The following is a 143,048-nucleotide window of genomic DNA, read 5'->3' as shown; positions in this document are numbered from 1 at the left end:
TCAAAGCTGAAATGAACATTAAACGCTTTGCTCACTTACGAATTTACTTGAATATAAGAATTATCGTCAAAAAGGCTGTGGTGAGTACAGTATAATGACGTATTATCGTTTGCCTCACAACCGCCTCCCCGGTTAGCTCAATTGGTTAGAGCGCCGGACTGTTGAGCGGGAGGTCGAAAGTTCGAGCCCCGGCCGGACCAATACTCAAGGTCTTAAAAAAACTGAGGAGAATGTGCTACCTTTCTATAATATCTTGAAATGGATAGACATTCTAGTCTTCTCTGATAAAGACGAATATACTGTAGGTCCCGTCTCCTGCATCTATTGGTTGGTTAATTAAGTTAGGCAGGGGACGTTAAAGAACCCACTGTGATGTGGTCTGGCCTGTTTACAGGGAATTGGGGAGGAGGGGGCATCTTCAACTTCCTTTGATTCGTTGTAAACTGCTACAAGCAGTCTGGCAAAGTCCCCCACAGAGTGTTGTAAGAATGGCCCTGAAAAGCCCCAAGGGGAGTGGTCATCTAACCCATCCATCCATCCATCCATCCTGGTTACTTCCGGTATCACTAAACTGTTTAGAACGTTTCAATACTCCTGGGCCTAGTTGTATTAAGGGATAGATGACGTTACCCAGTGGTTTAAGTGATAGCAAAACGTACTGTGCTATCCACCGGAGAGAGATTTAACCAGTGGGTACGTAGCGTTATCTAACCTTCGAGTAACCAGGGCCTGATGGACCCAAATGTTCATGAGGTAGCCCTAAAAGTTGTTTTCACATCGCTGTAAACTCCTTCACAAAGTATGGGCTGTAAGTCTACATAACGCAAGAGCTTGACAATAAATGCTTTAATCAACGATTATTCCACGAGCGCGTGTTGGATATGAGATGATAGATAGCCAGTGAGGCCCTTAGGGCGGAGTTGACTATAACCATCTCATATCCAACAGGTGCATGTGAAATAAATGTTTTATTAAAATCTTCTCAACTTTATTTTATAAGAACAGACGGGATGTTACAATGTACGAAAATACTTCCGGTTAAACTCGTCTTCGTGCGCGCATGGTAAAATGGCCGATAACTCATGATGGCTAAGCCAGTGAAACTCTTGAATTGCATATGAATACGATCCAGGTTTTGATAATTCACATTATCGAAACTGCTTTAATCAGAATCTTATAGGAGGGCCATGTGTGCCGTGAAGGGCATGTTTATCAAATCCTACTCGTCACTTGGATACGAAGAGAGACCAGACGAAAGTCACAAGGAAACGTTTTCCGCTCTTTAGGGTGGAGAGGAGTCAAGTCCATCGAGGATTAGTTTCGACAACTCAATTGAAAACAACAATAGTCAACACCGCGTTAAATGTTTCTAACAAACTAACCTACAAGAATTTCTGTGCTGTACGGGCCTGGGCCTATTTCTGTGACAGCGGCAATCTGTAGGCTGTAAGTTGTATATGTTTGAAGTCCTTTAAGTAATGCCCCAGTTGAATACGGTACTATGACGAATTCCCCAGTCCATGTTCTGTTTTCTTCATGGATAGTATGCTTGACTTGAAGTCTTATGGAATATCCTCTTGGGATCCCCTGCCAATAGTATTCAGGTAATGTTTTCCACGTCACATAGAGTTGAAAGGGACTGAAGAGATTGTTTGCTGCAAAACCTGTGGGAGAACTGCGGGGAACTAGAAAATAAATTGAACGTTTGGTCAAAAATTATTAAAGAACGGAATAAACGAAAAACCAACCACGATCGCTAACTTGGCACAAAGTTAAACCTGCCATGAAGTGAACATTATTATTATTATTTTTCCAATGTGGATATTAACATAAATCTTAACAACAAGAGCGTAATTTTCGCAAAATAGTCTACAGTAGTCTCATTGGCGCCCACGCCAACAGCTGAAACTCAAATAAGCGTGCCAGTAGATGACACCTTGTACTTACCACTCTGTTGCGTTTTCCCATGAACACAAGTTGATCGCTGTCCTGTTCCTTTATGAGTTACAAGTAGAACTCTAACGCAGTATTCCGAAAAAGGTGAAAGATCTTGTAGTTCCACAGATTTCTTCAATGGATTCACCGTGATATTTTGAGCTGTTTCATTCTCAGAGGTGTTGTAAATTATTTGAATTTGCCTTAGTTCACGAGGCCAAAGACTCTGCCATTTAGAAGTCCAACTGACATAGAGAGATGTGGAACTGGTGCTACTAACTTGGATATTACTGCTAGGCACTATGAAGGGAAATGAAGAAGCTTTTGAGAAATTATTTGGCACAGTAATGAGATCTGGAACTTCTGCACCATAGATGAGTACATAATTCACCTGTCTTCTGATAACTTGGGTAAAATGAGAAGAAGGTATTTCTGCAAATAGTTAGTAGGCCAGGCCAGGGGAGCCGCTTAAACAATTACTTTAGTCCATCAAAGGATTCGAACTTTTTATAAGGAGAAGGCCAGGGGCACACCTCAAGTTAGTATTTATTTTGCTCAAACCGTACCTGAACAGGGTTTTATAGGTTGGCAGACCCTCATTTCAGTGCAGTTTTGGGACCTACACTTTCGTGTGCGTGTTTGAGTTCCTTCACCACAAGTCTTGCTACATTTAGCCCAAGCACTCCAGAGCGCTAAAAGAGAAAGTGACAAAAGTTGAAAAAGTTTGAAAAAAAAAACAGTTGAATGGGACTAAAACCACTAAGACCTAAGATTGTGTGTATGATTCCTAGGAAACTAAGTAAACTTCTCCAGAGATTTCGGTCTTCATTCTGCAAGGTAGCTTGTTGTGAGACATTTCTGTTATTTTCAGATTTTAGGGTTAATTTTTCATCTTGTTAAATATGTTTATAGATTTTGTCTCTCCATTATACGCAATAAATCTACTGGACTCTATATTTCCCTGCGTGGATCGTTGCCCGTTTTGTAAGAAAACAGAAAAAAAAAATTACGGCTCTGAGCGGATTGATACAAAAAGTGCACTTTGGCTGTTGGGAATAGAAAGGTAAGATCACTTTGATATTAAATGACTACCATCAAATATCTTGACTGATTTATGATTGATAACAACATAATACGTTACCTTTGAGGTTATTTTTGATAGCCAGACACCTGATAAATTCTAGTGAATTTCATTGCAAGGGTCGGCTACTAAACTGACATATTTCTGGTTACTATATTGCAGATTAAAGTGGAAATCAAATCGCTCTTTCTTTTTCTTTAACGTTGACGGGACGTTCAAATACTCGGAGACTTATCCTACACAATACATGTTTGCGTAGGTCCCTATTTTCCATGCTCTACTTATAACCTCTACCACCCTTGCGAAAATAGCGACAGTACTCCCCTTAAAAATTTTGTTTGATTCTATCACTTACTCTCTATCTTACAAGGAGAAGTTTTCACCAGCCTTACTCCTCCTTTACGAGCTCCATTAACGAAATCCAGCCACTGAAACACTCTGTCATTGGGAGCTTCATCTAGTAGACACATTTGTGACATCTCCCTCACTTGTTTTGGAGAAAGTGATACATTCCATATGTTAACGTTTGAAAGCATCCCTTGAAGGGACTGAGAATGCGAGAACTCGCCTCCAAATGAGTCTTGTTCTTGACCCAGTATCAAGATACCACCTGGATTTATCACACGGCCCTTCCCAAGGTTTGTACCCTGATCCTTCATATCTCCATCGATGTAGAATTTCCATGATCCTGAATTTCCTTCCCAGGAAACACAGATATGGTGCCAGAGGCTATCGCTAGCGGATGCAGATATTCTTCTGCAAATTTGATAAACGGATAAAGGACTGGTAATTGTTTATCCTCTGGGGAGGAGGTGGAGGGTTTTGGTTGTGTTACGATAAAGTTTACCTGATCCCCTTGTAAGGTTCTGTGACATTTATAAGATCCTTCCCCCCACCCTACCGACACCCCTCACCCCACCCCACCGACGCTCCCACCCCCCCGTCGACGCCCCCCACCCCACCCCACCCCACCGATGCCACCCACCCCACCGACGGGGCGGGCCCATTGGCAGTAAAGTGCCAGGCAGTTTTCTTTAATCCCTCTTTATACTCTGTTGGTAGCTACTGATCCCTCCTCCGTTACCCCTGAAAACGAAGTGATCCTACCTCTAAAAATAATCCTCCCCTACCCGGGCCCAGGAATAAGTAATGACTAGTTTCTAAACAAACAATGACTGTAAAGAAGAGTAAAAACAATAATTTAAGTGATAAAGGAACGTTTTTGTAAGCTGCACCTATTTTCAGACCTATTTCATCGCAGTTATGATGTTTAGATACAATTGCTTATAAACCTTCTATGCTACGCCATTGCGCAATAAACGAATTAAACAAACTGCAATTTTGTATTATGACTTGATCCATCGTAAGACAGAAGAAGACACAAAGGAATAAACCAAGGGATCCAATAATGGGGATCCACATGGTGTTATAATTTAACGCAGCCAGGATGCTGTGCTGAGCCAACCACATATGATTTCAACTATTTACTAATTCGACACTTCCTTTCTTTCGATTAGTTTGCGGAAATGCACACCTTGAAAATTTTCCAAGTGTGAACAGGAAGCCATCTTTCTCGTAGTCAATGACCAGTTCATTGGGCTGTTGTGACACAGCATAGCTGAGAGGAGTTCCTGTTGGATCGCTCGACATCATCCAAAAACACACAGTGAAGTTTGTCAACCGAGGCATTCCCGATACGCTGATAAAATCATCAACTCCTTTCTTGGGAAAATATAAAGAACTATCTGAAAATGAAAATTTCACGAGAATGGATAAATTGTTACATTTTGGAGAGGGATACTCTTTGGATATATGGAGGCAATATGAAGCGAATCCTATGTTCTTATTGGCTACTAGAGTAGGCAAGAGGGGCCCATCTTGCCTGCTCAGAGGCGCTTGGAGCGGACTTACAAAGTTCGTAATTCTCGGAAAATGTCGGAGATGAAGTCGCAAAAAAAGACGGCAGAAGATGGTCAAAACAAAGAAAACATAAAGTACACTTGTTGCTTTGTTGTGCTACAAACACATTTGGCTTTCTTTTCTGAATCTCAAAATAAACAAGTCATTCTCGATCGTTAATAAAGAGAAATCTTTTTTCCATGTGATAAATCGAAAAAAATTGAAGAGAACTCGGCAAATATCTTGAGCTCACGCTACCCGGCAAATATCTTGAGCTCACGCTACCCGGCAAATATCTTGAGCCATCTTGACCTCACGCATCTCCATTAACGCACATGAATTGCACATTTCTATTCATATTTTATTTCCAAAATTTAAAGTGTAGTCATGATGTAAAGAGCACCCGTAATTTGATTACCTAAATCCTGACGTTTACACCGTAATTTTGGTCTTAATAGTTTCTGAATCATCAATCTAGTTCTTTGTCACTGTGGGAAAGTACACGACGTTAAGCTACGTGTTCATGATGCGAAAAACAGTCAGAAAGTCCGCGTTAAAAACAAGGGATAATGCTCCGAGCGGCTAGGTTGCAAATATTGACATTTTTTCTGAGTGGCGATGGTTTTCTCAACGGCCTGGCTCATTTGCATATTGGCAATTTACATTACGATTCACTTAATAAAACATTTCATCCTGTACAGGTGGAATTTATGCTCGCAATGTGGGGTTGCCATCCTCGAAATAAACATTCATTTTATTAAAGTTGCTTTCTCTTCACGTGAACATTATGTAACAAGAATCGAGCTGAACCGAATCTTTTGGCCACACAGTGTGATATCTTTATTTTAACTGCTGCTCCTAATTCATTAACATAAAGTAGACTGAAAATTTCATTAAAATTAGAACAATAGATAGTGTTTTTAATATCAATGACTGCCCGACATAACTAGAAGACGTGATCGGTTCCAAATTCAACCCAAAGCCGGAGAAGGAAATTTAGAAACCTTCTCAAAATAGGACACGACATCTTTTTGTAATTATTCTCTCTTTGTAATAATCCTTTAAAAGATGATAAATTACCTACTTAATACATGAATCTCCGGAGGCTTCGTCAGGAACTGAGAGGCAAAAACGGTACAGTTTCAAATAAACTCTAACATCTTCGTTTACTCACCCTCAATGGCAGAACTTGATGACCTTGCTGCTGTTATGTTTGATCCAGTGGCATAGGTGAAAGTGTGTAAAACCTGTTTTACCCAATAAGAAAGTAATAATGTGGAACGAAAGAAATAAGCATCAGATTTTCGAAATATGTTTTTATCCTTAAACAATAATTCACATTACGTACCACATCAAGGTACAAAAGCAGTATTTCTATCATATTTCCTTCAGTAGTGCTTCACTTCTTTCTCTGTTAACACAGTCTCCGCATGCTACAAATCCTCTGAGGAGTACTCACAATGAATTTTCAGACGTGCAATAGTTTGTTTTACTTTCGGTAAAAAGTAGTTTTGAAATGCGTTGCAATTTGGTGTAGAATTATTAATCTTGACGTTACCGCAGAAGTCTCGACAGGCGCAAGGTGTCTAACGGAAAAACACGCTCTAGTCAAGTATTAAAGCACGCGGAAAATTTGTGTTATCTAGCTGCTATCTTCGAGAAGGTGACACTTTGTAAAACAAAGTGGTCACGTTCTAATTCCTTTTCCAATGCAGTCTTATGAAAATTCATTAGTGTACAAGGTCCACAATTACGACTTTTGCACTTAGCCGCTGGCTAGGCTTTACATGAGCAAATTGTTATTATTATTATTATTATTGAACGGAATAACGCATCGTAATTAATGACTTATGTCTCAGACTTTCTGAACAACAATTTCGGTCTCAGTGAAGAATTCTAATGTGGTTCTTAAAATTTTATGAGCTATTCCACTTGAAAGATAATTTTCTTGGGTTACTAAGAATTATTTTTCATTAGTTTGGTGTCAGTGTTTGAATTTAAATGACGACTCACTGGGAACTTTGTATGTTAGCGCGGAGTAAAAACTAACCTATTCACTGGTTTACCCCCTACTATTTTATTAAAGCTTCAAACGTCCCGTAGTCTTTGTATCAGCTTCCTGATTAAACGAAATGTATGAAAATTAGTCTGGAACTCTCTGGCGAGGCTCTAGGGTGTGCTAGGGGAATATATATAGATTTATTTTCTAGAACAATATAAAGCTGATAAACAAAGGGTTTAATCATTTAAACACATGCTGCTTATTTTTGTGGATTTTCTCAGCTATTTTTTTTTTCAGAGAACAAGGACATCGATGATAATTTTCTCGAGTTTTTTTTTTGATAAATAAACTCTGTCCTTTTAAGTCAACTCAAAACATGGCTATGATAATGATACAAGAACCAAGTGGCTCCTACTGATTGAGGAATTTTAAAATACAATACATGTGTTTTTTTTTTGGCGTTCTAAGTGTTACCTTTTTCACATTGTAATTTATTTCTCTGCCGGCTGTCTCTAAAGAATTCTCGAGGCTGGTGACGGGGACGATGGGGCAAAAGCGCCAGTAAGAGCTAGCCTCTTTAGCAAGCCGTGCACCAAAGGATTCAGTGTGATTTTCTTTTCGATTGTCTACACCGCTAGCGTTGGAGTCGTTTTCCTACATTATCTTCCGACTCCTCTCTGAATTTTTGCAACAAGGGACGAACAAATCTGGAAGATCATGTGGGGTTCCAGCTTAATTATAAAAGGTTCAAACAAAGGTTGGGAGGAATTTTTATAACGTGGAAGACAATCGATCGGGGTAAGGAACTAAGACGTTTACTCAGTTAAATCTACATGGTAACTGACTACGAATATTTAAGTAGTTGAACTTTGATGACGCATATACTGCTAAGTTTTACAATGTCACTTATCTTATTACAACAGCAATGCAGGTGGTGCTAGTCTTTTCTCTAGTTTTCCGTAGTTCTTTTCTTCGTGCGTGCATGCGCATATAACTTCACTTAACGTCAAGTTTGGTAGTTCGCAGCGCATAAGACTCTCTTACGTATAATCCATTAAAAAAAATTCATAGGTTCTTATATTGTAGAGATTCTCTTGAATGCTTTTAGAATTATTTTTCGAAGTGGAATAACTACGCATTTTATATTTCCAATTAGTATAATTTCAGAGCTGAGCAAAGAGTTTCCAGCAATCTGATTGGTCGAGCAGTTTCTTATATGACGCTATAAAAACCGCTCCACGCGATTTATATAAAATGTTAAAATAAAATGTTAATAAATGTTACTAAAATGTTATGATTTTTTAGAAATTTCTCTGTTGCTCAGCTCTGAAATTATACTAAAACAATTATTCGCCTCAAGTTCGGTGAATATTGTCGAATAATCCCCTCGACTTTGTCTCGGGGATTATTCGATGATATTCACCTCGCCTTCGGCGAATAATTGTTAAATATAGACGGCTATACAGAAAGAGTATTTATACACAACCTTGGCAGAGTGACATTTGAAAGTGAAGACAAAAATAGTCACTGACACGAGCACATGTGACAATCCGTCATGCAAAGGGATTGTTCATTATCATCCAATCAGAGAAGAGCACATTAGCCATCATTCAACCCAAATCTGAAAGACATTGAATATTTATTCACGGGACTGTTTTGAGTAATACTGTGTACATTGTAAATGCCAGCATTTCAATTCGCTTTGAACCCGAAAAGACCAGATGTCACCAATTGCTTGGTGACCGTTCACGCTGCCTAGTAACCGTTCCTCCCTATGGAGATGCCATGATTTCGCTTCGATCTCAAGTGTGATTCTATTATTTTGACTTCTCTATTCAACATTTTTCTCTGGCCAAACGGTTACGTAAAGGCGGACTAGTCTGTTATCTCAAGGATGAAGGGATGTTATTGCGATTAAAAAGGTCTACTTTTCGTTAACCCTTTGAATACGAAAAAACCATATTTTTTCAGTTGTAATTTGGCGATACAAACTTAACCTCACTTTGTTGGTCCTTACATGGAGCATCCGTTACAATATTTTCGGTTTTGAGACACCATGGGCTCAGACCTTGGGGTCACATGTCCTAGATCAACAGTTCGTGTTGACAAAGCTGAATAATAAAATGCTACGTCAGCGGGTATGCTACGTCAGCGGGTATGGAGGCGGTGTGGCTGAGTGGTTAGAGTGTCGGACTCGTAATCCGCCGCTCCCGGCTTCGAGTCCCACCCTGACCAGTGGATTTGTTTCACGGTAACCCCGAGTTCAGATCCTTGGCCACGCTTGTAAATAGCCAACTGGTTTGCCTCCGGCCGGTTGGGGTTCTTAATGATGTTCTTTTATTAATGATGTTATGTTCAATTTAGACCATGTGTTTCATTTGTTTGCAAGGACCACAATGGAAACTACTGGTTCACCAGTAATTGTGTAATCCTATAAAAAGACTTTTTTTTTTTTTTTTCAACAACGCGGGCTCAAGTGTCCTAGATCTAAAATTTAGCGAAATTAGCGGAAAATAATAAGGACTGACCTTTAAAACCGAGGAGCTCTGTTTTCGTCGAAGGCACTTTCCTATTTCCAAAGGTTTAAAGGAAAAAATTAATTTTGAAAAATTTTAGGGGGTGTACCAAATTTTTGGAGGTTGTTTTGTAAAAGAAAAGCGGCAAGGAAAACGACGCCTCGAAACAACAGAATAGGAAATCAACCATGCGAACTACTCAAAATCCGTGTTTCCGTGGCAAAACCCAGCGCATGCGTATACGTTATTCAGCTCTGTCGTTCGTGTTTGGATGCGTTCAAATCGATTCGGTTTCTCGCTTTTCTGGCCGTTCATAAGTGCTTTTCGAGCCATTTTCCCTCTACAGAAGCCCTCACGACGGCATCATTGAGCTGGAATGTGGGTAGAGGCAAGCCTCTGAGGGAAAACAGAGGTGAGAGATGGTTTCATGTAGACTGGACCGCCAACGATGCTTTACTGCCAGGTTGGCGAGTTCACAAGTGAAGTTGTCTCTTGGGCCTATCTGTGGATGGCTTCCAGGACCTACCAAGACTATGTGGCCGCGTTTTGTCCGGTAAAAATTTCAATTGATGCGATATTTTGCTGGTAGAACTGGATGGCCCGACACGATTCTAATCATTCTTTGAAATGGAAATGATAGGAGTTGCCTTTTCGAGTTATGGCGGAATTACCCAGAACTCTTTTCGGGAATGAACAAGGCAACGGTTGTGTTCGCGACACTGGCATTCATCAAGTGGAGAAACAAGGGCTGGCAGATAAAGTGAGAAGGAATTGTCTTGCCAAACTCCAAGATCTGGCCCTGAGGTGTGATTTGAACGCAAACTGTTGATTTTTTTAGCAAGTTTTTATCTTAAAAGATTGACATGTTTTTGGTGTTGCTCTTGGAGCAAAATGCTGGACTTTGGGATTTGTTGCCATACGAACGGTTCACTGCAATGAAAACCAGGAATCATTGTGGTCGTTTTAGGTTGCAATAGGCGTCACATCAACTAGCCGGCACAATTTACACACTTACATAATGTTGTGTCTTAAGTTCAACAAGAAACAAGTATCAAAAGTAGTAACGGTATCATGCATGTAATTAATGCGAATTTTTGAAATTCGCATTAATTACATGCATTGTTAATTTCCTATAATAAGGTAGTTGTTTAATTCAAAACTTTGCCATGCAATTTTGGGCAAATGAATGAACTTACTTGCATTAGTATTGTGGTTGCACCCGTCCAGATTATGCCCAGTGCACAATAAAGTACAAATTTGGCAAAAAATATCATTGTTTGATACCAAAATTAGCCTGAAATTCAACTTTTAACGTTAAACAAAGTTGCAAAGCTTGTCCTTACACGCTTAAGATCTGCCATGTTGAAAAATGTTTTCCCTTCGAATAACCGCAGAAGAGCAATTGAAACAGTGGTAGTAAACATCACGTGACTTGAAGGACGCCGGGAGTATTTTCAAGAGGAAGAGTGATGGCTACCACTGTTGAGCTGTGAGGGAGGTCACCAGTAAATCTTAAAAGGTCTTCTCGATACAAGGTCGCCATGGAAAGGCCACCCTCACCAACATATATCCTTGCACTCTTACTTCTGTTATCATGGTTGTTAAAATGCCTCTGCTGTATTCTTAACTCGGATGATGAAATAACCTCTGAGCAACCTTTAGGATTCCCGAAGGAAACCTACGATTATTTCACTCCTCACCCACTTAATTCTCCAGGGGAATTATTCCGACTTTGAGGTAACATTTAATTACTTTAAATACACCAAATTCATTGCTGAACTGACACCTTCTACACAAGGAAGTGACAAACAAGTACTAATCACAATTCAAAGATCCTAGATTTACAGTTATATTATCTGATTATTTTTTAAGAATAAAATTGCGACTACCTCAGCAAAGAACTGTCTTGAACTTGGAATTACTTGGAAACCAATTGCTAGGTCTTAACTCATCATGCTCTCTTTCATGCTCTTGCTGGATTATACAATTTTGAAATGAAAATTGTATGTAGCATGTCTGGTTTCCCACTCTTCTGAAAGTTAAATGCTGTGCACCTAAACTACACATCGAAAGAACGAGAATAAAGAATTAACGAACAAAACCAATGCTGCTGCTTGTGTTACTATTCGATAGCTATTTTGTTTTAAACTATTAATCTGCAATACTTGTCCAAAAGCAAGATTCTCAATCAAGCCTCGCTCTGATGATGAAGCTTATGTTGATTTAAAGCTGCTGGCTGGACTCCACTGTTTCCGAGTTTCCCATTCTCATTCATTTAAGCAAGGTCTGAAGCACAACGATTACATTAATTTGGATGTGAATTTCCTCACTTTAACAAGACATGAGAAGAGTCAAAACATGACACATTGAAAGAAAAAGAAAGAAAATAACGCTGAATGGAAATTGGCTTACAACTAATCATACATTTCATCAGGGGTAAAAAGAGAAGTCCTTACTGGTGAAAAAATTAATATTTGCGATCAAATATCCATTGATCACACAATTTTTAGCTATGGAAGTCGTTATTGAAGCAGTTTCCTCAATTAAACTGAGATTGACAGGCACATCTTCCATGTTTCTTTCAACATTTGGTTGCCCCACCATATCATTATTAATCATTCCAAAGGGGCTACTCTGATGAATCAAGAGTTTGTAAATGCGGTAAATATGAATTATGACCATTTCTTTTTCGTTGAACAAATTTTCGGCTTTAGTTTCTTGTTTTCTTTGTCCATATTAGTTCTGTACGTGATAATTAATGATAAGTTATTGTCCATATTTCAAGAGTAAAGAAATTTCCTAATCTTCCAGAGAACGGAAAGCTTGTTGCATTTGCTCGTTGAGTTCTGCAAAATCCGCCTTTATCTTGCTCTCGCCATCTTTGACAGGGTCCTGTGCAAAAACGATAAAAATTGTCCTAGCTCAGTCACCAATTTACCACCTTGAATATTAACATCTTCTCGTAGGGTAGTGCTTACGTTAACTAAAGTGAATAGTGGAAATAACTGCCGATAGTTTTTTCGCAATATCTATTTCAGAGATCAATGACAAAATCCAATCGAAGCGACACAACAACAAACAACTGATAACAAGTTAGGGTTGATGTTAGGTTAGGGGAGGTGTACCGGCGCAGATACTCAGACACTAACATCGAGCTTATCCGAGTGACATAGCCGCCATTAGCAATAGCAGTACACATGTACCGCTGAAGAGAACGCGTAAATTCGAGAAGATAAAAGACTTAAGAGGAAAGAGAAAAAGATAACGAAAAAATAAACTTAACTAAAAGCGAGAGAGGAGAAATAGAAAATACTAAGCCTGAAACTAAAAAATCCGCAAAATAAGTAATCCAACTAAAGTAATCTATTTGTATATTTCACACTGACCTTAAACTTCATACTTGACAACTGGTAAATAATCTGACCCATATTCTCTTTAATGACTGCCCACGTGATCTTGTTATCGGACTGGGCGGTGGCCTCCACAGAATGCCGTGCCGCATCGTAAAATGCTACAATGTTAGAAAGCATTCCAACAGTCTTGTAAAACGGACAGTAACGATCGTACGATGAGTAACCATTCTGCTGTAAAAAGTCATCTTTGATCAGCTTGGCTACTTCCAGAGTGATCTTATCTGCCTCAGCTAATGAACCCTAAAAACAGGGAAGCAAACAAACAAAAAATTAAAGATATATATATCTGAGAATAATTCATAGATTATTTGTGCTCAGATCCCTTTACAAGAAACAAACAGCTCACTTAAAATTGCCTTAGTAAGAATGAGAACTACGACACACTTCTTTTCATTTCCAATCGAAAAAGCGGAATTTCTACAAACCTTTCCTACAAGCTGTACAATCTCTGATAAGTCTTCTTCTTCTTGCAGAATTTCTTTGACCTGACAAGCAAAACAACAATAAAAAAATGCCACAAAATACAGACGCAATAAAGTGGTGAATTCAAGACTTAAAGAAAAGTAATTTCCAGTTAAGCGCTTTAGTACCGTTATATGCCTCGAATTTGTCAGGGGGATTTGACTAAAATTTCTCCATCGTGTTTGAGGTGTAATGATTACTTAGCGACTAACAGCGGAGCTTGTAACGCACAGCGAAGCCCCATACTTATTATACATGGTGGTCTTCCATCACGCCAAAAAAAAAATCATATGCCGCCCACACAATTTGCACGGTCATTTTGCCGCATAGGCAGATTAGTAAGCGCGTATGAATATCTTAATTTGACTAAAATTTCTCCATCGTGTTTGAGGTATAATGATTACTTAGCGACTAACAGCGAAGCTCGTAACGCACAGCGAAGCCCCATACTTATTATACATGGTGGTCTTCCATCACGCCAAAAAAAAAAATCATATGCCGGCCACACAATTTGTACGGTCATTTTGCCGCATAGGCAGATTAGTGGGCGCGTATGAATATCCATGATGCCCAAAGTCTAACGCCTCAAGTTCTATCCACTTCGACATACTTCATTGCAAATGACTCTAATCTTACAGTATCGGTTTCGCAAAAGAACCCTTGATTAACAAGAAACAGCGCTGCCTACACAACCAATTGCAAAAAATAGAAACAAATTCAATCAACTGATAATGGCGGGAAAAGAACACTTTACTTTTGTTCTAAGCGCCACGAACTCGGGGTAGTTTTTCTCGTAGAAATCATCTAAAGCTCTCATGTATTTACTATGACTGATCAGCCAGTTGATGGATGGAAAATGCTTCCTCTGGGCAAGCTTCTTGTCCAAACCCCAAAACACCTAAAGGAAAAACAGAATATAATATTTTCTTTGATTAGCGTCTATACCCTATTAAAGTATGTGAGAATAGATGGCTCTAACACGAGAAATGCTTTTGAACAGAATCGTCCAAAGTACTCTGCAATGTCCGTTCTGCTTTAGAGTCCTTTACAATCCTCTGAAAATGTCAGATGAAAGATTAAATTAATCTCACATTCAGCTTTTCGTAATTCATCAGTTCTTTCACAAACCTGAACAATACCCAGTGTAGCAGAAGTTACAGGATCTGAGAAATCTCCACCGGGAGGAGATACTGCACCAACAATTGTGACACTACCCTCCCTCTGTGGGTTACCCAGGCATTGAACACGGCCAGCTCGCTCGTAGAAAGAGGCCAGTCGGGCCCCGAGATAGGCTGGGTAGCCACTATCTGTAATCGAAAAATATACGCGTTAATTTTCGTGGTATTGAATCATCAATTTTACGAAAAGTATATAATAATTGTGTACTTCTGTTGCTCTCGCTGTCTGAAATGGGGAAATTAAGACGCGCCTTGTTAATCTTTGAAAATCTTGTCATAAGTTAGTTCTTTGGGGTACGTGTTTTGTTACCATGCTTAATCGCACGTCTCCATTGTGGTTCAAAACTGCCTCGATCTTTTTCCTTTCCTGAACTCTTATGATTTTGAGATTTACTCAACTCGAAGGTAATCCTCTACTTCATAAAATACATATGCGTTATTGACCAAGCGTGAGGTCAAGATGGCTGGATATCGGCTGAGTTTGTGTTTTCATGGACAGGGACGATCTTACTCGCTCAGGTAGCCAATCAGAACACAGGATTTGCTTCATCATGCCCACGGGCGCTACCATCTATATATTTAGATCTCAATATAGCCTAATATAGGTTCGCTGTTTGTAACTACGGAGATGTTTGCCCATAATTTTCAGACTAGAGAAATTGAAATGCAAATCCCCCTTCCAATAAAAAAGTATTCAAAAACAATCTTCTGTTTAATTCTGAGAAAAGATCATAAAAACATAATCTCAGGATACAGAGCCGATTCGTCAACAACACATTGTCATTCGCGGCCTTTCAATTTCCCCTTGAAAGACACTCACTCAGAACAAGTCTTGCTAATTAAGTTCATCTCATTCCATGAACAGATCTACAGGTGAAAATAAAGTCAAGTACCTGCAGGCATTTCGGCCAAACGACCAGATATCTCACGAAGAGCCTCAGCCCAACGAGATGTAGAGTCAGCCATCATACTCACGTTATAACCCATGTCACGGAAATATTCCGACAGCGTTATACCTGTGTGACGAGAAATACTAGTCAATTCGTATTTCGAGAAGAAATACTAGTCAACCTAGTATTTGGACGGGAAACACTGGTCAAACTCGTAATTGAAAAAGAAATACCGGTCAAACAAGTATTTGGATCGGAAATACTTGTCAAACTACTGTTTAAAGGGAAAATACAAGTCAAACTTATATTTGGGCGTGAAAGAGAGCTAAATGATAGAGACTAATTCAACATCATGTAAACTCACGCACGAGCAACCGGCAATAATAAATAGTTGCAATAATAAATAGTTGCAATAATAAATAGTTGCAATAATAAATAGTTGCAATAATAAATAGTTGCAATAATAAATAGTTTTAATAGGATTGTCCACATGTGGAATGGGCTGCCACTATCGGTCCGTCAGGCTCCAAGTGTTTCTTGTTTTAAAAGGGGTGTAAGGGATTATTTGACTGCAAGATTTGATTGATTTTAGTTTGGATTTGTTTTTTTGTTAAAGGTGGTCTGCCGTGCATGGGGATTTATCTCTTTTGCGGACCATCCTTATGGCACCTTTCTTTTTATTCTCTTGTATTATTATCTATTAATGTAAGTAAGTAAGTAAGTAAGTAAGTTATATTGTGTCATTAAATTGTAATAAATAAAAAATAAAAATAAAAAGTTGCAGTCTCTGTGTGTATCGTATGAGCAATGGAGCGAAAATAAAAGGGGGTAATTTGGAAGTTAACGAAGTTGGTTTAGGGAATGCCCGCTTATTGTTGGAAATACCTTACCCGTGTAAATAGAAGCTTCTCTGGCAGCTACAGGCATGTTTGACGTATTGGCCACGAGGGCTGTGCGCTTCATGATGGACTCAGTTACTCCGCCGATCTCAACAGTGAGCTGCGAAAAAAAATCGATATTAAAGAGAGGGCTTCATTATTTTTTCACTGACTGTGGTTCATACCTGAGACTACAAACTGATTTCCTGCGGTTACGTTAGTTTTATTTTAATTATTGTTTTTCTGTGACGAGTTAACACAAGTACACTCCTACAGACTTGGCCAAACAGGTGCAATCCAAAAAAATCAATGATCACGTGGTCACGCCCATTGATTCCTGGAATTTTGACAAGCCACTGAAATTGAAATTAAAATCTCATGTTTTGTCTCTGTTGATCATGTGAGATGAGATTGCAGAGATGCAGATTAACTGAGTTCAAATAAGAAATGCACAGACACTCCTACAGGCGGCAACCCGGCAGAAATTGTCTGGTGATAAGATGAACAGCCCTGGTCAACTGCAACTAAAACGTGTCCTTCACCGAGCAAATCAAAGTTTAGGAACAGTTGTTTTGTATAATTAATTCAACTAACCCTTTACTCCCACTGACTGGATGAAAATTCTCCTTACGGTCTGCTATACATTTCTTATAACAATTGTTCTGAGAATTTAAGTTGGATTAAATTATATTTTCCCAGTTGATATTTTTTTTGGTATCCTTGTCACTTGTCTGCCTGACATTGTATCAATAATGAAAGGAGAAATGATGTCTCAGTCACTTCTTGGAGTGAAAGGGTTAGATACCATTCCATACCCACAGAATGTAAATAAACAAAAAAAATCAAAAACCTGTAAATGTATGAATAACAAACCAGTGTATAATATAAATCAAATGAATCTACCTCAGGGAAATCTCTCAATACTTCAGACATCTCATTTCCTCTTTCCCCACATCCAACATAGATGATAACATCAGAGTTGGAAAACTTGGAGAGGGACTGGGAGATAACAGTTTTACCACAACCAAAGGCTCCTGGGATAGCTGTGGTTCCTCCTTGAACACACCTGAAAAATGTTACATTTCAACAATAAAATCACACAAGGCTTTTAGTTTCAAAAAATTAAAACGTAGTCGCTATTTACATCATTCACACACTGGAATGAAAGAATTGAGATTAAAGAAAAATGACCCAATAAATACGAAGGGTAAGAGGTTGCATTTAAGCCGCCTCTGTGTTATTGTCTCCCAATGATACAAAAACAGTGATAAGTATTTTAGTAAAATTTGAATGGGGGGCATTAGAGATGGATACAGTTAGGAGGCACTGCAATACCAGAACGTAATACATGTACAAGCCAAAAATTCCTCAGTCTGACACTAACAAGCAAAGAGATACATCTACATCATACTCACGGGAAAAGTGCATCAAGAACTCTTTGTCCTGTTAACAGGGGGTAGTTTGCTGCCAGCTTCTCTGAAACAGGTCTCATTTGTCTCACAGGCCAAATCTGAAAATACAGTTAGATACAGTTACATTCTATCATTTTTAACACTTTCAATTGCTTAAGGTTTTAGTGAATTAACATCATCCACCTCAAGGATCTAGCTTGATTTCTTTTCTTTACTGTCACTCAGCAAGGGTGAATCACAAGCATTTACATCATTTCTTATAGTAAACACAACAGGAGAAATAAGAGGTTCTGCAATAGATTCTACCTGCTGCATCCTACCACAATTTTCTTCTCTTTGTACATTCCTATGCATAGGCAAGCCAATTTTCCTCTTTTTTACATTAATAATAATAATAATAATAATAATAATAATAGATGCTTATAGGGCGCATTTCTAATCTCAATGTGCCTATAAGCATCTATTTATATTCCTATGAAAGGTTCTAGTACTATAAGTAATAGTTAAGATTTATATTCAAACTAAATTTCCAACCCACCTGCAACATAGTATGCTGGGTCTTTTCTCCATCAAATTCTGTCTCCATCACAACATCCTGTGGAAAAAGAAAAAAAAATTGAGGTTCTGTTTGTCTTCTAATGCTGCTTCTGAAACTCTTCTCGAAAAATGACCATCCTCTCTCTCCACTACTGCAGTAACTAATGAGAAAGTTAAAGCAATGCATCATTCAGTTCTTATTGGTTACCATACATTAATTCTATCAGCTCACTGTACTTACAGTAATATTGTAGTTTCCTGGAGGTGCAATATAGGTGACAGTTCCCCTCGCCTTGGGGTGAAGAATAAGGCGATGGTTCAGTAAAGTATTTTCATGTACAATCCCAAACCGATCCCCTCCTGTTATGTGGTCTCCAATCTGCAAATAACAACAAACAAAAGTAAATAATAGTTCTTTACAAATTGTAGTCCACCTTCAAGGATTACTATTAAATTTTCATTAAAAAATTGTGATCAGATTCCTTTACAGGAAAGATTAACCCTCTAAAATTTGCTTAACTCCCAATCTGTGGCTTCATAGTTCAGTTGGTAGTGGCACTGAAATACATGTAGTATCTGGTAGGCATGGGTTCAAGTGCTGTTTAAATTCAAGTAACTTCTTTGTTATGAGACTCACCAGGGATGCATAAACTGTGAATTTTTTTGGAGGCCAAAAACTTGGGTTTGATTTTACATTACTTGTCCCTACTTAAACAAATTAAAAGGATTTATAGATTTTTGGATTCTGATGAAAGTTGACCAGAATATCTGTCAGATATTAACACAACAAAGTGTGTGAGGCTATCGTGAAATTCGAATATTTTTCATGTGTCATTCCTGTAGGTGACAACTGAAATATTTTCGGTTGTCCTACTTCAGAATAGATTTTCTCAGGAGCCAATAGGGATGTATGGAAAAAGCATCTCACTCTTTATCAGACTAATATCTGCTGAATGATGTTGTCCAATTTGTTTGGAGGTCTGCAGTAATGCAGAGGCTTGTAATTCAGCGAAGCAAACACAGTCAGTATTGAATTGTTTTTAAAAACTTGTACATGCTTAGAAAAACAAAAACTGTTAAAACTTTAGGTATTTTCAGAATTTACACTTTATAAGCTTTACTGTGAAATATTAATAGTTTTTGATTTTCCAGAGAGCACCCTGTTTTTTTAACAATAACCTTAACTATATATACTTAGATTCATACATCATTTTTCTTCTTACACAAATGGAAGTGAGAAAAAAATGTCCAGAAATTCAAACCAACTTTACAAATTGTATAAGCTTAGCTCATCATCATATTTGTCATTTTAACTCAGTAATTTGGATATATCAACAAAGTTGAAGTGGTAAATTGGCCACCGTAACGATTACAAAAGCTGACGTTTCGAGTGTTAGCCCTTCGTCAGAGCAACGAAGGGCTAACACTCGAAACGTCAGCTTTTGTAATCGTTATGGTGGCCAATTTACCACTTCAACTTTGTTGATATATCCAAATTATTTCGTTACTCCCACCGACACAGCCCCAAACAGTTTCTTTCGAAACTATCAGCCTTGACTCAGTAACTGTTACTCTTAATGTCATTGCTGTCATCATTGCCATTATCATCACCATAATCATCAGCAAACATAACAAAAAAAAAAAACAACAACAAATATTACCTTGAATCTTTCAGGTTTGAAATCCCAGGAAACACTACGATTTAGAGCCTCAGTGTTGACACCACGAGGAATATAAATACTCTCTGTCATTTCATTAATGTCCTGAGACAAAAAGAGGAGGCCTTATGGTCAGATGTACCCAACACAACTAATCTTATTTTTCCCCTTGGGGGTCCTCCATAATGGCTAAGCTAAGGCAGAAGCAAATTAAACAATGTTGCAAAACAACAATTGACCATGTGCTGATAAAACCAAACATTAGGGTGTGGAGCTGTGAACTCACAAGTACATTGTAGATCAGGCTCCGGTTGTTCAAAGGGCGGATAACGCTATCCAATGGATAAATCGCTATCCAGCGGATAAGTGTTACCAAAACGTACTGCGCTATTCACCGGATAGAGATTTATCCAGTGTATAGTGTTATCCATCCTTCGAACAACCGGGGCCTGGAAGGAAAAAGACTAGCTAATAACAGGAGGAGATGGCTGATTTAGAGACATGAAGCTACAAATGGAGGTTTCAAGGATTTATTTTAAATTCCACAAGTGTTGAGTAGTACCTTTCCCTACTAGTTAGGTACTATGCACTTCCACCATCTTCATGACAAGTATACTCATTTTCGTACCCTGTTTACTGGATATTGTAGAGCAATTTTCATGTGAATCACTTTTTACAGTAATAGTGTCAACTCATACCTTCAGTGGTCTCTGAATTCCATCAAAAATACTTCCTAGGATACCTGGTTATAATTAAAAAAGGAGAAAAATTTAAAAATGTAAATCATTTCACCCTCAAGAATTGATTGGAAGTTCTCCTTACTGTCTGCAATACATTCTGACGATGTTAGTTGAGAGAGTTTAGTGTTGGATCAGGTAAGAGTCCCTTAACTGAAAATGTATTGATATTGTAAGGAGAAATCCTGTCATGGGAGTTAAATGACATTTTTTTTTTTACAAAATGCACCTACAGATCAGCAGTAGGCACAAAGTATGCTCATCCATTTGTATCTACAGTAGAAGAAAAAATCTTACCTGGACCCAATTCAACAGAGAGAGGTTTTCCAGTTCTAAGCACAGGATCACCAACTGTTACACCAGCTGTAAAAATAACTTGTTAAGGCACAATTCGGTTTGCTCTGCAAAATACTGTTAATACTTGATAACACACCAACAAAGAAGCAGGACAAAGCCTCAACCCAAATCACAAGGAAATCACTTATTGCATAGTCATCACAGTTCATCTATGATTTACAGACAAAGTATGTAAATTATGCCAAGTCTTTTATCATCTCTAAGTTTCCGGCTTACAATATAACAAAAGACACTTGCCAAAGGAAAAGCTTCAAATTATATATTAGACAGGTAAATTGACCAGAAATTAGTAATAGGAATAAGTCATATACAAGTAACTTTCGCTCTGACGAAGGGCTTATGCTCAAAACGTCAGCTTTTATAATCGTTACGGTGGCCAATTTACCATTTCAACTTTGTTGATATATCCAAATTATTTCATTACTCCCACCGATGCAGCCCCAAACAGTTTCTTTCAAAACTATCAGCCTTTATTAACTTGGATACAGGTTTCCTCATAAACTTGGATTGTGGCCATATCTCCTTCAAGGCGGATTATCTCTCCAACTAGTTCACTGTGTCCTACACGAACCTTGATGAAAAAGAGTTCATTTCAAGTAATCATACACTTTATTACCATTTGGGCTACCATTTGAGTTACCATTTGAGCTAACCTATCTCTAACATTGGCATGATCTCAATAATTATTTCTATAATCAAGCATTTGTTTTCTCCCTAAAAAAATAACACTCCTTCCACCTTAATAGTGCATCAAACAATTAGATGCAGCTCATCATCACCATGGCTGGTATGTAAGATACATGTAATGCACATGTTTATTTGTCCAAGACGGAGAGGGGGTAAATATCAATTTGTCTGAATTTACTGGGAAGAACAATCATTGATTTTTATAGGTTGTTAACCACTAATAATAACATAGCTAGCAGAGCCGTACAATCAAATTCAGTATATACGTATAAGCATGCTCAAAATCTCAATAGTGCACGCTGATAGCGTAAGCAAATTGCTTTGCCAGAAATTTTTTTTTTCACGCAAGCAGCCATTGTTAGCAGAGGGAATCTCGATAGTGCACGCTGATAGCATGAGCAAATTGCTTTGCCAGAAATTTTTTTTCACATGAGCAGCCATGTTAGCACAGGGAAAAATAATATATTTCGCGATAATAATGGATACAAACAGAGACTTGGCCCACCAGTCCTAATACGAAGACAATTTTCCCACCTTTTCTATTGGGCTAGAGTTCTTAAATGAGGCAGAAAAAGAGAAAAACAATGGAAAAGGAGACTCAGCATCAGCACCATCACGATTCGCTTCACTGTCTGAGGGTGAAATGTAACAAATTTTGACAGAAAGACACTCTGGTAAAACCAAACAAATGACAAACTGGTCTGTTTCAACCTTCAAAAGTAAGCTTAAATTTTTCCGTTTTATAATTGTTAAATATATATTTACAGTCGTTCTCAGAAATAGTAAAACTCATGGAATAATTGTCTGCAAAAGTATTAACACATTTAATTGCATCAAATTACAGATGTAGTGATAACAGTCTTTCTGTCTGGTTTTCCTTCATGAAAACAACTTTTAAATGGTTTCTTTTCAAACTCAAAGAAAATTTGTTTTTATTTTAGCTTGGTGTAACAAGAAACAAATACAAACTCCTAACAATCACTTCTGACATTGTTGTCCTTTTTTTGCGTCAGATTTGATGCACAATTCCACCAGCTATGTTATAAAACAATTGGTTCATGCTTTTAGCTGTGCACTATTGAATTATGGAGCAAGTGGGAAGTTTGGAGAGCACTCAAGAAGGTAGAGTTGCCCTCAGCTATGGCCTTGGGCGACTCTTACGCTTCTTTCATGTTCTCCAAACTTCCCACATGCTCCATAAGTCAATAGTGCATACAAAAGCTTGAACCAATTGTTTAAGTAAGGGGGCTGTGTAAGCAATTTCAGGGAATGGCCAAAGTTTCATGGTTACGGCATACTGAATGTATAGAGCCCCCACTGCTGCTGTCACAGCTTAATCCTATTTCTGGGGCATGGTGCAATATGGAGTGATGCTACTGCCTTACTGGTAGGAAGATAATTCAGTTGCAGGCTAAGCCTCCTTTCTTTTCGATTTCATCCTCTTAAAGTTTCCAGCATCCACGATGATTTATGGTATACTAGCAAACTATCAGACAAAGTTTGCAAAACAAGACAAAAATGCTGAAGGTTCTTCAGAAAAAACCTACAGTTCGATCGTTTAATTTTTCCAAGAAAACGTCTATATCAGAAAAGAATTATAAATACGACGACGAAGAGGAGTGTATAGACACATTCTTTTCAAAATAAATGTTGACCACTCTTGATCAGATTACCAGAGTTACATCAATACTTAATTTACTATTCGATCTCCTCAGTTGGTTACATGCCAAATGTATTTTTTTAAACTCACGTACCAGTTCGTACATGGCAGCCCCGCTCATGTTTTCCGCCGTGACCACTACAACACAAAATGGCTGGTTAGTCAAGACTAACAGACTATAACAATAAAGAGTAAGGAAGGGTTGAGGAATTGCGCTGCATATTTAATGAGCAGGAGAGATTTTATGTAATTCGATGGCGTTCTTTCACTCACCGGGTCCAGACACAGCGAACACATATCCAAACTTGCTCTCTTTCTCCTGATCTTTGATTTTTGGAAGCTTTTTCGTGAGATCCATTCCCCCGGCCTGGATAAAAATAGACAAGAGATCCTCGCAATCTAATTTCAATTACTCTACGTAAATTAGAAACTAAAACAGGAGCAGAACGCAGGTTCACCCACCATCTTGGAAATGATATAATTGTCACGTGGGTTTCTCGGGGCCCGGAAGAGCTGACTTGTTCCCAGTACTTTTCGTATTCAAATACGCAGGAAAAACATGGCGGACTATTGGGTCGTTTATTTTCATCTTGTAGCTGCTTTTCTGATTAATATTATAGCTCTTCAGCAAAAAGTTTCTGCACAAGGAAGTGCCGAAGCTACGCAAGCTATTCAAGTAACAGTTTCAAGCACGCAATCTGTGGCAAGTTTAATTTCAGTTTCGCCTACACAAACAGCAACTGGGAACAGTTCATCACAAATTGACTTGCCGAATTTAGAGTGTCCTGATGGACTTCCTTGTCGTGATCTCGGTGTTTCTTGCATCAACTGTACTATGAACTATTCGTGTATATATGGGAAAGACCTCGAAGCACAATGTGTGGCGTATAGCTCGATCGAATGCACGGTATGTATGAATTAGTTCGGTATACTTGTACATGCATTGTAAATTTACAGCTTCTATTTGTTTGTGATATCAGATTTTTATAAGTGACAGTAAGACAATCGTGCTTAGATTGAGGAATAATTTCTTTATTAAATTCTTATTAATTGTTTGAGTGATCTAATTAATTGCAATGAATCAATCGTCGATAGTACGTAAGAAGTACAGTCGAACCTCGATTATCCGGACTTGTCGGACCTTGGTAAACAGTCCGGATAATCGAAAATATGAATATTTATGAGACAGAAATGTAAAAAAAAGGTATACAGCAAAGCAACAATCATTTTAATTGTGAAATCTACACAGCCTGTGTGTATTTAATTTACGGCAAGAGTACCATATAACGCCATACATTAATTATGCATTCAGACTAGTAGACTTTGTTTTTAAAGTTTTGTCGTGACAGACAAAGAAGTGGAATGCATATTTAATGTATGGGGTTATATGATACTCTTTCCGTATTTACAAAAAAAATCTTTCAGTTCAGGTATTTACAAAGGTCTAAAATGTTCAAACATGTTTGTTTGCTTCAAAGACTTGTATCTTGATCGCATTACAAAGTCCATCATTTGTCTTAGCTGCATTAACTGCACAGGGTCAATATCGTTCTGTGATTCCATCCACAATAAGCATTTTTTGAAACATTGCACTGCCTCTTTAGTTGATACTAGTTTCTCGTCCTTGCCCTCATCTTTCTCATTGCTACATACACTTTCACTTTCCGTCGAATCTCTGACAGTGGTTGCTAAAATCTCTTCATCAGACATTTGCAGTGAATTCAGGAGCTCATTTTCCAGATTAAGCCAGTCTTCCACATCACAAGCATTAGGCTCCTCCTTGCCAAGTTGCTGTACATGTTCCAACATTTCGACCATAGACTCAGTGAAATTATCCTCGCTGAATTCAGGCTGTGAATTTGACTCGCTGTTGTCTGAATTTTGAAAAGCGCACAGGATATTACACTGTTTCAACAGTCTTTTGAAAGGATTATTGGGCATTTTGTGACTTTGAGTTTTCATGATCACAACTAATTGATATTCATGAAAAAATTGGGACCAGACAAAAGAGTCTGGTCCCAATAATCGAATTGTCTGGATAATTGAGGTCCGGATAATTGAGGTCCGGATAATTGAGGTCCGGATAATCAAGGTTCAACTGTACTAGTGTTTACTTTCATGATTGAGCAAATAAAAGTCTAAATTGATAGACAAAAATTATACATTTTTCTAACATTACAAGTATTTCAGGTATTTATAAAGATCTAAGAGAGAAAAATATAGATAAAACTGTTTATTAGAATTCAAAATTTGAAGTGAAAATGCTGTTTATCACACAAGCTGTTTAATCACAGGGAAATCGAACTTTCAAGATAAATTACACCTGCAAGTACTGTTATCAACTGCATCCTGATCATTATGAATGTGAGAAACAGTCAGGCTGCAAGGTAACAACTTCATGTTACTGTAACCTTTTTAGAAATAAATCCCAGAAGTTAAATGTAGAAGTCTAGTGTACTTTGGTGGAAGAATAACACCCTCAATGTTAAGAGATGTGACTGAACAACAGCTAGAGAGGATCAGCAGAGTTTCACACCTCTCTTCGCCGACCTTACAGATATTAATTTTCTAAACTTATGCTACCTTTTACCAGCTGCTGTTTGGGATTGAGCTCAGGTACTCCCCCCCCTCCCATCCCCCCAAAAAAGATAAAAAAGTAGATGCAAGGAAATCATGAATAATCGAGCCCTAGCTACCTGAGGAGCATTAAATAAGGATGATCTTGAAAAGAAAGTTGATTTTGTCATTATGTTTCTAAAACCTGACTATGCGTCTTGTTCATTAGAATTTAAACCATTTCCCTTTGTCTACTGGTCATAAACTAGACAAGGAGCTCTGCAATGTAAACCAGTATAACACTTCTCTATGTTGGTATTTTATCTTTTTTGTGGTTCAGTTTTTTAAGTTTGAGGAGTTAAAGAAATGGAATTATTAATGATCCATGTCCGATATAGGTGGTTTCCAGTCCTAGGGAGAGATACAAAACAAACTGCACTGTGAAGGACAACTTCCTCTGTCTTGGTGAGTTGTTAAATTAACTTTTTGAGCTAAAACAAGCATGGTTCTGCTCTGTTTCTGCTCTGTTTGAAAGAATGGATTCAAAATGATAACTTATAGAATTTTCCAGCAAATGAACTGACAAACAAAGTAATGGATAAAAGTTAATTGACATAATTATGTAAGAGAGCAGTTCAACCAATCGAGCAATAGATAACATTTACCTCACACTATTATACAAGGTGTGGAAAACATGTAAATTTTTCACTGGGGACTTATCATGAGGCAAAAGCAATCTGTTTTGCAGACAAAATAACAATAGTTTTGACTAGATTTGTCCTGAGTAGACTGCAGTTTGAATCCAAGAAAGTTAAAATTTAAAGCTGAAGTGAAAAGTCAGGCTAGTGAAATTTTAATAATAAATAAATTTGAATTTGTACTTTCTGTGAATCAGTACACTGAAAACTAGTGTGAAGAATTTCAAAATAAGGGAAAATTAGAAACACTTCATAAGCATTCACAAAAGTAAGAGTAAGGACTAAGATCTTACTGTTACCAGAACTACTTTTATTAATTATGTTTTTTCATCTTGATCAGGTAATCGTACATTCCCAAAATCACTTTTGTGTAACTGGACGTCTGGATACAGGTGGTCAACTGCTGTATTACTAAGGTAAGAGACGTGTGATTATCCTTTTGAGGGAATCAGGGCAAAGAACTGCAGCAGCTGCTATTGAGAAAAGGGTAAAGATTTAAGACTCGTGTCCAAAAGTCAGAGAAGGGTTAATGAATGTAAGGCTTTGGGGAGACCCTAGAGTGATATGCCTTGTCTATGGTCATTGAAAATGGAATGAAAGGGGAAGTATGGAGAGCTTTAATTAATCATCCCTGTTTCCATTTTTGGACCTGATTTGTGAGAGGCTGTGTACTCCAACCATGGGTTTTTGTATTGAAAGGAGAGCATTGATTTCACAAAAAGTTACTTGTATTAAGGTATTTAAAAATTAAGATTATTTCTATGTTACTTTGTTATATTCTTTTGTATCTGCAGCTTGACTTTAGGGGGCTTTGGTGTGGATCGATTTTATTTGGGACATTGGCGAGAGGGCCTTGGAAAGCTGTTCAGCTTTGGGGGCCTGGGAGTATGGACCCTTGTAGACCTTATCCTCATCATTATTAGATATGTTGGACCAGAAGATGGTTCTCTCTACATATTTTAGTCTAGGAAGGAGCCATTTCAGTAGGGACTTGAAAAGCTGCTCTGCCTAGGGGCACTTGGAGTGTATAGACATTTGTGAACCTAGAGCTCATGGATGTGTTGAACCAGAGAATGGTTTTCACTAACTATTCATATCTTACATGGGACACGCTACTTTAGTGGTGAAAAGGCTTCGAAAGGTGTGCATATTTAAACCTTGTGAGATTTGGTGCCATCTTGATAGCCTTGAACATACAAGTCAAGTATATCCCCCAGGGATGGCTGATGTACACTGCAAAATTAATGCAGGACTGAAAAGTGGAGAAGGATCCATAAATATGTTGCTTTATTTGCATTATGAGACCTTGCTGCAGCAAAATCTTTAAACAAAATTGCATCTGGAGAACATGTAGTTCTCTCTACTTGTAATGTGTTACAGAAAACTCTGGCTGGAAGACTTAAACTATTGGCCTCAGAAGTGCTGTTTTCAATTTTTTTTTTTTTATTATGTGCTCTCGTGCCACTGTTTTATCATTTCATGGAAGAGTGAGATGTGCTAATGCCCATCTTTGGTCATTTATGAGAGCAGTTTTGTCATTGTAAAGTGCAGATCTACTTTATTTGCTTTAATTTTAGTGCCATGAGAAAGAATTGTATCACCCTTTATAATCAAATGAAGGTGTGGCAGAAAATGGAGACAAGAGTTGGTGCACATACACTTTTTTTGTTTAAATTTAAGTATTTGTATAGGTAATCAAATGATTTTGAGTGCAGTTTGGAATAAATAAGCACAAGTAATTTTTTCAAAGACTAACAAAATTGCATGAGCCCATAGGGCGAGTGCAATTTGCGATCTTTGAAAAAATTTACCAGTGCTTATTTGTTCCAAATTGCACGAGAAAATAATGTGATTATCCATTAATAATATACATGAAAAAATACGAGGTAGCTTCTCATAACTACGCAGAAGAAAAGCGAGCGAATCATGTGCAAAAGTGATATATTCAAACCCTGCAAGTGACATTGACCTTGACATTGACCAATCATTCTGACCGATCAGAATGTATGGTTTGTTTCTATCTTTGCACTAAATTAAACCTCTCCTGCACTGAATTAACTCTCTTCTGCATTGAATTAACTGAAAACTGCAATCATGTTGACCAATCAGAACTGAGAAATTTTTTCATGTACATTATTAAGAAATGTAATGAGTGGCCTAGTCACTGAAGTTTGAATTTATTTGGTCCCAGAGACATCAACACTTTAGTTTTAGGTCAAATTTAAATATTTATGGAGAGGCTGGAGGATAATCAATGCAACATGCACTATAAAAAACAGGCTGCAAGAATTTTTAGTTTTGTGTCAACTTACTTGTAATGATGGCATTGAAACCCCTTCTCCCTACCTGCCAATGCAAATGGAGGGAGTCTGACAAGCTACATTTTTTTCATTCACATTCTGACTCCTCCCAATGAAAATGCAATGTGGATTCCAGTGGCCAATACAAAGGTCAAAAGAGATCCAATAGTGACACTTTAGGAAAAATAATTCTTATGGTAGATCCAACTTTCAGAGCCCCTTAAAAAGGCAATGAAGTAGTATCACCCAATTTCATGCCCCCATCAGGGTCATAAGCTTAGATACAAAAATCTGGTTTTTTTCAGGGTTTTTTTCTTTTCAGAGACTTGTGGGATTTAAAATAAATGAGGATTTGTAGAACACTTAAGGAAATTTAGGCAGTAATTCATGAAAAGAATACAACTGATACCATAAAAACAAAGTTCCAAGTGGGGTCCATGGACATGTCAAACTCTGTTAATTGTTTACGGTTGCTACTGTTTCTTTGAAAGAGGATGTAAGGAGACAAAGTTGAAGAACCACCCACACTGTCTATTTTGAATCGGAGTAGGCTTACAAATTTTCTTCATGAAGTCTCATCCATTTATGTGAATTAAAGCTACTGTCAGTTGAACCACGCCCTTGTGACAACTTTTAACGTGGCAACAACAACCACGTCCAAACAGATCTGCACCTTCTCTATCTTTAATTGGATATTTATGGGGGAAGGGAATGCGTGGGTGTTCTAGGCACAGTCTATTTCACTGCAGAGGAAAATCGACTGAGGTTTAGCACATTATATTCTACGGTTCAGAAGTCATTCAAACAGTGACACCTCTACAGCAGTTGCACTGCATTGCGGAAAAACTGGATCGAGGAAGACTGAATCATGCTATACTCAGAATTTTGCACCCAAGTGACGTTTCAGACGAAGACAGCGAAGCTTTACCGTCATACCATCGGACAGTGTTTTGCTTCATTGCGCATACTTCACACAACGCAATCCGCAGTTTAACATCGTATCACATATGGAAACAGACAACCCAGCAGTTTGGGAATGTAGGAGGGGTCAGTTGCAGGAAATGGTATTCACGATTTCTGAACAATGTGCTATGTTCAAAGAATTGCGGCAAAAGCTAACGCGCTCAACGCAACAAGGTTTAGCCCAGTAGCAGAAACTCGCAGAGATATGAAGTTTTATTACTGACGATCAAGAATTATAAACAGAAGTGTTGCAAACACTACCAGTGTTCTGCAAATATTAACCCTCATTAACTTTACTACTTCCCCGTCTTCTGATCTCTTGCAGTCCTTCCCAATTCTCTTTTATAATGTCACATTGACGGGAAGTATACACCCAAGTGAACTACAGCTATTATCGGTGATCACGCTACCTTCGCTTTTAAACAGACACGCAAGGGTCTTGAGTTGTTGCGTGGCGCAACAGACACGCAAGGGTCTTGAGCTGTTGCCTAACGCAAGGATTCAACGTACATTTTGAATGTTCTACGTAACCTGATGGTGTCTGAATGATATGAGAACAAAATAGCAATGCTTTGAAGAAAACCTTTACAAAGGTTTCAATCCCTGGACTGACGATTGTGAGAGACTGCACATATATTCGAAGCTTTTTCGTGAGCAAAAACAGAATCAAGTCAATGACACAAAGGAGAGAGAATACAAAATGCGAAGCAAAGAAATGTTTTTGTTCGCTCTAAAGCTGAAATGTAGGCAAAGGACGCCTAGAATATTGTGATCTAGTATTTCTTTGCATTCTTTGATTGCTGATTAACTTTTTACAAAACGAGTTAAATTCTATTTAGGATTGTTTGATTACTTTTACGCGACATTATGAAAACAAAAAACTGCAAAGTGATACGCTAAACTGTACAATTTCTCTTTTTAAAATGTTCTGTGATAAAAAGTTATGTTATCTTTTAACAAGGAATAATTTAAAGCTAATGAAGTGATCGCGCGACTTCTGCGGAGCGGTCCCTTGCGTTGTTGCTTTTGATCTTGTTATCACCTGTAGAATAACGAGACTTTAAGTCACTTACGATAAACTCTCAAAATGCTGACCACCTCCCGGGTGGAGCATCAACTTTCCAATAAGCTTCCCTCATTCCCACCCTTCTCTTTCTAATAACTAATAAGCCTTTCTGCCGCCCTCCTTCCTTTCAAGACCCGGACGGAAGTCATCATCAGAGTCGATTCTGGTTCGTAAAAAATCTGATTCATCAAGACTGTTCGATAAACTTTACAGGGATGCCACTGGGTATTTCAGGTCACATGAACCTTGATAATTCTGTCAGACTTGTAGAATATCAAACCTGGAACTGACCTTTTAGATCGTTTTACTTTCTCTACAATCTTTTCTACAAAGTTGTCGCTAAAGCCAGGGCAGGTCGCCTCTATTGATTTACATGCATCCATAAGATGCTCTACTGATCGTCCCTGGCCACCTTGACTTGTATTTAGCTGCAGCAAGAAAATAACACGTACATTGTCACTCAGATCTCGCTACTCTCAAAATGAATAGCATAGAGTTGACAGGGTTATTGCATGTAATTCCACATCAAAACTCCGTGTTTAAGACAAGAGCGGGGTTGTAAGTTTGTGAATTTACGTGTATACAGTAAATCATATGATCTCGAATGCAATTGGGAAAAAATGAGCACTTATAGTTTTTGAAGGACCAAACCAAAATTCCACGAGCCCATAGGGTGACTGCATTTTGTAGTCTTACAGAAATAACTACAAGTCCTAAATTTTCCAAATTGCACAAGAAAAATCAAGTAATCGCTTGTTATTACTAAACATAAAAAAAGTTTGAGATAACTTTTCATAATTGCGCAGAAGCAAAGCGCACAAATAACGCACAAAAATGATTTTGTCCAATCCCAGCAAATGTAGTTAGGCGTTCGGTCAATACAAACGTTTAGGACAAAAAAAGGAAAAATAATTTTCTTGACGTTTCTTTTTTCAGCTGCAAGAAAGCTCAAAACCCGACTAAAACGGTTTAACTGTAAAGTTGGTTATATACACATACCTTGGTCAGTGTTGGTAACAAAACGGTTGATAAATATTTAGATGGAGGTTTTTCTCCTTTACTTTTGTCTTTTGGTACCTACATGTTGAAACACGAAAGTAAGTTCAATACTTGTACCACAAAAACGACATGTACAGGGCGTAAAATTAACTTTTTTTTTCCGGTAGCTACTTGGCTCCTAAATATTTTAAAGTGGTAGCCAATTCCAAAAAGTTGGTGGCAATTATGACACACACACCCACACAAAAACATTTTTACCCTGTCACTGTACTAGATAGATTATCATATCAGAGATACAGTCATACAAACATCAAAGATGAGCCCGCTAAATTAGCACGAGCTACAAAGAGGGCACTAGAATGGATCATATACAACTTTCTAGGTTACCTAAATCCAATATGGCGTCTAGTGACGATAGATTTACGGCGTTCGACATCGCGCATGTGCTGCGTTTTGGAAACGAGCTTAACGAGGAACTTTGCTGCATATTTATCTTTACAAATCTTCAACAATCACTAGATCTCTAGCTAAGGTGTGATTAGAAATTCTAGTCGCCAATTTAGCGACTAATTTTCAGGATTTGGTCGCCAAAGTTAAAAATTTAGTCGCATTGGCGCCTGTATTAGGTGCAATTTTAGGTTGTCCTGGTGTACCGGTTCACAAGGGAATTACCATTATTCTTTCTTTGTTTAGGAGTTATTAGTTAGCTATTGTGTATTGTTTGGTCTTTTGTATTGGCTCTTGTGAACTGGTACACGAGGACAGAACCCAATTTTACGCCCTGCATGTACAAGGCATGTAACCCAGTCCGACCCCAACATATCTGAATCAATTTTGACTGACCTTACCCCTAAAATAAGTTTCAACAGAAGTAAAATTAGGTGAAATGAAAAGGTGTTAAGAGTTTACTTTTTTCTGTTAAATAAAAATCTTTGAAGGTTGGAGAGGTCGAGGTGGATTTTTACTTGTTTAACTTTGCTGTGGTAGGTTTTTTTTTTTTTTTGTTTGTTTGTTTGTTGGTTTTTTTCTAAGGTTTGTACCCTTATTCCGAAACAAATTTCAAAGTCTTTTTCAGGAAACAGATTGATTTTTTTCCAGGACTCCAAATTTCACCTTAACCACTTTCATGCACAAGATTTCCGAATCAGTTCTCCTTACAATATACATGCATTTCTTATAATCACTTTCCAGGACTTTCCAGTCCTAGAAAATATCAAAATAAAATTCCAGGACTTTTTCGAGATTTTCCAGGACCCATACGAACCCTGAGTGAGGCTATTACCTGATAAAATTTTTAAGACTTCAGTGAAATGTCATGAGTACACATAGCATGACACAACAGAGAAGGAGGAGAGAACTTACATCAGAAGCATCTGTGTTATTCAACTGTGCTGCTGCGGTATCATTTTCATGACTGAATGATGATTCACCTTCTCCTCCAACAAAAGGATTTTTCTCAGGAGGGAAAATCCATCTGGAGGTTCCCACAGAACTGTTTCCATCTCTGTAAAAGATGACCAGTGTACCAATCAAAAATTGCTACCTCTAACGACCATTTTTTCACAGTTTTCTTTTGACTATATTTTTGAGGCACTATTTTAAAAAGAAGTTAATGGTAACTTTTCAGCCTAAAGAACAGCACATAGTATGCTATCTACCTGAAATTACTTAATTCAAAATACCACAACGTAAATATATTCTTTTTAATGACAAACAAAGATAAAAAGTTGACAAATTAAGTGAAAGAAAAATGACTCACTCTTCATTTTCCTCTCCTGAGCTACTATCGTCATCATCTCTGCATTTCTGTTTCCAGTTTTTATACCTTTCTATTAATTCTACCAGGTATGAATTTTTCTTTGCAGTTCGAATCCATCTGTGCTTTAGAAGTTCTTTTGCTGTAGGTCTCTGTGGACAAATAAATGCTTAGAGATAACTTCTCCGGTAAATAGCAGATGTTTCATGTGACGTTAACTTGCCCAGTACGGAGTACATTAATTGATTATTCATTCATCATTTCAACTTACACATAGGTACTCAGTAAGTACAGTATTTTGATATCTTTTCTTCCTTTAACAGTACAGTACTGCAGACACTAGAAAACTGTCCAGGACATCTATGAAATATACTTAAAGATAACCTTAACTAATTTTTATGAACATGTAGTATCTCATTGCAGATTATGTATAGAGCAGTACTCTGTTACAAAACAATTATCCTTAAAGATGACCATAACAGGCTTCGTGAGCCCCTGACTACCATACACTTTAGGTAACCAGCCTACATGTACATGGAAAAACCTTTGTGGTAAGGGAATCAAATGGTTAAAAATTATTTTTCAATTTCTCTTTCTAGTGATCCTCATGAACTCACATCGCTGGGATCTTTATTTAGACACATGGCCACAAACTCCTTAAATGCTTTGCTGAAATTTCCAGTCAGTTCTGGAGGATTGTTCTTTGGTATTAAAAATAAAACTCTCATGGGATGAAGATCTGAATTGGGAGGTTCCCCTTTGGCAAGTTCAATTGCAGTAATTCCCAAAGACCAGATATCAGCCTGTGAAAAGACAATGAAGAAAATAACTACCAGAAATCCTTTATTGAGATCTTTCCATGTAGATCGCGTGCCTACAAATCAGACCAGCTCATCAAAGATCATCTTTGTACATTAAGTGACTAACGTGTACATGTAACTTCTCCAAACATATTCATACATCTGGCAAATACTCAAAATTGATCTTACACCAAATTCTTGTAACTAATTTATATGGAAATGTGTAGCAGCTAGAGGGAGGAATCAACAATCAGATCTGGGAGTAAAACAGTTGATTCACTGGAAGTGTAATTGTTTAAAATGTGCTAGCAAATTCATGAGTTGACTAGTAACAAATTGTGAAAAAAACCAGGTCTATTTTAGATGTGCATAAAACTATGGAGTTGACATGTGGGTACAACTGTCCAACTTAAGACACATCTTAAGCATGGAACAACTGAGTAAATAAAGTTTAAGAGCCACTGACCATATATATTGAGAATCCACCAACATTTGAAAAATTTCATAATTCCTTTTATGTTTCCTAAAGGACACCTTTGATGAACCTTTTACAAAAATTATATCAAAAGTTCTATTGCACTTTGCTTTCTCTGAATATCAACCAAAGAGTCCTTTAGGAAAATAAAATGAATCATGAAATTTTGCAAATGTTGGCCAACTCTCTTTCTAAGATTAGTGGCTCCTAAGTACTGAAGTCGTGATAAACACAAAAGAAAGCAATCATATACCTTTGAGTCATAAGCAGATTGTTTGATCACTTCTGGAGCCATCCAGAATGGTGTTCCAACAAATGTATTTCTTTTGTTTAATGTGTCTGTGAGCTGTCCAGCTACACCAAAGTCTGCTAGCTTAACATCACCAGTATCTGACATCAACACATTAGCCGCTGAGTAAACAAGAAATGAACAACCTTTCAGACAAATATCAAAGAATGAATGATGACAGCTGCATAAAACCTAGCAATGCATTGAGTGGAAGAGAAAAGATCCACTCTGAAAACAAGTACTGTACATGAAACTGGATAATCCTGACATACCTTTTATATCTCTATGTAACTTCTTTTCACAATGGAGATAATCAAGGCCTTTGAGAACCTCACGAATGATAGTTGCAATATAAAATTCTTCAAATGTCCCAGCTTTCATCTAATGGTAAACAAATCAGAGCAAGGATTTTTTTTTTTACACAGCTGCACAAATAAAATTGCAAAATACACCATATAATTCCAAGAAAATACCTAAACATAAGAGCAAGGTCTTAACAAGAGGAAAGAGAATTTACCCTTAAACTCCCAGAGGTGATTAACATGAAACTTCTCCCAATGATATCCATAGACATAGTGATTTTACAGCAGAGCTTTGATCATTTTTGACATTATCTCTCTAAAATAATAATTTAGAGAATGGGAATTAGGTCGATTCTTTTCCACTTAAAATTTGGGAACCTGCCTAATGCAAGAATTTGCACTGCTTTTTCTCCCAACTAGCTGCCAATATTTACATCTGAAAATTGCAAGTAGCTCTTAATACTTATAGTTCTAGTCTTTTTGACAACATGCAGCACATTAAGCTTCTAATTTTAACAGCACTAACCCCACCTGTATGAAGGTTTTGAAGAAATATGTAGGTATTTGCTCATTCAACTTTCTGTCAATAGCTATTTTTTGCACACTTCTCAGAATTCCCAGATTTGTTAGATTACAAGTTTTTAGGTACCCTGCAACCTTTCTCAGTTAACCCTATCTGACTGTTAATTCTCCCTTCTAGCTGTTACACATTTCCTTGTAAATTTGTTATGAGAATTTGGTGTTAGATCAAGAGAACAACTTCTGCCTGATGAGTTAGAGTATACTCATTACCTGTTTGCTAGATAATGTACAGGTATAGACCACTTTCATAAATGGCTGCCAGATTAATATTCTTTTGTTTAAATTTAAATTAGCCCTTCTGGCCTAGTTCTCCAGTACAAAATTCAAAAGAATACATTATCTCAAGCGAGGCCAGAAGGGCTAATTTAAATTTAAACAAAAGAATATTAATCTGGCAGCCATTTATGAAAGTGGTCTATACCTGTACATTATCTAGCAAACAGGTAATGAGTATACTCTAACTCATCAGGCAGAAGTTGTTCTCTTGATCTAACACTAAATTCTCATAACAAATTTACAAGGAAATGTGTAACAGCTAGAAGGGAGAATTAACAGTCAGATAGGGTTAACTGAGAAGGGTTGCAGGGTACCTAAAAACTTGTAATCTAACAAATCTGGGAATTCTGAGAAGTGTGCAAAAAATAGCTATTGACAGAAAGTTGAATGAGCAAATACCTACATATTTCTTCAAAACCTTCATACAGGTGGGGTTAGTGCTGTTAAAATTAGAAGCTTAATGTGCTGCATGTTGTCAAAAAGACTAGAACTATAAGTATTAAGAGCTACTTGCAATTTTCAGATGTAAATATTGGCAGCTAGTTGGGAGAAAAAGCAGTGCAAATTCTTGCATTAGGCAGGTTCCCAAATTTTAAGTGGAAAAGAATCGACCTAATTCCCATTCTCTAAATTATTATTTTAGAGAGATAATGTCAAAAATGATCAAAGCTTTGCTGTAAAATCACTATGTTGCACCTCATGATTTTTGATTAGTTTAGTAAGTTTATCAGGGCATCAGCACAATCAATTTTGATGTATACATGGCGAACCAATATCAATCATGTCAATTTTGGATTTAAAGCAAATTGCAGGCTGCAAGACTACAGGAGGATCCCATACAAAAATAAATAAAGGTTAACCCCTTCAATGCTACAAGGACTAAATTTTCTCATCAAGCACATGTCATCTGCCTGCAAGGAAGGGAGGCTGGGGTGGTGGGTGAAAATATTGCTTAAGGTGAAAGGATTAAATCATATCACATGGATGTGATGCACTACAATGTAAGAAGTATCATGCACAGTTTACAGTAAATCAGAAATGAAAAACTGTTTTCATCTATCATGAACTCATGGGTGTTGTTCCCTGGATACATTTACTATTAAACATTATGATACATTTTTGCCATAAGACATTTGTAAGCATGTATGGAGTATAGACTGAAGAAGTAGAAGGAACTCTTAAAGTGTAACTTCCTCACCAAATCTAAAGCTGATCCTCCACCGAGATACTCCATAATAATCCATAGCTTTGTTCCCTAGTGACAAAAAGACACGCTGAAATAACTATACTTGAGTTAGCCAACCCCCTGTGCTCCTGACCATCAGAGACAGATGTTTCAGATTTTGGAATCATCTTTGGAAGAATAACCATGCTGTGGCTTAAACATGAATAGCCTTATAACACTATTGTCTAATGCTGTGTCACAGTCCTGTTTTGAATGATCAGTATCAAAATGGCAGTGTTCTCCTTAATCTAAACGATTTTTCATTTTTTTTTTTTTAATTTTTATTTTAGCACAATGGCCTGACTATTGTAAGAAAAAGCCATGGGTATGATTTTTATTTTGACTGCACTTTCTGAAGAGCTTGGTTTAAAACATGAGATGATAAAAAACTAGTCAACTGCTAGCAACTAGAATTAGAATACTTGTTTCCCATACTCAGTCTCAACTAGTTGCAATGGCAACCAATGGGTCTTAATTTCAGACAGCCGTGTAGATGGTCATGTGTCATGGGAATGGAGTAGTATTGCCCTCTAAGCAATTAGAATATTTTGGTCTGCTCTTTTTCACTTTTTTTTCAGCAACCTTCCTAAATATGGACTACAGCTGTACCCCTTGTTACTATTTTGGAATCATCAAATCAAAGCAAAATTTTATATCACACAAAGTTAACCTTCAACAAAAGACAAAAAAATATACCTTAAGATATGAACCATGGTATTTTGTGACAAAAGCACTGTCACACTGAGACAGCACTGTAATTTCTTGCTGGATGTCTTCAATTTCATCTTCTGCTTCTTCTAAGTCAATAATTTTTATGGCAACAGTTCCATTTGTTCTAGTGTCTATGCTGTCAAACCAGAACAAAGCAAAAAAGTAAGAAAAACAGTCTGGTTGGACAAATTATGTTACATTTTAAAATCTGCATTCAATATGGAATTTTCCAACCAGCCTTGGTCCAAATATTCAGATTGTGACAAAGTACATGGTAAAATTAGCATTGAAATAAACCCAGATACAAGCAGTTTCCAAAACGAATGCAATGTTCCCTTTTCAGAGGGGTATCCAGTAAAATTTACAATCAGCAGTAGTACCTCTTATTATCACCAAAACTTTTCATTCAACAAGAAAAGGATTGCTCTAGTGTTGAAAAATTTATTTTACTTGTCATGCTTAAAATAAAGCATAACACTGTTACTGCTGAAGATATGTTCAGCTTTCACATTTACACATCTATCTGGCATAAGCAAAGTGCTATAGGAAGTTATAGGTAATGTTCAATTCACTCCCTGCCAAATGACTGATTATGAACCTGACCCCATTGAATTTACAAGATTTTCTAACAAACAACATGTTTTACTTAAGACTTAGTATTTGTTTGGTTTCACTGTTTCCTTATTTGGAATGATTAGCATGTAGTTTGAGTGGCCATCAATCATAAACTGGCTTGATCATACTCTTGTGATCCAGCAGTAATGGTAAGTTATGAGATACAACCACAAGTCTAGGTAACTCCAACAATTTACACAAAAGGCACACAAGATTTTCATGAAAATATTACTTCACATGGAGTGAACTCTCACTGACACTCAGAAAACGAATCAATCCACTTATCATACACTATTGTACCTCTTTGAGATAGAAAAAACTGAAAAAAAAACTCGGTGATGTGGAAAGTGAAGCACCAAAAAAAGTAACTTTGGGAAAATTTTAATAAATGCAAAGACAAGCTAAGTGTGCCGTTTTCACATTCCATGACATCGATTTGCTTCTTTCGCTAGCCCATGTAACTTTCAAACGGATTTTATAAATCACACTGTATTAAAAGCTGTAAAGGCTACATGTTAATATCAGCTTCACCAAATACGTTCCTAGACACAGTATTACTCTAGATATTTCACTTAGCTAGAAGCAACCATTTGTTTCTAATTTTTCTTCTGACGACAATTTCGAAGAAAGCGAAAATGTAGGAAAGTTAGTTATGGAAAATTATCATGCAAAAAAAAAAAAAAATCACTATTTACATTATGGTTAACATGTTGGAAAGATACGGTATCTTCAGACCACAATTGACTGACCCTCTGTGCAAATACAATTTTGTTGTACTACGGAAATATAAAACCTTGCAGCACATGGTTGGTATCATTTTCACTGTGCTATAAGATCTCATCAAAATAAATTATCCACAAGGAAGGAAACTACGGTCGAAGCTACACATATAAATTAAACGAAATTTCAACTTACCCTTTATACACTTCACCGAACGAGCCTTTGCCAATTCTTTCAAGTTTCGAAAAGAGTAGTTCTGGGTCTGCCTTCATGCCCTAAAATTGCAATGAATTAACTTTTTAATCACACAATAACGCTATTCAAGGAAAGGTGTGTGTAGCAACTTTCTAATTGACAAATTAAAATGTGAGTGTATACCGGGAATTCCCGTCCAATGTTAATACGAGCTTACGAAGTTAAGGTCCAATTGCTCCTGGATGAACATACGATGACAATAGGTAAAAGGAAATTCCATGGTACTAAAGAAATACAATTCTTACCACGTTATTATGTGCTGCCATGAAGAAAGCGATTGCCGTTACCGGAACAATTCATGTAAAATGTCCTTCAGATAGTCTGTTGACTTTCTTAGCCTTGTACTAATGCCGCCTTCGTGGCTAAATTCGAGTATGTCGGAAGGGCCAAACCATCATAATGCATTCAAAGATAACTATATACTATGTTTCTAAATAAAATTGTACATTTTCCAGAGGCATTTCACCAAGAAAGCCCCGAGTACAGTATCACTTCCCTCCATAGCGAAGACCTCCACTCTACCGTAGTATCGCGCTCGGCTGAGAACCAGTATACAAATAAGGGCATGTCACGTGACGGAAGTAATTCGCAATTAGCCCCACCTCAAATGGCCCCACATAAAAGAAGTACTTATCTCCACACTACTTAGCGATGGTGTAGGCTACGGGCAAAGAAAAGCACTTTAGGAAATGAAGTATCAACCCTTTTCTCAGGAAATCCTTCTGGCCACGTTCCAGCTTAGAGAACTAGTAATTAGAACTATCTCGGGAGAGAATTTGACTTTTTTTTCACGATCAGTGCGCTAGCAAATATGCAAGGGAACTAGGAATGAGACATTGTTCGATAACTTTTTTTCTGAGGAATCTTTAAAAACCTTAAATTTTCTCTGCTGGAACTTTACCGTCCTACCCAGATGAAACTTTGTAAGATTATAACAGTAGTAGCTTTCTTGGCTGAGGGGGGAAATTTTTCTCTGTACATTTTGTGGTTTTAATTTTCAACCGTCATTTTGTGGAATATCGTCCTATTCATTGTTTCTATCTATAAATCATTTCACAGTTATTTACTTAGTGTACGTTTATATAAATGATTTCACAGTTATTTACTTAATGCATGTTTATTTAACGACCTCAGAGGTACATCTAATAACTCTTCCTGGAATCAAACTGTACAATTTCTGGCCAACAACTTACATAAGCATTTTCTTGTATCAATACAATACGATTTTCTTTGAATTGAATAGCTTGTATAATTTAAACTGAATTAAGGTGGCTCCAAACAGTTTTCCCGAGTCCCCCAAAAGTGTCTCACAGGATTTCCCCTTAACGCTAAGATGATAACAGTGATTGTCAGGCTATACCCACCGTGTTTAACTGTGAAGCGGATAAGTTGCTTTTTTAAGCGCTTTGAATATAATCGGTAGGCGTTGCGAAAAATTCTTTCCAGCCGCCTTAAATGAACGCCTCCTTTACTTCAAGTCAGTGGCCAAATCTATCCTTGAATAACGTTGAATTGTAGTCTATGGCGTCAATCTTGTACAAATTTGCGCACAAAATAAAATTCTTTGATTTTTAAGGTTAAAATCCATTAGAGAATTGAATGCCTTGTGAATTGTAAATAAAATTGATTTCGAACCACACCGTTAGTGAATGCTACACACACAATATAACTGGTTTCTTCGTTTGCCTTCCTAGCGAATGTATTACAGTTCCTAGTACTATATTTACAGTCTTGATGATTAGAGGAATGAGAAAGTCGCCTGTTTTAGCTGATCAACAGAAGAACTCAAGATGCAAAGAAAGCAGTTAAACCAAAGAAAAAAATAATAACTGTCTTAGTCTGAAAATATTAAAGAAACATTAAAAAAAAACAAATAATTTGAATCATTTCCTTTCCGAAAAGAGAATTGCTTTTGGGGATTGCCAAAATATCAACAGCTAAGTGAAGACGATTTTCCTAACTCAGCAGTGGAACTTGCTGAGTTAGGAACTCTTGGAACTCTTGGAACTCTTCCACGGCACGGTCCCACCCATCAGTGTCTTGTACCAGACTATTCTTCTTTCACAGCGAACATTTTGTCTCAGACTTTGGTATGATCCTGCCCATTCGCGTACTCTTCACGTTTGTACTGGAGAAGTAGAAGTATGCTCTCTGTCCAGCTCCTCCTTTAGAGTGTCCAGTGACTGTTGAACCTGGGAAGAAAAAAAGGCCTTGAATATAATTTGAGTTTTCGGACAAGCTGATTTAAAGACAAATTCGTCAAAATTGAGTATCCAGGTCCACCCACCCCATAGGACTGACAGGAGGGCTGAGGGAGGGGAGGGAGAGGAGTGGTGAAAACTTCTCTGCCTAAGTTACCTAACCTTTTGGTTCGCGAGTGTTCAAACTGCCTCTTGGTTATAGACGAATATTAAAAAAAAATTCACATCCCTTCGGCAATTTAGGAAGATTTTTCCATCAGGACATGTTGCCAAACTTTACGAATTTTCTCTCTCTTCATTAGGCGTTGTCGTCCGACAGGACAGGAAACAATATACCTGATTCAGGAGTTGAATTGATGAAGCAAGGACTTCTCGCCACCTGAGCGACAAAGAAAGAGTGCAAATGTAAAGAAAGAACAAAACACGTTCACTAAAAGTTATTAGTGAGTTAGAACTAAAATAGTACATTCCATAGTAGGTAAATAACTGACAAAAATCCCAGTTAGATTCGCGACTAGCAACAAATTTAACTAACACTGCACGCCACCCTGATGGCCAAGAGATAGCAGAACTGGGCTACTAACAGCCAGCCCTGCACTTACTCACCTTTTCACCTGATGGCCAAGAGATAGCAGAACTGGGCTACTAACAGCCAGCCCTGCACTTACTCACCTTTTCATTTCTATCTGTTGGATATGTTTCTGTTGTTGGAGGAGTTCTGCCCACTCCTTAGCATCTGCTGGGAAATCCCTAACAAAGGTAAACAGTACTATGGTGACAATAACATCATATCATGATATTCTCAAAAACAAATAGCCCAATACATATTTAAAAAATCATTCTGCGATTTCAAAAGACTCATTGACGTACAAGCGAAGTAACGCTCGTCTTAAAATCAAATCAAGGTAAAAACCCCTGTTTAAAGAATATTATCAACATGCACCTCAAACTTTACTCGCGCCACTTGGCAAACTCCGACTCTAACCAGGCCAAGCTTATAATGAAATTAACGAGTTGCAAGGAAATTTGTACACTCGGCGTCAAAGTGCATGCAGACATTGTGGTTCACAGCTCACTACCATCCAGACAAAACAGTTCAAAATGAAGGCAGGATGATGTACTTTAAAACCAAAACTGTAGGGTTTGTTGCAGGAAAACGGGGCTCTTCAATGAATTTTTATCAACTCACTTGATGCTACCATCCCAGTAAATTCCTGTTTGAGTTGCGCGTTCAAGTAAAAACAGTTTGTACACGAGAACCAAGTTCAACAAAAGCAACGCTCCAAGCCTGTGAAGGAAAAGCATCAGTGATTTACTTCTACCGTCTCCCGACTAAACTAACATATTATTATTAAATAAATCGGTTATGACATGCTTCGAAATTATAGTGTCGTAGAGTTATGTCGTGGTTTGTCGATATCATTGCGGTCTAATTCAGTGAACTGAAATTGTTCCACTTTGAAATTTACAACCAGTGTCAATCTTCTTAATCATCCTTTAGCTTCCTCGTGTCATTTTGGTGATTTTTTTAGTGAGGCAAGCAAGTGTTCTGAGGGTCTTTCCTGCTGAGGTTAATCTACTCAAACCATCGAAAATTAGTAAAAATAACGACACGGCTTACATGGTTGACACGTTATTTGCTAAAGGATGAGTGAACTCGTTCTGTGAAGTAAGCAGCTGCGGTGGCAATGACTTTCAGCACAGCCCTTCGATCACTTTCCACATCCAAACTGGTATCACACATAATACGCTGGTGTTACATCTAATGACAGCCGTCTGAATTATTTTAAGTCTAGGATTAAGGAACCTACGTCAATCTTGAAAAGCTAATCCTAAATTTGTCAAACTCGTCATTTGGAATCCATGAATGTCCATTCTCGTTATCCACAAAAATTTTCGTTCCTTTTTCGTTTACTAGAATCTCTTTAGTGTATTTATACCCAACCAAACAAGTATATTTTGTGAATATCTCGAAACTGGACGTAATTTGTTTTATTCAGCAACAAAACATCTCACATTACAGCATATCGTTCGTCCTTCAAGTGGATATGAATAACGGTCGCCGCTCCGTGTTTACACCGAGTCAGATGTCTGCAGTCTGCACTTTAGTTCTTCGAAATTAAAGCGCATTGCCGAAATAAAAACAAGATGTTTATAACAAAAGCGCTGTAGGTTTCAACGTCACTTTTAGAACTAAGTACATAACTCGGAAAGGCGTGTTCATCAAAACACTTGGCAAAGGACGATACATTAGCTTCTAGTGCCCATTTTTCTCAAAGCTAATTAAATTTTTTCCAAGAAGTTCGTGGCCTGTCCGATATTTTACTTCTCGCTAGATCTGTAAGATGGACTAACCTTTGACAAATTAAAGACGAAAAACTACTAAGCTCACATTAGCTTGTTCAAAAAGCTTTTTCCAACAACTATCTCATATTCGTTTCGGTGACGGCCCGTCTGCGAGTTTCGCTATGGCTTGTCGAAACAATGCATTAACTGTGGTTAAACTTTGCTGATTTCAAGATGTTTTGTCTGTAGAAAGTAGAGCTAGTTATTCAAGAAATTCAAATTAAGGCCAAAGCGGAAATTGTCAAACAATCTACGGTGAAAACTGCTCGGTGAACAAAGAAAATAAGTGGATGAAAAGGTAAACCAAGCATGCTTTAACTACCGCATACACAAGGAATAACGTTTTTAATTTTACAATGATGCAACGCTAACGGTCTAGAATTTGCGATCGAAGTAACATAAATTACTATCATGGATTGAAGTAAAAATAATCAGCTACTTGTGCAAAGCAGGAGAGAAGGAAACACATAATTAAAAAGCCTGAGATTCGAACTGATCTCATCTAGCGACCGATTAAAGCCTATGAAACTGAAAATATACCACGTAACGGACGACTAAGGAATAAACAAGAGAATTAAAATAATACTAACTACTACACCAGCCCTAACGTACAAAAAAAAAACCGGAACTTTTGGAAACAGGTGCTATCTGAAAGTTCCTTTGTTTGATAGTCGACTAGACGATATTTCTTTGAATTTCGTACATCAGCGAACTTATTTGAATTCCAGGTCGCAAACAGCCGTTCGTGTTGCAAATTCTAAATAATAAGCATATCGTTATTCGGGAGTACAATCAAATAAACAAGATAAACTTGCTAAGAACTCACAATGCCTTGTTACGAAAACACCACACTTCGTCAATGGATCGAGCGCTTTCAATACAATCTTTGGACATCCTCCACGAACTCCCTCTTAAGAATGGCGCGTATGAACGGAATACCTTCTCTCGCTCACATTATAAATTGTTGCTGCTTGACAAGATGGTCATTGTTTCGTTACAAAACAGCACTCAATGAAAGTAACATTGTTTTCATTCCCAGAGCCACGAGATCGTAAGATATTTGCATACGAGACGTCGATCAGTCGAAACGGCAACGGTCAAATAATTGTCTTCTAAAGAATTGCTATTGAAAGAAGTGTCGTGACCAGAACAAACCGGATGGTTCAACAAACCGTTCTCCCAGAACCTCAGGGCTTTTATACGCCATAACATTTGGCTGCTTCATTATTATTTATCTATATTTTTGTTCGTTTTTCTTCCTTACTTTTAAATTGCAATTTACAAGACGTCTGCAACTTACAGTAATGTTACAAGCAAGGCAAGGGGGTTTTTCAGCGCAACTTCCGGCACATAGGACCTATGGGAAAAAAAGAAGAAATTTTATCGTTTCCCATCGGTAAGTGTAAAATAAAAAAAAGCAAGGTAAGGCGTATTGGGAATATCTTCTCTTGTCACAATGAGTCTATACCGCAATGAGCCGCATTGCAGGCCGAAAATTGAGCATATAGCTAATCGCACATTAGACAAACACAAATTATGAGTTTTTCAAATCACCCACCGTAATCCTAACAAACCAGATATTGCTGTCTTCGGCCACAATCTCCGCAACGAGCCTGATTGTACCTCTAAAAACAGCAACAGTAAGAAATAACAAATTACAAATAAACTCAAGATTAGTTGGGCGTCATCTTCACGGGACATTCTTTTCACAACCTAACTTATTTCACTCAGTCATGTTACTTAAAACAACCGTGTCACTAAACTGTTTGAGTCTACTGGTCAGTGTAGATAACAGACAGCCATTAACTTTGAAACAAGATTCATATTGTATATGACTAGATTCACGGGTCTGGTGTATTTCCAGTTTAATCACTTCCGGCAACTTGACTCAGTCACTTATACTTCCGGCGAAACTTACTCTCAGTCTTCTCCGTGGCTGTCTCCATGGATTCCTTGTTCTTAATACTACGGTTCCTCTTATGTCTCCTGGTTGGCGATGTCTTCCTTTTCTTAGGCCACTGTCCTTCTGTAGTTTCTCTTCTCAGACTCTCCACTGCACAAAAACCATATCACGACACCATGTGAGGTACACTGTGCGAGTTAACTAAGCCAAGGAAAAGAGAAGTTCCGGCCAGGGGAGGAAGAGTGGTGATAATCCCCCTCCCCTCCCTCCCCTCTACACCCTTTCCCCACTGTAGCCGAGAGAGATTCCTGAACCTGGTATCACATCACAGGTTAAGTTTGTAATCAGTGATCATTCTTACTCCGAGGCCCTTCCTCGAACTTTTTCTCTTCCCAACAGATTACACTCCAAAGTCCAACTTGGATGTTGAAATATCGAACTTTTAAAATAGCCAAGTACAAAAAAATGCTTTAAACCTCTTTCCCATGAGCTTTGCGAAATTGAACTTGCGAATAAACCCTCATTATTAATTTGGATATATCAACAAAGTTGAAGTGGTAAATTGGCCACCGTAACGATTACAAAAGCTGACGTTTCGAGCGTTAGCCCTCATTATTAATGCTGCAGGGCGCGCGTTTCTGCGCCCGCGGGGAGATTGGAGACGAGGAGGGAGACGTTTGCCGGGGGTCATTAATACCAGACCGCTTGCAGACCTCTCGCCGGCTCGCGTTGCTCAAGACCTCGTACCTTATCGTGGGCTAAGTGAAATTACGTTCACTAATCCATCTTGTTCAATGAGCTTTGAAGATAAAACGCCATGACCACTCATTCCACAAAAGATAACAACTTACCTAAAAATTTAAAGTAGCCTTCAAGACCTTCCAATGCATTCTTCTCTATCATATCTGTGAAGCAAAACGCAAAACCAGTTAAGGCCAGTCTCAGTACAGCGGCAGCTAACGGGGGAACAGGTAAAGACATATGATTCTCTATGGACACACCGGTATGTGCGTACGTTGAAAGACTAGGTGGTGTGCTTTCACGCTGTCCGACCCAACTTGTCTCACACGAGTTACACACAACAACACTGACAAGTTACGGTGTTTTAAAAACGTAGAACTTCTTTGGTAAAGTTCAAAACAGAAAGATAAATTAACAGGATATCCGTACTTGAATTAAGCTTTTTGTTCTAAAAGTTTCAAGTTCCCTTTTCCCTACTTTTTTTCCTTTTACAGATTTCTATGAACGTTTCAATTTTGTTTCGCCTCTTTTGCGAGACGGCGGCTGTTTCTTATGTTTTCTTTTGAAATTCTACGCGGAAAATTGGTGCGTCGCCGGCCGGACTCGATTCCCTTGCGCATGCCCGATGTTTGACCGCTGTGTTTCCTGTATGTGAGGGGAAACGAGAACCAGTGTACGAGCTCTGAGCCCGCAATTATTGTCCACGCGTTGCTAAGTTAAGATGACTTCCTTATTGACTGTACATTACTCGACAAACGGTCGAGCTACCGAACCGTTAGCTGCTTGGATGATGAAAGGCCGAAATAAAAGAGAACTTTAAAGAAGAGAAAAACACTCGAATTCCAACATAGCAACTGGTACAAAAAACCTTTAATTTCCCTTTTCGAATGTACAAATTTATCATCATCCCAGACACCCTAGGCACAAGATACTTAACATTTCTTTTTGCCAACTTACCAGAACCAACATTAAAATAGGCAACACTGCATTACAAATTTAAATTCAAAATACATCCGCTTTAAAGTGCCTATGGCATCAACACGATTTTCACTCCAAATAAAAATATAGTGTCTTTATTATACATCTACCGAAAACAAAGTCTATTTAAAATATTTTTACCCCTAAAATTTTAGCTCAAAGTTGGTCTTTTTTCGATCAAAACTAATAGATCTACGTACTGGTAAAAAAAGGTGGGGAGAATCTCCCTTTCGGAACAATTTGACCTTGGAAATTTCCAAAATCTGAGCTGAGTTACATAATAAATGTTGCCTGTCTAATCCAACCGGTGAAAGGAACGAAATTTACAGAGAATTTGAAAACACACATTCAAACTATCTGAGAAAATAACAACATGTATCCAAACCCTTGATCCACAACCTTTGATCAGAATGACTGATTGTCGCACCTGATTCACGAGGATGAATATAAAAGCATCTTTTCTAAAGACAGGGACCAATTTACAAGTATGACACACAGTCACAAAACACGGACATAATCGCACTAAGAAAATAACCATCTACCAATGAAAACCCTGCCTGCGACCCGTACAACATATATTTTATGTACTCTACAATCAAAGCACTGACTGTTTTGCTGGGTGTCATAAATTATACATTATTTCGACTCCGAAATAGAATCCATGTATTAATTCATAGCGAAAATCGAACAGATGGCGATTGAAGCCGAAGAGATTCTACCACACTCCACCTCCTATAGATGGTATTTGTGACCGTTTCCCATTTCGACAGCATCTCCTTTACAGCCCTTTGCTTTTTGTTTTTCCTTAGAAAGTTTAAAAATGCACTTCTACAATCAGGTTTTGCAGATTTTCAAAATTTGAATGTGCTTGTCGGACAACAATACGATCATTAAAATTGTAATCAAATCGATCCGGGGCTGTACTCCAAATAAGTAATCATAAAGAAAGACGGAACTGCAATAGACAAATGATTTACAAATAAGTAAGTATACAAAAAAGGCGGGACTTCAATATTTCAATGACTTCGTTTTGTATCCTTTACACAGAGTAAACCGGGCAGTTTTACTTTTGAAGATATTGCCTGTTACTTAAGGAACAAAAACGAACTGCTGACCACAAATACCGAGTCTCGTGCGTAACACCGGCCGAGGTAAATACGGTTTTCCTAATGTAACGCAAAGCTGTCATAATAACGATGAGGAAATGTCAACTGCCTCAGTGAGAAGAACGGCTTTGTAGGTTTTTTTTTAAGTCTGCCATCACCGACGAAAGGCGTTCGAACACCTTCATCCGACGATGAAAAGGGCGAGTTTTGAAGGGGACATGTCCACGAAAAAACGAACGGTCGTAGTTCTTGTTCCCGCACGGTTTTGGACCCACACGGGACGAGGAGCATATGGTTTAGCTTCTAAGTAACCTAAAATAGTCTGGCTAAGTCCAATATTTCCTAAACTAATTCACTCAAATACAACCACAAGACACAAGGCGGCACATTTGTAACGATTACAGAAATTTGACGCATACTTACTTCTAACAAACCCCCATACTGACTTCTGATAGTTGACTTCGGCTGATATTCTGTGGTAAATTCAAAAATATAACATCAACAAACTGAAACAACTAGGATAAGAAATATGGAGTCATATCAGTGGGCAAGTGTAGCATCATTTCATACAAATCACAGAAGACCAGTTTAATCATCAAAACTTTTGAGAACCATTAAGAATTTTATTTTGTTTCATGCCTCTAATGCTTTTCCCTTTGTTTACCAAAGTAGACAACGAATATAAATGACACACGTAAAATTTTAGAAGTAGTTGCTACCAGAATACATTCCCGAGCACCGTTTGAGAACGTGACATGTATGTGGTAACACCGAAATGAGGCCGTACCGCCACATTCCGGCCGATCATTCTACGTCACGCAGTTGAGCAAATTTCACTCATAAGTCAGATTTACTTTGTGTTTTCTGTGCTTTTCCTTAAGCCAGAGCAGTAGGTAACATATAAAATAATAACACTACTATTAAAACAAGTCCACGCTTGAATAGCTGCTAACCAGAACGAAATTACAATACGTATAGAAACCGGCGTGTTGGTGACATGACGCCACCTATCAGTCGATCTCATTATGCGTCACATTATAAATATAGTGGATAGCGGGCAAAGTTCACAAATAAGTCATGCATATAAGCACACAACATTCCTTACATTCTATGTAGTAATAGTTATCATTAATCCACTAAAACGCCAGTTTACCATATTAGGACATGGGAATGCACAATTTAATCATGCCATGGCACTGCATATTACGGTAAAGCAGGAAAAAAAAAAGACAGAGAGGGGGGCAACAAAATAGCCTTTGTGAACGGTCCAAAGTTTGATTTTATTCGTTTTCTAGGCTTGTCTTTTTGAGCAACTTTTAAGCGCATTTAATGGTTCCGTTTGTGTTGCTACCGCCTTACGCGATTTTCATTCAAGGCCGTAGAAAGTATATCGAAAACGAAATAATAGTGGAATAAAAAATAAATTCACATCCGTACGGGTTTGGAAAGAAAAAACAAAACTCGCAAAATATCCTCGTGTATTATATGTTAAACCATCGAATGAGGTGTATTTATATGCCGGCGTGTATACAGCATAGAGTCAAACTATAATGGATCCATCAAAGTGTTCACAAGAAAATAACGATTTACCTCTTTAAATATGCGTTAATGACAAAGCGTGAGGTGAAGATGCTGGATATTGACCGGGTTCTTTTTCCGCGTTTTTATGGCTGAAACGAGGTCGAGGTCCATAAAAACGGGAACGAACGAACGAAGCTAAAATATCCAACTTGACCGAAGAAGCACGGTCAAAACAGTATTTTCAAAGATCGAAAGCCAGGAAAGAAAGCCAAATGTGTTTGTGGAACAACAAACCAACAAGAATATCGTACGTTCACTTTGCTCTGACTGCCTTCTGCCGTTTCTGACGATCTTTGTAAGTCCGCACCACGCACTCTTTTCTTGGGCGGGATCAAAGCGGACAAGATAGGCCTATCTTGCCCGCTCGATCGAGTAGCCAGTCAGAACACATGATTCGATTTATATCGCCAGCGCCGCTGCCTACGATATAACAAGGATACGAAATGCAATGTTTCGGAATTGTACCTTAATCTGCTGGCCATAGATGAAGCCTTGGTCAAACAATATCTGCAGTGAACACTAAAACTATCGCCATATGGAATACCATCGTTTTTTACCTGTAAATCAAATGAAGCATTAAAAAAAAACCAAGTTCTGTCCAAAATAACCTGATCCCATCAACTGCTATTAAAAAAAAACACACACACACACACACTCACACAAAACAAAACAAGAAAATAATTCTAAAAAAAAATGACAGCTACTTTAAAAATAAAAGAAAATATCACATAGAGACAACAGACGACGAAAATCGTTCTATTTTGGTTTGTTTTTAAAGTTCTTTTTTCAGACGATTGGTCGAAAAGGTTGTGCTCGTGTCCGTCAGAAGTTTAAGAAAAATTGCTTCTATCCATCGCCAACCGTTCGACCCATGTGCCAAGAGGAAAAAAATATCTACAACAACCTAGCATGACAGATATTATTAACCCTTTACACTCTAACTTCAGTATCATTTTACATATTCTCCATACTGTTTCTATACATTCCCTAAGGTGTCACCAGGGAGAATTTAGCAACAATCAATACCTTGTTTAGTTGGTGATCATTTCCTTCATTCCTGCGACCTTATTGCGCGATTCAGGGATGATATTGTAAGGAATAATTAGATGCTAGTCAAAGGATTAATGCAGCTTCTGGTCAAACAGTACAAGAGCACGAACCTCAACGTGAACAACGTACACCTTTCCCTGACTACTTCCCGGTAAACAGTGCTAAGGATTAGAATAGATTCCAATTAATGAAGACAACAACATGGAGCCTGATTGCTTGAAACTTTCACAGCACCCCTAATCATTTGGACAGAGCTCAACTCTGAACGTCAATATCGCCATCGTATTTTACTCCTCATTTTGACCTTCTAAATACAACTAGAAGATTATGTAGCAACTTAGTCCCCTTCGCAACCATTTTTGTTACATAACGCGCGTTGTGCGACATACGAAACATTGAATGCGCAGTAGACGACCAATAGGAGCCAGGTTTGAATTTACTCTTGTCTCCATTCTGCAATGCCTGATGAAAACCATTTCAATTATATCCAAAACCGACTTGCAAAGGAGAACAATCATCACCAAGCTCACCTGATGTTCTGTTGTTGGTGAAAATTTGGGTCCAATCGCGTGGTTGAGTGAAACGGTGTAAGTGAGTATTCTACGTTGACCATCTTCTGTTACCTCCCATGGGTTTAACACCAGATCTACAGAGAATAGACGTAATAATAGAGCGTTCAAAAAAGATGATAACAAAAAAAAAAAAAACAGACAAACAAACAAAACAAAACTACAATCACCAGTGGAATTTGCACGTAGCACGCTTGACACACATGTAGATGTTGTAAGACACGTAAGCGCTTACCGCACTTTGCTAGTAAGGCATTGATTTTTCCCAGCTGGTTTATTTTAAAGTCTCATTTCCGCGGGGAACCGAGAAGGAGACAAAATATAGGCACATTGGCGTTTCTTATGTAAGTTTTGACTTATCAGTGATCAAGCCCAGAAGACAGATTTGTCTATTTAAAAGATATAACGTTGAACACTAATCTTTTTTTCAAGTTTACTGTGACTTAGAGCTGAATGCTCTCCGTTTGTGGAAAATAACTTATGACTTGTAGAAAAAATCAAGTTGGGGATAGTTTCTCATAACACCCTAAAAGACTCGAAACATCGTTACGAAACCCCTATATGAAACTGCGAAAAGTGTTAATCAAAGAGTTCCATATAAAGAAGAGGGCAACAACTTGCTTTTATCTTTGGTGAGAAAAAGATAACTTATGATAGATGAAATACGATAAAGAAAATATGGAAAATAAATACATATTGATTTTAGAGTGAGGAGGATTAATCTAATCGCACCTTTTGTTCGTCTCTCCTTTTGTACTCTTTTGTAGAAGTCAGACTCTGTGAACAGGAATTCAAACAGGGTATCTACGCTAACAGGAAACTCCTGTAAATAACCACAAAGCAACATTTAAGACACATAAACAGTGCGCTCTTCTTATTTTCGAGTCTCGAGTCATATAAAGCACGCGCACTTTTAAAAATAAATTATAATGTCATAAATGAAATCTACAAACAAGTTACGTTCTCTCTAAACCAGATTTCTCCTATCAAAATGTTTTACCCTTACACTAAGACGTCTACTGATTCACGTAATCTCCAAAAAAATGTCACACGTATGCTTTTGGGATTGTTGTAAGGTTATAATTCAATCAATGCCCACACGAGGCCAATCTGAAGTAAACTGAATCTTACACCACTGATTTGGGTCCATAAATCCTGTGCACAATGCCTTAGATTAATGAAAAACCCATTTCGGGTTAAAATAATTTCCAAATTGCCGGTAGATAGATTGAAGATTGTGGAGATTGTTGAACATCAATATGACCTGAAATTATTACAAACCTCATTAAAAAGCTCTCTGCTGAGATGAGTCTCACACGTACAGCTCACTGGGACTGGAGGAAAAATAAATTCAATTCAATGCTACTTAAAGCAACGAAGTTTTTGTTTTCAACTAATAAGATATCATTCTCTCATCCAGCAACTTCCAAATAATTACATGAAAATTTGAATTTCTGGAAGAGAGATTGCTTCCCGATTGAGACAAATCCAAGCATAAAGGCTGATAGTTTCGAAAGAAACTGTTTGGGGCTCAGCGTCGGTGGGAGTAACGAAATAATTTGGATATATCAACAAAGTTGAAATGGTAAATTGGCCGCCGTAACGATTACAAAAACTGACGTTTCGAGCGTTAGCCCTTCGTCGGAGCGAATAGAGGAAACCAGTCGCTAGACATTTTAATTTACCTAATCATTCTAAGCAACATATGGCAATCTGCGGTCTTTCCTTGCACTTAGGTGGCACGGAAAGCCGTAAAAATCTTGAACAAAAGCTCATCTTTCAAACCGGCAGTCTAAATCCCACAGGGATCAACAAACGCTTTTCATTCCACTAATTTATTCATGTTTTTCTCGTTGCCATGTTCCCACCAATAACGTAGCACAATTTTCTGCCTTTAAAAGCACACACAACCCACAATTCCTCTATTCGCTCCGACGAAGGGCTAACGCTCGAAACGTCAGCTTTTGTAATCGTTACGGTGGCCAATTTACCATTTCAACTTTGTTGATATATCCAAATTAAATCCAAGCATAGTTTGATAATAGTCAAACTCTTTCATTTTCCCTCAATCAAATCCTGAAGTGAGACAATAAATCATCCCTAAGCTTACCAGATTTTTTACCTAATTTTTTAGAATACAACGCAAATACACGAGATATTCATCCCGTATTACCATTGTTTGAGGTTAAAATGAGCTGTTGTACCTAAGTGGAAAGTGGCTAATTTTAAGATAATCTTTCACAAAAAAAATCCACAGGATGATAAATGTGTTAGTTTCTAAAGGCAGCTGTAAATTTGTACATTTCTTGCTGTTAAATAAAAAGATGATTATGATAAAAATTAGTATCGTTATGATTATTACCAGATAACTATTCTCGTAATTAGTAACAATTGTTGTCACATATATCATCACTATAACTGTCATTACGAGTATCACTAGCGATGTATTCCCTACGTTCTTCCAGTTCATCTTCATGGTTATCAGACGCTGTACCCTCCTCTTCCAGATCACTGCTCAAGTCTTTCTTTTCCTTTGTCTCAGCACAATCTTCTACATCCACCTTCCTTTTTTTAACACCAGCAGACCTCATCCAATTTTTAAGTTGTAGATGAGGGGATAATATTGTGGACTGGGGACGACTACCTGTTGTGGCCTCATTGGAGCTCTTGCTATCTTCACAGGCTGGAAACTGGCCTGAATCTTGTCCTGGTGAAGATGATACCTCTGGAGATGGTGGGCTGATAGCCACTTTTGGTGCATTTTCACCAACCTTACAGGGTATAATCTGATGAAAAAGTATAGACCACTTTCATAAATGGCTGCCGGATTAATATTCTTTTGTTTAAATTTAAATTAGCCCTTCTCGCCTCGTTCTCCAGTACAAAATTCAAAAGAATACATTACCTCAAGCGAGACCAGAAGGGTTAATTTAACTTTAAACAAAAGAATATTAATCGGGCAGCCATTTATGAAAGTGGTCTATTGCATGTAGTAAGTTTTTGACACTTCTGAATTGAGCAATGTAATGGTGATTGTGGGGCAAGTATTACATGATGCACTGTCTGATGCAGTGGCAAGACATTGACTCAGTGTTGAGGTCACAGTTTTAAAGGTACCGGTACTTAAAATTGCAACTACAGTTTTACAGTGTCTTAAAGGCATCTTCACTGTTCCTAGGTACTATTATTCCATAACACATTCTAAACAATTTTAAGTGTTGGGATCATGCATACACATAAACTCTCGACATGAACATTTAGTAGATTCAATTTGATAAATGAACTGCATACTATGTAGTACCAAGTATTCCCAATTCAACGACAGAAATCTTCAGTTAGTCATGAGACAGTGAGTATGCATAACTAACAGAGTGTTCAGGGAATCTAATGATTATCCTAACCAAGTACAGTAAACACCCGAAAATAAGAGCCTTATTTTTTGGCAGTCTGGCAAAAAAGGTTCTTGTTTAACGGGGTAGTTGTTGGTAATTTTGGCCAAACAGGTTCTTAATTAGGTTCTTAATTGCTAAGAGGGGGATACAGTTGTCATTGTTTTGCATATTATATCATAAGAATATAAATAAGCTTTATACAGGCTAAAATTATATATAATACTGTATAACTGTAACTTTCAACTACTGTAACAAGTAAATAACACTAGTAAATGGTGCTATTTCTATAGAACTAGCTATATAGCATATATAGTGTTTGCACTACTGTATTATATTGGGCATTTTGTGTAAATAATTATTATCCTCTATTTCTTTTACACACACCAATAAATTGTGTCAGTAACTTGTGGTTTGTTTATCCTGTAATTTAGCTGTAACCAATATTATAAGAACCTGCTTGATCATGTTTGGTTAAAAAGGTTCTCATTTAAAGGGGTATTAAAATGGCAAATTTCTGCCAAGAGGTTCTTAAAAAGTCCACTAGGTTCTTATTTTTGGGTGTTTACTGTACCTCATAAATTGAGTCAAGTAACTGTTAGAGGTACCTTCACTAGTGAGTAACTGGGTAGCAACCAATTAGCTTTTATCAATTGTTGTGGCATACTAGGTTCAAGAGGACTAATAACCATTTTATTTTGGAAAAATATTTTGGTGAGCACTAGGATTTTCTTCTTACATATTCTTTTACAGACATAGTATTTCAAACAAATGCTACAGCTGTAACATATCAACTGTATCAGGTGGGTTTACATCCCACTGCTGTAGGAAGAAATTTCTCGGAGTCATATTATCACCCAGTAGATCTTTGACTTTAAAACTTAGTCTCGTTTTTTGACAACACTCTGCAAGTAGAGCACTGTGTACTATCCTTTAGCCCCTTGACCCCCACCCCCTCCAACACACCCAGAGACACAGGCCATTAACACCAAACAACATACCTGACTTCCTGGCCCATTTTCAGTTCCTAGAGAGCTCTGACTTTGACTGAGAGAAGATAAACTGTCTGAGGGTATTTCACCCTCAACATCACCCTCACTTCCAGATTCTTCAGACCCCTCCTGTTTTGCATCATCATCATCATCTGAATCATCATTCTCAGAGCTGTCTTCTCTTCCTTCTGAGTACTTTCCAACCAGCTGGATGAGTTCTGATGGGGTCATGGGCTGAATAATAAACCACCAAGACACATCATGAGTAACAGAGCAAGTAGATAAATGCACTTAGGGTGGCTGAACAAAGTTTTTGTGCATGCTTTTGCTGATGCAATTGAGCACATGCACCGGGATTGCAAAAAACAAACATGCCATCAATAGAGCAGTCATTTTATTTACTCAATACCTACCTGCACTATCTGTGCTATATTTTTCTCTATAGTTGGCACAGTGCATTGAAGGCTTTAATCTTTTATTACAAAGATATGTTAGAAAAGTTTACGGTGGAAAGAACCCAGCAATTCTCAGCTTTTTCAATGTTACCAAATGTTACCCAGTCAAATGTTACCCAGTCAATGTTACCCAGTCAAATGCAGTGCATGCGCAATAAGTCAAAAAATTGCAATTGAATGGAAAATTGCTTTCTCGGAAATATGCTTATTTCTTCAGAACCGCTCATTAGAATTTCATGAAATTTGGCACGAAAATACTTTAGGAAATAAGTAACTGGAGTATTGAAAAAAAATTGATTTTAAACAAAGGAAATTCAAAAAATTGAGTGATCCTTCAACAAGGAATAATTAAAGATCTCTCTATTAAATTGTTAGCAAAATGGTGTTAACTTGTGAGTATCGTTACAAGGTCATTGCATGCAAATTATAAAGAAAAGCTAATGACTAGATTTTCTACAAAGAAACAAAACCAATTTTAATTGCCTGTTTATATCTATTCATGTTGCCATGGCAATGGCACATACGTCAGCTTAACTGATCAAAGAAACAAAGTTTGTGTTGTTAACTTGCTTGCTACCAGTTTTGGCGACTGAGAGATCAAGGGTTTTAGAGAAAGTGCTGAAAGAAACAAAGGTATCAAAAATTGTGTTCAGCCACCTTAAATCAAGGCAAAATATGGCTGTGCTAAGTAATATGAAGGACACATACCTGATCTAAAAGTGCATTTTGCCAAATCCTAAATAACACAGTATACGTTGAATCTCTTGATATCAGTGAAGCAAAAAAGTACTAGGGATTGGAAACACAGAAACATAGCATTTACAAAAGTTTAATAATATAAATTAACTTGCATAAAGCAAGTACATGGCAACAAATCTTGGAAATGGAGTGATTTCCAGCTCTGTACCAGACATTGAGTTTCAAGGAATTCATGAAAGTGGAAAGAAACAACTGTCATCTACCCAAGAGGATGAGTCACTGTATTTTGGAATTCAGAGTAAAATTATTAAAATTAATTTTGACCTCACGGTTTTTGCTGAGACAAAGGAAGAGAAAGACTCAAGAGCAACAGTGATTTGGAAGAGGAGGGTACAGCATCTGATGTAGTTAAGGGAGAAAAGTGAAGAGTAACAGAAAAATACTACAAAGCAGCTACAAATCTGAAGGAAAAGGATCAGGCCATTGAAATATGCCTGCACAATTTTCCAAACTCAAGTGCCAAAAAACACTCTGTAACCTTACCCTGCAAGTGTGTACTAAATAAATACAGTAGGGACCACACAAAGCTTTAAAGGGATAAAGATTTGACCAACCCAATTGTAATGTTTTGATAGTAATCCTACCGGAAGTTGTCCTAGCAGAAGTTCTAAGACATTGCAAAGGATCATGGGTATTTATATGGGCCATGCCTTCCGGTTGTCATGGCGGATGAATAAAGACTAGTTTCGTTTTATAGTTTAATCTGGGGTTATTGCGCGGCCATCCAAGTGACATCGTTACACCAATTTTGTATGTGTGTAGATCATATGCAAACCTTTTCAGACTCTGTACAAACTTGAATTGCATTGGGGATAACCAGTGCAGTTTTTTCTTTCTTTATACTAGTTATATCTTTACACTGAATGGTCACCTACAATGGGAAACAAGAAACCACTCACATTTAAAATTCATTGTAAAGAAAGGTCACAGGTCAAGAACTAGGAAATTGACCCAAACAGACTAATCAATCAGCCCAAAAATCTGAATCAAATTTCTAAAGTTTATCAAAAATTATACTCTTAAAAGTTATAATTGGAACAATCACTGCACTTAAACTTGAAATGGCTGTTTGTGACTGAGAAATCATACAAAAGGACTTTGATTAAAGATCCTGAAGTGTCATCTTTTACCATTTTTTATTTCACCAAGAAATAAATTTGGCAGGCTCTCATTCACAGGAGCAATAACCTATACACAGGTATACGCTTGCTCTAAATGCATGTTGGATATTTCTAGGGCTTGAGTACAACTAGAACTAACGCCACTAAGAAAACTCCATCTGGACCCAGTTGTTCAAAAGTTGACTAGCACTGACCCAGGGTTACCCGGTAAATTTTAATCTGGGTTTCTTTAATCCTTTGTTCAAAAGTCTTTTTAGGACGATTTTCTCTATTCTTTTAAGAGCACCCAATCATCAATAATTGTTGATGAAAAGAATTAGACTGATCTTTCATTTAAAGATTTCAAATCTGAAATCAGATTTCACACTTACCCTGAGTTATATTAACCAAGGTTTGAACAACTGGGCACTGTTCAATAATTTAAGTAGAATGTATCATTTCTCATAATCACTAAAATTAAATTGGAACACTTTCATTCATAACCTCACATAACTTTAACTTATTCTCACAAGAAACTTACAAAGGTTTCCCAACCAAAGATATTGGCATAGAAACAAAGCCAGTTCTGAGAGATATAGAGGCGGCCATGAACTAAAATATCTCTCTGTAGTGCACAAGAATAATCTGTAAAAACAAACAAAACAAAAAAATTAACAAGCCAGGACAACTGGAAATGAAGGCTCAATATTTCTTGTCTTCAATGTGATATACAGCATAGGTGAAAATAAAAAAAATAAAAAAAGTCTACCTTATAGTGATTCAAAGGAAGTATTGAACATTTAAGCAGGTTCAAATTTATCATAAACAGACAAAGCTGCCAAGAACAAAGACCAACTGATATTTTGTAGGAAAACCAGAGTCAAACCTCCTTTTATTAAACTACTTCAAATTTCTGCATGCATGTGTACACATGCACGTGTAGTCCTAACTATTAGGTAGCAAAGATCGAATGAAAGTGCAAGAGGTATATAAGTTATACATCAAACTCTAGCCACAACATGATCTAATTCTCTATCACAGAAGTAAAACAAGAATCAACTCCCAGGTACACCTAACTGGATCGCTTCAAACCACAGCGATGACAGTGACTTACCTACAATCAGTTGCTCACTTTCAGGAAGTTCTTTAAATAATCTTTTGAAGTCTCCACATTTTGTCTTATAACTTGAAAAAATCTACAAATTAAGGTAAGTGAGATGATACAGTTATCTAGTACTGTCCAGTAATATTATTATACTAACAATGATAAAACTTGCCATCTACAATTGAACACTCCCAAAAATTGATTTGTACTCAAGACAGATACAATCCTGACACCCTCCCCACAAAAAAAAGAAAAACAAAACAAAACAAAACAAGAAAAACGTAATACAAATTTCAAGTTCTATTCAATATTTTGACTCTATTGAGGATCCATCCAGTGACACACCCCTCTATCTAATATGACCAAATTTCCATCAACTAACAATCAAAGTATCTCTACCTGATTGAATGAAGCAGGAAGCCAATTACCAGGTGACTTCTGGAAAAAAAATAAACTTAAGTTTATTTAGCACTCCGATTAAAAAAGGTGAGATTGTATAGACAATAGTACAAGAAAGCGAGTACTTACTGGTGATTTTCTGACTTTATCCCCAGCTTTGCTTGTTTTTCTCTCTGGTTTAGCACCAGGTGATGTTGCTCTCCTTGAAGGACTCAAATCCCTTATTTTTGACCTTAAACTATGTGTTATACTTTTACTGATAGGGGAAGAAAGTTGGAGATTACAATTAATAACACCAAAATTGACAACATTAACAACCATTTTACAATTATACTGAACACAAAACAAAGGTTTTGGAAAAAGTTTAGCTTGGAGCCCTATCCATGTGCTATCATTTGTTGTGCTAGCTGTTAACAATAATTATAACTATCTATATACCCACCTCCTGAAAGAAAGGTAATAAATTATGAGATAAGAGGAAGGGTTGTTAAAATACATAATTTACTTATTACACAATTTTGTCTCTTCAGCTGCTCAGAGGTGAAAAGTACTTGCAGATCGCTTCCAAACCAACCAATCAGCACGCAAAAAACACTATTCACCTAATAGTATGTCATGTGGCACAATTCCTAAAGCAGATTAATATTTGCCCTCAATTTGCATGTTACTGAATACTACTGACTGCAGTTGGATAAGATAAAAAAATGCCTCTAGACCATCTACAATGTGTAAGAGCAGCATAGTTACTACTTTGAGAAAGTGACCACAAAGCCTTGTCCATTGTTGTTTAGTGTATATATACTTTTAAATTAGTCAATTCTACAATGTGTACCTTCTTGGTGAAATTCTCTGGCCACTGTCATCACCATCATCAAGACTGTAAAGGTATTGAAAAAAATCTTGTCATTCTCAAATTAGGTCCACTTATCTTCAAACAAATACTCATCACAATCCATGAAAGGAAAAACTATTTGCTTTTTCTTTTTAAAGTGCGAACCACTGTCATTTCTGTCAAAAGTTGTTCCGAATGATAAAACATAAGTTTATTAACCCCTTACCTTTTTCCTGGAAGGCTTAAGACTCAAACATCTCCTTAATAACTTTTCTTTATATCCAATGATCAAAACCTAACCTTAACCCAATACAATACATATACAAACAGGCTTTTAACCAGGAAAGACAGAACACACAGCCAGATGTTAATATAATTGGTTTTAATACCAAATAAGTGAAGGCTGAAATGCACTAAGTCTAAATGTTTTTTGAGTAACTGCATTACCTGTCCAGCAATACAAACTTAAAGGTTTTTTTTTTAAACAATTCATCTGAAAAAAAATAAACTTCTCATCGTGTGAGTATATGTATTAAATCCTTTATAACCTAACATCAGTATCCATTTTCTCTATACTCTTCTCTAAACATTTCCTTTAGTACAGACAAGGAGAATCAATTTAGCTTCTTTGCTTTGGGATCATTTTCTTTATTCTCACAATCTTAATGAATGATTTCACAGTATTATGGTAAGGTGAATTTAGATGTTGGTCACTTGGAGGGTTTAAAGGGTTTAAGGAAACTGTTACACAAAAAATGTTACATAGCCTTTGAGTATGTACGTAAATGAAAGAACTATAACTGCACAGTGAAAGAAGATATTTGAAGCAGTTCAGCCATATGCTATAGCAAAAAGCAATATTGCGTGCAATACAAGAAATTAAGACATTTACACCAGACATAACAGATCCCAGTTATGACATCAAGTACGTTATTCACCTCTGCAATTCTCATGAATATTTTACAGTACAATTAAAGTGCACCTACACCCAAAAAATTTTTTTCGCTTAACGAAGTAAGCTTATTTTTTTGAGTATTTCTGCGCAAAAATTTTTTTATTTGCTCAAATCTTCAATTTTCTATGCCCAGTCAAAATATGGAAAATCGGCCGCCATCTTGCCCCACGACCGAGTTTAAAGAAGAATGGCTCTAGCGGGTAATGTGACGTCAAATCGAGAACACGAAAGTCTGCATCTCACACATTTTCACTTGTTTGGGAAGATTGTCGTCGATATCGTCCGAAATATGCCGACTAGGTGTGTTGTATGAAGATTGTATGGAGCGCGATACCCTCTTGCAAATTTCGCACGTTGCTACATCCTTCTACAACACACTTAGTCGGCATATTTTCGGACAATTATCGACTACAACCTTCCCAAACAAGTGAAAATGTGTGAAAAGCAGACTTTCGTGTTCTCGATTTGACGTCACATTACCCACTAGAGCCATTCCTCTTTAAACTCGGTCGTGGGGCAAGATGGCGGCCGATTTTCCGTATTTTGACTGGGCATAGAAAATTGAAGATTTGAGCAAATAAAAAAATTTTTGCGCAGAAATACTCAAAAAAATAAGCTTACTTCGTTAAGCGAAAAAAATTTTTTGGGTGTAGGTGCACTTTAATGCTTGGAATAACTTAGGAAAAAAACCTTCCTAATCTGTAGAGGGAGTTAAAAAGAAAACAAAAACTCTCATTTGGTGCCACAGCACTGGAAACTATACAACCAGCCACCATGCATAATTAACCAAATTATGTTTCTGTACGGTGACAAAAAGAAACCATTAAGCTCTCTCTTCTTTGAATAAAGCTCAATCTGCACTTAGCCCACGCTAATGCACTGATTGACGATTATGCAAATATTATGGTAAAAAACACTAAGCTGGACAATAATAGTGAAAGTAGAACAGATGCAAATTCAGAAGGGAAAGCTTAATTTTATTTTCAAAGTCCATGCAATGTTTTTAAATGAGGATTAACCCTGCAATGGTTTCAAGCAGCCAAAAACGGATAATAAAAGATTTGACAGCCTGAAACACCTGTTTTCAAACACCTATTTGTAATTTTGCTTTAATTTACTCTTGGAAATCCTCTGCTAATAAACGAAATGTTACAAACATGCAAAATTTAGAAGCAAAACTGTTACATGCGTTCTTACCCGTACTGATGCTATCAAACCAACGCATAAACTACACTGTGATTTAAATGTAGAATTTCAATCAAATTAAACGACGGTCTAACGTATTCAACAAATTATTGCATGGGGATACGGAACTGCAGTGTCAACAGAATAAGCTCCCTTTTCGCATCATGCCATTTCAAAAAACTTTGGAAAAATAGCTAAAATACATACATTATATTAAGGAACGCAAAAGATCAGGAAAAATGTGTTCATAAATGTTGTTTTAATTTGAAGAGCTAGACGTTTATATATTATTCTCACTGTTAATTGACCTCACACTAAAAATTTACTAACCTTTCCAGCAAATCTTCTTGGGAGGAGGAGAACTCTTTCGGTTTTCTAATTAGAGTACGAAAACATACAGCAAAAATTAAAAGGCGGCGAAAGAAGCCCTCAACTAATCCCGTTTGAGCTCAAAAGCGGTAAAACTTGATTTAGATCTGTCTAGGTAACCTTGTGGTAGATGATTTCTTGCCGTCTTGAATTTTAACTTCCTCGTCATTGCCTGCGTCGTATTTCTCTAAGTCGAGGCTTGTGGGTCGCTCTTTCTTCGTTTCATTCTCTTTGACTTCCACTGCATCTGCCGCATTAGAGGAGGTACCTTCCTCCATGCTATCACCTGAGTATTAATTTTTTATCCTCCTTGATTACATGATGGCGAAAAGTTCAAATTTTCCTTTCGCCCCCAGATGACCACATTAGCACTTAGACTTCCTCGGTCGCTTGCGTCCGTCGTCACACTTCAGCTGGGCAAAAAGCGAAGAGGTAACCTTGAACCATTGTTAACCATTTGCTAACTATGCTTGAACCTTGCACACGTTCCAATGGTTCAGTTATAAAACAAGGCGTGATAGTAGCGTATAGATATAAAGAGGATATTTGGGTCAGGTCGCGTTCTCAACGCGGCCAGTTCCAAACACTGAAGTCTCCATCTTTCTCTGGCTGTGTGTCTGTGTGTCTTTATTGTTCAAAAGATAAAATTACATATCTTATGTTACATCTAATACAGGAAGTACACTTTCACAAAGCTACATTATACTTAAAAACAATTCTATTAAAAAATGTATTCTTAAAACGGTTTGTGCGAATAGCGGGCATGACAGGGGATTTATTTCTCAAATTATACCTCGTGATCTTGGTCTCAGGGAAGTAGGCTCTAAGAGGAGGCTACTGGGGTGCAGACAGTTAGAGCATTGCGAAAGCTTCAACGATATGCTGCAATACGTGCAATACGACTACGATGATTTTCTGTTCTTCATAAACTTAAGCCCAAGTAGCTGCGGCTTAATTTGGAGGCTCTATAAGAACAAAGGCAACAGAGCTGCAAAAACAAACGATAAAGATTCATTTTGCACTTCACCCCCGCCCCGTGCCTCCACAGGGAGCCCAGACAAGCGACGAGTCTGGTCAGTTTATCGTAAACTTATATCATGAAATGTCTGAGTTAAAGCTCAAAATAAATGTAAACCTACCTCACTTGCTGTGTATTGTCGTTTCTGTGGCTCTAAATGGCGAATTTAAGCGATTTGGTGGGTTTTGCGTCGACTGTTACTTTACGTCTCCTTCTTATAACGGTGTAACCTCCAATGAGATCAAACACCACTGTTTGACTGTACCGGCGCTCATATCTGCCTTCATCATGAGCTGGAAGCTTGATTTTTTAATATAAAAGTGTTCGCTATTCAAAACTGTGGGTTGTAACCGTTAGTTCCAAAGAAATATGAGAGATTTTCTGCGTGCAATATTTTCCCTTTCTTCATTAAACCAATCCTGAAATTAGTTTTTGTCTCTTATAAACACCCTACATTGATAGGATAAGTCAATTTTGGTTAACTAGAAAAAGCTTGGGTCCTCATAATAAGGAAGTAAGCGCGAAAGGTCGACAAGTCCTCAATGTCCTGGCCTGAAACGTGTGAATGAGGACCATACGAGTCCCACACGACGACCAAGTTCCCAGCTCGGGTCAAGTTCGGGTTTTGTTCGGGATAGCTCGAGATCATGCGCGTCCAACATCGGCAAGTACTGAAAACCAGGAACACCAGCATAATTTTCCGCGAAGGTGTTGACGGGTAATTTGCAAGCAGGCTCGAGAGCGGCAACGACAAGGGTTTTTCCGACTGACAACATGGCGGCCGGAGAGGGGGATGATTCACTTTACCCGATCGCTGTATTGATAGATGAGCTGCGAAACGAGGATGTTCAGGTAATTAAAGAAACCATGTTAGTTCTTCTACTTTTTTTTCCTTTTGTGAACGATTTCTGGGTACATTTTCTGTTTCTGATTGCGTGTGACTTCGAGCCTTCTACAATGTCGACCTGAATTGTTTGATAATTTGACTTTTCGTAAAATGGTTCTGTAGTTGCGGCTGAACTCCATCAAGAAACTTTCGACCATCGCCTTGGCTTTGGGAGTAGAAAGAACAAGAAGTGAACTTATACCCTTTCTAACCGGTAAGTTAAATTACTATGCCTTTCCTGTCTGTTATTGCAAAAATGTGCAGCTTAGAAATTCTTCCAGTACGGAGCTTAGTTCCTTTCTACAGGGCTTGACTTGGACAAGGATTTTTGTTATATAAATATATCCGGTGGATCTAAACCCATTGAAGTTATTTTGGCGCCTCTTTAGACAATGTGTAATTTTGACTTGAAAGGTAGAAACTGTGTGTATATTTGGTAGTGATCGTTTTGGAGGATTCGCAATCGATGTTTTGGAAGGTAACATTTGCTTTCGATGAGAGCTGGATGCACTTAACTAGAACAATAAAAGCGGAATTATTAATGTTAAAGACGAGAAATCAATGAAGACTTATTTAATCAAGTTCAAGTGTTAAAAGCTATCTCTAAACTATCTTCATGATCATAGCTTCCATAATAAGAGTATTTTCAAACTGTGGACTCGTTTGAGTGAGCCAGGATCGATCGTTAAATACGAAATTCTCATTTGCTTATTTTGGGTGAATGTGTCACAAAGACATATTTAATGGTGTGAAATGATGGTCATGTGAATCATTCGTATATTACATAAGACTAAGTTTCAATTAATTTCCTGATATAGATATTTGTTAGTAAAGTACATGTATATATGAATATTGTAATGTGAACCTCTTTGCATCTAGTTAGGTGCAAACCAGAAGCTGATTGCAACTCTTATTATTTGGGTTAACAGCAAACTGTAGTTTTAAAACTTTGAACAGTTTTGTGTACCATATACTTTTGGTAATTCTCATATTTTTCTTGGCTCTAAATTTTTCTTACAAATCATGATATTTGAATTTCCTTTTCTTTTATTTATGATCATAATCTGAAACAAAGAAACTGGTTTGAGTGGTTTTATACCTTTACAGTTTTTTTTCTCCTTATGGGTACATTGATCCACTAAATAAGATCATTTCTTTTAAGAGATCTGAGAGAAAGAGCAAAGCTATCATCCATGCTAAACTGTCTTTATACAAAAGTTTTTTCCGTCACCTGTTCGCAGTAGTGTCTGCCCCTCCCTCCTTACCTCCAGTACAACAAGAGAAAAACCAAGGCCATTGTACAATTAGATAGGAACTTGTGAAATCAGATAGACATTTTTTATTAATTACTCCAAGAACTTGTTCAAATGAGTGTAAATTCTGTAAAAGAATAAGGTCAAATATTGTCCTCTATCTTTTTCTCAATTTAGAAACAATTTATGATGAAGATGAGGTCTTGTTAGCACTTGCAGAACAGGTAATTTTTTCTTTAAACAAATATTTGAATCAGTTTTATTTGTTATGATACTTAAAAAGCTAAGTATAAAAAAGCAATGAAAAGCATACATCCACTGTCAATGTTACAACATTTGTTGCTTGTGTCTTATTCTTATAAGCTCCCTCAGATTTAGCCACCCTTCCAGAATCTAGCCCCCCCCCCCCTACCCTCTACAGATTTTAGCCACCTTAGCATGATTTTGATCAGTTCTTGTAAGACTCACTGTTACAGGAACTTCATACTCTGCAAGGTCATATAATTGTACTGTTTGTTTGATTAAGTTGTTATAATTTTTTTTTGTCTTTTAGCTTGGTTCTTTTACCCCGCTGGTTGGAGGGCCAGACTTCGTACATTGTTTACTGGTATGTTTTTCCTGGCATTTAACCTTTAAGGAGCCTGGAAAATCTTTTTATTAAATATGATTACTCTTTAAAAGGAAACTTCCAGTGATGGAACAAATTAACAGTAAATTATCAGAAGTGATCCTGGAGAATGATAAATACTTCTGTTGGCTTCATGCTAAACTGGAAACCAGTAAAACCTAAAGAGGTGATAATATTTACCACTAGGTTGTGTGATATAGCACTTAGTACTTGGAACAGAAAGTTAATTTCAATATATTGTTTTGATATCTAGCGTCCACTTGAGAGTTTAGCAAATGTGGAAGAAACAGTGGTTAGGGATAAGGTAAAGCTGTCTTTATTAAGACTTCACTCTTGTCTTATTTCTTTACTACACATTTATTGAGCCTTTCAGATGCAACATACCATATAAGTGTATTTTAATTCAAAATGAATTGCAGATTAAAATGATTTGAAGCCAGTTTGATTCATATCTACATGTATGTAGATCCAGTCTTTCTTCTGTGTTGGAGATAATGGTCAGATTTGAATCAAACTAGTATAAGATCAATTTAAACTGAATTTAATTTTATTCAGTAACTTTTACTCTGCATATCATCACTATGACTATTTTTTTTTTTATTTTTTTTTTTTTTTTTTTACTTTTTCATAGTAAGCTTGACGTGTAAAACTAGTCTCAAATTTTTACAAACTTGGATTGAAATTCAGTTGCAGCATGGTGTCTGTGCTCTATGTGGAATATTTTATCTTTCAACAAACACTGACTGCAGTTACTCAAATCTATTCTGAGAAATAATGAAGAACTGCATGCTATTTTTGCTTGTAGAAGTTGAAAAATTATGTGAGATCTTGGAAATAATGGCATTTGAATTGTGACCCTCCACAGTAGCTTTTGTTTGGTTTTGTCTCAGGTGGCGTGTTAAATGTTACACTAAACGTGCAATTTGGCATGCGTGCAATAAGGCACGAGTGTCATATGCCTTATTGCACATGTGCAATAAGACACGTAGCAGGACGAATGAGAGATGACAAGTCGCCATTACGAGTGTTCGTTGAAAGCCTCAAAGTATTAAATTCTTGCATGTCTATCTGGCGATACAAATTGTTAAAAAAAAAACTAGAAAAGAAAAGAAACAGGGCTAACCAAAAAAATACATAATGGATTATGACCCTGAATGTTTTATATTTCAGTCTGTGAACATCACAGAAATACACTGGTGTAGAAGTGATTATTGTCTCAGGAAAAGCAAGGAAAACTCGGGGCTCACTGAAATTACCCATGAATATACTTCAAAATATCCCTTAATTTTTTTAATTCTTCAATATTTTTTTATGTGAAAAGCTCTAAATATTGGGTAAATTGACTTTTAATTCCTCTTCAAATTTCCCTCAAAGGCAGTTGAATCGTTAAGAACTATAGCAGCAGATCATTCAACTCAAGACCTAGAAAGTCATTTTGTTCCTCTAGTCAAGAGGTTATCACAAGGTATGTATGGTTCTTTATCACTCATGGTTGTTTGTTTATGGCTCAGTAGTAATCTTCAGATCTTACTTTCAAATTTGGAAACCTCTGTTAACACACAGCACTTACAAGCACCTTACAAAACAATACAGTGATGATTGCAGCTGTACGTAAAAACAACTGCTATTTTGTCTCTATTTAACTAAGTGGTAATTAAAAGTTCTGGTCGATTTTCAGGAGATTGGTTTACCTCTAGAACGTCAGCTTGTGGGCTGTTTGCAGTTGCATATGCTCGCGTTAACGCCAGCCTAAAAGCAGAATTGAGAAGGTAAAGAGACAAGTCTCCAATAGCTGAGAGCTTTTGAAGTACTTACTGGAAGGTCATAGCATAGACTCCTACCAGAAGCACTTGGAATTCATTTTTCTGAGTGTACCTATGTCATTCACTGGATAACATTATCTTCCACAAATAGCATTTGGGAAGAATATTTTGGAACTCATGAGATGTACATGTACTGAGCTGCACAGTTACCAATGGACTTCATCAGGGCTCGACACTAACTTTTCAACTTACTAGCCAAGTGGCTAGTGACAACTTTTTAAGTGTTACAACAATTTCAGTTTGTTTACAAGCCAAACTGGCTTGTGGAAATAAAAAACTACTTGCCAAAACTGAATTTCTACTAGTCTGTGGCTAGTTGGCTACTGTTAGTGTGGAGCCCTGCTCATTTTGGTCTTCCTTTACAGCATCCCAAGTTTATTCTTACGTAAAGACTGAGACTGACCTGGAATTGTTTGCAACTTTGACATGACTCAACAGTTTCTTTTAACAATAGTCTTCCATGTCTTGATAGACACGTAGATAGATAGATAGATAGATAGATAGATAGATAGATAGATAGATAGATAGATAGATAGATAGATAGCAGCTTAATAGCAGCTGGAAGCTGAATTGCAAAGGTGTACAAATTATGTAAAAAGCAAGGAAAACTCGGGGCTCACTGAAATTACCCTTGAATATACTTCAAAATATCCCTTAATTTTTTTAATTCTTCAATATTTTTTGATGTGAAAAGCACTAAATACTGAGTTAATTGACAAATATTTAATTCCTCTTCAAATTTCCCTCAAAGGTAGTTGAATTGTTAAGAACTATAGCAGCAGATCATTCAACTCAAGACCTAGAAAATCATTTTGTTCCTCTAGTCAAGAGGTTAGATTGTTAGAAGTTAGTTGTAATGCTAGTATATTTACCAATGTTTGACCTCTTTGTAGCCACTTCAAAAATTTGTGTGCAGATGATACACCCATGGTTAGAAGAGCTGCTTCTGGAAAACTTGGTGTAAGTTGAATTACATTTAACAATCAAAACTGTACCTTACCAGTAATTAGTTGCAAAATATACAGTAACAACAGTGCATGAGCTTAGACGCAAATATTTTCTTTGCACTACCCAAAGTTTTAGTGTGCACAACGTTATCCTTTTTGTAATAAGTTTCTGAGTAAGACTTAATTGTCCACAGTACATGTTACAAGTGAGGTGTTGGTTTTTTTCTCTTTCTTTTACCTCCCAAACTCAACACAGTGTATATCTAAATTATAAGCATGAAATGTAGTTTCATATAGAGTACTTAATACTGAAGTAGACAATAGGCATTAGATATGTATAAGTAACTGTTGTGAATTACAACTCTTTACGTTTGCCAGCATCTTCCTAAGAAGCTGCTTCCTCCCTGAGAAATCTCAATTGACACTCAAGTTGTAGTTAGGTTATCTGGGTGGAAATCCGATACTGGCTTTATAAAAACATTTGCTTGTATCACAAGTAGTATATTTAAAGATTTGATGCTTCTTCCTATTGCTAGAAGTTAGATCCTTGCTCATTGCTATTCTTGGTTTGCTTTGATTTAAGGAATTTGCAAAATGTGTGGAGCTGGAGTATGTCAAATCAGATCTTGTTCCATTGTTCAATAACTTAGCCAGCGATGAACAAGACTCTGTTAGGTTGCTAGCTGTAGAGGGTTGTTCAAATATTGCTTCAATTCTGCCTGATGAGGATAAAGAGACTTTGCTTATGCCTACAGTGAGAGCTGCTGCACAGGTAATGTAGATGTGCAGTACATGACTATTATGCTGATAGTGCCTTAAAGAAGAAAAGAAGGTGAAAAGTTCATTTGGAATATAATTGATTGACCTGTGCAAAAGAACAAACATAAAAGTTCTCTCTAAAGTTAAAAATGCTGGTAAGTAATTTTAATCTACTCCTTTAGTAACTTTGCTTGTCACTCTTTTCAAGGACAAATCATGGAGAGTACGTTACATGGTGGCAGACAAATTTACAGAGGTGAGCAGTATGCTATATAAAGCTCTATATACATCCAGTGTACTTTAATACATATCTATCATGATAACACAAATTGTTAACCATAATAACTTTTGAAGTTCCCAAAGCTAAGCACAGAGTACAGTAGATGTCTGCATGTATCATCAGTCTGTTATTAAGGGCTCATGTTGTCTTGTTTCATAAAAGGTGTAAGCAACACAAGTCTCAATTGGTTCATCGTATTTGATCTACTGAATAGTGAGACCCCTGTGATGATAATCCTATTTAGCCAAAAATTTTGAAATCAGGACCAAGTACTTAAAATAATTTTTCTCCTTCTTTAGCTGCAAAATGCTGTGGGATCTGAGATCACTAAGACTGACCTGGTGCCAGCCTTCCAAGGTTTGCTTAAAGACTGTGAGGCAGAAGTCAGAGCTGCTGCAGCGGGAAAAGTCAAAGGTAGAATTGTAGTTTTTCTAAATAAGTTACTTCTTTTCTTCATATTTATCAGTACACACTGCTCAGTACAACTCAGCTAACTTGAGCTGATGCAAGACAGGGTTCAAGATAGCAAGGAGTTAGTGTTACCATGAAAATTAACCTTAAGAGTCAACTTACATGCAGCTTGATTTTGAGGTTTTGCAGCATATCATTAATTTCCATCATTACAGACAAAGAAGGAATGTGATATGTCTCCACTATACATGCACTTGAGAAAATTTCATATCCCACATCTAACAGTGATTTTTTCCCTCTCTTTCTTTCTTTCTTTCTTTCTTTTTTGTTTTTTTGTTTTTGTTTTTGGTTTTGGTTATTTTTTAGGGAGGGGGGGAGGCAATGTTAGCATGTTTGTGCTGAAGGAGAGAGTTTTTTCCCCCCTTGTAAGTTCACTAAGAGAAATTATTCTTATTTTATTCTGAGTGCTTCACAAACTCCCTCTTTTGGCAGATTTTGCTGAGAAAGTTCCAGAAGAGGTCCGTGAACAAGTCTTAATGACAAACTTACTTCCTTGTGTCAAGGTATGATGCATTTGGAACATATACTTCATTTACTGTATTATGATGATAATGAGTGTTAAAGTACATTGTTTCAGGTCAGATAGAAATAAAGTTACCCAGTGTTATAAATGTTGATGTCATGGCTGATGCAGGTAAAATCTGATTGGCAAAGGAAGCTTATGAGTGACGTGGAGCTATAGAACATTGTGTGTAGAATTAACATCGCAATATCATATTTTTATATCATGTTAGAACTCAAATTTTCCAAAACCATTGCAAGTGAAGCATGATTAGACCTCTTCAAGAAGATCTATTAACAACAGATTTTAAATTTTAATTACAAAACTTTCAAGAGCACTGCTGTATTTTTAATTTGGCTGATTGTGAGAATCATGATGATCACTTTGCACTAGAAACATGCCAGAGTTAACCAATATGATACTGCAGCCTTTGCTCATCACAAATTGCTTGAATATAATTTTTTTCTAAGTTGTTGACAGTGCTTGTGAAATTTAGCTGATGAATAATACATTTTGTGTCGTCAAAGGTGTACCAGTTGTAGTTTTACATGAACCGTTGTCTGAAAATTTCTTTTACTTTAAGGACTTGGTTATGGATGCAAACCAACACGTTAAATCTGCTTTGGCATCAGTTATAATGGGACTCTCCCCAATGTTAGGAAAAGATAAGTGAGTATGATATATGTTGATGTTTAATTTTATCAGTGTTAGCCACACTGTGTTTTTTTATTTCTTTTTGGTTTCTTTTTTTTTTTTTTTCTTTTTTAATACAATTTGTGACACATCCTTTCATGTAGTTTTTGTGTTAGTTTTCCACTAATTCATGGTAATATTTTGTTTATCTTTTCAGCACCATTGAACACCTTCTTCCTCTGTTTCTCACTATGTTAAAAGATGAGGTAATATGTTTGTTCCTTGAAAGCTGTCTTACTCACATTTAAAAATAGGGACTTCAGTTGAAGCTGATTCCTCAATTGGTGCTTGAAACCATTACATTACATTTCTAAGGCTTACAAAATGTATATTTAAGGTGTTACTAAAGAGTTACAATGTGGATCATGTGATAAACCCAGGCAAAGATTGAAGGACACAAGATAGCTTCTTAATCGTCTTTTCAACATCCTGTGTGGGTTGATCACTCACGATATTTTACTTTTGAATTATTGGAATTGTATTTTTATATAAAAATGTGTACTAATTAACATTACCTATTTAAAAGAATAATACTTCCTCTCCCCCAGATTCCTGAAGTTCGCCTCAATATAATATCAAATCTGGACTGTGTGAATCAAGGTGAGGTTAAAATGATTAAATGCTTACTCATTTTTTGCTTTTTTAGACGATATGCTACTTATGTGGTATGAAGGTATGTTTCGTTTGTGACTTACCTTTGAACTATTTGAACATTTTTCTCCAGTAATTGGTGTTAACCAATTGTCACAGTCCTTGCTTCCTGCCATCTTTGAGCTTGCTGGAGACAACAAGTGGCGTGTACGACTGGCAATCATTGAGTACATGCCATTGTTAGCCAGTCAGTTGGTATGTTTTGTAACTTTGCTCTCCTCACTTTCAAAGGTTCAAATCATGTTCCTTGTATATGTAAATTTGGTGTTAGATCAAGATGAGTATTCTCATTTCTTGTTTGTGGGATAGTGTATGGATATTTTGGGAGAAGTTGCATGTTAATCACTTCTGGGAGGGTTAACCAGTGGACCAAAATGTAAGATCCAGTGTGGAGGGCTGGTTAAGATGATTTACATGTCAGTGTCAGGAATGCTTGGGAAAGAGAAAGGATGATGCTGCTGTAAACATTTCAAGTTTGTTTGTCAAACAGTGGAGTGTGGTCAAATCCTTTGTCAAAAGCATTCAAGAAAAGAAACTTGTTATCTGATTTCATGAGAGGCACTGAATAGTGACTTCCTCAAAGTGTTATCTGATACCATGGAGGCTTAGTTTGCTAAATTTAGCATAATTTCATATCAAATCTAATTTAGCCTTGAAATAGGAATTTACCGTGTAATTGAAAATCAGTAAAGTTCAGTGGAAGTAGAAAGTTGATGTAGTGAAATGAGAGAATCATAATTGCGTTTTGTAAAACTTTCCTTTCTCTTACAGGGAGTGGAATTCTTTGATGAGAAGCTGAACAGCTTGTGCATGACATGGCTTGTAGATCATGGTGAGCTGCTGGATGGTTAAGATAAGTGAATATCACATTGCAGTGTTGAAACGTGGTCTTGAATCAAGATCGGACATCCTGCTGAAGAAACCTGTGGGCTGTGGCCATTGATAATACAGGACAATGAATGAATTGATAATGTGAATTAGTTTTTTTTCCCGTTGTGTTGATATGTTTGACACTGTTTTGCTCAGGAGGAAGCTCTTGAATCCTTAAAAAAACGTAGCAAATGGATTGTAAATTGTCGAAAATAGAAATTCACAAATTGCAGCTGAAGAGTGAAACTCAGGAAGGTTTTAACCTGGGATCTCCTGATTTCTATCAGGACCATTTGTCACGCCCTTGAATGGGGTATGATTTGGGATGGGATTTGGATGATTGGTGATCCCCTTGGGTGTAGAGAAATAATTGTGGTGGTGATACTAGCACGATATAGATAATGTTTTGTGATAAGAGATTGTCAAAAAGCATTGTTTTTGATGTCTTCCTTTTGCAATCAGTGTATGCCATACGAGAAGCTGCTGCCAAAAATCTCAAAAAGTTAGTTGAAAAGTTTGGAGCTGAATGGGCTCAGGTGAGGACTGCGATTTAATAATCGAGGTACACTGTAACCGGTTGAATTTAGTTTGGTGCAAACTTTGCAACCCTATTATCATATAACCTTTAAACATTTCTTTTTCTCCCAGAACCAAGTTATTCCCAAGGTGTTGGCCATGGCTACAAATACAAACTATCTCCATCGCTTAACCACACTATACTCAGTGAATGTAAGTTGCTCTTCAAGTAATACTTAGTTCACTGCCAATATGGATGGAAATTGTGTGTTGATTAGAAGTAATTTTCTGCAAGTAAAGATAACTTCAGCGAAGTACTACGGCAAGGGTGAAGAGAACAAAATGAAGCTTACGATTTAATGAGTTTTCAATCGCTCTTCAGATGCGTTTGAAAACTTTATACGTTTCCCTTACGCCCTGTTTAAAGCAACAACACTAGATTTTGCGCAGTGGGAGACCGAGAACACGAAGGGCAGATGACTTTATCTGTGAATTAACGTTACTCTCTGACATTTCAACTTCTCGAGAAATTCTTTGGACAAGTTTAAGTTAATTTTTTACGTCGATGCTTTTCAAGGCATCTCCATTGTGACTGCCCCTCTAATATCAAGTTGATGTCAGTAGCTACATCGTGAGTCAGGTTGAGTTACTCAGTCCAATAATTATAGCTGTTGATCTGTTCCTGTCTTTCTCTGCAGGTTTTAGCAGAAGTCATGGGACCAGAAAGTGTAGTGAAGCTCATGCTTCCTGTCGTAATTGGTTTAGCTGATGATTCTGTCGCTAATGTTCGCTTTAATGTTGCTAAAACTTTACAAAAAATCGCACCCGCTCTGGACGAGAGGTGGGTCGGTTTTGTTAATAACTTAACATCTCTGGCTGGCTAATTGCTATAATGAACTGCCTTGGGTAGGCGTTCAAAATGAGTCACTGCGCTTTGGAATCAGACGATTACATACAGCAATTGACTATTCGAGGGTGTAGTCTGATCGTTCGGGTGAGTTTAGTCCTGAGAAGGACTGTTGTCGATGGATGGTAGTGACTGACGTTTCAACAACCTGTGCGGAAGTCATCATCAGAGTCAACTCATCATCACTTGACTCTGATGATGACTTCCGCAGAGGTTGTCGAAACGTCAGTCACTACCATCCATCGACAACAGTCCTTCTCAGGACTACACTCACCCGGACGATCAGACTACACCTTCACATGTTACCCCCGGGTTCAAACCATTTACTGCAATTGAATATTCATTTGAAAATATTTAAGATTTTTAAACTACGGGTAATGAGTCTCGATAGAAACGAAAAAGCATATTTCATGTTTACCAAAGGACAGACGGTATGGTAGATTATAGAGAGGAAATATGTTATTGTGATTGATCAACGAAATTAGACTTAAGACATTTTGCACACTTATGTAGAATTTACAGAACAAAAGAAATTGCTAGTGATGCTCACACCGAGTGAACATCGGATTAAACATTTCAATGGAAAGTATCCTATGTTTTAAAGCCACCGAACCTAACAGATGGCGGGTCAAATGAGACACCCGTCTTGATAGACAAATTGAACCAACTTGTTTTCTGTAGCCCCTGGGTAGGGAATCACGCCGAGAAATCCGACTCGATTCCTCCAGGGGAACTCAGATTTTTTCTTTGTCCCTCGCTCGTGACAAACAGAGTGACAGAGTGAAACCATTCTCAATACAATGCGAAATATTTCTGGTGTGTTTTCTTTTTTCACAGCACCATCAAATCGCAGATCAAACCTGTCCTTGATAAACTGAATGGCGACACTGATGTAGATGTGAAGTATTTTGCTCAGGAAGCTTTGACAGGTAGTTCATAGCTGAAATATCCTTTGATAAGGATGAATCTCCGCAAGAAGTGTGCGGAACTGGGACTGCAAAATTGAATGTTGACGGTGTCATTCCAATTAATGATTACCAAATTTTATATGGAATCATCCGGTTTTTTTTTTTTTTTTTTTTTTTTTTTTTTGCACTGTAGTTTTACCATTTCCCTGTCAATAGCATTAGTATTACCATGATCCCTAGTGTTATCAACGTTGTCATTGTTTTTATTAACCGTTGTTACTTGTCTTCGTCATTATTACTGTAGTTATTAAGTCTTAGTAGATGACATGCTTAATGCTGTGAAGCAATCCAAGACTTCTTTAAATAAATGATAAAAATCCACTTAGGCGCTTCTCATGAGAGTTTTTGAACAACCGTCTCAATGAACAATTATTTTGAATATGTCACCCTGCTGTTCATTAATAATAATAAACAATATTTACAGAGGATATCACCAGTAACGCTAAGTTAATTAGGGTGGTCCTCTATCTGCACCCACCCATCCCACCCCAGGGGAGGACATCTATCACACAGTATCCTCGTGCGTGGGAATTAACGTTTCTACCCCTAACCCTGCAGGAGACGGGACCTCCATTTATTCGTCCCTATCCGAGAAGACTAGAATATCTAACCATTTCTTGATGTTATAGAAAGGTAGCTTGTTCTCCTCATTTTTTTTTTTAAGACCTTGAGTGTTGGTCCGGCCGGGGCTCGAACCCCCGACCTCCCGCACAACAGTTCAGCGCTCTATCTATTGAGCTAACCGGGAAGCGGTAGCGCTCAATGATAATCTTTGTTTCTCTCTCTCTCTCTCCGCAGTTTTCTAGTACCATCTTCAAGATTTGTCGTTATTCTGCCTACAGCCCAACCATCGTATCTCTTGAAATAGTGCACTGATTAGATGATCGTGTAGACTTATCCAGCCCACGCATGTGTGATCTAAGAGTTTGGTCGGCTCAGTGATTTAATGGAATGATTTCAAGTAGGCATTAGATGGCATTTTAATCAACTGATCGGTGTTAAACTAATGTAAGAAGCAACGAAACTGAAAGCCCCTAACTGAGCGCACTTTCATATATGTTATTTCGTGAACAGGTACAATTGAGTCGAATATTGCCCAGGAAAATACTTTTTTATATAATTTTCCTTTATTTGTAAGGGGACGAGAATTAAACTTCTTTTGCTGGAAAGTAAGAAATCGACTTTTGGTGTTTACAAGGTAAATTTACTGGACTAGATTGATTTGCCTGTGCTCAGCTTGCGATTTAGTTAAGTGGAAATTACAGTGAAGAATATCAAAGAAGTAGAGGTTTCGAGAGGTAATTAGTTTTCGTTTCATACAGAAGTTAAACGGAGTTGAAAATTGTGTACTTGTGGAAGATTTTATAATTGCTATTGTTATTGTTTTGGTAAACATTAAACCTGTATAGCTGACGTTTTGACTGTACGTGTAAACGGAATAACATTAGTTATTGTATTAAAAGTCTTTGCTGTCTTCAAAGTCTTCCTTGTTACTTGTTTTCCTTTTATTTATACTTAGTGTGTGTGTGCGTGCGTGCGTGGTTTTGTTTTCGTTTTTTTTTTTTCTTCTTTCGATGACTGGCACTTACCTCAGAATCATTCCTAAATACTTTGTTTGAGCACTATTACTGGACTGATTATGGGAAAGCAACCATTCTGCGTTAGTTTCTTCTCTTTAGAGCACGACACCCCTCGTCATGTGCTGTTCTCTTCCCATCCATGGCAATCTCTGTACCTCTGCTATTGAATATGGTTGAGCTCCTAAAAGACACATGATGTTCTCTTGATTATTTCTGATCCGAGATTACATAAGCATTCGGCCGTTTTTTTTCTTTGGTGGGGTGCAACAGTCTGAAGCAATTCTATTTACCAACACCAGCGTTCATAAGTATATAATACGAACGCTTTTCTTAGGCACGATCGTGCGATTTCTATTGTCCGTTTTTCAAGCTAACACAGCGAGTCACGACATCGAAGAGTCACGACCAAGTTTCCATGTTAAATTTGCGCAATTGCGGCATAAAGGAATATAGACTTGCCCATTTGAAAATCCAGTTGTGAACAGGTAAATAAAAAGTACAAAACTGGGTATGCGGATGAAGTTCCTGAGTGTTATTTAATACTACTCGCGTCCTTGAGAATGAGGTTCATAGAGACACAAAGTGCAGGTGAGCACATGCATTAGTTTTCTATTTAATAAAATCCTCACTTTCCGACTTAAATCTCAATCTAAAATCTGCATGCCAAAACGATATGCCTGTACTAGTCTGTACTGCACGCACTGCTTCGCATCTTCGAAAGTATTCAATTGATATTTCTGTTACACGATTCAAATCACAATGTGGAATTAGAATCTGTGATTTAACGGGATTCCGTTTGCCTCTAATTTTGTAACAGAATTACAACGAAATGGAGGAGACAGTTAACTGTGTAAAGTTTGTAAGAAACTGAGTCTCGTTGGCGAGGGAGGGGACGCAAAACTTTGGAAATGGGGGTGCGACGTAATAAATCGATGACACTGTCCAGACCGTCCCGGAGCAGCATGTACATCCCAAATGTTGGCGAGATTACTGCCTTCCTGGCACCACCGCGCTTGAAGACCGTTTCTTTTGTAACACAAAAGTCGAGATTGGACGACAGCGGAAAGGGTCCCTAAAGAGCCATTCCTTTAATTGAAAATAATAACTCTTGATTTTCCTCCCTAACGTTCTCGATGAAATCTCGCAAATTAGACGACTTCCCTTTTGGTAGCCCGGTTTCTTAAGTGAAAGGACAGGACGAGTTAATAGTAGGCGCTATCAGGAGGTAATCAGCAAAGATCTTTAAAGACTTTAAGTATGTTAAAAATGTCTGTTTATTGCATTTATTTAAAGATGAAATGGTATCTGTTGCAATTAGTTCGAGGTCTGATGATAAAACGCTGGAGCTAAAAAAAAATCATATAAATCAATGAGTCGTATTGTCTACAAAAGTAGTCACTATCTACTTTACTTTAATTGCTCACAGTCCAATTTGCCTCTGTCAGTGACAGCAATAGTTTGATTCAGTACTTCATAAACTAAAACTTAAGAAAATTAGAAATATATGATTTCTTCTCAATAGATATAACTATGTATGATGCACGATCCTTCGCAGTAGATAGCGCTATTTATGCAGGCCTGATTGTTCTTTCAGGTCTGATTTTCGCTATTGCATAAATAGCGCTATCTACTGCGAAGGATCGTGCATCATACGTATTTAATACCGCAGTTCAAAATATATGAACTTCATATATTCATTGTATCTGATTTATCATCACGGGTTTATTACGAATCAACTTAACGGCCTGCTCCCAGTTGGCTTGTTAGCTCAATTGGTAGAGCGCTGCACTAGTATCGCAGAGGTCAGTGGTTCGAATCCCGTACAGGCCTGATTTTTTTCAGGTCTGATTTTCGCTATTGCATAAATAGCGCTATCTACTGCGAAGGATCGTGCATCATACGTATTTAATACCGCAGTTCAAAATATATGAACTTGATATATTGATTGTATCAGATATAACTATATTGACCTTTGTATACAAACCACTGAATCGGACAGCACAGAATTTATATTTCAATTTTGGCTGTTTGCTGCAAACGTCTTGTAAATTATGTTCCACCGTGCAATATCTATAGTTTATATTTTACAGCCCTTGAATTTTAAGTATGAACTGTTAGGACTGTTGGTTATGTACTCAAAAACGCTCCATGCATGCCAGGCGATGCCCCTTTATCAGTTAATACTGGCAGAACTTCCTTGTGTCTGATGTTCACGTTGACTAGAAAGTGTATTCACTGATTGTGCTGATGGGTTTTACAATGGGGGCGGCTCGTACATCGAATGAAAACCTCTCGCACACATCTTTTCGATGTCCTCCTTTCGAGGACGAAGTTCTTCCTTTAAGACGTGACAGGCGTCCTCTGGTTGACAGATGTTTAGATCAGGCCAGTCCTCTTTGTTATGATTTTGTAACCATAATTGAATCAACCAAGATTGCCTTGGCACCCTAAAATTGGCAATAATATTAGACGTCATTTGCAGGCAAAGAAAACCACGACACGACAAAAGTAATGTCAGCAATACTCTTACATTATTTCTTTTAAATCCCAAATTTTCTCGCACATCTACTATGGCAGAGTTAAATATGTTCAAGCCCCCAGTAACCCTTCAATACTCTCTTTTCTTCATCACAGATAGTTTTTTTTTTCGTGGAACAGTTACTTTAGATTTTGACATCATCCCCTTATTATCATTATTATCATCATCATTATTGCTATTCTTGCTATCATTATTATTACTCAGATACGATGAAATATATGAAGTTCATATATTTTGAACTGCGGTATTAGATACGTATGATGCACGATCCTCGCAGTAGATAGCGCTATTTAAGCAATAGCGAAAATCAGACCTGAAAAAAAAAAATCAGGCCTGTACGGGATTCGAACCACTGACCTCTGCGATGCTAGTGCAGCGCTCTTACCAATTGAGCTAACAAGCCAACTGGGAACAGGCCGTTAAGTTGATTCGTAATAAACCCGTGAAAGTGATAAATCAGATACAATGAAATATATGAAGTTCATATATTTTGAACTGCGGTATTAGATACGTATGATGCACGATCCTCGCAGTAGATAGCGCTATTTAAGCAATAGCGAAAATCAGACCTGAAAAAAAATCAGGCCTATACGGGATTCGAACCACTGACCTCTGCGATACTAGTGCAGCGCTCTTACCAATTGAGCTAACAAGCCAACTGGGAGTAGGCCGTTAAGTTGATTCGTAATAAACCCGTGAAAGTGATAAATCAGATACAATGAAATATATGAAGTTCATATATTTTGAACTGCGGTATTAGATACGTATGATGCACGATCCTCGCAGTAGATAGCGCTATTTAAGCAATAGCGAAAATCAGACCTGAAAAAAAATCAGGCCTATACGGGATTCGAACCACTGACCTCTGCGATACTAGTGCAGCGCTCTTACCAATTGAGCTAACAAGCCAACTGGGAGCAGGCCGTTAAGTTGATTCGTAATAAACCCGTGAAAGTGATAAATCAGATACAATGAAATATATGAAGTTCATATATTTTGAACTAGTATCGCAGAGGTCAGTGGTTCGAATCCCGTACAGGCCTGATTTTTTTCAGGTCTGATTTTCGCTATTGCTTAAATAGCGCTATCTACTGCGAGGATCGTGCATCATACTTATTATTATTACTATTACGACGAATATTATTGCTTTAAATTTCATTTATGGACCGAACGAAGTCCAATTCCAGCCGTGTATGTCGAAAGATTGACTATCAATAACAGCCAGAGAGGGAAACAGAGGTCTAATTTGTTATATATCAACAAAGTTGATATGAATTATTATTGACATAATTACTTCGTTACTCCCGCCAACGCAGCCCCAAACAGTTTCTTTCGAAACTATCAGCCTTTATTCGTCTGATTTGTTAGTTATGAGCCGATGATTACAGACAAAGTCTTCATAAGCAATGATTCAAAACTGCGACGGAGGTTTAGAAACATAACATGATCCATTCGGTGAACGTTTTCATCATAACATAACAGGTGACTTTTTCCAGGGGAAAAATGAACCCAATCTTCTATATAACAAGTAATGCTATACTGTAGAAGTAAACTTTATAACTGCGGCGCAAATGGCGGTTACTATTCATAGGCATGACACTTAAGTTGAAAGTCCTCAATTTTAGTGCTAACCATGGGTTAAAATGCCAATCATCTTAAGATTTTTAATGCAATTTTCAATTTAAAAAAGTACTTTTAAGTATACTAGCATGTGTTTTTTTCGTTTGCGCTCTCGTGCAAACTTTTTAAATGAAAAGTGAACGTTCATCCGTGCGTCTTTTATTCTATAGTCTGTAGAGAAACGCTTGTGCTACAGTTACACATTCAGACATACCTGCATGCCAGACAATCTAAGAGCGCAATGGCCGGTGGTCTCTGCTGGGGTTGATATGTCCAACATTCATGAATCATGATATCTATCCAATCTGGACAGGAACGCGGTTTTTGTAGAAGCTTTCTGTCTAAAATACTAGCACCAACCTGTGAAAAACAATCAATAAAAAGGCGTTCTGAATTACAATAACAAAACGAATAATTTACAGGTAGGAAGGGGAGAAATCGTATTTGGCCCTTTTTGCAGCTAAGTAACCCACTCTTTCGTGAATGTGACTGAGTAATTGAGCTTATAGTCAAGCAGCGTTCATTCTCCGGCGGTGTTTAGAAAAACAGTACAAGACGTTACCTCGTGGTCTGGAAGATTGTGATGGGGGAGCATTCGCTCCGGAAAGTTTTCACTAAATGAAAACGCTGCAAAAAGTTCCCAAGCCAGGACACCAAATGACCATGCATCACTAGCATGACTGTACCGCCCTTTAGAAATCACCTCTGGCGCGCTCCTGAAAATACAATCGACATTTTCACTCTCGTAATAGGAGCAGTTTAAGCGAAATCCTTTGTACGAGAGTTTTTTTTTTTTACCAGCCTTTGTTACAATACCTCGATAGTTACCTTATTTCCATGAAACAAGTAGAGGATGGCATTTAATATCTATACCAGGTTTCTGAATTTTCGAGGTTCGTAGTTGATGGATCTATGTTGATTCACCACTTCCCAATAACAGTCCAGTAGGAATTTCTTGATTTCATTCAACATGAAGTCGTTTGGCGGGAATTATGTCGATCATTTGCGATTTATCCTTTGGATAGCGTTATCCAAGCGTTGGATTTATCCTTTGGATAGCGTTATCCAAGCGTTGGATTTATCCTTTGGATAGCGTTATCCAAGCGTTGGATTTATCCTTTAGATAGCGTTATCCGCCCTTTGAACAACCGCAGCCAGATGAACAACGGAAATATCGCTGAATGTGGCTGACTACCAAACGTTTCCTCTAGATTCTTTTGGAGGGAGGATATCCACTTTAATTCTAAGATTAATGATCTGACCACGGTAAGAGGTGACCTTAAACCTTCAAATAATGTTTGGGTTGAATGCAACAGAATTCACCCCAGATAGAAAGATAAACTCCGCTATTTTGCAACTGCTCCCGGAAAGTATGTCTCACGACGTGGCTCTAAATCAAATTTAGCGAATAAGCTGTAGACATGAGTTCAAGAAAGAATCAATTACACAACTTTAAGTGTTACTAACCAGCGAGCAGAAACAAGCGGCATTTCCTCTTGCAACACGTTATCCTTGCTAGTGTCTTCACCTGGTCCTAGAGTCAGACGCTTGGGTTGACCAAGACAGATTACCTGAACCTGTGTATCAATCAACACTGCCAGCTGAGAAAGACAGATTTGTTAACATCTGGTTCGTGCATCAACTGTCACTTTGCCAAATTTATTTTGGCTTGAGGATTTCTGTAGTTGCTGTATGCATTCTACTGCATTCTGTATGCATTCTACCGCATTCTGTATGCATTCTACTGCATTCTGTATGCATTCTACTGCATTCTGTATGCATTCTGTATGCATTCTACTAGATGCAAGAGATAGGGGTAAGTGAACACTGGTGAGATTTTCATACGTCATTACAACTGCAACTCTTCACATCCTCTGCGTAAAGCATCTTTACCTTGTATCCTTCCATGTCCATGTCAGACGCCGACGGCGAAATGTAATTAGTCGCATGGATCATAAACGGCGATTTTCGGTTCAATCGACAAATTTTTCCCAAGGAGAAAGGGTTGCAAAAGAACGCTAGACTTCGTAGGCTTTACTGCTGAATTTGACAAAGAAGTAAGAAATTTTTCGGCCGCTAAGGACGCCCCTACAAAAGTCTAAAGAATTTTGTGTTCCAGGAAAATAATGTTGGATTAATTTTCAAACCTACTTCTGTTAGATTTCTACCCAAATCCTTGCATCAACGAAGTACATGTCGTGCGGTCATTTCTACCGTTTGGCGGTTACAAACAAATATAAATTCTGGTTGTTTCAACTGAAGTGATATTCGGCGGCGCAAATGAATCGACTTAGCTTACCCAGTAATACCCATTCGCTCCAGTACCCAGTAGTACCCATTCGCTCCAGTAGCTTACCCATTCGATCCGACGAAGGACTAACGCTCGAAACGTCAGCCTTTGTAATCATTACAGTGGCCAATTTACCATTTCAACTTTGTTGTTATATCCAAATTATTTCGTTACTCCCACCGACGCCTAAAGGCTAAAGAATTTTACCTCGTTATTTCTATGGTTATAGTAAGGTCTCGTTTGTCGTGGCATCATGTTACTATCATGAAACTGCAAATATTTCCCATGCCAGGACACCGAATGACCACACATCGCTAGCGTGACTGTACTGCCCCTGAGATATCATCTCTGGCGCGCTTCTGAAAGACAGGATTCCATAAAATATTCCCCCTAGATGTGCTACTTGTCCGCTACAGGTTACCCCCAGCATTTAGAAACTTCAATTCCACAGAGCAGTGTTAACAGTATCGCCAATATTTACCCGTTTCACATAAATGCACGGAATTTAAGAAAATGATTCTTCCATTTACGCTTGTTGGATTTGAGATTGCTTATACTATAACTTGGAGTCAAACGCTTTGTTAGCTGTTTGTCACCACGTGACATGTTTCAATCCCAGATAGGGTTGTTGGTTAGAGTAAAGTCAGTGAACCTTACAGATGTTATAATTTGGATATATCAACAAAGTTGAAATGGTAAATTGGCCACCGTAACGATTACAAAAGCTGACGTTTCGAGCGTTAGCCCTTCGCCGGAGCGAAGGGCTAACGCTCGAAACGTCAGCTTTTGTAATCGTTACGGTGGCCAATTTACCATTTCAACTTTGTTGATATATCCAAATTTTATCGTTACTCCCACCGACGTAGCCCCAAACAGTTTCTTTCGAAACTATCAGCCCTTACAGATGTTACCTTGTAGGGTTCCACAACTACAACATTTTCGGCGCGGAGATTTCCATGAACAATGTGCTGTGTATGAAGATAATTTAGTGCAGATGCTACTTGAGACAGGAACGCAGGTATGGTCCCTTGGTCACATCGTCCACTGCGAATATAAATCTTCAGGTTCATAGTATCATCCCTGAAATACTGAACCGAAATAATACGTTTCTTTAGCTTAACCACTTCAAGTTCTTGTCATAAGAAGAAAACTGTAAAAGTAAAGGTGGACAGTCTAAGTACTGCACTGTACTGAGCTTAGAGGGCTTTTCGATTGAGCGTCGTAAAACATAAACCAGAATCATCACAACAACCAACCAGAAGAAAGGAATACACCCCCGAGAGCCAATGAGAACTCAAAGTAAAAAACAAGGAAAAAGTACCCCCGAGAGCCAATGAGAACTCAAAGTGATAAAAAAAAAAGTACCCCCGAGAGCTAGTGAGAACTCAAAGTCAAAAAAAAAAAAAAAAAAAAAAAAAAAAGGACTGCCAAAAGCGCGGGAAAACTCGAATGACCAAGTCGTGATTAGTTTAATTTGGATATATCAACAAAGTTGAAATGGTAAATTGGCCACCGTAACGATTACAAAAGCTGACGTTTCGAGCGTTAGCCCTTCGTCGCAGCGAAGGGCTAACGCTCGAAACGTCAGCTTTTGTAATCGTTACGGTGGCCAATTTACCATTTCAACTTTGTTGATATATCCAAATTGTTTCGTTACTCCCACCGACGCAGCCCCAAACAGTTTCTTTCGAAACTATCAGCCTTTATTCATTCGTGATTAGTTTAAGTTTACATCTGATTGGTTAAAAGAGTGGTCCAAGTTTTCTGGACCAATTACAGGGCAAAGTCAAGGAAGACCAACGCGATCTTGGATTATTTTCTACCATCCTAATTTATATGGGACGAAGTGATTCGGTTTATTGCTATTCCCCCTAGATGTGCTGCTTGTCCGCTACAGGTTACCCCCAGCATTTAGAAACTTCAATTCCACAGGGCAATGTTAACAGTATCGCCAATATTTACCCGTTTCACATAAATGCACATTTAAGATTATCAACCCTATATTATGATGTAAAATTACACTGGCCTGTCTCGTACTCTATAAAAACCAGCCTTTAAGCGTACTTAAATTTTTGGAGGTTATATGCTTCTTTTTGAAAATGATAATAGTGTTGACTCCGTTTTTCATCGGCTTCGTAGTCGGCGCAGCTTCTGTTATTCCGCAAAATTTATTACCTTACCTCACTCAGTCAAATGACTTAAACATCAATTTGTTTAATCTTACCTTCCCAGTAACTAGAGGCGGTGATTCTGGCCTCTCATAACTGCAAACGACGTGGGGATGGTTTAGTTGAATCAAAGGTTCCTCTGATGTGATCGTTTCTCTAACCAATGTTGGTGGAGATGGACGTGGAGGTAGAGGCTGAACAATGATCATGAATAATGAATGACTGAGCCAGGCCCCTCGAATAACAAATAACGACTAATGTTGTCTAGAAACTACCAGACAAAAATGTTCAAATGTTGTTTGTGAAAAGTTCAGTTCACTTCGTAAGAAATGCATAGCGTAAAATCTTAGCCACATATAACTTAGCCCTAATCAACACGTCCTTGAGGGTTTTCTTTTTTTTTTTACTCATCAACAGCGAATCAAAGGTTGTGCAAGACGTTACAACTGCAGATTATTCAGTTGATGTACGGTATTTTTACTTCACTGCCAAATGCTTCAGAATAAAAATACTGATCTTGATCTTTTGAAATCAATCTTAAAAAAAGAAATCTGTTTTCAATTCCACTCGCTCCTCGACATTTTCTGGCTTGTTACCAACTTAGGAGACTTACCCATTCCCCTACGTTTTTAGATGCGTGTATGTCTCCGTTAGCGAACGAACCTGCAGGAGAATAAGAGTTAACCCAATCGGTAGAGATCAGCATAAAATGAATAAGAAACAGCTACCTTGTAGTAGGCAGAGGCCTTTCCATGATAAAATGAATATTACGATTTCACTGCGGAGTTGCATTCGACGTAGTGACGAGAAGTTGCTCTAGGTAGCTAATTAAAACGAGACAAAGGAAACTCCGTATATTTAGAGACAACAAAGGCTGGAATTAAAGAACGAATGAGAGCTGAAATTAGAGTAGAGCGAAAGAAGGGAAGTTATACGACCAGAGGGGAATGAGAGCATTGTGAATACCCGATGATGGTTGAGCGGAATCCCAAATTATCAGTTCTGCTTAAAACGAGGCATTAAAAATAAATATCGACAAGACCCAAAAGAATACCAAGATGGAATATGTCACCAGGAAAATGAACCAGTCAGCCATATTGTGAGTAGAATCTCCGAATTGGTCCAAATAGAATATGAGAGGTGGCATGACAACCCAGTGAGGGAGGTGCACCAGGACATGGCAGGAAAAGGTGCCTTTAAAATAAGTAAAATGGTGTAAATATGTCCCGGAGAGTCGCATTGAAAATGAAAATTTAAAATTACAACCTAGTTCTTGAAATTGGCTTATGTCTTCGTATCCTTCTTCTTCACTGTAAATGCATTGGGTTTCATATTTTGTGAAGAAACCCTTTAAGCACATCTTCTCGATGTCCTCTTTTCGAGGACGATCTTTTTCCTGTAACAAGTGACACGCATCCTCTGGCTGGCACACTTCATGCAACTCCCTTTTCGTGTGGCTGTTTGAACAAACTTCCATCAACCAAGATTTCATTGGCATTCTAAAAGCATCAATTTCCAAGTATTATGATTTCACTTGATTTGTAAAGCTCACCCACAACGAATAATAATGCGCCTACTTATGCGTCAAGACGCACGTCATTTCTCTGGTGCAGTTTGCCAGGAAACGGAGAAAACAAAAGTGGGATGTTGTGGTCTATGTGTCGAGACTTCAAATGACTGTGTTCTTGGTCAAATTCTAGGCAGACTTCAAAAAAACTTCTGAGAGGTTAGGTTGCCTCTTGGAATTCCATAATTTAAAACATATCATTTAATAGCAGAGACATAAATTACAAGGTTTCTAAAGCCTACTTTCCTTTAATAGACCATTGCTAACCTGCATGTCAGACAGTCAAAGAGAGCAATTGCGGGTGGCCTTTCCTCGGCTATATATGAGCAACATTCTTGAATCAGGAGATATACCCAGTCTGGACAGGAAAGTGGTTTTGCTAGTTGCTCGTTTTTTTTGATACTCTGCAAAATCTGAAAAAAGGTCATACAGATGTCGTGTTATTGAGTATGAGAAGTTTCAAGTTCTCACCAATTAAAGTCATGTAAATTACGAATAATTTTTTCCTCATTATAGTCTAATGTGACATTAAAAAAAGCTTGTATTCTACACAGTTGCCTCTAATTTCTTCTTTAAGGTTCCTCGGTAGCAACCAGCCGTCACAGTGGTTTTTTTATCTTGATGTTTCGTTGATTCTTTTAGCATGCAAATCCCCTGTGAGATCGGTATTTTTAACTGAAGTATTTTACATGGAGTTACCTCGTCATTTGTATGGTTATAGTAAGGTCTCGTTTGTCGTGGCATCATGTTACTATCATGAAACGCTGCAAATATTTCCCATGCCAGGACACCGAATGACCACACATCACTAGCGTGACTGTACTGTCCCTGAGATATCACCTCTGGCGCGCTCCTGAAAGACAGTCGAAACTTTTGTTATTTTGGACACCCACACTTCCCGCTCCGATGAAAAGACACTCAAACAAAAGGTAACACAGAAACACCAATTTTGCAATCACTTTGTTGAGCTTTCACTACTAAAACAAATCAACACTGTACTTGTTAAGAAGACATTAATGAACTTGTGCCGTGCGACTCGCGTGTGCGTGCTTTGGGACTACGTAGGCTAATAAAAATCATAAGCAAATCACGCGGGCCTTTTAATTTTGACGTGTGCGATTTTTTTTAGAGGGAGTTTAAGAAGTTTTTAGTTTGTCGAGTGGTAGTTTTTGTTTAATGGTCGTTGTCGTTTACCCTGAGTCTACAGTTTACCGTGTTGGAATTAAAGTTTTGGATTTCCCGTTTCGCTTCCAAACAGTACTTTTGGCTCGGAATGTGACAGAGGCACAACCGCATGCGATAGCGTGAGCTCTCCAAAGAGCTAGAATTTGCTGCTAAAGATCATTCTTGGAGAACTTTGGAAGTACAGCTCAAAGAAAAAGTTGGTTCACGTCAAGGAAATTTCATAATTAAGTCTAAAATTAGAACTTAGTAACTACTCTGATATAAATCCGGGCAATCACGTTACACATGTACGTCTTACGAGTGAAAGTGTGAGATGTTTATTATTGTGCTTTTGGCAAAATGAGGCTTTGTAGCTCCTAACCAGCGAGTAGAATCAGGTGGCATGTATGCCTTTTCCCAGCAACCCTTGCTGGTTTCCTCATCTGGTCTTGTTGCCAAACACTTGGAGCGGCCAAGATGGGTAATCTGAACCTGTATGAATTCAAAGAGCTAGCTGAGAAATTTGGACCTGTTACTAACAATTATATTTGTCATAAAATGTGGGGATCATATGTGGACCTCATGGCCATGGCGCTCGCAAGTCACTTAGTATTTTGATAAAACAGTAAAAAAATATTGATGGGAAAATTTGCATTATTCAATTCAAAGTTCGCCACATATAATGATATTATGTAAATGTATCCCTTTATTGGACTTTTTGCTTGATTACGATGTATATAGACTGATATTAAAATTTGTAGGCTCAGTCTTTTTTTTCTCTTTTAATCCTCGAGGTTTGCTGTCAAGATTAATGATTAGTTTGATCGACTCACATTTGAAATGTGGAAGATGTCTAGGGATGAAGGGGAATAAGAACTTGATGCATCCAGGCCTTCTGCGTTATTAATCTTGGTCAGTTAAAATAATGATAATAATAATAATAATAATAATAATAATAATGATGATGATGATGATGATGATGATAAAGATTTATTGTTAGTATATCCACAAGGTGACTCTTCATCTCACAAAGCTCAAAGAGCCACCTTCAGAAAAAAGGCATGTTGCCCATCCTTAAATTAGGTCATCGAGTTACTTTTTTTTTTAAATTGACTTTCAAAGTGCATGGCACTCTTGCACTGCGAGATAAACTGTAACTTTCAGTGTCAAAGGATTTGACCGCAAATATGAAGATCGTACCTGTTTAGAACTCACAACATTTACGTGCTCGGCGCGGAGGTTTCCATGAACAATATGCTCAGTATGGAGATAATTGAGCGCAGATGCTACCTGGGATAGGAATATAAATAAGTCGCCTCTCTCGCAAGAGCCTCCTTTTCTTCCGCTGATCACGTAATCTTTAAGGTTCCCGAGATCGCATCTCATAGAAATCTGATAAAAGGAAGCAAAATAAGACTAAAAACGATACCTTTTTTCAAGTGCAATCCATCGCGCAAGATGTTAAAAATCGGTGAAGAGAACTCTTACACAATTGCAAACTATGGGAAGCGAAGCGTAAAAATGAATTCAACGCGGTTGCGGAGGGCTCATTACATTTTACATTTTCGCCGATTTCAATTTTCTCAGTCACGCAAAGGATTACCTTTAAAAAGATAGACTTAACTTTGGAGAAATCTAGAAACATGCCTCAGCTGACAAATTGAAAGATCGAAGGTAGGATTTCACGAATAAATGACAACAGCAAATAAAAGGCAGTCTATGGCTACATTTGCCTACTGTTTTTATAGTTGAAGAGTATTGCATTAAAAAAAAAACAATGTGGTGTAAAATGCAATGAACACCTTTTGCTGATGCCCAACTTGTGACAAAAGGAGGAGTAGAGTTTGTTCACTAGGCAATTGATAGGCCGGTGTAAGGGCAGGAAATCAATATACAACAGGTAAATAAATTAATCATCAAATTAATTTTATCGCAAAACTTCAACACTTCGAACGCCCAGCCTGCGTACCTGGCGCCATGGAGGCGTCACCTGATAGCGAGATCAATAGCAAAAAGGCTAGGTTCAAGAAGCACTTTCAAATTCAACTCTTAAACGATTTCAAAGTATAAACGTAAATAGAAGTAAAGGATAGATCGGCTGAAATATCTTTTACCAATGTACGCGATTCAGATCGGACCAGCCAAATTTTCTCAGGGTTTCGAGGCTCGGCCGAGTTCGGTGGAGAAATGACGTCGAGGGCTTAAACTCTACGTGGAGCAAGGGGCCTGGTTAGTAAGTAATGCTATTTCCTTGTAGGTGAACGCAGCGGCAAGGTATGTTTCTTGTTTCCCCTGTTTTAGTCTAATCTATCACTCTCCTTGTATGTCCATGGTTAATACCTTAGAAGCACGCAAACACTTTCAGTTTTCAGCAGCTGCGTCCAAGAATAGCGAAAATCACGGTCGATTGATGCAAAGTAACTGCGTGATCTTAAAACTAGTCCTGGTCCAAAATGTCAACGTCGTACTGAGAGCAGAGTCCTAAATACAACAGTTATATGAGACCCCTCGTACGTTATGCAAACATTTTTTCTTAATTGTCCTCTTTAATTATCACGTACTATTTCAATTTCTGGAGAGCTCTTCTTCCAAAATAGGGAAATGGAGATGTTTGGATGGCTGAGCTTTTTCAACGGTTCATGGTAAAGTCTATCTTGAGGCGTGATCTTCTCCACAACACGTGAACTTTCCTGAAACAATAAAATCAACTAAGGGCAGAAGTATATTACCTCGAAACATCTCACTTCCCGTTATGTTCTTTACAATCAAGTTGGGGTTTGAAAGCTCACCGAAGCGAAGCATAAATGCATGAAACTAAGATATGTAGCAGAATTTTGCCTTCATGTTATAATCCTTGATAAGAGGCTCGAAGAATATTTCGATAAGCTTTGGGTGTCCAATTTTAAATTTGGCGAACGTAAATGGCGAAATGCAGTGGAATCGAATGGATCGCTCTAGAGATGTAAAATAGGAAATAACTGATCGAGATAATCGGAGTGTCGAAAACATAAAGATCGGAGACCTAATTAATGAATGTTATAAGTGATTTTCCCTTACTTAAAAAGGACACTTTGCATGTTTATTTACTGAGAATAATGAATTGTTCAATTCTTTGTCCATTTTCTTGTTGGCTGATATTGTTTGTGATTCCTATTGCCTGGTCTCGCACCTTAATAAACCCCAGCTTTGCAAATTCTCGAAATGCTTTAAAGTTGCATGCTACTGCCCAGCTTCACAGGTATGAATCTATGTGAAAAATCAATGAAACTAATGAGGGAGCTCTCCGAAGTCAAGATCTTCTTGACTATCCAGTGCCACAACTAAAAAGGCTTCAGTCCAGCCCCAGGTTTTTCAATGGAATTCATTTTGGCTTGCTTAATTCTGATATCTGTAACAGCAGCCTAAAAATTTTCAACCTTGATAGAAACGCTTAGTCTTGTTCACTCTACTAGTTAGTGACTTACCTTTCTCATCGTATACGAGGCATCGTCTGTGAAAGTGTGTGAAAGACAAGAATTAGTGTCTGTGGATATACATTAACAAAACTTAGTAGTAGAGCAAACCAAAATTTGATTGAGGGCGAGTAATCTTTCGTAACATATAGAAACTGTAGGTTCATAGTCGAAGAAAAAGAGTTCGAAATTCTGATGCTAGTTTTACATGATATAGGTAAGTCACCAGACAGGGAAAAAGAAACGGTTTTCATCTTCGATAAAAACCTTTAGTTGAAGTCTAAGATCGTCTAAGTAAACGAAGTTTCGAAGTATATTTGTCTTCGCTGTTAGTTTAACAGTAAACAGGAATTACTCTTCTTCTTGTAGCTTGTATTAAATCAAGCTCCATATCGTTGTGTTTAGTATTTCCATGCTCCTAATATTTCAATGCACCTTTAGAACTAGAATTCTCTCACCTTCCCTTTCCGCGGTTACTTTTGGATTTGCCAGGGATGGATGCAGATCAGGCCTTGACTTCCTTCTTGCAACACCTTTGATTGTAAAAGTTTATAAGTAGATTACTTTAGGCGAACGTACATAATCGTGTAACTCGGATTAAGCAGAGGCTGGGGCAAATTGAAATCCTCTAACTGAAATCTTCCTGGAATTATGACTGATGACTTTCGAGGTTAATCTTCGAATGTACAGTGTACAAGCCAGCTGACGCATCTCGCGGTGGTGGATGGAACTTACCCCCCTGTCTTTTATGCGTTTGAATATTGAAAATTCTCAGTAGAAACGTTACCTCAAAACACATCGTCTCATCTCTAAACATTTCTTTTATTTTAAAATGCATTTTTTAACAATTCTCTTGTCATTTTCCTTTTTGAGTGTAAACGTTTCGCTTTAATTGTTTCAGTATCCTTGACTCGGATTCAAAAGTTTGCAAAGAACATAATCTAAACATACTCATTGGAAACAAGCTATATTTAATCAGCAATATATTTGTATAGTATCCATTCCAAACTTTCTTCGGGATCCCATGTTTGGAGTTTATGCATTATTCGCACAAGGAAAACTTGTGAAGTTACACAAGTTTAACTAAGTAAAAGTTAAGCGATAGGAAAGTGATAAACTAACGTTTACGTACAGTTCAAGTAATAACTAAATTTCATTTTTTTGTATTTCTTACATAGAATATATAGAGACGACGGAGGTTTTTTGAAGTGTGTGTTTAAGTCGTCGAATGTTAGAGCGACCCACTGCGTGTAGAGTTTAGCGTCTAAGCTGAGTTTCGTGGATTAAAGTGTTGAGAACAGTCAAGCGTCGGCTGAGACATTTTCTTACATTTTCATGATGTCATGAAGTAAACAAAAATTAGTGTAAGCAGGCTCTATTCAGATAAAATGATTCGCTCCTATGGTTAAATGTGCCACTCATTTTCAAGATTAACCCACCAAGGATCAACGTTGTCAGAGTTTATTTGTACTAGAGTGAACACGGCTCGTTACATCCGTGGTTACATCGTAAATTCTTCCTTTTAAAATAGTTCAGGTCTTGTTTAAACACAGCTTTAACGTGTGATTTAGCTTTGGTGTCAGTAGGGCGTTGGTATTAGACTATGAACAATGGGCACCTGCTGTTTTCAGCTCTGCATTCATCTTCTTGAGTCTGCTGGATAGCTTTGGAAAGCTGATTCTCTCGCTTCTTTTCCTTTCCCAGCACTGTTTCATGAGGTTGTTTTCGTTATCTTCGAAATACGCTCCAAGAGGCGGTGTTCCTCCCATCGTAACCTGCAAAGGTGATACGTAAATAAAATAAAAATTACGTCTCATTTACGAGGTTTATCATTGAGCTTCAAAACTAGCAACTCTCAAGCAAAAAGACAATGGCATCACCAGTATACAAATTTTCCTCAATTTGTTCAACAGTTTCTTTCATCGGCACACAAAAATTGCAGTCTTTGCACACTTGTTCACTCCACTCCACACCGGGCAATGATTATTCGAAACTTTTTAAGGGTACAATTTGTTTGCGTCTCTGTTTTATTAAACTGATAATGAATAAGAAAGCCGAATCACTGGGTGTATAAAGTATCTGAGTTCCACAGAGGAATTAAACCTAAGAATCTCAGACTCCGCTGGCGGGTGAGGCCATCACTATGTTGATATGTGACACTCATACCGCATACTGTTAGGATCTACTATGTCAAAAACCTCGCATGACTTAAAAAAATAAGAAAGATGGTGAGTCCGAAGCTTGATTAATGAATTAAAGGAAGATGTAGTAGTCTCGTCATGTCAAGTCGTGTTGTCGAAGAGCCCTTTTTCTGCCAAACCAGCTTTGAAAGCAAATATTCTACTTGTAAGAACAACTCCGAGAAAAGAAATCTTATCATTATTATTACATAAGTCAAAATGAAAGTGTCGATAAATCCTGCCCTCGGTCAACAGTGCTCTTCCCACTTTCATTGCTTACATAATTGTAGACATCTTTATCGCTTAAATTTCCAAATGGAGAATAACCAAGGGTTAGTACTTCGTACATAACGACCCCGAACGCCCACACGTCAGACGCTGTAGAGTAATGATGTTCCAGTAAGCACTCAGGAGCTTTCCACTTCAATGGGAGGTCATCGTTGACATCTTCAGCTGGTGAAAAAGTACAAAGTTCGCAAAAGGTATAGAGTCGAACAATGTGATAAACATTGAAGGAGAAAACTCCCGGACCCAGTTAACAGGAGTGTCCAGTTCTTATATTTTATCAATGGGTTTGCATTCTTCGGTGTATCTAAGGAACGATTTGGCAATCTGGTAAGAATGCACTTTACGCTAATTGAAATGAATCGACATTCTTCTCTTTCCGGAATGGCTGGCCTTCTCTATAGAGATTAAAATCATTGGGGCGTTAGCCTCTTCACTCAAACGTACGTATACATGTACTTGTCAGCTAATACAAAAGCTACTGAGATACTGTCAGTTTACTTGAACGACTCACCTTCAGTTAATGGACCCCAGTCTGTTGGTCGTAAGGAATGGAGGCCACTAAGTCTGCAAACGTTGTCATCCCCTACGAGAACATTCTTTGCCATAACAGAACGGTGCACCAAGTGCAGTTTTTCCAAGTATTGAAGTGCATCAGCTATGTTAATGAGCATTTGCAGAAGCAAATTTTCTTCCAACCGGGAGTGTTGATCATGCGCCCGTTGAAGTAGCTGCAAGAGGTTTCCTTGACTTTCGTATTCAGTGATGAGATGATACGGCAACGTCTCCGTGTTGTAACTGAGAAGAATAGGGAAATTTGGATGCCGTTGGATGCGACTTAGAAAATAAGCTTCTCGGATGAAGCGCAGATTTGCTTGTTGGCAATCTGACGGCATCCTCCCCCTAACGTTCTGGTTTGTGACGAACATCACTTTCAGGACAGCTTCTCTTCCACTGAATACTGCCTTTTTTACAAAACATCGATCACTTCGACTGATGATTTCGTTGTTAACCTCAAGTGCTGGAAATTTCGTCACAAGGTGGTCGATGTGATGCCCCTCAGTTATAGCACAACACGAATTGTCTTCAGTGCACAGCGCATCTGCCATTAACGAACGAACGTAACTGTCTGGGCTAAGCAACACCTGTCGCGACAGAGGTTCAAGGATCCCTCTCCAAACTCCCTTTTTCACCAAGTTCAGCAAACAGGTACAAGCATCTATTCTGTTTTCTACAAAAAGAATAAAAAACTACCTAGATAATGTGAATTAAAGACTTATGTAATACAAGAAACAAATAAACGAAATAGTTGAAGGCTGGTCGCATCAACAGATAAAAATAATACAAGACTTACACAAATGATACAGTAATATTTGTTCCGAACAATGAGTCGATAGCTAAACTACTAAAATTACCAATAATAGCAAGCACAAAGAAGCTGTAAATATCTGGCAACGAAGAAGCCTTAGTTTTTATGGAAGGATTAACAATGTTAACACACCTGGCATCCCAAAACTAATTTACAACCCCTCTGTGCTTACTATTCCTGAGCATTACACAAGAAAAATACACAAGCTAAAGTTCAACTTTATTTGGAAAGGTAAACCTTCACAAGTGAAAAAAAAAAAGAGAGAGAAGAGACGGTGGTCTTAAAATGTGTGACTTCTTTATATAGGAAATAGTAAGGAATTTTATGAAGTTTCGGTGTTTTTATTTTAGCCAAATGCTGTGGTTCATTTAACAAGTTTAATAAATATTTTCTGTAGAGTTTGGATTTTTGTCTCTTTCTTCGGAAAGGGATGATTTAATGTTGTGGTTAGGAAATAGATCCCATCAAAAAGATCATTTTAAGAGGTAATGTTATATTGAAAACCCTTTCTTACCCCTGTTTATGTTGTTCATCGTGATGTCCGACAAAACTGAGCCTGCCAGCACAAAAAACTTCCAGTCATTTCCAGACCTCTTTTTGCCATCTCCTACGCTGTAAGCTTCAATCACACTCCGTAATAAAAGCACTGATTGTCTGTCTGTCTGCAATCGATGATTAGTGTCCTCATTGTAAGTCTGAAATAAATCAGGATAGAAACAGATATCCAACATGATACAAATGAGATTGTTAATCCTGTTTAATTTTAGTTTGTGTGTTTTCATGAAATGTCCGGTTTCTCAAGCGACACATTGCGCTGGGAGGCGACTCAGTCAATAATACCTTACTGGCATATGCTCTTTGCTAAAGGAACGACCGTTGAGACTTAACTTGATTTGAGCTTCTTTTGGCTTCATTAAAAACTAAATTTAAGCAGAAGTTTTTCCGTCAGACAAAATAGAAAATAGGATTGTCTAACGACTGACAAAGCAACATCAACAGTGATAGTACAAACAAAATCTTGCATGAATTTTGAATAGGACATTTTCATTAATCATCTATCAAATAGCTACTGCGCACTTTCTTCTCATTTTTCTTTTCCCAGAAAAATTTCAAAATCTACCCACCGTGATACTGCCTTTGACCTACCTTAAAATAAAGATACCATATGACACAATGCAAAGCAAACCATTTTCTTTTATTCCTCTTGGGGCTCTTCAATATCTCTATGAATGTTAACTCTCCGTTCCCTGCATAATGCGGATCAAACAATTCTTTACATTCTTTAAGGAAAGCCATTACATCGGATTTCTCAAATTTTTTCCTTTTTTGTGCTAAAAATCTAATGGCTTGCGTGATGAATTCCATTGAGTAGTGAAAAAGATCCTTCGTCTGGTTGTAAGATTTTCCCAAATGTCCCCGTAACTGTAACAATTCACGCGTAATATCATCAGAGGAGAGCCATTTCTGACACTTCTGAATAATCAACAACGCAAGAGTCTGACTGTACACAGACAGTCTGAGTAGTCTCTCTTGATGTCCTTCTTCCTTAAAAACTGCATCAGGGGAGCTTATCGACAATCTTATAATGCTCTCTAGACCAAGCAAGTTGTAGTCTCCACTTTCAAGGTTGTCCAATCGCATCAAACGGAGCAACTGTCGGAGACTATGCCTCACAGTGTTAGGGCTGGTTCTGCTGCAGCCAATCTGTACCAAATCAATGTAAATTTTCCTTCTATTTGTGCTTGACTTTTTCCATTTCTCTTCCAGATTTGGTAAGACGAGTTGAAGAATACACTGCTCCCTTTCATCCTTCGTTGTCCCATTCATGCTGTCGAACTCCTTGATGGCCTGTTCGACATTCTCAAGGAATGAGTTGGCTTCATCTGAGTCTCCTGAGAATCGAACAAAATCAAAACATGTACAAGTTACTTGAGCATATCAATTCACACAAACTAATTAGTTCTCAGCCTTCCATAACACGTATACGAAGCTACCAATTAGTTCATTTAGTTTCCTGAGTACGCGACGCCATTCTGGTCCTCCTGAAGTATTTTTCATGAGCCGAGCTCACAGAAGGCTGAAAAAGTCTATTTTTTAGGTTATTTAAGCAAACAATTCTGTTCTCCCTTTAGCTACTCATTCAATTTTGTAAATGTAGGAGAAGACAAAGGCCGGGACAATTTAAACACTCATAAAAGTAGATTGACACAGAGATTAATGATACGAGGTCAGCTCAAGCTCAAATTAACGTGAAAAACTCACTGAACTAGACGAATAGGGGAAGACAGCCAAAACTCCAAAAAAAAAAAAAAAAACAGAGAGGGAGAGCCATTGCAAAAGGTAGTTACACATCTAAATGCCTTATGATTTCTTGAGGGTTTTTACAAGTACGGAAAAGCGACGATGGCCTTTTTTTTTCGAAAGGGAAATCAAACCTCAAGAATGAGTGTGCATGCTAAGTATGCATTGCAAGTTGTGCATTTAATTTCAAAATACTTAGCAACGGTGATAATTTTGTTCAAGTAACCAAGTGATCCTGGCAGTTGAGCTGCAATTTAAGAATTTGGAGACAAGTGGCCTTTCTATGATCCTTAGTTTAATACATATGATTCCTTTCATGTAACTGAGATCGGATCCCTTTACGGGAATGACCAACGTTTTGAAATTTTTCTGTCTTCCAACATGTGGATGCGTAGCTCAGTTGGTATTAGAGCCCATAAGTACCTATCGGTAGGTATTGGTTCGAATTTCTCGGAGCTTGAATTCACCCAGGTATCATCCTTTTTTTCCATTTTTTTATCTGCACCTGATCTGCAAGGATCATTTCCTTACCTGTATATTATTTACTGGTCAAACTATGGTTTATTTCATTAGTTGTGAATAATCACATCATTACTGTCACTAGTAAAGCGCAAGTTTTAATAATTTACTGTGTGAGTTGCTGATACACTTGTTGAAGTCAGCATTATTTGTGTGGCTGATGTTGCTGGCGCTGTCACCAGTGCAGTTACTAGGATTGGCGTATTTTTTTTTTCGTTCAAGTAATCAGCGTAGTCAGTGCAGACTGTGTGATTAGTAAAATCATCTTAGTTCTGATCGTGTAACGTTGTTGTTGTAGCTCGCTCTAGTTGCCGTATGTCTGTAGTTGTGGAACGGTATAGGTGCTGTGAGTTTGGTTTAGTTTGGTAAACCTAACCACTATGGTCTGGCGTAGTTTAGTATGGATGACCAATTACAACAAAATAACAGCAACTAGAGCGAACTAACTTAGTCTTAACCGTTTAATCATGGAGATTTCACCCTTGCTACCCTCCATAAGCCACGAAAAACATTAGAAAGAGAAGTGGGAAGCCTGTTGGGAATTGATGCAGTTGCCTCTATTGTTTGGGCTGCAATCGTAGGTTCCAAACGTGAGTTTGCGTTTGTACAGCAAACATCTATGTTAATATAAAAGTGAACATAGGAAACGAAAATGGGTGTTATCTAACTTGCAAACTTTACAATGGGTGTTATCTAACTTGCAAACTTTACAATGGGTGTTATCTAACTTGCAAACTTTACAATGGGTGTTATCTAACTTGCAAACTTTACAATGGGTGTTATCTAACTTGCAAACTTTACAATGGGGTTGCCCTCAGGTGTCCACTTGTAAAACGTTTTGTCGTAATTATGGATTGTTCATCAAGGAGAAAAACAAACGAATTATATAGTTTTTTTTCGTTTTACCTGTGCTAACGAAAATGCCATTACCCGGTAACGGGTCCTCGTTCTGCCATTTTAGACTTAGGTAATAAGTATCTTCTTCATTTTCAATCGGAAGGGATGGAAGAGGTGGACGATGTTGAGGTGGTTGTGTTACCGCGACCAGACTTGGATAATCGTATCCCGGAGATTCTACATCTATAAAAAAATTTGCATTCAAGTTAGGATAGCATAACTGAGGTAGCAAGTAAATGAGGGAAACCCCTTTGATTCCCCCCCCCCCCCCCCACAAACCCCCACCCTTAAATAAACCTTGAGGTAAATGCTTCGGCTGAAATGAAAATCGTTTTGCCAGGAATAAAGGTTTAATCGGACGGTCTGTCAATGATTTCATAAACTCAAAATGCAAAGAATTACGTTACGGTAGTGTCAACTGAAAAGTGTTTTTGTGTAAACAGTTTTAGAGTTTTGATTTTAATGCAAAACATTCGGAGTTCGTTGTTTTAAAGTCGGTGTAAATGACTTTAATTTTAGCTTTTTAACAGATAATAGTCATACTATTATTGCTAATAGTGCTGACAGTGTTACTACTACTTCTTCTATTACTGCAACTCAGTATTAGTAGATCTACCTCTACCACATCTAATAATATTACCTCTGCTACCACTGCAGTAACTACTACTGAATCATTCTAAAATCACTTTTTTTTTCAACAAAAACCTCTGCTAAGTGGGCGCAGAAATTTAGGAGTTACGTTAATTCAAAATTGTAATCAGATTTTCAAAACTAAATAATTTCTTTTTTACCTGTGCTTGCCGAGGTGCCGTTAACTGGCGGCGAGTCCTTGTTCTCGCAACGTTGATTTTCATGTTGCCGGGTATTATCTTCATTTTGACTTGAAAGGGACAAACGAGGTGAACCAGGTAAATTTTGAACTTGGTGTATCACCTGACCTGGATAATCGTGTCCGAAAAATTCTAAATCTGAAACGAAAGTTTTTTCAAGTTAGAAGGGTATACCGGTAGTAATAACTATAATAATGTATTTTATTTATGTTTGTATTTACAAGATTTGCCCACAGGCAGGGACACCGCAAACAGCTATGCGCCAATTACTGCGGGCCCAGTAACCAACCCAACCACCCCAGGGGAGGACATCCATCACACAGTAACCTCGTGCGTGGGAAATGAACGTCTCCTACTCATAACCCTGCAGGAGACGGGACCTCCATTTATTCGTCCCTATCCGAGAAGACTAGAATATCTAACCGTTTCTTGATATTATAGAAAGGCAGCATATTCTTGTCAATTATTTTAAGACCTTGAGTGTTGATCCGGCTGGGGCTAGAACCCTCGACCTCCCGCACAACAGTCCAGCGCTCTATCCATTTATTGACTTCTAAGGCCCAAATTCTATGTATATATATTCAAATGCACCGTCACATAATAATTACAATACACTAAAGATAAAATGAAAATAATAATAATAATGATAATTGGAATGCAAAATAACAATAAATGCGATTCATAATGAGTAAGATATATAACATAGAGGTAGAAAAGAAACAATCTAGGAAATGAAAAAGAAAAAATTCTATTTCATACCAAAATCTTCTAAAATTTATAAATGTATGATGAATAGGAGAGAAATCAGAAGAAAAAACTAACTTTTCAATCAGATCTATCACGTAATGGATTTGGAATCTTAGGAATAAGTACCTTTCCGTGGCTGTAGACCTGGGTTTGGAGGCATTGCTGTAGTAATAGGAAGGTTAACATAGACTTGGACGTCAAAGTTGTTGACGTTGTTGCCTGCTCTTGGTTCTGCATATTCAAAATTGAAAATGATTGGACAGCTTAACTTGAGGCTAGATGCAAATTCAAGAAAGTGGATTGAACCAAAAAAATGAACCAAAGATAATTTTAAGATGAGCCACGGAAAATTTGTGAGGAGACGGTTCTAAAAATTTTTTATCATATTACACCACTCAGATTTTCAGGTCTATTACAAAGAAAAGGTTTTCCTTAATGGAAATATAACGTAGAGGAAGAAGAGGTTCAGAGGTGGACACGCTCAGATAATCCCATTCAGTTTTAAATTAGAAATTGCGTATTTTTCATCGAATTGAAGAAGGAAATTTTCCGAGTCGTGTTGCTTAAAAGAAAACATCACTGGTGGATCTGCCCGATATTCTCCTGCGCGAAAGGCTTACAGTTTGTTGGCAGATTCTTTGGGGAAGGCGGTGGTTCGAGGATTACCGAAATAAAAAGAAAAAAATTTCTTTGTCTTTGAATCCAGGGATTCCATTCTGTTTTATAATTCTTTTTGGTAAGTTGCAACAGATAGGTAAAAGGTAATATACATGTCTGACCTTCATCTTCCATTTCTTCTGTTCGGTACATGAAATTTTCCAACTTCTCTCCAATATTTCCCATGTCACCTTTTATCTGCTCTAGTCCTTTTCCCATGTCACCTTTTATTTGCTCTAGTTCCTTTCCCATGTCACCTTTTATCTGCTCCAGGCCTTTTCTCACGTTTTCTAATTGAAAGAAAAATGCAGATCAATTAACCTTAAACCCCCAAAATTTCACCGCAAGTTTTCTTTTCGGCCACCACACGACCTTACACAAAGGCAATATCCCCACACAATATTGAAGTGAATCCATATAATAATCATTTCCCAAATAGAGGTTTTAGGGGAAGCATTTGATATAAACATAAGTGGTTTCAGACCATCCTATGTCATCTATATAGCTGCACCTTACTAACTGTCAAGAGCAAGTGAACTCAACTAGTTTAAGATTCAGGTTCGATTTTCCTTCCAATAATCGCCAATTAGCCTTAACAACTCATAACATGTAGTTCCCATACATTGAATTATGGTTTTACTTCTTTAAGTCATGTTATATAACATGTCGACATACCGTCTATCTCCTCAAGCCTTTCTTTGACGCTGTCTTCGTCTTTCTTCCACTCCCTTAACAGTTTTTTATAGTGTTCCTCTGAAACAGGATCCATGGACCCAACCCGAAGGTTTTCCATATCAGCTTCGTATTTTTCCCCCACCAGTCCTGTTATTGCATTGCTGATAGCTGTCCAGCAGCTGTTAAATGTAGCATTATCGACGGACGCTTGGCTGGCATGGCCATAAACAGTATTACGATAGTACTTTATTCGGGCTATATTAGCTTCTTTACTCTTGTCTGAATCAGGAGGAAGATTGTCCCAGCCAGTGGCCGGCTGTGCTAGCCTACAAATATTTCTTAGTAGAACCATTAATAGCGTCACATCAAATCTTTTTGATGAAACAGATGATTGGACCGCTGGAAATAGATCTCCCCATTGTGAAGAATTGATAATCTTTTTCGTCTTGAGAGTATTTAAAGTTGCATTATGCGGAGGCTGCGTTAACACTTTGTGGAGGTCTGCAGGGGGGTGAATGCCATCAAAAGTATCTCTTAATGCTTTAGATCCCATATCCACCAGAAGACGGCACAGTCGTGCATAGTTAGTTGTCTCATCTGTGGACACCGAGGAAGCCATTGGGCCTAGGACTGAGAGATAAAGCTTGTTCTGTTGTTTTTCGTCTATTTCAAGTCTCCCTTTTATGGTTTTTAAACCATGTGAAACACGTGGTGTAATTATTATCTTGTGATTGAGTGTGGAAAATCATCATGAAGCTGTTTGAAAAGTCAGCTTTGTCAAATTAGCTACCGTGAATAATTTATCTCTTTTACCTTCACGTTGATAACAATTATGTAAGAAATGAAAATTAAGCGTTTCAAGTTTTCGCTATGCGCGTCGTCGCTACTGTTTTAAAAAATTTGCAAAAAAGTCTGCCTCATAGTGAAATCGGATGTGACGCACGGCTAAACGCATGAACTGAATATTTATAACATAGCATGAAGACACACAATCGTGTTCTACCCAAAAACTACCAATAAATGACATGAAAAAAACCACCAAGAAATATTTCGAGACAAAATATTCATTCAAATTATTGTAAATTGTCCGCTCACAACGACCGAATTTCTTGCATCCACGCGACTGCTAGTAGATTAAAGTCTCCTACTGAACGATACTTTCAGGACATTTCAACACAAATAAAATCTACTGTTCGAAAAACGAAGGGAAGAACTTACAAATTTCCTGCACTTACAGGACCTGTGTGGTAGATTTGTTGTTTACTAGAATTTACGGACAGAAAATAACAGCTTTGTGTCGAAAATTCTGAAAACTGTAGGATTTGTATGTGTAATCAAATGGCAACAAGTGAAATTAGGAAATAATTTCACGCGCGTTTTGTCAAAATTCTGATAATTTCCCTAGGCGAGGGAAATTATCAGAATTTTGAAAAAACGCGCATGAAATTATTTTCTAATTTCACGAGAAAACCATTTGATTACCTTTTAATATCGTGGGTGAAAAATTACGTCTTGTTTTCACACGGAGGCGTAAAATTGCTCGAGTACTTTATCCAATTGCTCGGGAAGAATCATCTCCAGGTTTTTCTCAAGACTATTTTCGTCACACCACTTCTCAAAAACTCACACCCAGTTAATTGTGCTCTTTCGCGTATTTAAATTTTCGGCCGCTTCTTTTAATTTTGTAACTTCTTCAAGGGTCACCGTCTTAAATCTCGACGCCATCTTGGCTCTGATCGAGATACGAGAGATGTTACAATGGCAATTTTGAAATTTCGCAAGAAATTAAAAATTATCGCTGAAATCTCGCGCCAAAATTAAGGTGTAATTTGTCGCCTATGATATTATAAAACAAAATCTTCTATTGAACAACACTTTTGGGACATGTCAACACTTAAAAATAATATTTACTGTTTTAAAGAAGAGTTCCCAACTTCGCCAAGCCCCATTTGTTTATTTTGAGCCATGATTCACATCGCGTTTGGGAATGAAGTATCGTAAACTGTAAAACTAATTTTTGTCGTTAGAAAGGGCTACATGCTCATTGTTTTTTGAAACTAGTATTATTTAGCGAATTTTCTTTTCATTTTGAGCTCTAAAAGGTCTATCTCAATCGGGATGGAACGGAAACTTTCCGTTCCATCCCGATTTCCAACTTTTCCGTTAAAAGTCCTCGGTTCCAACTTTCCGTTAAAAGTCTTGAAACTTCGCGGCTAATTTCGACGGAGCAACTGAAGTGAATATGCAATGTTATGGATAGATAGATTGGTTCAAATATCATTGGTTTTCCCGCCCTTTTGTGTTTTTGCTGCCGAGGATTGCGGACCTCGGTATTATCATTTTTTCTGTCGCGGCCATCTTGGTTTTGTTATGTTTAGACCTCTCAATAAATTATTTTATTTGACGACTTCTCCTCGGTTATTCAACTGTTCTAGTATCAAGAACAAATTGTGGTCCTTCGAGCCGGAATACAGAGTAGACACAGTCAGGAATTTCATGACCGAAGATCGAATGTGGACAATATGATGAGCGTAGCGACCAACCGAAGGAAAGCTATGACCCGAAAGAAAATACAACAACGCTGTAAAGATGGTGTGACGGAGTCCGGTGCTCCAAAGGATCAAGAAATCAGCGAAGACGAGACTTACTAAGGTTAAGAATCAACTTAATGACTTGCTCAAAACTCGTCTGGACGATCCATTATCTTGTAAGAATGCTGCTCGGAAGGCAATATAGTTACAAAGTCAAGGAGACCTAAACTCATTGAGAAAATCATCGGTGAGTTAAAAGAAGCATATGCTGTCAGCTTAGAAAACGAAAACAGTAACACAATTATTGAGGTCTTCGAGAACAAAATGAGACAGCAGCTGCAGTCGATTCATGCGTAGAGACCGCGTAAACCCATGCGATGAAAAATCTTGCCAATGTAAAAGCAGAATCTGTCTTTCTTCTTCGGTTCTTTCTCAGACTAGTGATCATACCTCAGTGGTATTGGAGTCACCTGTTTTCGAAAAAAAGCGTGTGGAGGCCGAGGAGGCTCGTGAGGGGCTGAGTGCCGAATTTCAATTGACCAAGCAACGTACTGAAGAGTCAAGGAAAGCACTAGCACAGAACACCATGAGATCAGAGGAAGCTGAACAGATGGCCAGTCTACACGCTGACTCCAAAGTGCAAGAGGAGCAGCCTTCATTTAGAATTCCACCTGTCAGGTTGAAAGGGATAGAGCTACCCACATTTTTCGAGGAAGATAAGAATGACTATGAATCGTGGAAACAGTCTTCATATCTATGGTAGATAGGCGAACATTTCAGTCAGCGAAAAAATGCCAACATTACAGAAAAGTCTATCTGGCAAAGCTGAAAAGATGGTTAAAGACCTTGGCCATTCGTTCTAACGAGGGTGGCACAAAGTCAGACTAAAGAATTTAGTAGATACGGAAAACTCTTGGTGTTCTAGAGACAGTAACGATAGCTCTGCAAGTAGTGGAACAGGGTGGAAGAACTACATCGATGGTCACAGTTTGAAACTCACAGTGAAAGAGAAGCTGCAGGAAGAAGACTTTCAAGCTGCAGGAAGAAGACTTTCAAGCTTACAAGCATTGCCTGAGGAATCGTTCTCTTGAATTAAGACATCTTTGAAGCCCTAGTAGAATGGGTTGAGCAAACCGAGTACAGATAATGGAGGAGGCGAAAGAGCTCAAGGAAACAAATGAGTCTTGGAAAGAAGAAGGTTGACCATACAGATGGGCTTCCTGTAAAGTAGCTTTCAGCTAAGTGGAGTGCCACGTAAAAATAACGTTCTGTTCTGTTCAATAACAGAAAAGGTCCGAGATCCCTTAGTACAGTTACCAAGACTAGTTTTTGCAGCGTGGAATCCTGCAGAAAAGACCACCACCACCACCCCACCCCCCCTTCGGGTTTGCAGATTGTTTAAGAATATTTCCATTTTTCAGATGCCTCAAAGGAGGCCCATGCATCGGTCGCCTATCTGGTTTGCCGGTAAGCGGACAACATAATAAGAGTGACCATCACGTCTCATTGCATCAAAATGCAGTGTTTCTCCGTTAAAAAGGATGATTATTCCTCGGCTTGAACTCATGGGAGCTCTTCTGTCAACTCGACTCGCCCACCGTGTTAGCCGTGTTAGCAAGGCAGAAAGTATTTTGGACTGATTCTGAGAACGTATGTTATTGGGTTCGCAACCACAGCCATGAGTTGCCAACCGTATGAGGGAGATACATATGTTTTGTTAAAAATGAATGAGAATCACGTGATTTAGAACATTGATTGACATTTAAGCTTTGCCTTTACATCGCTTTTCAGTCGGTAAATCAATTTCAAAGGGAAAGGTCTAGTATAAGTTGCTAACCCAAAACAAGCCTTTAAGCCACAGATGTAAGTAAAACATGATTGACAAATTATATTTTTGAGCTATTTGGGAGTCGAATTATTGTATGAGAATTTAGTTTTACATAGATACAAACGGTTTTGTATCGTCTTTTTTCCAGATCGAATAATTGCAATATCGTCTTAATAATTGTGGTGGATCAGTTCGTCGGCATTACTTTCCACGCGGAACAACATAGAACGACTAATCCTGGGCAATGGCGCCATGTTCCAGGGAATATTAACCTGGCAGACCTGTCAATTCGAGGCGTATCAACGTCAGAACTAGCTGAGAGTACAATTTAGTAGGATGGGCTTCACTTCTTGAAAGAAGACGAATCTGCTTGGCCAACTACACATCATAGCAAACAAGTCAGGTACAGCAACTGTGAAAGACGAATTACGACAACAATGCATATGATTGGAGACATAAAAATTATCAACCGAGTTTACAACCGTTTCTCAAGCTTCCAGACCCTAGTCCGCTTGACAGCGTGGATCGAGTGACTTATTGCGAGCTGCCGATCACCCAAAGAAACTCGCAAAATCTCCTATCGGCTACACAAAACATGACTTCTTAAGTTCAGTTCACTCTTAGTACAGTTCACTTGAAGGGCAGCCGATGTAATTTTCGAAGCTTGCATCACTGCAATGTCCAGATATCGCCATGATGAGCTAATCACCATGGATCTCAGCATGATAGCAGTCACTCTGACATTGTCATGATTTGTATGAAATTTATTTATGAAATTTATTTTAGTGTTAGCTATGACGATTTTAAAATACCTCGGTTCCAAGTTTAAATCGCACTAGAAAGGAATTAGTGAAATAAATAGCTATTGGTGGACGCCATTATCTCCGATGTATTTTCTCGATAGAATTCAAGAATTCTTCGCAGAGTTTCAAAGGTCATAGATCATCTTAAAGATTTATCCTTGTAGTCTAATTCCTCTGATTTTCTTTCTCGGCCCGCAATAAGTGAAACGTTCAGGTTGTAAATAGTTCGGGCTATGATGACAAAATTGTTCCGAACTGCTGAATAGCTGTCACGAGCTATTAAAAGGCCCGTACAAAGGTCTGGTATGTATATTTATAGATCATAATATATATCACCTCAAGGCTTTACCCTTGTAGTTTAATTCCTCCAATTTTCTTTCTTGGCCCGCCATAAGCGGTGCGTCCAGCTTGAAAAGAGTTCGGGCTACCATAACAAAAAATGCAATGCCGCTCTCACGCGCTGTTAATGGCGTGCCAAGATAGAGAATAGGAGGAACTAGACTACAAGGATAAAGCTTTAAGATGATGTATATCGTGATCTGTAAATAGATATGGCAGACCTCTTTATAGGCCATTGAAGTTGACCTTTATTTTACCTTCGCGAAAAAGACGCAAAGCGTCTTATTTGAATAGGTCACTTATCAGACTTAAACGTAACAACATAAGGAGAAATTTATATTTTCAAAAATAAAAAGCACCATCGGCTAGCACACCAAATTTGAAAGCGGAATAACGTCGTGTTAGGGTACACGAAGTTGCAGAAGTTGCATAATTTTTGTTATTTCACATATGCCAATGAAGCCTTGTTCTAGAACGCATTTCATTGTTTGGAATGTCACCTTTGGGTGCATAAAGGCTTAACGTTACTATGTAAGTCTGGGGAACGTATTGAGGATTAAAATCCGTAGATAACTATCTTTCACACTGTTCATAGTTTTTTCAATGAAATATGAGTTCTACTTCACAGCGGGATAGCTTTTAATAATTCCCTGTCTGCGTCAAGATCACGCCACCAACATAAAATTGTCAGAGTGCTTACCAGTCCGTAACAAGTTGGTAACTATTTGACTAATTTTGGACGAACTTTAAATTTAACCATGCACGCTCTCAAATTGCAAAGTCTCGGTTCTTAGAGGGATAATGGCTTGTAAACCAGTGTAGTCATGTGAAAGCTGAATGAGTTCCTTTACCCCTCAAACAATTCAAGGAATAGAACGGTAATGCTTCTCACGGCGGTGCAAAGGACGATAAACCTTACTACGAACTAAAATTCTGATGCAAGCACTTTGAAATATTAGGACATTCTACAGACATTCAGATAGCCCAAAACTAAAGCATTTATAACTCGGAACAGTTTCCAAAAGTCAGACATTATATTGCCTGAATGATCTAAGACTCATGCATTCGAGCTCCAACAGCTTCCGCAATCTCTGTGCATTGATTTTGTCATTGATTTACACCAACAAAACTATTAAAGTTAATCATGTAATTCACAAGGTTTTTACCTATATCTTGTGTCGCTCAGAATAGTTATTTTGCCATAAAAGGTTCAATCCTTCCTCCAGAACGATGGCTTAAGCGGCCTGCTATTAGCGAGATTGAAATATTGATATCAACACGTTAATTGGTGACGTAATTTTTTTGGTCTGAGATAAGGGGTGTTCAGTATGGCATCTCAGGGGAAGACTAATTAATTAAACTGAGCCCGCAATTGCTGATCAGATGATCACAGGCAGAGAAACTGGGTTTGAGGATTATGGTAATTCATCACACATCTGCTTGAATCTTAACTTTATTCAAGTGATCCAGAGTATTATTCCATAAGGAATGTACTTTGGAACCTTTGATCCACTTCACTGAGTGTAAGGTAAATATAAGTAAAGTGATTTGACAAGGTTTCTGTCTCTTCGCCAGCGTGATTCAATACAAAAAGGAAAATCACCCAGCCTCTAGGAGCTCCAAAACCTCGTCAAACTTCTCTCACTTCCAAAATTCGCTCATGCTCACTTCGGTAACGTGGAAAGTTACAGAATAATCAGTACAGAAGAAAAGTTTCTTTTCCGTCCCAATCAATCCATGTGCTAACAGAAATCCCTTACGTGCATTATCTGCTCTTTCAATTTTCGTTCCATTGCTGCGCTAACCTAATTAGCGCCCCCCCCCCCCCCTCAATTTAAGTGCCCTCTTTCCAAGTGCCCCTTCTTTTTTCCGATTCTTTAAATAAGCGCCCGGGCGCTTCTTCGATGACCCAGTTACCTAATTTACAGGAAATGCTGATAGGCCGGCGGTTTCCAGACAGTGTCATTTAATAAGTTTTTTGGCATCAACAATCATAGTTGTCAAAGTAGCTGCTTTAATTATCAGAACAATTGTGTGTTCCATGGCTAACCTCGCAGCATACAAAACAGTACGTGACACCTTAAAATCGTGAATTTTAATTGCCACGCACTCTGCTTCTTCTTTAAAATTACCATGAGGAACACCAGCGACTTAACTGGACCTAACCTTGAAGAAGTCAGTGCACAAACACACAGCATGACCTAGTCATCCTTTCTAAAAACCACAGGGGGCCCAGACAAGCGACGAGTCTGGTTGTTTATTCGAAATATAAAGGAATGTGTGAAGGTGTAGTCTGATCGTCCGGGTGAGTGTAGTCCTGAGAAGGACTGTTGTCGGTGGTAGTGACTGACGTTTCGACAACCTGTGCGGAAGTCATCATCAGAGTCAAGTGAATGATTGTTGTCAGTAGAATGTTCTTATTCCAGTTCGTGTGAAATGATCGGTTGGTTTTGCCGCGATGTTATTGGCTGTAAGACTCAAGTGACGTAAGTCGGTCGTGATTGGTCTGTTTCGATCTGTCGGTAAAGTTAGGTTGTTCTTTTTCGGTCGTTTGTGATGTTTATGTCGTGAATGATGATGACTTCCGCGCAGGTTGTCGAAACGTCAGTCACTACCACCGACAACAGTCCTTCTCAGGACTACACTCACCTGGACGATCAGACTACACCTTCACATGTTACCCCCGGGTTCAAGCCATTTACTGCATTACGTTCACTTGGACGACAGAGCGAAAGACTTGCGAACGACTACATCACCTACGCAAGCACTGTCAGGCCAATACGACAACAACTCTGGTTCAATCACCGCTGTAAAGATCACGACCTTGTTCAGGCCGGGCTTAAACTTAAGCCCCCGTTGAACACATAGGAGGCCATCCAGATCGTCAAAGCCACCTGCAGACGACTGGTCAAAGCGCGGATAAATGATTGCCACAGAAGACTCAAACGCCACAGAAACAAACTACGACAACTACACGACCAACTGAAACAACTGCTACCAACTGACCTACTTGACACCGTTACGACAATTGCCGACAAACGAGCCAACAAGACAACTGAACGCGCCCGCACTGGACATCAACAAAAATTGACACGACTGCTACGCGACAAAGAAGAGAGACGAAGCAAACCGGACGACAACTGGGTAAGTAACATTTCTTCTCGTCCCTTAAACAAGACTGAAACTCTATCATACGTACTATCATACGGACTAAAACACTCAGTAACACCTAAACGCATACCGACCGAGGCTATTGTATCTAGTGTTGAGGCGGCCCTGTCTCGGCAACGAGAGCTATCTGAGCCGACCAAGGATAACATCAGAAGCAGAATTGCCTCCACTATACAATCAACGTCACTAAATGACAGCAACTTGACTAAAGACGAACAACGCGCACTGAAACGACTGAGAAACGACGAGAACATAGTCATCCTACCAGCCGACAAAGGACGAGTTACTGTTGTTATGGACAAAACTGACTATCACGACAAAATGGACGCACTAGTTAACGACAAACGAACCTACGAAGAACTCAAACGTGACCCAACTCCTGCACTTCAACGTAAACTCAACAGTAAACTACTGACACTCAAGAAAACGAACGCCTTTGACACCCAACGGTACTATCGACTGAGGTGCTCGGTACCACAGCCACCGAAACTCTACGGTTTGCCGAAACTACACAAACCTGGTTTCCCGATGCGACCTATTGTTTCTTTCTGTGGCTCTCCCACATACCAACTATCCAAGTACCTGACGACAATACTACAACCGCTAACTGACAAATCCAGACATAAACTACAATCCACTGAAGACTTCATCAACGCTACCAAGACTGTTCAGATACCTGACGACTACAAACTAGTGTCATTTGATGTGAAATCACTGTTCACAAGTATTCCACTTCAATTGGCATTACAATGCACTGAGACTGCAATCCGACAATCTACCGACCCACTACCGCTACCGACAGACGGCATCATGGACTTGCTAAACATTTGCCTAACGTCTACTTACTTTCAGTACAACGGTAAACACTACAAACAGTTACACGGCACTGCCATGGGGTCTCCAGTTTCTGTTGTTATAGCAGAAATTGTGATGCAGAACATCGAGGAACGCGCCCTTTCGACTTGCCGACAAACGATACCGCTTTGGTTACGTTACGTTGACGACACATTCACCGCCGTTCGACAAGACGAAATTGACGCATTCCGCAACCACCTTAACGAACAAAACACTGACATACAGTTTACCAGAAAAGTCGAAGAAAATGGCAAACTTCCCTTTCTAGACTGCCTGGTAAGCCACAACGACAACTCATTACGGACGACAGTTTACAGGAAACCGACACACTCGAGACACACACCGACAGATTACTAGACGAGTCATCCTACAACCCAACATCACACGAAGCCACAGCTATCAGAACTCTCACACGACGTGCACAACTAGTATGCGACTCGACAGACAGCTTATCCGACGAGAACAAATACCTTCACCGTGTTTACCTTCACCGTAACATTAAGAAATGGTTAGATATTCTTCAATATTCTCCCATACATTCCTTTATATTTCGAATAAACAACCAGACTCGTCGCTTGTCTGGGTCCCCTGTGTACAAACATTAGGCAATAAGTAACCTAACACAACTTCCGCTCAAAGAATAATTTGAATACTTTACAATTTTATTACAAAGCGGTTTTCCTGTGCATTTTTTTCTTCAAAAAAAATCACCAATGATCCCGAAGAGTAAGATTTAGCTTAAACTATGAACAAGGGAAGACAAACTGACTGACCGAGTAACAGTCGCATTTCAGCTACACTACTCAATAGACACTGATATAGTGAACCATTAGGTTTATTTTGCATGTTTCGGCCGAGCACCAGCGTACAATAATGAAGAAACACATAGAGGCCAAAGAAAGGGCTTGAAGAAGTAGACAATTGCCTAGGAGCTAAAAGCCTAAGGATTTAGAGACTGAAATTCTAGATGCAATATCATCTTTAACATAGCCGTCCTTGGCTGAAAAACTCTTCCATCGCCCATGCCTCTGAAAAACGCGATCACCCACTCCACTATTGGCAGCCTTGGAAGCCCCACCTGACCTAAACGACTGGGTGCCATAAACAGAAGGGTCAGTTACTACACTACGTAAACTCTTTGATAAATGATCTCTGAAGGTAGAATAACTATTTGGCTTGTCTTTGTTAACCATCTTATAAGACGACTTGGTCTTGACCAACTCCCTGAAAATTAACTCATCCACATGAGGATCAATGTTCAACCTACTCAAGAAGAATGGAAACTGGACAAGCGCTGCCCCCTGAACTCGCGATAGCAACTTCATCTCCTTGCCTAAGCTGATCAGTTTTACTCTTCTCAACCTTAATTATCCTGTGGTCTTCAAGAAACTTAATAGATTTCTTCTTATTCTTGTAACTTCCTCCGACCTAAAAAATCCTGCATAACAAAGCACATAAAGACATACATTTCTAAGTTGAAGGGTATTGGACAAATCAGAACCATCGATTATATCCTTGAGGATTTCAATGGAAAGAGGTTCTTTTCTATTACCCCTATTAGTGCCTAAAATTCTCTTGGCGGCATCCCGCACCCTGTTAACTAAAGGGTTATCCGTTGAGGATACAAGACCCGCTGACTCGTGAGCCCACTTGATACTATAAAAAGCAGTATCAACAGAGGCAATCGATCTGGTGGATTCTAAAACATGTCGTAAATAAACAGCAACGTGCATAGGATTAGCAGGGAAATACGACAGCTCCTGCTTGCGCAGTGCGAATTCCTTCCACTTCCTAAAGGCTCTGTCATACATGTTTACCGTCCTAGGAGCCCTCGCTAACAAAATGGTCGTCTGGAGCCTGGAGCTAAGGGACTGTAAATCTGGATCCTTAAACGAAGTATCTTTCCAGAGGCCCTCTTGGAAAATCTCTATACAGAAAAAGATATCACAAAACAAAGGAGAAATCAGAAGCAACAAGATAACTTTATTGTGGGTATTAAAGTAACTAACAAATCTGAAAATAAAGCTGCTCACATTTAATAGAATTCTGAGGAACTCCTGCAAATAATAACAAACAAATAATGGCAAACGTGAATTCAGACCGTGGAGTAGCAAAAAGACTCCACTAACTGTGTACAAAAGACGCTAGCTGTTGCGACATATAGAACAACAGCCACTGTCATGAGTGCAAAATCCTTCTTGATTTCTCCTCTCAGGCAACTTGAAACTAATACGCAGTGCGACAACTGCAAAAGACAACTCTCTTGCACCAAACATGTCATTCTTAGCTTTACCTCTCACAAAGAGTTGCTTAAATTTGGGCAGGACAAGCCAATCATGAACAAACGAGTTCCAGTGTCTTCCATCATTACACAATAATACCCAAAAATACGAAGACTTCCACATAGGAATAACAAGCGTACCCTCTGCATTACGCAACTTCAAATGATCAACCACTCTCGCAATTTGCGAAACTGGAGGGAGTAACCAATTGTTTTCAAACTCCCACTCTTGTAAAAAAGCATCCACAGCCTCAGTACCTGGCTGGTAAAATCTGGAATTGAAGCGGGAAAGCTTAGCATTATAACTACATGCGAATCTGTCAATGGTATGCGGTCCCCATCGAACATCCAAAATTTGGAAAACATCATTAATTGTATAATCATCAAAATCAATAATCCTACTTAAATGGTCAGCAAAAGAATTAAAATCCCTGGGAATCCACTTCATCTCGAGTGAAATTCCAAAACTAACGCAAACGTGAAAAATGCGAAGCGCTAAACCCTGAAGCTCTGTAACCTTACTGCCAGAATGAACGATGCTAACAACATTCGTGTTATCGGTAAACCATGCAACCTGCTTGCCTAAAAGACAAGGAGTAAAACTGATCAAAGCTAACTCTACAGCTTTAAGCTCCCTCCATGTGGAGCTGTTATTGCTTTCAATAGTAGACCAATTTTGTTGAAAAATTTTGCCTTCACTATGAATGAAGGATCCACAAGCGTAATCAGAAGCATCCGAGTAAAACTAATTTAGCTGGCTGAAACAAAGCCAGCCAAGGACAACGGCGATTAAGAGAGTCGACATTCTGACTCCAAAACATTAATTCGTTACTAGCCTTTTTAGTCAATTCCACAGTAGAATTCCACGACACTTTCGTATTTACAACAGCATATAATGATCTAGTCATGATTCTTGTCACACCGCCCACACAAGGCGTTAATGATATAATCTGGCCTACAACAGTTGTTAAATTTCTCACAGTCACAATCATAGAGTCTCCCTTGAGGACAGAATCAATATTCGCCTTCAGCTTTGAAATTCTCTGTTCGGTAACAGAAATAAAACCTTGATTAGTGTCCAAGACAGTACCTAGCCAGGCAATAATCTGCACTGGCTCCCATATGGACTTCTCTTCATTAATAACAAAGCCTAATTTTAACAAATTAGCATGAACCGTCAAACTATTAATCTTAGCTTTCATTATGCCAGCGCCACCTCCCAAACCGTCGTCAAGAAAAATTACCATAGGTATGCCCTGACACCTCCATGATGTAATAACCGGACGTAACAATTTGGTAAACAAATAGGGAGCGGATGACAAACCAAAAGGTAATACTGCAAATTGGAAATATTTAAATACTCCGTCACCGAAATCCCTGGCAAACGCCAAAAACTTTCTGTGGTCTGGAAAAATTTCTACATGATGATAACCAGATTTAAGGTCAAACTTGAACAAATAAAATCCTTTCGACAAAAGCTTGAGAGCCACTTTAAGATCTTCACACTTAAATTTCTATTTGAAAATATACAGATTAACATGTCTCAAGTCTAAAATTAACCTTTTCTTGCCTGAAGACTGAATAGAAACTGAAAGTGGATTAATTATGGCAGGAGGGTAATCGAGAACCTCCACACATCTGTTCCCAAGAAGATCAGAAATAGCCTCGGAAACAAACTCTTTTTCCTTCAGGGCTGAACCATTGTTTGGGCAGACCTTAGGGGGTGGAAATTCAATGAAAGGAATTTTGTACCCGTCACGTATAACACTCAAAATAAAGCCTGAAGCACCAATTTTCTCCCATTCTTGATAACACTTTGCTAAATTCCCGAGGACCGAGCAAACTTTAGACTGGCATGAATCAAATTCACTCGTTGTCAAAGACTTAACAGGGCCAAACAACAATGAATAATCTGAATCAATAAGATCGTCCTCAAGACCACTGCCTGCGCTGCCTAAAGAACTAGGAAAAACGTTGCAAAAATTAGAAACAACTACACCTTGATCTTGTCCATCCTCGAGGTCGGCTAGTCATTGACCTGTACGGGACTTGGCAGCTAACAGCGGGCATTGCGCTCTCCAGTGGCCTGGCTTATCACAAGCGAAACAAGATCCCGGCCTCGTTTGATTTCTGAACTGGGCATCGATGGTTGGAATCGGCCTCAAAGCAGAACTGACATCAGTATTAGAAACAGCCGCGACTGGTTGGCTCTTAGGAAACTCCCGTCTTGAAGCAGTCATTCTTGACTTGACTCTCTGTGAAATCTGCTTGGTTCTCGCTCTCGCTTCTGCTCTAATAATCTTTTCATCGTCTAAATCGTCGGCAAGATCGTTCTTTTTATATTCTTGTATTACCGTCCAGCCATAATCTGATTTGACCGCTAAAAGGACATGTTTCTGCCCTTCCGCTAATAAGTTCTCACCTTTCTCTAGCGACTCTTTGACCTTGTCCAGGTTTTGCGTAGAACACGAAGATTTCGCTCATCTAGAACGTTCGTCAGTTTCGAGTTGAATCTGTACTGATCTTCATTGGCCTTCTTCTTGAACCGGCGGGGTTCTTCGAACTTCAACTTCTTAATTTCACGAAGATGCGAGTCAGCAGTGTCAGAGTTAGCCCTCTTAATGTCGGATAGGGAACTGTCGAGGATTGACCTCATTGAGCCGAGAAGAGTCTCGTTGTTCTTAGTTACAGCGGCATTGACGATTTGCTCAACCTGAGATTGTTCCATCGCGAATAAACTTAGCAATAGCTGAGAAAGTGTCGGCCTAGAATGATTGCCCACGTGCAATCACAAGCTTTAATACTCGTATCACTATACCCATAATGCATCTATACTCAAGGGCCCAGGCCCTTGTCCTGTTGCTCTCGTGCCACAGAAATATTTAATTTCCGGCTTATTCGTTGGCACTCAAACGCCAGAAATTCCATATTCCTGCATACTCGCTTCTGATTAGCCCTTATCGCATTTGTGTCTGCAATGCAAAGGGTCCGTGGAGTTACAGTTTCAGGACGAGGCTATCGGGTCAACGTTTCTCGAGAAACACCAGAAACACTCCACGTTTGACCGTATAACTCTGGAATCTGCGTTTTTTTCTGCCGAGGAAAAGGTTAAAATTCTTAGTGGTAATTTTCCTGGCATCACGAAAGGAAGATTGAAAGAATGGCTGTCATTTTGGAAAGGAACGGCAGAATTTTGTCGCGTTTGCTCATGACTACGGTTGTTGTTCCTTTGTCGGCCTTTTTGAGGTTTAACTCAGAGTCACGTTTCAAAGCCCTCAGCGCCTTGAGTTCGGCCAGAAGCAAATTATCTTTTGGCTTTGTAATTTCTATTCTAAATAGCTTTCAAGGGCTACTGATTTTTGCATTGGTGGTATCCATGTAGATTTGACGTGGCAGGGATGGGTTTTTTTGTCCTCCCCTCGGAAAATGTAAATAAGACGCATTCTCCTTGCGAACTGATCAAAGTCACACAATAGTTGTTGTCTGATCTGTTTTTGTTTTGTAGCGGGTGTTGGAATGAATTTAAGCCCTTTTTCCAGCAATTTAATCTGGTCGTTTGTAAGTTCTTTCTTTGAGAGGTTTTTTATGTGCGTTTTGTTCGCCTCTAGTTTGATAGTTGAACGCGTTTGACGTCTGACTTTTCTGCGCTTGTTAGTTGCTAGCCGCTTGGCTTTTGAAATTCGTTTTTTCGCCCCATGTTTTTATTGGGAGTCAGAGAATACACGTGTGTACTTTCAAATTCTTTATTCTCCATTATTCCTAGTCTTTTCATCATACTGCCGAACTGAGCGATTTGTTCCTGGAGATTAACAGCTATTTTTTCGACTGTCTCGATCGTTACATTGTCTTGACTGCTTTCAGCTTGCGCCACGCGCGCTGATTCGATCGTACTACAGTTCTTATTGTTCAGTGTTCCAGCCGTTTTGGCTCGTTTTCTTTTCTGTATTTCACGTTCATGGAAGCACATGATCGCCTTTACTGTTTCTTGCTCCGCGTTGTTACTGATTTGCTTTATCTCTTTTTTGAAATCCTCGTCCGCTCTTATTTTGGCCCTCGCCCTGTATTTTAGGGATTGTGGGCAAGTTCCTTTTTCTTTGTGCCTTTGTAGCGCCTTGTGATCGCGTTTTCGGCCTGGCTGATCTTGTCCTCGCAGATAGGTTTTGGCTCGTTTTTCTTCTTTCCGTGGATAGGCTGTAGCGGCGATGTTTCTTGTACTGCTCTGTTCTTGGTCGGCTGGTGCTGTTCCGGCTTTGACGTTGTTGTTTAGGTCTTTTCCCGCTAGGCATTTGCTACCGAGGGATTTGTTCGTCATCCTCGGACTTACCGAGTAGATCATTTTCGCTGGCGGTGTCATATGCGGCTTCCGTGTTTTCTTCGTTCTTAATGCCATCGCTTTGGCCCGGGGCGTTTAGTAGCCCATCTGCCGTTAGAATGTCTTTCGACATTTTCTGTAGGTGGTCAGTCAAGACCGCGGTTTCGATCCTAATCTTGTGGATCTCGTCAGTTGCCTATTCACTGAATAGACTGTTGCACCCGTATGCAATACAATGTATAACCATGACGAGAACACGCTGTATCCTTAAGAAAATGAATAAAAATGCCTCCAAACGTAGCCGTTTGCTTCGATTTTACTTGAAAGTTTTACCTGTGTGGCTCGTATCGAGACGTCAAAGTCCGCTGAGCTCTCGCACAGTGGGCGTAAATGCGATAAGGGCATCATCATTCACTCATGCGCAGTGGTCAAAATGGACTCACGAGGTGTACTGTGTGTGACTTTGGGGTGTAAAGTGTAAAGTTCATTAACGGCAATAACTAACATGTTAAGATCGAATTTCAAGCGTACATGTGGGCCGATAAAAAAAGAAAAATTTGAAAAAAATAAGAAAAAATTTAGAAGGATGATGGAAGCGAGGAATAAAACATGCGAAGTCTCCTTACCTTTTTTCCGTAGCCGCTTTGCTACCAACGGTCGTTTTAACGCTGTTTTAGCGACTTGTTTTTTTAACGCGTGCGGTGTCACCAGTCAACTGTAATATAGGAAAAATTATAAAAAAAAATTAAGGAAAAATTAAAAAGGAAAACAAAAGCGAGGGATATTTCTTATGAAGTCTCCTTTCTTTTTTTCCGCAACTGCTTTGTCGTTTACGGTCCATTTAACGCTGTTTTGGCGACTTTCTTTGTAACGCGTGGTGTTACCGGTGATCGGTGACATTACACGCGTTACAAAGAAAGTCGCCTAAACTGCGTTAAATGGACCGTAAACGACAAAGCAGCTACGGAAAAAAAGAAAGGAGAATTCATACGAAATATTCCTCCCTTTTATTTTACTTTTTAATTTTTCCTTAATTTTTTTTAATAATTTATCATATTTTACAGTTGACTGGTGAAGCAGCACGCTTTACGGAGTGAGTCGCTGAAACAGCGTTAAAACGACCGTTGGCAACAAAGCGGCTACGGAAAATAGGTAAGGAGACTTCGCATGTTTTATTCCTCGCTTTTATTATCATTCTAAATTTTTTATTATTATTTATTTATTTTTTTTTTTGTAATTTGACCTTTTTTTACGGGCCACACGTACGTTTGAAATTCGATCTTAATATATGTTAGTTATTTCCGTTAATGAACTTTACACCCCAAAGTCACACTCGGTACGCTTGGGCCGACTGTGATAAGAGTACAGACAGTTTTGTCCTTTATGACGCGAGAGAGCAAGATAGGGAGTCTGAGTCCAGTAAGCTTCTTTGAACACAAACTTTAATTACTGGAGAGGCAGGTTACCTTTAGAGCTATCGATATAACAACAACATGACGACTAACTTATCTCAATGTTCACTCGTGTAACTCGAGAACTAGATTGGAATGTACCAAGCGATTACATAACCAGTCCAGAAGGTTACATAACATTCGAGGGTTACATAACCTTTAAGTGTTACATAAGAAAGATCAGCTGATCGACATTCAAGAACGGTCTCGTCCAAGAAAAGCAAATGTTGATTTCCTGAAGGTTTTACATATCATAACATCTTTCCCTTTTTCTTTTTTTTTAAACTATAACTCAATGTCAAACTTTTTAGGTGGCTTGATCAATCGTCCATGTCGTGTTCTTATCTCAGTTGTAGTAGCTTCTTGAGGTGGTCTCGCACTCAGCTCTGTTGTTTGAGGTGTTGGGGGTAGTTGAGATCTAGGAGGGGACGTTCCTACTTGAGAACTTGCTGGAGGGGAATGTTTCTGTTCCTGCAGATTCTCTGGAACAGTCAGGTCATCTTCGTCCATTTTGAAGGGGGTTTCTTGAAGTGGTTCCGTGGTAGAACGCAACTGCTTGCGATTGCGCCTGTAGAATCTACCATTGACTTCAACTTTGTAACTACGAGGTGCGACTCTAGAAGAAACAACTGCTTTTGACCACTTTGTTTCTCCAGGCATTTTCATGCGCACTAGGTCACCTGATTTGAGATCTGAGAGTTGTTTAGCATGCTGGTCAAAATGTTTAGCTTGCTTGACACGATCCCTTTTGAGAAGATCACTAACTGTTTGGTCAGTCTTGAGTAACGACTCTGAGAAGAGTAGAAGTGTCTTTGTTCGGCGACCAAAAAGTCGTTGGCAGGGAGACATACCTGTCGCAGCAGTGGGGGTGTTATGGTGATCCAATAAACCAAGATATGGATCGGATTGGGACAGAAGAGCTTTCTTCATTAAAGTCTTGCAGGTTTTGACTGCACTTTCGGCCATCCCATTGGCTTGTGGATAGTGTGGTGACGTAGTGACGTGAGTGAACTTCCATGTTGCTGCAAATCTTCGGAACTCTGAGGATGTATACTGAGGACCATTGTCAGAAACTACGTAGTCGGGCACCCCATGTCGCGAAAAATGCATCTTCAGCTTGTGAATGACTGTCTGGGACGAAGTGTCGGGAAGATGATCCAGCTCAATAAAGTTGCTGTAATAATCAACTAATACAAGGTAGTTTCGGTTCTCGAAGGTAAACAAATCTGTTCCAACTCGTTGCCATGGCCTGTCAGGAACCGGGTGAGGCTGAAGAGGTTCGCTGGCTTGTTCAGGTCTCACACTTTGGCATATGGAGCATTTATCAATACGATTCTTGAGTTGTGCAGACATTCCTGGCCAGAAGAAAACCTCTCTGGCCCTTCGAAGGCATGCTTGGAGTCCCTGGTGAGACTTGTGTGTTTCTTCTATCATATCACGGCGAAGGCTCTCTGGGACAACGATCTTCGTTCCTTTAAAAACTAGGCCATTTTGGAGCGTCATTTCATCTCGGTATTTGAAGAAAGGCTGTGCGCTTGTAGGTACCATGGACGTTTTTGTAGGCCAGCCAGCGCGTATAACTTGTGACAACGCCTGTAAAGATTCATCCTTTGCCGTTTCCACTTGAAACTTGGCAAGTGTCGACTCTGATATCGACAAGTCTTCAACAAAGTTGACAGTTTCTAGATCTTTATAGCAGGATGAGGTGCTAGCATTTGGTATCTTTGACTGCCTAGGTAGAACGCGAGAGAGTGCGTCAGCAATATACATCTCTTTGCCTGGCTTGTAAGTGAGATTCAAGTCAAATCTTTGAAGACGAAGCATCATACGCTGTAATCTCTTAGAAGCTGTATTGATTGGCTTCTTCTGTATAGCAATCAGAGGCTTGTGATCTGTTTCGACTGTGACGTGCTTGCCATAAATGTAATGTTCGAAGTGCTCACAAGAGAACAGAACAGCTAGGAGCTCCTTCTCAATTTGAGCGTAATTTTGCTCTGTCGACGTCAGTGCTCTGTTAGCGTAGTGAACTGGCTGTCCTTCCTGAAGTAGAGTTGCACCAATGCCATACTGCGAGGCATCGCACTGTATAGTGACATTCTTGCTCACGTCGAAGTACTGTAGGACTGGGGCTTTAGTGATGAGCTCTTTAATCTCCTTGAAAGCTTTATCTTGAGGGTGTTGCCAATGCCATTCTATTTCCTTCTTTTCCAACTGTCTTAAAGGCTGTGATGCTGTAGACAGATGTTGGCAGAATTTCGCCAGATAGTGCACCATTCCTAAAAACGTTTTGAGTTCTGCGAGATTGGTGGGCACTGGGTAGTCCACTATAGCCTGTACCTTTGACGGGTCAGGTTTTAGACCTTCCGCTGTAAGGAGGTGTCCTATGAAAGGAACTTGTGACTGTCGAAGTTTCAACTTCTCGCTGTTGAGAGTGAGGTTTCTTTCTCTTGCGCGATTGAGGAAAGCCTTGAGATTCTGATCGTGGTTGGCAATTGCAGCTTCATTAGAGTCTCCAAAACCGCAAACTAGGAAATCATCGGCGATGACTTCAACACCTGTGAGTCCTTCTACTAGCTCGTGCATTCGTTGTTGCCATACTTCCGGGACTGAGTTTATTCCGAATGGCATTCTGAGCCATCGATAGCGACCAAAAGGTGTGTTCATGGTTGTCAAGTAACTACTCCTTTCGTCAAGTTGTACTTGCCAGAATCCACATTTGGCATCTAACACGCTAAAGACTTTAGCACCACTAAGGCGAGTTGCTACTTCCTCGATAGTTGGAAGTGGATAATGCGAGCGTTGCACTGCGCGGTTGAGATCTCGAGGATCCAGACATACTCGTATTTTCCCGTTAGATTTCTTCACTATAACAAGGCTAGAGACCCATGATGTCGGCTCAATTACCTTGGCGAGGATACCACTCTTCACCATGTTATCCAGCTCTAACTTGAGGGTATCTCGAAGTGGGACTGGTACTTTACGAGGCGGATGTACAACCGGGCGGAAACCTTCGTCCACTTGAATGGAGTAGGTTCCTTCCAGGCATCCAATCCCAGTGAAGATATCGGTAAATTCATAGAGGATAGGATCACTTCTAACATTTGACGAGACGTCAATTCTTTCGTCGTGAGTCGCGTTTACGTCAGCATCCAGGATTTTGACCAGGTTCATCTTTTCACACGTCGTTCGACAGAGGAGTGGTGTCAAATCTTGCTTCACAATGTGATAAAGAACTCCATATTTTCTTCCTTTCCGTTCAGTAAGTAGGCGGATTTGACCAAGTGGCCAGACTACAGTCTTGTTGTGCATGATGAGCCTTGTAAACGACTGTTCAAGGTTTTTACACTGTTTGTCTCCTGTAGCTCGGATGTAGGCACTTTTGGGGAGGATGTTACATGAAGCACCTGTATCAATCTGAAGTTGTACTTCGGCATTATTATTAAGGCACGCTGTCACATAAGCTGATGTGGGGGAGGGTTTATGGCTGCAGATTTCACAATCTTGTACGTGATTGACAGAGCGAGTGTCGCATTTTTTCGCAAAGTGTCCTTCTTTGCCACATTTGGAGCATTTCTTGCCAACAGCCGGGCAAGCTGACTTTTTCATTTCGTGAACAGTACCACAAAACTTGCATTCTCGAGTGTATACATTGTTGGGGTTACCAGAACTTTTCCCTCTTGGCTTCCACGGAGTCCGCTTCTTACCTGGGGCGTGTTTATGCGGTGTTGTATCCTCAGACTGGGTCTTTGACGGTTTCGTTTTCTTGGCCTTTACCCTATTCACATTAGCTTCCTCAGTTGTCATGTCTAATGCGCGTATATCAGTTAACTCTTGTGTTCGCAAAATATCCAAGGCGTTATCCAAAGTGAGATCTTTTTTCTCTAAAAGTTTCTTACGTGATCGATCATTCTTGACTCCAAGGATGAGGCGGTCTCTTATCAAGCTGTCTCTTAGGGTCATGAACCCACAGTGTTCAGAAAGGCGCATCAGTGCTGTGCAATATTGATCGACACTTTCTCCTGGTTCTTGCTCTCTCTTGTTGAAGAGATATCGTTCATACGTCTGATTTCGTTGCGGCAGACAACGAGATTCAAATTTAGCCAGGACGTCATCAATATTGTCAGCGCTTTCGTCTTCAGCGAAGGTAAAGGTGTCAAACAATTGGACTCCTTCTCTTCCAACGATGTTAAGAAAATGAGCAACACGGACTGGGCCGTCCTTTTGACTGATTCCAGCCGCTCGTTCATAGATTTGCCATGCTCTCTTAAAGTGTAACCAGTTATCGCCTCTACGTGACCTGTCTTCGAGATTAAGAGGTTCTGGAGGTTTGGCTAGCGGTACTGTGGTAGTATAGATCGGTGCAGCAGCCGATGAACCAGAAGATTGCTGACTACCAGAGGTCGAGGCCATGACCAAAATAAAATAGACTTCCACTAACAACAACAAAGCTCGTGGATGTTATTCACCTCCTGACACCAAGTTTTGTCCTTTATGACGCGAGAGAGCAAGATAGGGAGTCTGAGTCCAGTAAGCTTCTTTGAACACAAACTTTAATTACTGGAGAGGCAGGTTACCTTTAGAGCTATCGATATAACAACAACATGACGACTAACTTATCTCAATGTTCACTCGTGTAACTCGAGAACTAAATTGGAATGTACCAAGCGATTACATAACCAGTCCAGAAGGTTACATAACATTCGAGGGTTACATAACCTTTAAGTGTTACATAAGAAAGATCAGCTGATCGACATTCAAGAACGGTCTCGTCGAAGAAAAGCAAATGTTGATTTCCTGAAGGTTTTACATATCATAACACAGACCACGCCAAACCACCGACGATTTGTTAACTTTCAGTCAAAATGACGTCGAAGTATTCCCAGTTATATTCATCAATCGAGGTGATTCTTGCGAATAACTCAGCAGCAATTAGGAACGTAACAGTCACTTTGACTGTCTTTGTTGTGGAATTAGTGATTGATAGCGAGAACTTATTCCAGTGTCCACCGCAGGGCTTTGCTTTGTACGGATATGGCTTTATCATTGTTCCAGCCGTCTTCCTATCCTTGGTAACAATTCTTGTGGACAATGATTTCTGGAACTTTGTTCGAGGATGCTGTTTTTATGGAGGGAGATCAAGACTTTGTCGCTGTCTTCCACGCTGGGGATGCAAGAAGCCACTCAGATTGATGGTATTTCAAAGTCTATTCACGGGTTTCCTGTGGATCATCCTTTCGCTTTTCAGAGGTGAATATTATGTCTGCGCCGTCCTTGGAGCTACGGAAGCCGAAAAGTTACAAAATGCAGGAAGTAAGAAAGAGAAAGATCAAATCAAAGAGGATTATGCAAAAGTCAAACGAAATTCACAACTGATTGCGTTAGCTTTACTCGGAATTTCAATCACGTGTACATTTGTTTCCCTGCTGATTTATCGAGGCTGTTGTGAAAGTGAAGTGGGATCTCTTCCAACTGCTGAGGAATATGAAAAATTAGAATCAGCTGCGGCAGTCAGAACTTTCAAAGCAAATATCGAGAAGCTGGCGGAAGAGAAGGGAAGGAGACGAGCGGATTTGTACTTTGCTACAGAGACCAAAACAAGCCCTTTTGAGATACTTGGAAAAGCTTACCAAGAACTTCTGAACGAAAATAAATTTGGTTCATCTTTTCAAAAAATCGACTATTATGAAATCATTCACGCAGAAGCTGCGTCCGCTGCGTTCCAAGCGAAAGTTCAGCGGCAAGGCGAGAAAATTGTTGATCAAGCTGTGAGTAAAATCGACGCGGAAAGCGATGGGAAAGAGAATACACTGGAGCGGGTCAGGAATGGCCGTAATAAGATGGCAGACCGTTACCCAAGGTCAACCGGGAATAAAGGAAAACCCTATGTGGTTTCTAAAACCGCTAGCGACGATAGTCACGATACGGAACAAACGGAACTTCAGCCAGATGCTTGATATTGTTAAGAGGAATTTATAGATAGTAATAAGTATGATTTCGTCACTTGTTTGTTTTATATTTCATTAGCACTTTGTTGAGATGCAATCCGATTACAGTTCAATTCAAAGCTTGTCCTGGATATTTAACAAATGCTTTTCAAAAACGAAATGGAAATAGTATACAGTTATTCCATGAGAGCGCTAAAAATATGAGATGGTAAGAAACCAACAATCTCCTATTCTTTGTTTGCACGTGACGTCGGCATAAATTAAAAAACCGGGGTCAGCCATGTTGGGGGATAACCACGCGCAACAATCCGTGTAACATACCTGGTGTAACATAGCTGTCTGAAGTGTATGTTGAAGGTGTTACGCACATACTTGTCAATGTCATGCATTCTAAATAGCTGCCGATACTTGTAATTAGGTATGCTAATGTAGACTATTTTAAGACTTATGCTGTAGTTTGGATTGTAATATATTTTGTGTGAACGGTAAATTTTTTCAGTTTTGTTGGATACTACAATACCACGTGCATTGCGGAAGCCGGTATGATCGTTTTACAGTTTTAGTTTCCCCTCTTATCATGCCACAGCTCTGTGTTGTGTTTGGTTGTTTTGAATCTGGTTGTGTTACATGTATAAACAAGCAAGCAATTGAAAAGTAGTTCATGTTTAAGCTTTCAAGGCTGTATGTTTCTTTTGAATTAATAATTTTCGCATCTTACGCCTATAGTTTAGTTTGAGATTCAGCGAATTACTGATACTTGTGGGATTGATGCTGTATTTTCTAAATATTGATAATAACAACACAAACTGGGGGATAACCATGCACATACTTTTCGGAAGCCGGTATCGTTTCGTTGTTAAAGGCAAAACCAGGCGAGTCTCTGGCTCCTATTGACAAAGCTGCCATAGTGTGCTATGCAGTCACCAATTTAACAGAGTCCATTGTACCATTTGATTGAGGTGAACTTAAAACCAGTTTGATTCCAGGTACTTTATGCACAATTTTTCATCTAAAGGCCTTAGAGAACTGATGTAGTTAATGCTAGCCATAATTTGTCATTAAAGAACTTCAGTTATTCTCAAGTTGACAAAAACACAGCTTTAAGGTACACCATTGACAAGCAACATTTGTTTAGTATGTGTCATGTACAGATGCTAGTCATTAATAGATACCTATATGACAAACAACCATAAAGTTCAGTTAGCATTTTGACAAAGAAAGGAGCACCCCCAAAGTAATATTTTGGTGATTGTGGTACAATTGAATAACCTTGACATTTCAACCATGATTGCTCAGTTAATTTTTTCAATAAAAAGTTGGACAGATCCAGTCTCCAAAGGCTCTTCTTTCAACTTCAAACATGACATATGATTCCATTTTATCTTGAACAAATCATTGTCACAGCCAATTAATGTGCTGTCCTCCAAATCTTGTTGACAATAGCATCACAGCCCTTCCTCTTCATCACCAGATGATGTTGATGAAGGTGGAATGGTTAGAGCTTCACACCATGGGCATGTATATTACTTCACAACAATTTTATGCAAAATGCACTTGCTGAAGAAATCAGAGGAAACAGAGAGTGCATCTTCCCAAAACTCTTGGCCAGGAAGAATTTCTGCACAAAGAGATCCATTTTTGTTCACACCACAAAATCACAATATTCATCCCCACAGATACAGATCTGGTCCTGAACTTGGTAGTAGGCATAACATTTGTCAAGATGAACTTTACCAAACTCATCTTTCTTCAAACAAAAGTTGTTTTGGCCAGCAGCCTCAGTGATTGTGGAATCCTTATGTGCATATAGACATGTTATTTCACACACACCCATCCCACAGCATTTGCAGTCAATATTCCCATCAGGAGAAGCTCCTAAGTATGGCCACTTTGGATCAATATTGAAACCACACTCAGAAATTGTCAAAGACTCATGGAATCGATTCATATCTATCTTGTAAGCTTTGTGAGCCCTACCCTCGTTTTCACAACCCCACCATGTGGCTGCAGTTAAAAACTTATGGGCTTCAGGGTAGCATATGGACTTGACAAGACTCTTAGCAGACTTAGCTGTATTTGTTTGGCAAGCAGTTTTTAGATTGGAAGCAGTAGTATGACCTGGCCTGCCTGCCTGCCTGCCTGCCTGCCATTTGGTACCAAACTTTATTTTGTGACTGCTTTCTGGTTGAAGCTTCTGCTTGACAATCATCAGGTGTAATCTCAAGCAATATTTGTTGACACTGCTGCAACAACTCTATGTAGTCTAACTGCAAACACTTCTCTAAAAAACAAAGCTATTGGGCAAGGGCTTAGGCACATTATCAATTTCTTTACAACTGGTATACTGCTCATTTAAAGCATTTAAAGGTGCAACAAGGGACAAGACTGCTGGCTTTACTGTACAGCCAGAAATACTTCTAAAAATGGTTTTCTGCTCTTCTGGAGTTGGGGTGGGTGTCCTGGTTGGTTGGATCCCAGGGTTAGATCTACTAGGCATAGGAGTAACCTGTTTCTCCACCATCAATTCATGCTTCCTTCAGGCAGAGGTAAAATCCATCTCTCTTATAGGTAATGGGGGATTTCTTTCACACGACTGGAGAGAAGCCATTTGTTCTTTTCCTGTTTGCCTGTGGTAGAATCTCTAATTCTAATACCAGCCTCCACAGCAAAAAGCTCTGCCCCAACGAGACCACCCTTCACATAACCCTGCCATGCAATAGCAATGGGAAACAATTACAGTTCCACATTTTTCTGCCAGAAACCATGTTCAAAGTAGGATGTCCCGGGCTCAGTGAGCGATTCACCAAGTGAGGGTACACAAAAAGTCTTAATTCTAAATCCAAAAATTTAGATCCTTGAAATATGCCACATCGCTCGCTAATGTGAGTCCTATGAGTGATATGTCTTCTGAACTTGCAGCTGTCGTGTCAAGATCAACAAGATCGCTCTGGCAAAGGGTAACGCTCGAAACGTCAGCTTTTAACTCTGCGATGGCCAATTTACAATTTCAACTTAGTTAAAATAACCAAATTACCCAGCAAAACAAGAGTTGTTAGCCGAGGTCGATAAAAAATGAGTCCTTTATTTTGCTCTGTTTGCTTCTGTCCGAGGTCATCAGAAAAAAGATACACTACCGTGACTAACTCTGGCGGACACAACAACTTCATTTGGGTTTGTGTAAGTAGTTCACAAATTATATCTGGATATTGAACGTTCAGAAGGAGCTCGATGTTTTCGGAGAAATCACTTTTTCTCAACGCATATCGATCGAAGCCTTAAACAGTTAGTTTTTCGTGGTACCTTGACTTCGTTGGACCCTCTAGCCCCACAAAGTAATCCAAATACTGAAGGTTCACATCGGGCACGCTTTCGGAAGAAGCCATTTTGAAAGCTTAGTTATCCCCCAACATGGCGGCCGCGTATGACGTAGAGAATTTTTGTCACGTGGTTGAAAACAAAGAATTTGCTTCATTAAATTTCATCAAATCCTGGACGTTTGAATATTTGGAGGTTTTTTTCGGCACCGAAACAATTGGCGCAATGCAGTTCCATATAATGTAACTCGGAGCTGATAACCGGATAACCGGAGTTGAATGAACAAATCAAAACACTAGAAACACAGCCTTCGGAGTTGAAAATTTAATGATTGAATATAGTCCGAAAAAATTTCACTTAAGGAGCAACCAAAACATAACTTAGGATATTTCTTCCATCGATCCCCGGTGCTTTATCAGAATTTCTGGATATTCTTCATTCCATTGATTTCTTCACACAAGTACAAACCAGAGACATGAGGAAGCCACACGATTCCAAAATATGAAAACTAACTAGGCCAATATTATAATTATCTTGGGCGAGTTGATTGAATAGCAAAATATGACATACAATAACGACAAACCAATCAGAGGGCAGAAAACTATCTCAACTATTGTTCACATCCGCGTAAAATTGATATTGTTACTGAATATCTTCTGTTTTGTGTGTTACCAAAGTGTATAAGGAACACATAGTCAACAGCTATTTGGTGGGTTAAGAGAGCGTTAATATCCACCGCTTTTACCTTCAATTAGAGGAATGGTTGCTCTAGTGTATACCACTGGAGTTAAATAAATAGCAGACCAAAACATTACTATATTTCTGACAATGTGGTGTCATCTGCTACTGGAAAGTAAACTGGTGAACATCCTGTCGTGCGATTCTCAGTCACGGTGTGCGAGTTATTCTTGTCCTGAAAATAAATAAAACTTATCGAAGTTCTTGTTTAATTACCGAAGTGTTGCCTCTTCAATCACTGTGGTTGTTCTTTTTGTTCCTGTTTTCTGGTCTTAGAAAAATTCTTTTGATTACTGCATGTTTTATCGTCACGTTTCGTAATTTCTAACAGTTTACGGAAACCAAACTTTAATTTTTTTTGGGAAAGAGTACCATATAACCCCATACATTAATTATGCAATCCACTTCGTTGTCTTTCACTACAAAACTTTAATAACAAAGTCTACTTGTCTGAATGCATAATTAATGTATGGGGTTATATGGCTAGAATACGAGACTTCCTCTCCATTTTGAATCTATTTGTAGGATCTCGTTTATCAAAATGATTTTCCTCTTGTTAACCGTAGCAAAACGGAAAGCTCATTCGTCTCAACGGTTGTTCCAAACGGAATAGCAATTTGATTATCATTCTCAAGGTAGCCAATCAGCACGCTGGTCAAGCATCATTCACCAGGTAAAAAACTTATCATCTTTTTGTCTACTATGCTACTTAAGTCATTTCAATGAAGCGTATTGCTTTACCCTTAATGAGTCAACGAGTGACATTTACACCTGCAGTATTGATCAACAATAATCTGATCATCGCATATGGTTCGGAATGAAAACATCTTGACAGCAAGTGACATCCCAAAAGAGAACTTATCCATCCCTGTTCTTTAATCTTTCATTTGAGCTCTCCGATTATGGCAGGCATAATTCTATCCATATTCTTCTCATTGTTGTTTAGAAACATTTGCACGGAGAGCTTGAGTTTCTATTTTTCCATTTATGAAAATCGCGCTCTGAACATCACAGGAAGTAATTTAATACGAAGTTCAAGTGAGAAAGATACAATGCTGTGTACTCGGGCCTGTGCAACACAAATTAACTGTCAAACAGCAATATTCCACCATATTGATGAAAAAAAATGCGAGCTTTATGAGAAGCGAACGGAAGATATTTTAAATGACGCAATGGTAGTGTCAGAAGGTCACCATTTGATTACAAAGGTAAGGTTTCAAAAAGTGTTTTAAATCTCCATCTTAGATGAAAGTAAACTGCAGCAATCTGAATCAAGATGTTATCACCAAGCGCGCGCATTAAATACAATTAGCGGTGGCCAGATTATAAGTAAAATACAACTTGAATACGAATATGTAGGAATTGTCTTTCTTTTCATCTTTTGAAACGTAAGATGCCAAAAGACCTTTGCTGATAATGTGAGTTTACAAAATTGAAAAAATATTTATTGTGTATTGTTTCTCACGTATCGTTCAGAAACTGTAATTAACTTGTGAAAATGATCACATCGCATTCTCTTCTCCTCTTGTTTTAGTCTCCTCTTTACATCAAACGAATTCAACTGTGGCCTCAATCTGAAGATGCCATCTATTATATTGATCTACTAATTTTTATCATATAGAAAATATGCTTCTGTTGGCTGTTTCGGCTCAATAACGTACCCGATATTCGGCGTAGAATATTGTCAACTGATGAAATTGACCATACAGTTTAATTGCAAACATTATTGTTAAGAGAAAGTATTCGTGTTAAAGAAATCTGGGCTCAGTCGCTTTCAACACGAAATTTCGTTGTCAAGAATTAATTGTCATGGTAACGAATGGATTTTGAACGCAGTTCGTAAAGGTAAATGATTTTAAGAGAAACTTGGAGTAAGTAAGCGGCATCCATAGATTTTTGCCAAGCCCTAGAAGAAATTATCGTAGAACTCGTAAGGCGAATGCATATTTATTCCAAATTACATGAGAAATTCTGGAAATAACAGAAATTCAGTCGATTTCATGACCTTTGAGTGATATACATCTAATTTAAACCTTCAGCAACGTTTAGCCAATCGGCATGCTAACGAAATGTTTGGTGAGCTGGTATAAAGGAAATTAGTGTTCATCGGGTCTCAAACAAACCGGCTCTCAGTCACCGAACTTAAATCCGAAAAAAGGCTCAAAACACTTCACCATCGCTCCTCTCCTTGAGCTTTACCCTCCTCCTGCCAAACGGTCTAACAAAAATTTTCAGTGAGGATCAAGGTAGATTGTTTTAAGCGTAAGTCACAGATTATTATTAACTCCTGTAAGTTTTTTATTAATTTTTTTTTAAGCAAAATCGTTTCAACTATGCCGTTTCTGTAAATGAAATAACAAAGCTGGTTATAAGTTTACTTTCACATTCATTAGCGGAAAACCGAAAAAGCCTCTGAATTTATTCACCTGCACTTTTATGTCTCATCTAAAAATATTGATTTGTTACTTTTCTAGCGTTAATGTTTTCGCCTTTGACAGTGTTTTTGTTTTATCTAATAGCGCTAAGAAGCAACTTGCTTCCCCAATGTAAAAAATAACATGGAAGGTCGGTATTAACAAATAAAAGTAATTCTTCATCTTGATTCAAACATCAGCAATCAAGATCGTTGTCATTATGTTATATAGGGGAATCCTTGTTTGCAATATTTACCTCATTAGCATAAGCAATTCAGTTTCTGATGGAGCTAAAATAAATCAGTTCTGAATATCGAAAGGTCAAAGTACGATTAACTCGGCCAAAGAATACGAGCCTGATGCATTGAATACTTTTTGTGCAACACGGGTTTAAAAACTCAAAATTTTACATAGAATGTATGAGCTCATTAGCGCTTTTGCCACCCAGAAATTTGTAGTTTTTGATGGACTATTTCTCCTTGAATATTACACCCAAAGAGCTAAAAATTTCACCATATACTAAGGTTTTCTAGCTCTTTAGCTGCCTGAAGTCAATTTGTATCTAACATGCTTCCTTCTTTACGCAAAGCCGTATGCAAATGAGCAAAATGTAAACAATGACGTCAGCATGAATCCGCCTATAAAGGCAACCTTTTTTAAATGACAAAGGTTGCAAAATTGTTCAAAGATGAATCACAGCGGAAGCGTGTAATGATGCCATAGTAAAAATTCGTCATCGAAAACTGCGCGACACCGGCCGAAAATAAAAAAAATTCAATAAAATTGGGTACAGGGAGGGGCGTCTGCTGAGAACCTCAGTTGAAAACTTAATACCGGTAATTGTTTCTCTTGTCCGTCTACGCAACAAAACAGTTTCCTTAAAAACAGATAACCACATTTAAAATTGACTTTCTGAAGGCTTTTCCCTCGTTAAGATGTTTTAATTTTCCCCACAGATCTTTGCATCTTTTCGATGGTAAACTAATTTTGGCGAACTCCATTTATCAATATTTCTCAACAAATACAGGGACGTTAATCAAAGTGTTTTTCAGGTTGAGATGGTTTCCTCTCCAGGCGTGATTCAAGAGCCAACACGTAAGTGTTGCAAATCAACTTTAATAAGTACGCATTTTTAATAGATGCTTCACGCTAAACTCAGTCGGCAGCTTCTCTACAGTTTGTTCATCGATATTCAGTCCATCAGCCAGACTGAAATTTACAGTCCCCATTCACTTTTGAGTACAAATTTAGTATGTAACAGCTCGCGGATACCTTTGGATCGCGCGGCGAAAATTGCTTAAAAAAGTGATCATGGGATAAGCGCTCATTTGGAATCTGACAAACTCAAAGTGGATAATATGACATCCGTATACTGCGTTGACTGATCGTGTAAACAACTTCTTTTCTTACTCTCATGTTGAAAAAATTAATTCTAAAAATTTCACGGCGTTTTCCAAAGATCTTAACAATGGTAACCGTTTTTAAGGTCCGAGATGTATTTTTATCAGTTCTGAACAATTCATGGTCACCAAGGGGTATTCTTGAGATGCCGAAGAAATTTTTTCTCAAAAGACATCAACAACCTTGTCTATCAGATTGGCTTAGCTTATAATACACCCTACAATGTCATGACCGTAAACTTTTGCATCAAAAGAAACGTCTCTAATAAATATTGCAACAAGTAAAAGAAGGAGTAGCAAGGAAAGAAGTGATCATGGGTAGGATGCTAGTCTGTAGCAGGTTACCCCCCACCCCACCCCCACACTTCAGCAGGTTTCTCTGACGGCTCGCCGTTGCCCTGTTTGTGCTCCTTGGGGAAGGGAGGGAGCATTTACACTGTGAAATTCAGATATCTCTTCCAAAGACACAGCATTATGACTAGGAGGGCCTCAAATCCCAACGCTCAGACTCCAGCTCACTGACTCGCATTTGAAGTTTATGTTTGGTTATTTGATAATTTCAGCTCCTAGTCCTGTGGTTAGTTGGCTTCACTTTACGCCTCAGTGGTGTACCACAGCAGGAAGGTCTGCAAACAGGCTCGCCAGTGGAAAAACAGCAGACGAGTGCAAAGAGATGTGTGAAGAGAACTGCTTGGGACTAGAGTGGTGGGAGGGATCTAAATCATGTTACAAATGTACCGATCCTTCCAAGAAGGTGGCATATACCAACACAAATGATAAAGGCTACCCTCCTCACGTGTTTCTAAAGAGTCAAAATTCTTGAATTCACAGGTTAATTCACGTTTGGCAGCTGTAATGGCTGCCACGCGGGTGATACTTGTCAGTATTACACGCCTCCGCGGGTACATCTGTTCTTATCAGTCCTTACAAGTCTTTCAACATCTCCAAAGTTTAGAACCTTGATCTTACTCCGCGAAATCTTAACTAAAAACAACAAGGCCATATACATTGACGGAGGAAAAGCTCACTTTTGTTAATAAAAAAATCGGTCAGTCAACCTCACCGACTTATGCTCAAAGCATTTTAGATATTTACAAGTTTTATTTGTAATGCATGCTTCTTTAGGTTGCTACAAGTTCTCTTGGACTTTGAACTGCGCTTCTTGACAGACAACAATGTGTATGAAACCCGAACATGTATTAAAAACTCAAAAACATTTTCGTATTTTAAATATCTGAATTTTATTTTCTACTTTCTCCAACATATCTGCATGTCAGGGGCAAGAACTGCGTGTCAGTGGTTATTTCATTTTTTTCTGTGTACTTCAGCTCCTTCTTGCTGTATTTTCCCCTCAACAGATGACTATTCTTTCGCATGTAAAGAGCGACCGCAACTTCTCACCCGAGATGAGTTGCATTTGTGACTTTTAGTGTTGCTTTAGTGGAGAATACGTCCGCAGTCACCAATGACCACGCAGAGTATGACAATGGGCTAAATAGCATCTCTGCAAAATGTGATAAAGACCCGTTCTCTCGACATAAGTGAACACGCTCAGTCGGATTTGTCATTTGGCTTGCTTAAAAAGTGCAACGATGGAGCGATTGGAAAGATATATAGATGTTAGTTCTCCCAGGATTCAGGAGTCGGGCTTGCGTAAGTAGTGAGATTTGTAACCCAAAACACTTGGCGATCATTGAGTACTAACATACAAGGATTTATCAGGTAGCTCTTAGTAACGCAGAACAGGAGCTGGGGAAAATTCCTAAGAGCTACTCCTTGACAGGTCTGACAGCCAGCACTCGTTACTGTATGTCAGAGGTACAAAGTGCCTCTTTCACCTCCTCATTGTGCGATAACTTAAAAATCTACTTGAAGTGCGAGATAAAATCCTGCACAATGCAAATAACTAAAATGGGGGTTGAAGTGTCAAACCTCTGAGCAGATTTCATGATGGGGATTCATCAGCATGGTATGCACGACTGTACATTGAATATGAATATGTATGTTAAAAAACGTGAAGTTGAAGTGAATACTGATTAAAGGTTAAAGGTCGTTGTCAGTTGAGATTTTATAACCGGTGTATGGGGCCGAGAGACTTTACAATGTTTACAAGGGTTATGTAACAGACGAAGTAATTTTAGAAATATTGACCACTGTAACTTCTTGTAATCTATTCAAACTAAAATACTTCTCGGCATCACGTTTGAGGCAAAAACTGGTCAGAAATGTGCATGTGTGAGTAATTGGATTTCAATGAAAGAATTCACAATGAGATGTTCAGTACCACGAAGAAACCCAACTCACAATGATACAAATCTTTATAGATTTGTAATTTTGCAAAAACTTGTAATCAGGGTGGTCTGATGTCTATAGCGATGCTATTTTCAAGAAACTTAAGTTACTTAAATTTCACGACTTTCATCTGGTATAGCTAGGTCATTTGATGTTCTCATTCGAAAAATCTATCCCCTCGAAAATTTGAAAATGTATTCATGAAAAACAACCAAATCTACAGTAAGACGCAAGGCACGCATACTCCTTTCGTCCCGCCATTATGTGGAACAAAATAATATTCGGCAGTTTTTCGTTTGCTACCATGGTCTAAAGGCTGTTTTAAAGGGTACCTAAGCTTACAAACCTAATGATGATTTTCATTAGGTTTCCTCTCCATAAATCTTTTTTTGTCTTCTTTATTGATTTTTGTAAACTGTGATAACGTTATTTGTGATGCAAAAAAAAAAAATAAATGAAAAAAAAATTAGAGCTAACGTCTGATGAAAATAAAACAAATTTTAGATCGCTTAAAACCACGCAACTGAAGTAAGATGTGATGGTTGTGAACATTCTGCGGGGTTTCATTGAGTAAGAATTAAAAATTATTTGCTGATTTGCGAGGCGGAGTTTTCATCCACACCCTCAAGGTGGAGACTTTGATGAACCATACATAAATTGAAATTCCGTTGAAATCGGAGTTTCTTGAGTTCAATCAGTTTTAGACAGAGAGCCTTCGCCAGACTAAAACGTTTTGGTTTCATTTAAGAAATGGTGTGTCGGCTCAGAATTCCTTACGTACGTTGTTGATCCGGCAAAACATGGGTAAAATCTATAAAGCGATGGATCAGTGGTCGCAGTTTGGCTTGGCCTATAATGCACCCCTTCTTACCTTAGTTTTTCTTTCTTTTGGCTCTCGTTTCTTTATTTTTGATTACGGGATAATTGTAAAGATCAGTAAATCAGTGGATCAACGAACCCCGCCCTCACTCCGCCCCTCAGCTTGCAACTCGAGTAGAGTAGATCCCAGTCTCCCTATTGTTAAACCCGAGTAGACTGGAAATAACATAGTGACTACAAACGATTCAAAAACTCGGAAGTTCATTGAAAATTAATAATCGCGGAAAATGGAACGGGTAATTCTGGAAACATAAACTCAGAAATGGCTTATGACATAGATGCGTTTTCTTTCCTCAACAGGAAATTCAAAATATTCATTTTGCTAATTTCCGGAACCATTTTAGTCGGTAAGTTTAAGCGATTCTATTTGAAAACTTACGTAGCTTGTGTTGACTGCTTGGTATTGAAAGGCACACGTGTAAAAAGGATTTGTCCGTCTTCTCTTGACTTCCACAAACACGCAAGGTGATGAGTGTTTTTTTTTTTTTGTCTTCTTTCTTAGTAAGCTGGGCCACAGTGAATCGTAATAGAAGTATTGTAGCAAATGAGGCAAGGTGAGCCCTAAGCACTTGTTATGACGTACCGATGGTACCACGTCGATACTGCTCTAGTGATGAGCCGATAATAATGTTTCGATTCACTCTACATGTGAAACCGAAATTTGAGATGAAGCTTAAACTTAGAAATTGATATGAAAGAGCGTTAACTTCACTAGAGATCCGTGGCCTGTTGTTAAGATTGTGGTAACTCGCGCTCTCAAATTGCAAAGTCTGGGTTCTTAGAGGGATAATGGCTTGTAAACCAGTGTAGTCATATGAAAGCTGAATGAGTTCCTTTACCCCTCAAACAATTCAAGGAATAGAACAGTAATGCTTCTCACGGCGGTGCAAAGGACGATAAACCTTATTACGTACTAAGATTCTGATGCAAGTACTTTGAAATATTAGGACATTCTACAGACATTCAGATAGCCCAAAACTAAAGCATTTATAACCCGAAACAGTTTCCAAAAGCCAGACATTATATTGCCTGAATGATCTAAGACTCATGCATTCGAGCTCCAATTGCTTCCGCAATCTCTGTGCATTGATTTGGTCATTGATTTACACCAACAAAACTATTAAATGAGATACAATGAATATATGAAGTTCATATATTTTGAACTGCGGTATTAGATACGTATGATGCACGATCCTCGCAGTAGATAGCGCTATTTATGCAATAGCGAAAATCAGACCTGAAAAAAATCAGGCCTGTACGGGACTCGAACCACTGACCTCTGCGATACTAGTGCAGCGCTCTACCAATTGAGCTAGTTTTCTGATTTTCTACAGAAGAAAAGTTTCTTTTCCGTGCGAATCAATCCATGTGCTAACAGAAATCCCTTATGTGCATTATCTGCTCTTTCAATTTTCGTTCCATTGCTGCGCTAACCTAATTAACGCCCCCCCCCCCCCTCAATTTAAGTGTCCTCTTTCCAAGTATCCCTTCTTTTTTCCGATTCTTTAAATAAGCGCCCGGGCGCATCTTCGATGACCGAGTTACCTAATTTACAGCAAATGCTGATAGGCCGGCGGTTTCCAGACACAGTGTCATTTAATAAGTTTTGTGGCATCAACAATCATAGTTGTCAAAGTAGCTGTTTTAATTATCAGAACAATTGTGTGTTCCATGGCTAACCTCACAGCATACAAAACAGTACGTGACACCCTAAAATCGTGAATTTTAATCGCCACGCACTCTGCTTCTTCTTTAAAATTACCATGAGGAACACCAGCGATTTAACCGGACCTAACCTTTAAGAACTCAGTGCACAAACACACAGCATGACCTAGTCATCCTTTCTAAAAACCACAGGGGGCCCAGACAAGCGACGAGTCTGGTTGTTTATTCGAAAGGAATGTGTGAAGGTGTAGTCTGATCGTCCGGGTGAGTGTAGTCCTGAGAAGGAATGTTGTCGGTGGTAGTGACTGACGTTTCGACAACCTGTGCGGAAGTCATCATCAGAGTCAAGTGAATGATTGTTATCAGTAGAATGTTCTTATTCCAGTTCGTGTGAAATGATCGGTTGGTTTTGCCGCGATGTTATTGGCAGTAAGACTCAAGTGACGTAAGTCGGTCGTGATTGGTCTGTTTCGATCTGTCGGTAAAGTTAGGTCGTTCTTTTTCGGTCGTTTGTGATGTTTATGTCGTGAATGATGATGACTTCCGCGCAGGTTGTCGAAACGTCAGTCACTACCACCGACAACAGTCCTTCTCAGGACTACACTCACCCGGACGATCAGACTACACCTTCACATGTTACCCCCGGGTTCAAGCCATTTACTGCATTACGTTCACTTGGACGACAGAGCGAAAGATTTGCGAACGACTACATCACCTACGCAAGCACTGTCAGGCGAATACGACAATAACTCTGCTTCAATCACCGCTGTAAAGATCACGACCTTATTCCGGCCGGGCTCAAACTTAAGCCCCCGTTGAACACACAGGAGGCCATCCAGATCGTCAAAGCCACCTGCAGATGACTGGTCAAAGCGCGGATAAATGATTGCCACAGAAGACTCAAACGCCACAGAAACAAACTACGACAACTACACGACCAACTGAAACAACTGATACCAACTGACCTACTTGACACCGTTACGACAGTTGCCGACAAACGAGCCAACGAGACAACTGAACGCGCCCGCACTGGACATCAACAAAAATTGACACGACTGCTACGCGACAAAGAAGAGAGACGAAGCAAACCGGACGACAACTGGGTAAGTAACATTTCTTCTCGTCCCTTAGACAAGACTGAAACTCAGGTACTATCATACGGACTAAAACACCTAACACCTAAATGCATACCGACCGAGGCTATTGTATCTAGTGTTGAGGCGGCCCTGTCTCGGCAACGAGAGCTATCTGAGCCGACCAAGGATAACATCAGAAGCAGAATTGCCTCCACTATACAATCAACGTCACTAAATGACAGCAACTTGACTAAAGACGAACAACGCGCACTGAAACGACTGATAAACGACGAGAACATAGTCATCCTACCAGCCGACAAAGGACGAGTTACTGTTGTTATGAACAAAACTGACTATCACGAGAAAATGGACGCACTAGTTCACGACAAACGAACCTACGAAGAACTCAAACGTGATAAAAATTTTGACACATGCTTGGTATGAACAGGTGATATAAGAGTTGCTTCTGGTAAATTTTCAATCGTTTTTATAAAAAAATATCACTTATCGCGACAAGCTGAACACACTTATCCCTGTTTTCGTCAAAAATGATTTTGACTTGAAGAGCAAGGCTCAGTGCGATGCCTATATCGTGTATCAGACACTGCTTGACGTGTCGTCAAACTAGGTACTATCTTTCACTGATTTAGTCCTGAATTCTAAGTGAGTAAAGCACGACAAAATTTAATGTCACAGATATCATAAGCTTTGAGTATTACACTATAACAACGCCGTCAGAACTTGATATCGGAACTAAAGGAAGTTTGTACCTGTAGACAATATTCTACACTTTCAGCAACTGTATAGGACATTGTTTACATAAGTCTACTGTGAAACACACTGACAATCCTTAATCACATCGGACAGTTTGTCTACGAGGATCTGATTTTTGTCTCTCAGTTTTACAGGGATCTCAAAATGACTACAGATGGCTGGCAACAAAACCACATTGATTTCTGAAGTGTGTTACTGTGGTAACGTTCACAGAGGTCATACGTGTCGTAGCAGATTGGATGCGAGACTTTGATCTCTTTGTTAACTTTGTCTACCAGATCTTGTCTCTCGGAATTCTCCTGGACGCATTGAACATCTTCCTATTCGTTCAGCGATATCCCGATCACACCCTGATCTTTGCGTCGCATTGCTGCTAGCCGGGAGAAAAAGCTCTGAACTTGGCTTTTTGTCAGCCACTGTTCTCTAGTGAACAAACGTGCATTTGATTCATTTTTCGCATTTCGCATGTCCACTGCAACTTGGGCGGGGTCTGCCTTTCGCCCAGTTCTTTCTCCAAGTGTAAACCGTACCGTTAGGTGTTCTTTTACATTCTCTGAAAATCTAACACTGCCCCTCGGTTTGCTTACGGCCCATCCTGTTCGTAGAGGCGAGAGGGGCGAAGTATCCCCAGGAGAAGTGAGTGGTATACTGGAATCTGACGAACAGCTCAAACACTCGATACCAGCGGTATCTATTGACGAGAACTTAAGGGCCCAGTCCCTTTCGATTGCAGCATACTGGCTTAACCTGCTGACTGTATGCTTTCCAACGTCCAGGTGGAGCTCTAGTTGCGAAAACGTTTCGAACACTTCAACACACCCAAGCACAGAGCATTTAAACAGTGGCGTTGTACTCTCTGTTTCCTTGCTGTCCTTTGAACGACGCTTGACCACACGCTTTTCAGGAGGATCATAAAACCCTTGAGACTCTATGGTTTGAAGGGACGTTTCACCTTGGTGCTTGATATAAATCACGTCATATGGGATGTACTTCCCTTTACCGATGCCATAACATTTCCAAACTCTCAGACCGGTATCTCCATATTCGAAGTTGTGGAAGCTA

At 38.6% G+C, this 143,048-nt stretch overlaps 9 protein-coding genes across 15 annotated transcripts in view; 4 read left to right on the top strand and 5 right to left on the bottom strand.

The window, feature by feature from the left end:
* The window catches only part of LOC111342454 (uncharacterized), a 13,294-nt gene extending 6,661 nt beyond the window's left edge, over nucleotides 1–6,633 (bottom strand). Inside the window, exons 1-7 of the mRNA XM_088728744.1 lie at nucleotides 6,264–6,633; nucleotides 6,090–6,162; nucleotides 4,551–4,761; nucleotides 3,372–3,772; nucleotides 2,502–2,627; nucleotides 1,948–2,235; nucleotides 1,383–1,685 (exon numbers count right to left, since the gene is read on the bottom strand). Of these exons, the coding sequence (XP_088584870.1) occupies nucleotides 1,383–1,685; nucleotides 1,948–2,235; nucleotides 2,502–2,627; nucleotides 3,372–3,772; nucleotides 4,551–4,761; nucleotides 6,090–6,162; nucleotides 6,264–6,296 (1,435 nt within the window). The 5' untranslated portion in view covers nucleotides 6,297–6,633. The remainder of the gene's footprint in view (nucleotides 1–1,382; nucleotides 1,686–1,947; nucleotides 2,236–2,501; nucleotides 2,628–3,371; nucleotides 3,773–4,550; nucleotides 4,762–6,089; nucleotides 6,163–6,263) is intronic.
* Nucleotides 6,634–11,154: 4,521 nt separating this feature from the next.
* On the bottom strand, nucleotides 11,155–23,783 carry LOC111342449 (V-type proton ATPase catalytic subunit A). Its single transcript, XM_088728752.1, has 18 exons — nucleotides 23,765–23,783; nucleotides 23,576–23,669; nucleotides 23,397–23,440; nucleotides 21,442–21,526; nucleotides 20,896–20,961; nucleotides 20,560–20,603; nucleotides 19,865–19,966; nucleotides 18,445–18,582; nucleotides 18,205–18,261; nucleotides 17,670–17,764; nucleotides 17,158–17,320; nucleotides 16,267–16,375; nucleotides 15,380–15,502; nucleotides 14,437–14,615; nucleotides 14,063–14,206; nucleotides 13,272–13,331; nucleotides 12,820–13,086; nucleotides 11,155–12,325 (listed from the first exon to the last, which is right to left on the bottom strand). Exons 1-18 carry the CDS (start codon nucleotides 23,765–23,767, stop codon nucleotides 12,233–12,235), a joined length of 1,866 nt encoding a protein of 621 aa, XP_088584878.1. The 5' UTR covers nucleotides 23,768–23,783; the 3' UTR covers nucleotides 11,155–12,232.
* Nucleotides 23,784–23,829: 46 nt separating this feature from the next.
* Nucleotides 23,830–28,200, top strand: LOC111342450 (TM2 domain-containing protein 3). Its single transcript, XM_022949533.2, has 5 exons — nucleotides 23,830–24,209; nucleotides 25,597–25,689; nucleotides 26,257–26,323; nucleotides 26,897–26,972; nucleotides 27,351–28,200. Exons 1-5 carry the CDS (start codon nucleotides 23,862–23,864, stop codon nucleotides 27,517–27,519), a joined length of 753 nt encoding a protein of 250 aa, XP_022805268.2. The 5' UTR covers nucleotides 23,830–23,861; the 3' UTR covers nucleotides 27,520–28,200.
* A 1,814-nt stretch (nucleotides 28,201–30,014) lies between these two features.
* Nucleotides 30,015–40,436, bottom strand: LOC111342453 (serine/threonine-protein kinase 26). Its single transcript, XM_022949537.2, has 12 exons — nucleotides 40,136–40,436; nucleotides 39,831–39,910; nucleotides 38,286–38,436; nucleotides 37,563–37,619; nucleotides 35,477–35,585; nucleotides 35,169–35,326; nucleotides 34,258–34,443; nucleotides 33,644–33,792; nucleotides 33,247–33,388; nucleotides 31,885–31,962; nucleotides 31,177–31,313; nucleotides 30,015–30,861 (listed from the first exon to the last, which is right to left on the bottom strand). Exons 1-12 carry the CDS (start codon nucleotides 40,154–40,156, stop codon nucleotides 30,858–30,860), a joined length of 1,272 nt encoding a protein of 423 aa, XP_022805272.1. The 5' UTR covers nucleotides 40,157–40,436; the 3' UTR covers nucleotides 30,015–30,857.
* A 552-nt stretch (nucleotides 40,437–40,988) lies between these two features.
* LOC111342451 (protein Aster-B) lies at nucleotides 40,989–65,522 on the bottom strand. Of its 3 annotated transcripts, none has more exons than XM_088728745.1 (25): nucleotides 64,026–65,522; nucleotides 63,867–63,911; nucleotides 61,397–61,441; nucleotides 60,694–60,820; nucleotides 60,565–60,603; nucleotides 60,175–60,256; nucleotides 59,602–59,705; nucleotides 58,736–58,831; nucleotides 57,910–57,990; nucleotides 56,756–56,980; nucleotides 54,794–55,151; nucleotides 53,647–53,699; nucleotides 53,098–53,188; nucleotides 52,327–52,442; nucleotides 51,907–51,957; nucleotides 51,212–51,303; nucleotides 49,589–49,638; nucleotides 47,192–47,245; nucleotides 46,356–46,490; nucleotides 45,996–46,062; nucleotides 45,738–45,794; nucleotides 43,281–43,379; nucleotides 42,764–42,841; nucleotides 42,428–42,470; nucleotides 40,989–42,082 (listed from the first exon to the last, which is right to left on the bottom strand). In XM_088728745.1, exons 1-25 carry the CDS (start codon nucleotides 64,181–64,183, stop codon nucleotides 42,008–42,010), a joined length of 2,421 nt encoding a protein of 806 aa, XP_088584871.1. In that variant the 5' UTR covers nucleotides 64,184–65,522; the 3' UTR covers nucleotides 40,989–42,007. The 3 variants fall into 3 exon arrangements, with proteins under 3 accessions (XP_088584871.1, XP_088584872.1, XP_088584873.1); XM_088728746.1 differs by having other exon boundaries at nucleotides 54,821–55,151; XM_088728747.1 differs by having other exon boundaries at nucleotides 55,010–55,151.
* A 92-nt stretch (nucleotides 65,523–65,614) lies between these two features.
* On the top strand, nucleotides 65,615–78,560 carry LOC111342447 (uncharacterized). The gene is made up of 22 exons (XM_022949529.2): nucleotides 65,615–65,775; nucleotides 65,933–66,023; nucleotides 67,240–67,286; nucleotides 67,616–67,669; nucleotides 67,944–67,994; nucleotides 69,065–69,155; nucleotides 69,369–69,459; nucleotides 70,407–70,473; nucleotides 71,044–71,232; nucleotides 71,428–71,475; nucleotides 71,799–71,913; nucleotides 72,403–72,473; nucleotides 73,056–73,141; nucleotides 73,323–73,371; nucleotides 73,714–73,765; nucleotides 73,890–74,011; nucleotides 74,588–74,648; nucleotides 75,149–75,222; nucleotides 75,335–75,415; nucleotides 75,901–76,043; nucleotides 76,947–77,038; nucleotides 77,876–78,560. The coding sequence occupies exons 1-22, from the start codon at nucleotides 65,698–65,700 to the stop codon at nucleotides 77,881–77,883; spliced, it is 1,761 nt and encodes a 586-aa protein (XP_022805264.2). The 5' UTR covers nucleotides 65,615–65,697; the 3' UTR covers nucleotides 77,884–78,560.
* LOC111342452 (uncharacterized) lies at nucleotides 78,186–110,717 on the bottom strand. Of its 5 annotated transcripts, none has more exons than XM_088728742.1 (26): nucleotides 110,585–110,717; nucleotides 103,918–104,547; nucleotides 103,365–103,532; nucleotides 102,712–102,822; nucleotides 101,800–101,976; nucleotides 101,018–101,191; nucleotides 98,438–99,183; nucleotides 97,806–97,986; nucleotides 96,437–97,153; nucleotides 95,918–96,090; nucleotides 95,076–95,232; nucleotides 93,916–93,990; nucleotides 93,470–93,495; nucleotides 92,567–92,695; nucleotides 91,206–91,397; nucleotides 90,325–90,497; nucleotides 89,541–89,694; nucleotides 89,109–89,254; nucleotides 88,541–88,773; nucleotides 87,888–87,937; nucleotides 87,331–87,468; nucleotides 86,018–86,194; nucleotides 84,284–84,393; nucleotides 83,379–83,532; nucleotides 83,031–83,176; nucleotides 78,186–78,838 (listed from the first exon to the last, which is right to left on the bottom strand). In XM_088728742.1, exons 2-26 carry the CDS (start codon nucleotides 104,534–104,536, stop codon nucleotides 78,739–78,741), a joined length of 5,226 nt encoding a protein of 1,741 aa, XP_088584868.1. In that variant the 5' UTR covers nucleotides 104,537–104,547; nucleotides 110,585–110,717; the 3' UTR covers nucleotides 78,186–78,738. The 5 variants fall into 5 exon arrangements, with proteins under 5 accessions (XP_088584868.1, XP_088584864.1, XP_088584866.1 ...); XM_088728738.1 differs by lacking the exon at nucleotides 78,186–78,838 and adding an exon at nucleotides 79,914–81,104; XM_088728740.1 differs by lacking the exon at nucleotides 78,186–78,838 and adding an exon at nucleotides 79,914–81,104 and having other exon boundaries at nucleotides 90,388–90,497.
* A 10,260-nt stretch (nucleotides 110,718–120,977) lies between these two features.
* Nucleotides 120,978–128,765, top strand: LOC148727071 (uncharacterized). The gene is made up of 2 exons (XM_088728680.1): nucleotides 120,978–121,189; nucleotides 126,501–128,765. Exon 2 carries the CDS (start codon nucleotides 126,678–126,680, stop codon nucleotides 127,440–127,442), a length of 765 nt encoding a protein of 254 aa, XP_088584806.1. The 5' UTR covers nucleotides 120,978–121,189; nucleotides 126,501–126,677; the 3' UTR covers nucleotides 127,443–128,765.
* Nucleotides 128,766–131,951: 3,186 nt separating this feature from the next.
* Nucleotides 131,952–136,531, top strand: LOC148727070 (uncharacterized). The gene is made up of 3 exons (XM_088726210.1): nucleotides 131,952–132,694; nucleotides 134,953–134,995; nucleotides 135,864–136,531. The coding sequence occupies exons 1-3, from the start codon at nucleotides 132,389–132,391 to the stop codon at nucleotides 136,121–136,123; spliced, it is 609 nt and encodes a 202-aa protein (XP_088582336.1). The 5' UTR covers nucleotides 131,952–132,388; the 3' UTR covers nucleotides 136,124–136,531.
* Nucleotides 136,532–143,048: the final 6,517 nt, after the last annotated feature.

The sequence above is a fragment of the Stylophora pistillata genome, chromosome 7 (genome assembly GCF_964205215.1).
Source record: "Stylophora pistillata chromosome 7, jaStyPist1.2, whole genome shotgun sequence".
NCBI classification, from domain to species: domain Eukaryota; kingdom Metazoa; phylum Cnidaria; class Anthozoa; order Scleractinia; family Pocilloporidae; genus Stylophora; species Stylophora pistillata.
This window is presented reverse-complemented; position numbering and strand designations above follow the sequence as displayed.

Bases quoted from the DNA above. Each gene is read 5' to 3' on its own strand.
- LOC111342449 (XM_088728752.1), bottom strand. The intron at 18,583-19,864 runs GTAATATTTGTT...TGTTATTTGCAG, and splicing joins TCAAACCTGAAAGATTCAAG to ATTGGAGACCACATAACAGG. The intron at 12,326-12,819 runs GTCAGTGTGAAA...GTTTTTGCACAG, and splicing joins TGTCAAGTATGAAGTTTAAG to GACCCTGTCAAAGATGGCGA.
- LOC111342450 (XM_022949533.2), top strand. From the start codon at position 23,862: ATGGCGGACTATTGGGTCGTTTATTTTCATCTTGTAGCTGCTTTTCTG. The intron at 25,690-26,256 runs GTAACAACTTCA...TGTCCGATATAG, and splicing joins AGAAACAGTCAGGCTGCAAG to GTGGTTTCCAGTCCTAGGGA. The intron at 26,973-27,350 runs GTAAGAGACGTG...TTGTATCTGCAG, and splicing joins TCAACTGCTGTATTACTAAG to CTTGACTTTAGGGGGCTTTG.
- LOC111342453 (XM_022949537.2), bottom strand. From the start codon at position 40,156: ATGGCAGCACATAATAACGTG. The intron at 38,437-39,830 runs GTAAGTTGAAAT...CTGGTTTGACAG, and splicing joins TTCGGTGAAGTGTATAAAGG to CATAGACACTAGAACAAATG. The intron at 33,389-33,643 runs GTGAGTCATTTT...CATCTTTTACAG, and splicing joins TCAGGAGAGGAAAATGAAGA to AGATGGAAACAGTTCTGTGG.
- LOC111342451 (XM_088728745.1), bottom strand. From the start codon at position 64,183: ATGGAGGAAGGTACCTCCTCTAATGCGGCAGATGCAGTGGAAGTCAAA. The intron at 63,912-64,025 runs GTTACCTAGACA...TACTCTAATTAG, and splicing joins AAGAAATCATCTACCACAAG to AAAACCGAAAGAGTTCTCCT. The intron at 55,152-56,755 runs GTATGTTGTTTG...CTTTTTCATCAG, and splicing joins AAAATGGGCCAGGAAGTCAG to ATTATACCCTGTAAGGTTGG.
- LOC111342447 (XM_022949529.2), top strand. From the start codon at position 65,698: ATGGCGGCCGGAGAGGGGGATGATTCACTTTACCCGATCGCTGTATTG. The intron at 71,476-71,798 runs GTGAGCAGTATG...CTCCTTCTTTAG, and splicing joins TGGCAGACAAATTTACAGAG to CTGCAAAATGCTGTGGGATC. The intron at 73,142-73,322 runs GTGAGTATGATA...TTATCTTTTCAG, and splicing joins CCAATGTTAGGAAAAGATAA to CACCATTGAACACCTTCTTC.
- LOC111342452 (XM_088728738.1), bottom strand. From the start codon at position 104,536: ATGGCTTCCTCGGTGTCCACAGATGAGACAACTAACTATGCACGACTG. The intron at 103,533-103,917 runs GTATGTCGACAT...TCTTTCAATTAG, and splicing joins AAGGCTTGAGGAGATAGACG to AAAACGTGAGAAAAGGCCTG. The intron at 86,195-87,330 runs GTAAGATTAAAC...ATTTCGGTTCAG, and splicing joins CGCCTCTAGTTACTGGGAAG to TATTTCAGGGATGATACTAT.
- LOC148727071 (XM_088728680.1), top strand. From the start codon at position 126,678: ATGGTATTTCAAAGTCTATTCACGGGTTTCCTGTGGATCATCCTTTCG.
- LOC148727070 (XM_088726210.1), top strand. From the start codon at position 132,389: ATGGCAGGCATAATTCTATCCATATTCTTCTCATTGTTGTTTAGAAAC. The intron at 132,695-134,952 runs GTAAGGTTTCAA...AGTGTTTTTCAG, and splicing joins GTCACCATTTGATTACAAAG to GTTGAGATGGTTTCCTCTCC. The intron at 134,996-135,863 runs GTAAGTGTTGCA...TGATAATTTCAG, and splicing joins CGTGATTCAAGAGCCAACAC to CTCCTAGTCCTGTGGTTAGT.